Source organism: Pollachius pollachius (genome assembly GCF_949987615.1).
Source record: "Pollachius pollachius genome assembly, chromosome: 2".
In the NCBI taxonomy this organism is placed as follows: domain Eukaryota; kingdom Metazoa; phylum Chordata; class Actinopteri; order Gadiformes; family Gadidae; genus Pollachius; species Pollachius pollachius.
Window position 1 is genome coordinate 5,704,680 of NC_136935.1, and position 142,450 is coordinate 5,847,129.

The following is a 142,450-nucleotide window of genomic DNA, read 5'->3' on the forward strand; positions in this document are numbered from 1 at the left end:
TGCCCCCCCCCACTCAAAATAGCATCGTGCCCTTGCACATTAAAACGTATCTTTCTAGATTAAACTGCAGTCTGTAATCTCGGTGAATTCAATGAAGCATGACGACATTTAGAGGCATGAGTCACACAATGCCACGTGATCCTCCTCCCAGTTGTTCTTTCCTTTATCCCACGCCTGTTGCCCAGCAGCACTTTTCCATACTGCCCGTTCGTTCCCAATTGGAAATATCATCTCAATGTGCTCCTACACGTTTAGTTCACGGATGCTTCACGCAGAGTCCGCGGTGTCCTTGGCACAGTTACATCGAGCAAGCATCCCCGCGCTAAACTACTGCAAGAACAAGGCTTGTATTGGGAGGATGGTGTGAGTGCGTGCGTGCGTGAGTACATGCATGCGTGAGTGAGTGCATGTGTGCGCAAAGTTTGTTTACATGTGATCAGACCAAGGAATTCAAAATCTTGGTTTGCTGTATAAACTCCAGGAATGCGTTAGGCCTACGCACGTAGAGAAGCATTGCGCAACACGGGGGTTTGCAAAAACGCAAATCATGCGTGCGTTCATCAACTAGCTATAACGTCACTCGTTAAAACACCGACGCTGACAAGTTCCACCAAATGTTTGACATGAATTTGACATGCGCAAGCATCCTCCACTGCCCGACCTGGGCCGAGCTCTGCAGGCTCTGAGTGTGCGCTCAGAGTGGGGCGGGCAGAGGGGGGGGGGGGGGGGGGGGGGGGGAATGCTCTGCTGTGGCCCCATCCCGTCCACTGCTCCTAACGTGCGCTCCTCCATAACTCCACTCAGGCAGCACTTCTCCAGGTCCCACTGAAGGAGACCAGTGATAGTGCACATGCCTGATCATGCACATTGCTCCTCACACGAACGGAGAGCATCGATTCTGAACAACGCGCTGCCGGGGAATTGTTGCTTTGGGAATTTGTTTTGTTTTTACATTGCAGGTAAGTTCGCGTCTCAGTTTTTTTTCAATTATTATTTTATTGTAATTTTGTGTTATTACACTGATATTGGCTGCTTGATCTGCGCTGCTCACGTTGAAGTACAAGGTGGAATTCGAAGTTTACTTGGAGTGGGGTTATTTTCACCACGTTGTTGAGGAATCGTTAAAGATCTTAGAAGCGATCAGGTATGTGATGATAATAAAGCCTTAATAAACGTGTTTGCGACACATTGCAAACCAGTGGTCCATTTTAAACAAAAAAACACACAGAGGTTGGCAGAGAGCCAATAAAAGCCTCAAATAACCTTCTAGAAATGGGTTTATTGCCCCGAGTTCAGGACGCCCCAGACTGCCCCAGCAGAGCCTGACTGGAGGGGCTTCCAGCTCACCGCTCCCTCTCCCCTTCTGGTTGTCCCAATCTGTGGAGGGGACGAGCGTGTACCTGACAGCCTCCCCCTGGTGTAATGGTAGGGGTAATTTAAACCTCATTATCTTTATGACTATAATTATCAGGCTTTCCTCTTCCTCAGAGACACCAATTCTCCATTTCATGTTATTAAAACGGACCTATTAATAATCTGAGGTGTTCTCCACCTGCAACATGTCCAGCAGCAATATTCAAGATCCAGCTTGCAACCTGGCAGTGCCAGGTTTTAAAGTAATCACGCCGGTGTTATACCTGATAAACAAACACAGCCTCAAATGAAAAGACTGTGCAGGGGATTGACCCTGTAGAGACTTGTTGGGTTTTCATTCAGCTCTGATCTGTCCAATAATTCACAGTTGGCTTGCTGCTATCAAATTTTAGCCCATGCAGTGTGTGTACTGGCGCCTGTGAACACGCTCAGCTGTGTGTTACCGGCGATTAAGGCATGGCACCAATCACAAAGTGGACGACTGTCCGACCAGAGTTCGCCAATAGGTAATGTGCTCACACAGCACACTATCAGGAGTAGAGTATACAGCCTGTCAGGATTTGACGGCCGTGCTTCCTTCCCTAAGCCCCCCCACTCCCCATGCACCTCGACGAGGAATGCAGTGCTGCTGAAATGCAACACTGAGTTAACCTAAAGTTAAAGGGGAGGGGAAAAAAACTCAATGAAGTTGCATGAAATGAGATCTACGCTCCCGGTTGCATTTTCTGGTCTTGTTTTTACTTGTCTTATGTAACAATATGCACCACAAATGTTGAATTTCTTTGAAATCCATAGCAGGGAGCCAAACAGACCACACCAAAGCTATCGTATGTCTCGGTCTTTGAAACACACCTAGAACAACTGCAAGTCATGTTTTGCACTCACCGCCCCCCTCCACTACACCTCACCACGTAAACATTTGGTAAAAACAATGCGTTGGCCTACTTTCATTAAGGGCGGATTTTGCCCAGCTCTGTATCAGATTTCGGCCAGTCATGTTGAGTTTTCCACATAAAGCAAAGAAAAACATCCACACACACACACACAAACACACACGGGCTGAATCACTCACTTCAGGGCAGACTCACAGCCCTTGCTTTGTGCACAACAACTTCCCCTTGTTTCATTCTCAAATTCATTTTTTATACATGTCTTTGCTGTGTGACACACACTTGTAGCAAACGATGTGCACAATGAAACCAGTTCTTGTCACACCATCATCTCTGGTGTCATTCACAGCAAACGAGGCAACGGGATAGAGTTTCATTCATGCAGGTAGCAAACGGTAACACACTGGTATGCTCCGAGCCATTTAGGTGTCTGGCGTACAGCACAGGTGTGTCGGGCCCTTTCCACCCGATTTACAACGCAAATACAGTACGTGACACTGCCACCAGCGCAGATCTTGATTTACGTGGATCAGCAGATGCCACTGTAGACGCCTGCACATACCGTGACAAGCGCCATCCATCTAGCGCTGCCTGAGTGCTGTGGGTTTGTCTTATGTCCGTCTTCACACGATGTTTCTGATGCTCAGTTTTTTTTTTTTAATCGACAGAACAGAGCTGTGCCCTGGCATGTCTGCTCGCCATCCATTGTGTGTTCGGAAACTTCAGATGCAGTAGATCTATGACCGTGGAAATTGAGGCACACACGCCAACAACCACGTATACAGACACATGCCCTTCGACATGAAAGGCGCAGCAGAGTTATGAAGTGATTGCGATCAATCTTACCTACAATTGATGCAGGACGTCGGGATGGGGGGTGTGTGTGTGTTTGTGTGTGTGTGTGTGTGTGTGTGTCACGGATTCCCCTTAAAAGGTGTTTGACAAGTGGTTGATGTGAGGCCTCAATTCATCCAGTCGGAGACTGCTGACTCAACCGGACACACACACACACACACACACACACACACACACACACACACACACACACGCACACACACGCACGCACGCACACACACCTTCCCGCCCGTCACTCTGCCATCTGCCCCAGCTTGTTCCCATCATGGGTGCATATTGTAGTCTCGGTGCAGCAGGGATTCAGCTTGTCAAAGCACACCGAGCTGGAAAAAGCGATGTCAACGCTTATGAATGTCAGCAGAAAGTGCACCAGAGGGCTTTATTACGAACGCTTTGAACGCAGCGCGTTGGAGATGGACGTGTTCACTCACCTCAGGGTGGAGGGAAAGTGAAGCTACAGGAGTGGATCCCACTGTCGGTGGAATCAAATGATTACCAGCGGTGGGACTGTTTCGGGGAGCCGGGGTACGAGACATGCAGAGCGTGCAGACATGTTTTATAAATCTCATCATCATCATCCTCGTCATCTGATTAAATATTTCCACTCCATCTGACGGTGCTACCTCCCCACTACCTCCACTACCTCCACCACCTCCACCACCTCTCTCCCCGACATGGCCACCACGGGGCCAGACACAATGTCCCTCTCAGTGGGTGGCATGGCATTCCATTGTCCACGGGGAGACTTCAGTCATTACCTCGCAGGTGATGAGTTCTGCCCGGGCGCCCTGGCACACACTCTTGAGGCCGGCCCTTCTGACCCACCCCCCTCCCCACCCCCTGCCCCGCGCCTGGCAACACTAGCCCTCTCGAGCCGCTGCTGGGTTTGTGACAGACGTCTGGCATCAGAAGCTGAGCTCCAGTGTTCCAGTGAAAGCTCCTCTGCGTTATTACTCCCGCGGTGGCATTAAGAGGGCTTGTGGTGCCTGACATCAAGGTGTCTGTCTCCGCAGGCGCCCGGTCTATCCAGGTTCATGTTTACACAGGCTCCTTGGTGGGGCTTCATCTCTTTGTGTGGGACCTCTCTGTCGACGTTGCGTATCACTGTAAGGGCTTTCTGTTTGTGTGCTGTAACTATAGCACCTTCATCGCATCTCGGCTTGAGGAACTTCCAGATGTAATAAGGAGGAAAATTACAGTTCCCGGTTTCCGTTGACGAGTGTTATGTGGGTTAGATGAAGCACGTTGTGTTTAACCCGATGGTTTGTTTTTTGAGATGGAGACATCAAATATTTAGATTTTGGCTTGCTTTCTGGCAAAATGCTGCACATGAAGTTCAAACATGTTGTCTCTCAGATTCTATCAGATGTTTACAACCATAAGTGTAGTGGAACAGCGAGCCAGGTCTAATAACAGTAGACACTAATGGAAATCAAACTGCACTGCATGTGAACTCATTTGATATAAAGTAACATTGGATCAGAAAAACAGAAAAGCACAAGTTGATAATGTTACACCTTTGTACCTCAAAAGCATCTACCTCGTCACAATGTTAAGGTTACTTTAGCCTCACTTTTGTGCCAAAGTATTTGAATTGCTTTAGGTTTTATAAGGATGCAACACAAGAGGCTCCATCAACCCAGAAGTTTCTTTCAAAACAATTGTAGAATTAAAGCGATGGCTGCAGTTTCAAACTTTCTAGAGGAACCCCTATGGCTCAATGAGAGGATGGAAGACTAAGATACAAATTGTTAGCCTCATAGCATAATTACCCAAGTCATATTTTGGCCAAAATGTAACATCTGCCCAACTCTACTCTCCATACGCTGCTGGTTCATTGTGCCTCATTGGCTATGTCTATATATTGGCTACATCTGGTCGAACTTACTGATACAGCAAAACAAAAAAAAAAATCATGTCTTTTTCAGTTTTTCAGAAAACCTTTAAAATATGACTTTGGCAATTATTCTCAAAGGCTCTCTCTCTCTTCCTAGTGTCCGGTTGAATCAGGACATCTCCCTGATCTTCTGAACCAGCCCCCAGCACCATGATCAGAGCACCTGTCATCGTCATCGGCCTTGGTAACGTCTCTGTTCATATCCTTACTCCCTCTCCCTCTTTCATTCTATAGCTCTCTTTGTCTCTCTCCCCCTCTTTCATCCTATAGCTCACTCCCTCTCTCTCTCCCCCTTTTTCATCCTATAGCTCGATCCCTCTCTCTCTCCCCCTTTCATTCTATAGCTCACTCTCTCTCGCTCTCCCCCTTTCATCCTATAGCTCTCTCTCTCTCTCGCTCTCCCCCTTTCATCCTATAGCTCTCTCTCTCTCGCTGAACCCTTCTTTCATTCTATAGCTCTCTCCCTCTCCCTCTCGCTCTCCCTCCCTCCCTCCTTCTTTAGCTCTCTCTCTCTCTCGCTCTCTCCCTCTTTCATTCTCTCCCTCTCCCTCTTATCTCTTTGTCTCTCCCCCTGTCGATCTCCGGGGCTCTCTATTGATCTCCCCTTGACCGCACAGCTCCCCACACATTACAGTGTCATGTTGTTTGGCCGGGCCACAACAAGCAAACACGTCTGAATGGTGTCCCTGTGGATTCCACAGTCCCCGCTACGCATGTCTTCATAACAGGGCTGAATCCATCACTATTAGCTGCTTATTATGGTGGGCAGCGGATGCCAACCGAACACACAAAGCCTCTGCGTACAGTAAACACGCCTCAGTCGTGTTACCTTGACTACTGTTGCATGAAGCCATCTTGTCCGCCCCCCCCTCCAACCCCCCTTCATCCCCCACAGCTCTCCTAGTGTCTTGTGTTTGCTTGGCCAAGCCCAACGGATCGAAGAACAAGAAGCCGAAGCAAGGTACACACACACGCACACACACACACACACACAGCCCTGTAACCCCAGGTTCAACCCTGTACTGTATTACCCACCATCACGTCCATCCTGTATATCGCTTGAGGTGCTCCTTTCAATCAAATGCAGTTTTTTAATAAAAAATGGGCCGGAATCCATAAGCCCCAGTGGATAAAGAGCATGCCAAGCATTTTCTGGTTGTTATATAAAAATATTTTTTATATTAGATTGATGTTCGCATCGTCATCTTGAGTCAGGGGGGGAAGGTTAGGTGTCACAACTCTGCTTTACCCACTGGACCCCCCACGATGGTGCGGTCCGTGACCCCTCCCTCCCTGTCTGCCTCCAGTGGTTCCAGCCATAGAGTGTGATGTCCGAGCGGGGAAGGTCAACCTCCCAGAGTTCATAGTGAAGTGCCCCCCCCACTGCAAGGAGTCCAAACAGCAGGTCTACGGCACGGGGGTGTTCGCCTCCATCTCCAGCATCTGCAATGCGGCCATACACAAGTATCGTGTTCGTTCTAAACCTCTATTTAAACCTGCACTATGTACGGATTTACATAAGCGGCCCCTAGTGGCTAGAGTTGGAGCTACAGTTGGAGATGAATTGATTTCAGAAAATCGAATATAAAACTATTTATAGAGGAAATTCACTGGATGGACTCGTGAATGGGCACGTTTTATTCTTGGGAACATTTATAGTTAGGATACTTGTTTTAGTGGAGTAAATATTTGCAGTAGAAAAAGCACATACTGCAGGTTTAAGTTCTCATAAACGAGGTTCATGGGTTTTTCTTGCTTCGTCGTATTTTTGTGTTGGTGATGAAAGCTCTCGCTCTTCTCCCGCTCAGTGGGATCATCACCAACTCCGGGGGGAAGGTCATCGTGAAGAAGATGCCGGGGCAGAATGTGTACAAGGGCAGCAACTCCAATGGAGTGCGCTCTCTCTCCCTGCCCAAGTGGAGGGAGTCCTTTGTTCTCTCAGGTACCCGGCAACAGGACACGCAACATGTCACGAAATGACTTTTAATATCTGATATTAATGCAAAACTCATAATACTAACCCCATTACTAAAACAATGAATACGACTAATATTACAACCATAATAACATGTACTCATTATACTACGATATCACTGCGCACTACGATATGTACGCACTTAGTGCATGTTGTACATCCTAGCACTTGAAAATAGTACTTGGCATCGTGTAGCGTCTTATCCTAGCTGTCTTTGTTGCATCCGGGGAATGGGTTAACCTAGCAATTGTTAGTGGCTGGCACTTGGTTCTCTGAACATCCTAACTGTACCGACAGCGATATATTGTTTTCTTTCTTCTGACAAATGTACTTGTTGTAAGTCGCTTTGGGTAAAATCGTCTGCTAAATGCCCTAAATGTAAATGTAAATTATATCACATCTTGCTCTCACAATATGTAAATAAAAACGCTGTAATAGAGTAAAAGTGTTTTAAGCATTGTTATCATTGCTGTGTTTCAGTGGGGAAGCCAAAGAAAGGAGTGATCTACCCCTCCACCCTGTTCTTCACGCCCTCCAGACCAACCTACGTGAAAACCAGTGAGCAGTCCCACCTTTCACTTGAATGGAATTTCCCCCGAAAATATGAATAAGGGAAAAACACACCTGTGTACCTGACAGAACTCGACGCATCACGTTTTGTTACAGTTCAAAAGATCACTCATTTGGCTTTGGCTCCTTGAACTCTCTCCAGGCGTGAGCAGCCATGAGCTGGGTCCAGGAATGTGAAGAATCCAAGAGCGTAGCGCTGTAGCTCTATAGTGCCGCAGCCCTATAGCGCCGTAGCTCTAGAGCACCCTAGCTCTAGAAAACCCTAGCTCCATTGTTCCCGCTCTTGTTTCATTGACGTTTAATCTGCATCGCCCGCGCCCTCCTCCTTGCGTTACAGGCCAGAAGGAAACCACGACAACGATGGCACCCGAACCCATCACAACCACAACGCCAGTCCCCACCACCACCACAACTCAAGCCCCGACCACCCCGACCACCACCACCACCACCACCACCACTACGACTACCACCATGCCCTTACCCACCACCACCAAAGCACGCACCGCAATCCATAAGATCAGGGATGCAGGTAGGAGATATATCTATAATGGACACACAAATGTGACCATTATATTTATCACACCCACACATTTAAATGTTACATGCATGTAGATTTGATCCATGTATGTGATGGGAAGGATTGCCCATTCATTTGGATGCAGAAATAACAGAAATTATCACATGTTCTGATTATCATCTGCAAAGAGACGATCCAATAGTGCCAATCCAACCAGAATGATCCACTTCTGTTTGTTTGTCACCTTGAGACCTAATGATCCCAACTGACAACTGACAACCGGCAGTCTCTAAATTATTGCTTTGGCAGCCTTGTCGTGAAACCTTCATTTGCATCGATAGAGGAGTTGGACAAATGGCCTCTAGAGCTGTTACATTTGATCAAAGCACTCCTGAACCATCAAATGAAAAGCTCACCATGCCTTGTTTGTTCCTTTGTCTGTTGGTCTGGTATATTTATCCATACCCAAGACCAACATGCTAATGTATCACAAACCACATGTTCTCTCTCTTCTTCCTGCGCACCTCCCATCCATCCACCTCTTTTCTTCGTCTTTCCCCTCCTCTTTCCGTGACCGTCTCCGTCTCTCTGTCCTACACAGGCAGCAGCCACCCCTATTTTGCCTCTGTGGCCGCAGCTGCTGGTTCAAGTAAGTGAAGCCAGCAGGTCTGGTGTATTGGTGGAGGCAGGATGCGGTGGTGCTGGCTCAGCTTTGCTTAGCTGGTGGGCCTGTTGGTGGTGTTGGTGCAGGTGGTAGTGGGGTTAGCCCAGGGCAGCCACGGCGCTCGTGGGTGAGGTGAACAGCAGTAGTGCTCTCACACTAGTCCTACGGGACCGTAGTGTGTCGGGGTCGGAAGGCACTTGGGGTCAGTTCGTTAAAAGAATGAAAGGCGTTTGAATTCATTTTACGGACGTTTTTTGGGTTAACAGATGGTGGTAGTTGTCGAGGCCTGTGTATGTTGTGTGTAAACATTACAACAAACTAGTGTATTTTCCACTTAAATTGGCCCACCTTGTGTTATTCTCGACATTGCTGTAGGGCAGACTCAGACCGGCAAGGCAACCAGTCAAGGTATGTTTACATTCTCACAGTCTTTAAAAAGAGCTTGGGAAACTGTTTTGACTGAATATCCCGTGGTATAATAACCAACACGCCTACGTTTCTAGTGCTCAGAGGAAGTGTCTATCCGAATAGATTCCCAGCACGTGTAAATCAAGGTAAACCCTGCTTTAATTATCCTGATGTGTCGCTTTCGTTTATACTATGTCTGTGTTTGGATGTAGGGTTACATACATGCACACTCACCCATAACTACACAACACATAAAAATACACACACACACACTCACACACAAACACACACGTGCGTGCCAACACACACACACACACACACACAGGCACAACATTGAACAACACGCAACTAGAGTTCATATTTACACATGTACGCACGCTGCCCTGTTCTCACCGGGCCAAACTCTTTAGTCTCTGCATGCTATCTCTGTTGCCTGCTGCTGCACAGTGCCATTACTTTGACAACACCGCGCCATTACTTTGACAACACCGCTAAAACCAAGGGACCAGAAGGCTCCAGCAGAGCCTGTTTTGTTTCAACGTATTTTGTTATCTCTAAAAGGAGAATCCTCTGAAATCTCAGTATTCAACAGGATGGAAGGACGAGTGGAGGTTCACGTTGTCAATCTAGATATGAACTGTTGGAGGAAGGCAGCATCAAATGTATGATGTTTATCTTGGTGTCTCTAATATATCCACCACAACAACACAAATTAAAGGGGTGATATTATGCCATCAGGTGTGAGTGTGATCAGCCATTACAAGCCGTTTGAAAGTCCACCCAGCTGTATGATGGATAGCCGAGCAACATTTGCCATAGTCCACTGGGGAGGCTGGTAGACTGATCTATCCAGCATACAACTAGCTGGAAACACTAAAACACAGGAAAAGGCAGATGTTCAAACGGATGTGATGGCAAACCACACTCACACCTGGTGGCATAAAATCACCCCTTTAATCATGTTCTCAGCACCTTTGTGTGGATAGTGTTGTTCGGCCGGTCTTTGGCAAAGAGTAAGCCTTCTTCTACAACTGCAGCTCTATGCTACTAACACCTTGTACTCTGCTTGTCGCACGCCATTCATACAAACACATTGTTTACCAGCATCACGGTCACTGTGTGGGATGACCTCCTCTGTTTATTACCTTGCTGTCTCACGATGTGCTGTCATTGTGTTGCATTGTGTTGTATTGTGTTGTGTTGGAGTGCATTGTGTTACATCTCTCTTGGGGTCGCAGGTCTGCGCAGACCTGAGGCGGGGGCAGGGTCCACTATTCGAAGGCAGCCCATCGCTCCGGTTGGCACAGGTTAATCTTTGATATGCACTCACACACACACACACACACACACACACACACACACACACACACACACACACACACAAGAAAACACATGTATACATACACTTACACGGAAACACACACACACACACACACACACACACACACACACACACACACTGAGAGCCTGAAAAATATTAATCACACAGATGTAGGTTAAGTGTGGCCGTAAAGTGAGGTACACGCTCTGAAAGACAAACATGTGGCGTGCGTGTGGATTTCTGTTTGCAGTACAGGCCCATTCACACGCACACGACCGTCAGGGTCCGGGAGTTGTGGGTCTCGCGGCCCCCCGGACAAACACAGCCCAACAAGTGCTCACTCAGACATGTATGCACGAGAATCGACTAATTACCCACATGCCGCTGCTAGGAAGTACACATGCACACCAATACTTACATGTAAACATACACAGAGACCAATACTAACCTTTACACATGCAGACACACGCACAGACCAGTACTAATTTGTACACATGTAAACACACAAACATACAAGTACTAACCTGTACACATGTTGACAAACAGAGCGGCAATAACATTTCCACACACACACACACACACACACACACACACACACACACACACACACACCAGGTCAAGGTCAATAGCGGGAGGCAGCCGGGCAGCAGATGGTTGTTTTACTGGGAGAGAGTGAAAGCAGAGATCTAGGAGCCCTCCGGGGTTTGACCTCTGACCCCTCCTGGCTCCTGGCCGTCACCGTGATCTTGTGATCTCCATCCACTCATGGCATTCCTCCCCAAAGCCTCTGCAGGTTCACACACCACTCATCGCCCCTCATCGTATTCCCATATTCATATTCCGACCACTAAGATGAAAAGAACTACTGTATGTTTTAGGACCTGTGAATACACCGCGGTGTGTGATGTGAAATCAAACCGCGATTGGAAAAAGCCTTTGATTGCTGGGATAAATGGTGAAACAGTGGGGCATTTCCTTTCGACGATTGAAGCCTCTGCCCCATCTCTCTCTCTCTCTCTCTCTCTCTCTCTCTCTCTCTCTCTCTCTCTCTCTCTCTCTCTCTCTCTCTCTCTCTCTCTCTCTCTCTCTCTCTCTCTCTCTCTCTCTCTCTCTCTCTCTCTCTCTCTCTCTCTCTCTCTCAGCCTTTAACAGGGTGCAGCCGGCCCCAGCAGCAGAGAGGGTCCCCAGCGCTGGCCAGGCCAACCCCGGTAAGAACCAGCAGGCCCTGGATGGGGGACTATTATAAACAGTGCAGGAGGATGTGAGTAGGAGGGAGCATGACCTGCTGGACCCCAACCAAAGCCCCTCGACAGGGGATCCCTGAGCTCATCAACCAGGTTCAAAATACATGATTATCGAGAATTCACCAGAACAAATCTCTGTCTGAGGCTGAGGTTAAGCAGTGGAGTAACCCGAGAGGGCAAAAATGTGAGCTGTGATTGAAGCATCGGCGAAACACAGGACATGAGACGGCTCAAAGATGAACCAGACTCGTGAGTCTTGGGACACGTCACAGCTAGTTAGTGAGTCAGTAGGTCAGTTAGTCAGTTGACCCAACAGGGAAATCCTTTCCCACAAAACGACATCACGAGGAGAGTCAAAACTACGCATTAACACACATCACACAACTACAGACAGTTACACCACACACGGTGTTACACAGCAGCACACAATAGTGACAACAACATCAGACAGTAACACCACACACGGTGTTACACAGTGGCGCACACTAGAAGAGTGACAGGCAAAATCACCACAGAAACCCGAGTCATGGTTCCCTCTGCGAGTGTCCGCCGGCTCACTGAGCATCGGTGAACTCGGAGAACAGTTGGCTGCTCGCTCCTCAGATAAGAGCAGGCTGAGTAATGAACTGTTGTCAGTGCTGCGATACCAATCTGGCGCCCTGATCTCACTCGCTTCGGCCCTCGGCGGCTCTGGCCCTCGTCCACTCTGGCCCTCGTCCCTCTGCTGGTAAATGCTCAGAAATATGGAGCGAGATGAAAGACGAAACACCACGCTGTCCTGTGTTGTAACCAGAGGGAGGGAGGTAGGGGAGGGAAGGAGGGAGAGGGAGAGAGAGATGGGGAGGGGGAGGCGGGAGGGAGGGAGAGAGAGGGTGAGGTGGAATGGAGGGAGAGAGGGAAGGATAGAGAGGGGGAGGCGGGAGGGTGAGGTGGGAGGGAGGGAGAGAAAGAGGGAGGGAGGGAGGGAGGGAGGGAGGGAGAGAGCGAGAGAATGACAGAGAGGTTGAGGTTCGGAGGGAGGGAGAGAAGGGAGCGAAGGCTTGAGAGGGAGAGAAAGAGGGAGGGAGGGAGAGAGGGAGAGGACAGAGGTTGAGGTTCAGAGGGAGGGAGGGAGGGAGAGAGGGAGGACTAGAGAGGGTGAGGTGGGAGGGAGAGGGGGAAGGATAGAGAGGTAGAGGTGAGAGGGAGGGAGAGAGGGAGGGAGGGAAGGATAGAGAGGGTGAGGGAGGGAGGGAGACAAAGATTGCAATCCATGCATCTTTTCTAGAAGCAGTCTAACCCTCTGATCAGCCTTCCAAGGAATGTTGGAAGGCTGGTCTTGTTGTTTGTGAAACACAAATACCATGGTTGTCTAAAATAGGTTTGGGATGCCAAAGATACCAGAATTCTTTCAGCCCCGTTACTTATCAACAGTTGGGGTTTTTCCCCCCCACGTGGAACCTCTGATCCGAGTTCCATTCCATTCCACCATGCATGAGGTCCTCGATACCCACTTGGTAACCACAACAATAAGAGAATAGTATCCCCTTATTAAAGGGTCATCAAGTGGGTTCTGCAACATGGAAGCCATGGGCTGATCCAGTTTGAAACTGTCTCACCCAAAAGGTGTACAGAGGCCTCCTGGAACCCTTGTGGTCGCAACAATCACAGACAAAGAAAAAGTGGAGATTAACCGGGTGTGTGTTGAAGGTAATCCTCTAAAACCCCCAGGTTCAGGTCGAATTAAACCCCACTGTCTGCTGCTCTCTGGATGGGCTCTCGACCAGCGCCAAACTGTCCTAATCTCTGCGCCGGCCGAGTATACTGTCCCTGGTTTGACACCAGCGCTACAACAATACTCCCACGCTCCACCGTGCAGCTCGCTGGAGTCTCCCAGACCGGCTCCTGGTCAACAGGGACCCTGTACTGTGGCTTCACTCATATGGGAGCAGGGAGCCCAGGGCTGTGTGCTTAACAAGCTCCACGTCCACCATAAACAGAGAGGTTAATTAACGTGTGTCGCTGCGGGTCAGCTAAAGCCGGCCGCTAAAGTGTAGGGTGCCGCTACGGTGTATTTGTTTGGACCGGTTTGGGTCAACAGGTATTCCGTCGCCTCCTACGTCTTAAACAACCAGACTGATGCTCGACACTAAAGTGGGTTTCCGTCACTGACTGACAGTCTCTCCGAGTGCCTGCGCCGCCCAGAGCCTGAATGCGTGCCCCTGAGCAAACAAAAAAAGGCAGACAGCAGGTTTGGGATTCCTGTGCGTTTGGGGTTATCTTTCTGCCCTGAAGGTAGGAACGACAGGGGCCGGCGCGCAATTACTGAATTGAAAGCAGGCTGCAGTCCAGGGCCTCACTGCGCGTCTCCTGCTGATGGGTGAGACCGGGGGTGGTGCACAATGTGTTTATCCCCAGCGTGGAGACTCTGACAGAGTCTCCACGCTGGGGATAAACACATTGTGCGCGACCCCCGGTCTCACCGACGTGACCGCTCCTGTGGAGATCCCGGATAGGCCGGCTCTGTTGAGTGGCAGCCGCTGATGCCTGTAAATGAAACCGGGCTCTCTTCTCTGTCTTCTTCCTGTACAGCTTTCCCGCGACGGGATTGGCCGCCACCCCCCTTTGCACGTCCCGATTGGTTCCCTGGCGCCAGACGACCGGCAGGTATCACATCACAGAGGAGGGACTGTCCACCTTCGTCATTTAACCCTTCTTAAATCTCCTCTAATCATGTGGACAGGTTAATAGTGTAAAGGTGACCTCATGTTGAGGTGAACAAACAATAGTTTAGCGCAGCATTGGTTATGCTTCTCCAAGGATTTAGGAGGGTATAAAACATTGTCGCTAGAAGTTACAGTCCCGATCCGGCTGTAATTAGTGATCAGCAGCGAAGCACAACCCCTTCCCTTGCTGATTCGTCGACCCTCTCCCCTCACTGTCCAATCAGACGTCGGCTACGTGGCTCCGGACTCTGGCTACAGCTGGGGCGAGTCGGACACACCTGAGGCTGCACGTAAGTCAACACCAACCTACTGTCTTACACCTCCCTCCCTCCCTCCCCCCCTCCCCATCTCTCCTCCTGTCCCAGGAGCATGCCTCCCTCACCCCCCCACCCCTGCACCCTTGACCCCCCTCCATGGATATCTGCTTCTGATACATGTCTGAATGTAAACAAAGTAAAACCTGGTATCCGATGATTGGCTCCGTTCTTTCAGTGTGTAAGTGTGTCCATATGACAGGCCTGGCTCTCGGGGTTGGGGGGCTGGCTGGGGCTCTGTATGCCTGCCATATGGAGAGGCTCTCCGCCCTGTAATGTATGCCACAGCCGGGATGATACTGCCGGGTTTATTGTTTACGCATGTCAATAAAGACGCCGCTAGCGGTATAGTAGGCACGTGGGAATTCCTTTCATTGGTATGGGATTGGTTAGATGTATATAAATTGTATAAGAGAAGACCACATCCCAACCATGAAAATGTGTGGGTTTTTCTCTTTACGGGCAAACTGTTGGGACTACTAATGGGGCTTCACGCCATCCTCTTCTAGCTCGTCAATACAGGCCTGACTTGTCAGAGTATGAGCGCTGGTTTTATAACTATGGACCGTACCGTAAGTGACTTTCTACTTCATTTACTTGGAACTAACAAACGTCTAGGGGTTGGGTTGTCTTGATGCTGTCTTCACACACACACACACACACACACACACACACAGAGACACACTGACACACTGACACTCTTGATTACTGCTGTGCCTTTAGTATTTAAATACAGTTTGGTGTTATGTTTGAAGCTTTTATTGTTCCATGTGAATGCATCATTTTAAGGTCTCTTCGAAGGTGAGATCAATGTTATTTTAAACTTAAGTAGGATTCATTTCCCATGTAAACTTACCCTCCTACTTTCTCTCCATCATAACAAAACAACACCATTAAGCAACACCAAGCTATGTAGATAACATCACGAATGAAGAACCACCACACAACATTTATCTAGTTCTTTAGAACACTACGACCGAGAACAACAGTAACTCTGCACACAGAACTTCTAACCAGTGAGACAGCGCCACTCATGGTGAAACCCTGTCATTGCAACTGTACTACATGTTCAGAGACTGCACCAGATGACACCCGTTGATATGCTTCTTAAGGCAAGGATCATGACGCTGATTGAGGCTGAAGTTTTATTGTAGTGTTTGGCCACTCATTTAAAATCACAAGCGTCACAGCAGAACACACAAACGACTCTGTTAACCAATCATAAAGGCACCACAAAGCCCTCTTTTAAATGTGGGCCTGCAAGTCGTCTTGATACTGCGCTCGATTTCATTCGATGTGACCATATGTCCTGCAAATTGAAGACATTTGGGGTTCAACGTTGATCTTCTGCCAATGTCCAGATGAGTGTACGGGGTTTTGACGGTTTTCTTTATGTTCAGCACCCCGCGGCCCCGACTCAGAAGGCATTCGCAAACCAGCAGTAGACGCAACCCACACCAGAGGTGAGCCACTGCTGCTGTTATTACCACCAGCCCTCCTCCTGCTGGGCTGCTGAAAGGAAGCCGTGATTCTCTTCTGTATACTTAAACAGAAGCCGATGGGCCTCTTGTTAAGCTCCTGTTCCATTTTTGGAGAACAACCATCCCTCATATTGTTTGTCTACTTTGTGATGCTGGGTGATATTACAAGAGTCTACTTAATGTTATAAGCTTCGGCGTTTCGCCATGAAATGATGACATTTACACACAAAGCTACAGCTTGTATCACCCAATAGCTAATTCAAAGCACGGCGTGTCCGTCCCCTAAAAGAGTCCACCACTTTAGTTCCAAAACACAAAACCAAAACAAGGAGCACGAAACACAGACACCTTTTAGTAGCATACAACAGAACTGAAAGACTAACTAACCAACACATGCTTCAACAATGTGCCCCATCCGGGACACTACAATGTAATCCAAAAGGAAAGATCTCACCTGGTGTACAGGATAGTTGGGCCTTCCAGGCCTGAGACCATCCGGTATGGTGTGTTTCTTGAGTCACTTCCAAATAGTCTCCAGTTCTACACTCTAATGGTGGAATGAAACGTCAACAGCAAGCTAAAGCAGAGCTGTTCCAGGCGCCTGCATTTCTTCATGGCCCACCAACCACCAGAGCCTAAAATACCTGATCTCCTTTGTGTACTTCCTGGTCCCATCTGCCCCTCCCACTGTTCGAATTTCCCTCCATTCACTATCACCTGGCTGTAGCTCCGCCCCCAAAACCACTTAACTCCCGAACTCAATGGTAGTGCCTCTACAGGTTATGCGGTGTGATGTGTGTGTCATCCATAAAGAAATGGGCTTAACCGTGCACGGGTTACTTACTGTTTGAACCATATCCACACATTACCAGTAGGAGTGTGTGTATATGCCTTTCCTGTGCTAATATTGTGCTTCCCTCCATGCAGTGGAGCCGGTGGATTCCTGGAGGCCAGACACTCCCTTGTATGAATCAGGTGAGATGAGACGCCTGGCTCCTTTGCAACTGTTTCCCAGGCTCTAGTTAAAGCCTCTGATTTTACGGTTCGGTCCGAAGAAAATATCCCAAAAAAACATTGAAACCCCAACACGGTTATGTCGTGGATCCCTTGGTTTTGTCTTGTAATGGCACCTCAGGCATGCTGTGTTTTGGGGTTTATGAGGACGCAGAGAGAGCATGGCAGGATCAAAAGCGAAAAGTGATTTTCTTCCGACCTTAAGCTCAGCGCAGGATTCCTGGTTATTTGTTCTGCTTAGTCAGTGGCCAATTCAGTCCGCAAAAACATCCACCCGGTCCATTTGGGTTCTGACAATCACAGGCTGTAAAGGACTGTCTAAACTGGGCGCTCCACTGGTTATTCTAACGGTGCGCTGGATGAGAATACTCTTCTGGTAAGTCTTGATATCCACCACTTTAGAGGCAACTGGGTTTTCGTTTCCACCATCAATGTGGGAACATAAAATGTGAATGGTACTATACTAAGCATAAAACTGGCAACCCCTGAAATAAAAGTTAACAGAAAGAAAAATAATATTTAATTAGTACTTCAATTTTAGTACTTTATTTTTATCCAAGCATTTTTCTTGCGAACATAAAAGCATAAACAAGTGAACCATGTAAAGACATTCAAAGTAACTATACATATGTGTTGATCCTACGGCTGCATCTGTATACAAGAGAACCCTTCCTGATTCCCTGATACGACCCTGATCTGACCTCCAGGCTTCAACACCCGGGAGCAAGACCCCATCCCCAGAGCCCCAGAACCAGTGTCCCAGGGAGACCCAAGTAGGTCCAGTACCTCCAGCAACCAACCAGTACCTCTCACACACACACACCCCCCCCAACACACCAGACCCGCCCCCCTCCCATGCTCACTGAGACCCCCCCCCCCTCCCCGCTGCAGACTGCAAGGTGGACCTGGCCTTCCTGATGGACGGCAGCTGGAGCATCGGGAAGCGGCGCTTCAAGATCCAGAAGGACTTCCTGGCGGAGGTGGCCCAGGTCATCAACCTGGGGGTGGCCGGGCCCATGATGGGGGTCATCCAATACGGGTAACCAACGCGCTGTACTGTAGTGTTCAACTTCTGCCTGTTGGTCCGCTTTACAGTGAGTGGATGTTAATTAACTGATTAACGTTAGGTACTGAGGTAACAAGTATTGTCGTAGTATTAGCATAGGGGTTAGGGCGAGGGTTAAGGTTCGGGTTAGTGGGTTTAGGGTTAACCCTAACCCTATTAAATATTGTATTAATTAATACTTTAGTTAACATGAACACCATTACCTTAGTTAACTTGTACACCAGTAGTAAACATGAACACCATTAGTAAATTAATACAAGGCATTAGTTAACTGTTAATTAACTGTTAGTTAATTGTCAGTTAATTCGTATTGCTGCATTGACTAATGGTTATAAATTGCTTAATCAATGCTATTGCAATGTGTTGCCTTTTTGTTTTATAATTTCTCTGCGTCTTATAGAGGAAACTCACTGAGGTGAATGCGGTGACAATAGTTTTGTGTCGTTTCTCTCGCCTCGTCCCTCAGAGATGACCCGGTGACAGAGATCAATCTGAAGTCTTACTCCAACTCTCGGGACGTGAAGACGGCCGTTGATAAGATTGCCCAGAAGGGGGGCCTCTCCAACGTGGGTAAGCGATCGAGCTGCCTGGATGAACGCCACATGCTGGCTTTTTGCAAACGGCTGAAAGTGTGAAAGTAGAAAGCGAGGCGATTATCATGTTTTTACCCACTCGTCACTCACTCAATCTCCACTCACATGTTCTCATGCGAGGACGGAATTATGTCTAAATTTGTTGCGAGGCGCTACTAAATTACAGCCTAGCTATTGTAAGCCGTGGTTTTCGCCTGGTCTAACCAAAACGCATATCTTGGCTTTACCAGCCCAGGGGGTCAGCTTTCAAACTCTAAGTGGTGTTTTTCTGCCTCTCTCTGGCGTCAGCTTTTATTCATTGGACTTTGTGCCCGTGTCCTAAATGCAGAAGCCTGAAGCAAACTTTATTTCTGCGCTGATGTCCCTACTAATCAGACGACAATTCCAGTAGTTGTGTTTCGAGTCATACTTGATAACAGATCATTCCCTCTCAGATGGACCTGCAACTTTTCCTTCAGGCTCGTAATAAGAGCCTATCGAATGTGTTCCATATCTCAGATAGACTAAGGACAGACTCCACGTCTAAGGTCGTATATAATTTAGCATTGAGCACGGTAAACAATGTTAACCTGTCCCAGATGTTTCACTTTGAGCATCAGGCTTATCATCTCCACACCAAACCAAAGCCTGCCGCCGACAGACATCCCCTGAGGTGTTGGTTCTCCAGGATCGGCTTTGACCGCGCCGCTCTGCTGCCCCCTTGTGTCTCCCCAGGGAAGGCCCTCTCCTTCGTCAACAGGCAGTACTTCAGCGACAGCAACGGTAACCGGGGGGCGGCGCCCAACGTGGTGGTGGTGCTGGTGGACGGCTGGCCCACGGACAAGGTGGAGGACGCCTCGCGCCTGGCCCGCGAGTCCGGCATCAACATCTTCTTCGTCACCATCGAGGGCCCCGACGAGAACGAGAAGCTGAACGTGGTCGAGGCCAACTTTGTGGATAAGGTACTCTCTTCCTCACTCGGTTTAGAACTCTTCCTCAAGGAGTTTAAAACCCTTCCTCACTGAGTTCAGGACCCTTCCTCACCGGGTTTAGTCAGAACTTTTCCTCACTTGGTTCAAAACGCTTCCTCACTGGGTTTAGTAAGAACTCTTCCTCAAGGAGTTTAAAACGCTTCCTCAATGGGTTCGGTAAAAATTCTAAACCCAGGGGTTTAAAACTCTTCACTTGGTTTAGAACTCTTCACTTTGTTTAGAAAGGAGCTCTGAGACTGGGATCCAAATATCCACATCCAGACCTAATCACAAGCTCACGAATGCCCACCCGAGCTCACCGTGTTCCCCGCGGCCTCAATCAGCAACGTCTCCCCCTGCAGGCGGTGTGTCGCACCAACGGCTTCTACTCCCTGCCCGTGTCCAGCTGGTTCGCCCTGCGCAAGGCCGTGCAGCCGCTGGTGAAGCGCGTGTGCGACACCGACCGCCTCATGTGCAGCAAGACCTGCCTGAATGCCAACGACATCGCCTTCGTCATCGACGGCTCCAGCAGCGTGGGCACGGGCAACTTCCGCACCGTGCTGCAGTTCGTGGCCAACGTCACGCGGGAGTTCGAGATCTCCGACACGGACACGCGCGTCGGCGCCGTGCAGTACACCTACGAGCAGCGGCTGGAGTTCGGCTTCGGCCAGCACAACAACAAGGCGGACCTGCTGAACGCCATCAAGCGCGTCAACTACTGGAGCGGCGGCACCAGCACGGGTGCCGCCATCACCTATGCCGCCGACCAGCTCTTCAGCAAGTCCAAGCCCAACAAGCGCAAGATCATGATCGTCATCACCGACGGGCGGAGCTACGACGACGTCAGGGCCCCCGCGCTGGCCGTCCACCGCACAGGTGAGGGGGGGGCGGACCGGGGGAGGGGTAAAGCACACGATTATGACAAGACTGACCCGACATCGATCCGATAGCGAGCGCGACGTGGTCTCGTCACTGGCATGATGATGACCGGTAGTTAGCCGACGGACACGCATGCTAACCCTGTCCGAAGGCCCCCCTTGCTTCGTCGCCTGTGTGTGTGAGTTCACACAGAGGTGCGGGGTGGGGGTGAGCGTCTGCATGTGACCTCAGCAGGGCGATGTGAGGCCTGTTCATAACCCGCCCTCTCTCTCTCTCTCTCGTCCTCTTGCCCTCGCCCTCTCTTTCCCTCATTCCGTCTCTGGCCCTCTCTTTCTCTCACACCATCTCTCATTCTCTCTCTTGCCTTCTCTCTCTCTCACGTCCCTCTCCTCTCTCTCTCTCTCTCTCCTCACCCTCCCACCCACCTCACCCTCTCGCCCTCCCTTTCTCTCTACTTCTCCCTCTCCCCCATCTCTCTCTCTCCTCACCCTCCCTCCTACCTCACCCTCTCTCTTCTCACCCTCACTATCCTTCTCTCTTTCTATCTGTCTCTCTCCCCCTCCCTCCCACGACTCTCTCTCTCTCCCCCCCTCTCCCTTCCTCTCTCTTTCCCCCCAGGTGTTATTGCCTACTCCATCGGCATCGCCTGGGCCGCCCAGGACGAGCTGGAGTACATCGCCACCGACCCCGACAAAGAGCACTCCTTCTTCGTGGACGAGTTCGACAGCTTGTACAAGTTTGTGCCCAAGATCATCAACAACATCTGCCAGGAATTCAACTCGCAGCCACGGAACTGAAGCATGGCGGGACGGGGGGACAGGGGGGGGGAGACCGCCCTTACTAAGTTAAAGTTCCTATTGACCAATCAGATTAGGGGAAGGGTGGCTAGGGGGTGGGACAAATTGGGAAGGACATATGGAATAGGTGGGGAAGGGGTTGGGGGGGGGGGCAACGTCAATGTCTATTTGTTAGTTGTACGGTGAGATCCGTTTGGGGATGGTCTTAACAGCAGACAGGTTGAAAACGTTAAGCGTTCTTTCGCCCAGATTGCGGTCATAGATTGACTGCAGGGTAAAACTATTTGATTGTGGCAGGTGGGTCAGTGTTCAGGAATAAGGTGAGGGGTTGGAAGAAAAAATATTGATCTCAAGTTAAAAGGCATTATCTGGCCGGACACTGGGGACCACAAGGCCAGTGGAAACGTTGTGTGTGGATGACAGTCAGTGACGCTAAGGTAACAGGATGTACTCTCCATTTCTATTGGTGCAATGTAAAGTAATACTACCTTGTATGGCCTGTGGAGAGAGTTTAGCGTTCAAAGGAACGCCTGGCAATTCCTCCTGCGGCTTACCCTGAGATAAGATGAGGCAAAGGTGCATTGTGAACTTCGTAATAGAAGAGACATTGTTGAAGTTCCTCAAACAAAAAGAAGACAATGGTGCATAATATTATTGCATGCTCTTTTGGTATTATCCATTCGATCGTAGATCTCGCATTCACATTCCATCACCAATACATTGACACCTTGATGTTAAATAGGCCATTACATGTTTGCAATTGGACACTACAACAGTAAGAATCCGACTGACGAGGAATATGGTGCAGGCAAGATCGTAGCCCTTGTAAACAGCAATGATATAAACCTGGACATGCAGTTCTCCTGAGTGAAATCCATTTCATATTTTTTGTAATAGTTTGCCCAGGTTACTTTTTAACCCGGCAGTTATTTGTTGGATGTGTTGAATGAGAGTATTTATAGTATCTTTCCCCTTCGTATGGCCTATTTGTACATATGCATATTAAAAAAGGTATTTTGCTTATAATGTTCAGATATATAATTAATCCTTATTTTAAATTCAGTTTCTAATAAAATTGTAAAAAAAATATATACATTTTCTTCCTTTGTATCATCTCTGAAACTAGAGAGAGAAGAGCCAAGGTCTTAGATTCAGAGTGACAAGTTCTTAGCGGCATTTGTTATAAAGATGTTTTTGTACTCTTTTCCGTTTTCAAGCTCATACACAATTAATACAGTTTTAGCAGCACTCTTAAAACTGTCTTAGGAACCGTTCCCGTCGGACCTTAGCATTTGTAAGGCTGAAAATAATTAAGATAAACTAAAAAAAGTTGTAGACTTTTACCAAATTTGACAACACTGGACAAATCTACTAATAAAACTAGGATCCCGGTTAAGATTTTACAGCAGTTTTTTTATTTGGAACAGACTTTCATATACAAACCAGTGACTGAGAAAGAGGCTCATTGAAGCTGTACTTTAAACATAATGTGGATTCCGACCACTCCGGTTCTGCGCACATCCTACCAGTAAAACCTTTCGGTTCTAAGAAAAACCACCGCTCCTTTAGGTTTCATTTTCAGTTAGAATAGTCTTATAATGTACTGCTCCAACCGTCCTGCTAAACATTGGTCTACTCATCTATATTTTGGACATGAACAGTCAAGACTGCGGTTCAGGCAGGTCTTACCCATCGGGGGGAAACTACATACAGCACAAGCCAATCCATTAAAACAAGCGCAAACTGGCCAAAATATCAAATGGATATTCCTAAAACGGACAAGTAGGTAGGACCAATTTGAAATTGTAGTTATATAACCAAAATGGTTTACATTGTTTAGACATAGTTTTTTGTTATCTTAGCTCTTTCACGTGTACAACTCATCAACACACAGGCAATATACTCAGTAATCTGTGTCACTCTGCCAGCTTCGCTCCCCAACGAAAAGAAAACGCAAACTAAAACAAACAGAATGTGATTCCCCGGCCACGTTTTACCAAAAACAGGAAATCAAACTCACGCTGCACGATAGAATTTTAAGACTGGATATATATTTTTGTTTATTATAAGTATTTGTAATTGTACATCCAATGTTTTCTTAAAATTGACAACATTGTGACAACCCTTACCTCCAGCGTATAGACCCCAACCCTTCCTGCTGCCCAAAACAAGGAAGGTAAAATTACATTTTTCAATACCTTTTTTTTTTTTATCAAAGGCACATTTGTCAATAAGTGTTTTGTTGTTGTATTTTTTCTAAAGAAAAGCAAAAGGCAAGCAGGCGGGCAGGCAGAGTCCGTCTCAGGGGCGGGGTGGGCGCGGGGGTTAGAGAAAAGCCAAAGAATATTTCCACAATAGCTCGGGTAAGCCTGCAGAGACCCCCGCGTCTGCAACACTATCACAGGTGGTGGAGCAACGGCTCACACCTGGGGGAGCTGGGGGGGGGGGCAGAGGAGCTGTTTAAAATCTCATTTCTCCAGTGTACTCTCTTCCATCTCCTGTGAAGTGGATAATGCTGTGTCTTCGTGTTATGTGGATGTGTGTGGATGTTATGCGAGTGTGTGCGGTATGCGAGTGTGAGTAAGTGTTATGCGAGTGTGTGTGCGTGTTATGCGAGTGTGTGTGTGTGAGATGCAAGTGCAGGTGTGTGCGCGAATGTGTGTGTTTGTGTGTGTGATGAGGCATCTGTGCTAGGGGTAGGCTAGGGGTTGTGTGTGTGTGAGAGAGGGTCCTCTTGTTGTCAGTTAACCAGGTCCGGCCTGGATGCTCGATGGGCGTCTCGGGGGAACCGTGCGCCCCGGAACCGTCTGTCCAACGAACGCGCCTCCCAGCCAACCACGGCCCGCACAGCGTGAGCGTTCAGGGCCCGCCCCCCCGGAGGGGAGCAGGGGATTGGCTACATAGTCTGCCCGTCAAAACGGGGGGGGGGGGGGGGGGGGGGGGGGAAACCAACCAACGTTCAGGGAGGAGGGCAGCGGGCGCCGGCGATCACTGGACACCCGCGTGCGGCGTTCGCCCCGCCCTTACGTCCGTCTCTCTCTCTCTCTGATTAGTCCCTGACCCGTGGGAGGCTGCGTCTGTGGGCGGGCGGTGCCAGCGGCGGTAGTGGTGGTGGTGGTGGCGGCGGCTGCGGTGGCGGTTGATGGGGGAGGAGGAGGAGGAGGAGGGCGGGGCGAGGCGTGATGGGCCCGCGCCCGCGTCATACGAAGACCTTGGCGAGCGCGTCGGCCCCGGCGCTGGCGATGTAGCACTTGGACGGGTGGAAGGCCACGTCGTGGATGGACTCCTCAAACTTCTTCCTGTGCGCCGTGAACTCCTGGATGCACGTCTTGCTCTCCAGGTTCCACAGGCGGATGGAGCAGTCGTGGCCTGGGGAGGGGAGGGAGGGAGGGAGGAAGGAAGGGAGGGAGGGAGGGAGGGAGAGAGGGTGAGGGAAAGGAGAGAGTGAGGTGGATAGAGGGAGGGGAGAGAAGGAGGGAGAAAAGGAGAGAGAGGGAGGGTGAGAGAGAGAGAGGGAGGTGGATAGAGGGAGGGGGAGAGAAGGAGGGAGAAAAGGATAGAGAGGAAGGACAAGAGGGAGGGGGAGAGAGTGGGAGGGAGAGAGGGATGGCGAGAGAGTGAGAGAGAGAAAGAGAGAAAGCGAGAAGGAGGGGGAGAGAGAAAGCAAGGAGGGAGAGAGAGAAAGCGCGAGAGAGAGAGGGAGGGTGAGAGGGAGAGAAGGAGGGAGAGAAAGAGATTGAGGGAAGGAATTTATTTATTCAAAACACTGGCCTCTAGCGCTTGAAGTCTAGACTGACGGATATTTCTATATCTCTGGATATTGTATCATTGTTATTAAATCTTAGTGGGCAAACTGGGACATTTTTGTGTGTATCAAGGGCCAGACTGCTGGAACGTAAACATGTCCAACTCTCCAACCTTGAGGAGAAAGTGTTTAAACCCTGAGCTGTCTGAACGTCTGTATGAGGCACAGAGAGCCCACGTGTTCCACTGTACAACTGAAGGGTTCTGTGCCTGATTATAACATGAAGGGTTACCTACAAAACACCCATCATGGAGGGTCACTCTCTCTCACACATACATCCTCCAACACTACCCCTGGCACAGATGCCTGATCACACACACACACACACCTGCACTAGCATACCACACTGGCACCCACACACAGACACAATTCCATTTAAAATGAATGATTGAGACATATGAAGACGCGTCCATTCCAAAAACAACTCCGTAAAACCCCCTACTGTATTCTCAGTTTGCTCAATCCCTTCGTCCCAAAACAACCAGTTTGACCCAAAATCAAATCCACAGGCTTGAAGGCGCCCTAAAGAAAAAATCCCATGTTCTCAACTATGTGCTACTCTGTGAATCCAACCCCTCGCACTAGTGGGTCAGGGCCCCGGCGCGGCTACTCACTGCCCGACATCAGGTAGAGTCCGTTGGGGTCCACGGCGAGGCTGGTGACGGCGTCCAGGTGGGCCACCATGGAGTGGATGAGCTTGCTGCTGTTGTTGTCGTAGAACTTGATGTGGCGGTCCTCCTGGGCCGTGATGGTGATGGGCAGCGTGGGGTGGCTCAGCACCTTGTTGATCTGGCAGGGCGCGCCTGCAGCGAGAGGCGGCAGGGGGCGCGGTTAGGGCAACGAAATCGGCGGGGGGGAACGGCCTGCGATGCGGCTGACGTGTTGTTTTCGAAGTGACGGAGAATGCTTTGTAAACGTTAAGACGATATTTAGTCGTCGCTGAGGGTCTCTTTAGTAACGGTTATACGTTTAAGTATTGAATCCTACTTCATTAATCCCAGATGAGCAATAAGGGATCGTTAATATATCATTATTATGCATTAGCGATTAGCTTCGAGTCATTTATCAGAAGCTGACGCTTTTATCCAAATCGACTTTAGAGCGAAGTGGCCTTGGATGAGCCCACGCCTCGGGGGGTGCAAGGGTGGGGGCCTGTGCTGGGGGGGTGCCTACCTGAGTCCACGGCGGTCTCCAGGCTGAGGACCAGCTGTCTGGTCTCCATGTTGAAGAGGCCAATCTGCCCGCTGGTGAAGGAGGTGACCATGTGGGCGGGCTCGCTGCACACCAGGTCCACGGAGGAGGGCACGCCCAGCGCTGGACAGACACACCAGCACATCAGTACCGCCCTTCAGCCGGGGGGACAAGCTCTACATAGCCTTAAGGCCTTCATGTTATGAAATGCACTTGCTTCCATGCATTTTATTTTGCACTCAAGTGATAAAGAGTACTTTATTGAAGCCTCATGTGAAACGGCATTGCTGCCGTTTCACATGAGGCTTCAATAAAGTACTCTTTATTACTTAATTTATTACTTGAATTACCTTTAAACAAGGACCGTTGCGTACAGAGTAACATTCAATATACACATTATGTTCGTTATATAATATAAGGATAACTTGTAAGTGACACAAGAACGCAGGTTGAGACGTTGATATCTTTTTTTTTTAGAGTTAATTTTAACTCTGGTTCACTGGCACCAGAACGACGCTACAAGTTACACTAAACAGGTGCCGTAGAGCGCCCCCTATTGCATGGGAATAACAATGCATACGGTTGACTATCCATTGCGTACGTAGCACACACACACACACACACACACACACACACACACACACACACACACACACACACACACACACACACACACACACACACACACACACACACAAAAAAAAAAGTCTAAAATGGCTACCCTTGTTCTCGTTGAAGACGGCCAGGGCGGGGTTGGTGTTGTTGGCGTCCCACAGCCTCACGGTGCCGTCGGCGGAGCAGGACAGCAGGCGCTGGTGGGCGCTGCTGTACACCAGCCCCCACACCGAGTCTGTGTGTCCGGACAGCGCCCCCCGCAGGACAGACGGCTCTGTGACCGCAGGGGAGAGAGATACGTTTCTTATAGGTCTGCGGGACAAATTGCACGTCCAGCAATGGTGAGGTGTGTTGCTCAGGGACACACCTCGGCACCCCAGCTAGCAGGAGCCGGGTTCAAACTAGCAAGCTTCCGGTTACAAGCCAACCTGCTCTAGCACCTGAGCTAAGACGAACTGCCTTATGCGGCTCAGAACATGGACAACATTTGGTCGTTCTTATGCATCGGCTGTAAAGGAGGAAATGCCGTTACCGTAGGAGTCGTACGGGTCGATGTTGGGATTGGGCGTGTTCCAGCTCTGGATGGTCCCGTCGACGCCCCCGCTGAAGCACTGGTCCCCCGTGTTGTTCATCACCACACAGAGAACAGCTCCCCTGGTGGAGTGGAGGACCACATGTTTGAGCACCCACCATTCAGTTTCACTGGCCCAACCATTAATCAGTTGATTAAAAACATAATATTTACCGGTGAGCTCTGAACGTGTAGATAGGTTCTACATCTAGAGAGGTGCTCCTGTGGATAAGGAAGATATTCATTAAGGCGCGCTGAAGCCGACAGTGTATTGTGGAAAACGGTAAATGAAAGACGGCGGCCTCCTTTACTTTTTGGCGGGAGCTGTCTTTTGGAGGTTCCACATTTTGAGGGTGTGGTCTTCGGACGCCGTGACCAGGACCGGCTCAATGGGGTGGAAGGCCAGCCCCCGGATGGCGTCGAAGTGGCTGCGCAGGGTGAACTTCGGGTTCCAGGTCTTCCTCAGCGCGTCCTTGTTGTTGCCGATCTGAGGAGACAGGTTCAGTACAGAGTGTTCAGAGTCGGCGTGTGCGTGTGCATGTGTGCACGTTTTTTGTGGACATAGAGATACAGATTGACAGATACATATAGATGTTTGTTTTATGTTATCACACGGCTCTCCTCAATGCCGTGGAACGCTCCGCTCACTTGCATGGGCCCTTCACAACCTCCGGCGGTGAATTATAGTTTGATGAATTATAGTGAATTATAGTTGATAATTATAGTTGATAATTCACCGTTGCTATAATTGAGTATAATTGACCGCTGTTAAGGAAAGTGGATTTTTTGCCGTCTTTCGTATAACTCTGCAAGTATTCCGGTAACTTATCAACCCAAGCGTACTTGGTTGCTACGCGACGTCAACGTCTTTGGCGGACTATTACTCTGCTGATCAACACTACGAATGCTGGTAACAAATAAATTGTAAAAAGAAACACAGCGAGAAGTAATCTTTTTCGTTTTGGCAAGTAGCCGTGTAATAAGCGGGATAATGTATAGAACGTCGCCGGTCATTAGCGAAAATAAGCCCCTTCAGGGGCTGTCTGCGTTTATTTGCACTATAATGACCGGCGTTCCATACATTATCCCTAACATATTATCCCAATATTCTGACCAGGACACAATAGTGACTACTTTTGCCGGTTTAAGCACTCATATGAACTTTATGCAAAAGTGCTTTATATTGCATTTTCAGAAATGCAGCCCACGGCTGTGACCTCTGACCCCGATGCCTGGTTGTGCGTCTCCTCCGACCCTTGGGGGATACTCACGTCGTAGGTCAGGATGTCCGCCTCGTTGGCCACGGTGAGCCCCGCCAGCTCGCCCAGTCCCAGCTCGCTCTCCATGGCCTCGTCGGCCCCCATGATGAACGACTTCCCCGAGGCTGGGGGGAAGGTCAGCGCCTCCACTGGGGAGAGACACGCAGAACCGGCAGGTTTAACACAGAACCCCTGGATGGGTGAGAGCCAGCGGTCAGCCACAGGCCGAAGGCAACAGACCCAGGTGTTTATTAGGTTTAAATTCAGGGTCGTTTAAGGCACGACTGAGATATGTAGTGAGGGAGGGGCCAGAGAGGGAAGGGGCGGGACACTTTCAAAATCTTGCCCTCTTCAGCCATCTCTCTCTTCACAACTCAAAGATCTAACCTAAAGCACTTTGAGCTGGAGGATAATGCACTTTCAAAGGTTTCAACCTATTCACCTTCCCCCAACTAACAATCTATTGTTCCTACCCACACCTCCACCCCTACCCACAAGCTCTCTTTATTTTTTTACCATGGTTACTAACTATTTATTGTTGAAGTATGTCTTGTTTGTATGTGTCTGACCACAAATGAAGTTCCCTCACGGGAAAAATAAAGTTTCTTTGAATTTGAATTTGATTTTTTTTAACAGAATTGTAAATATGCACGTGGCAGCGGACCCACTGTGGACCCAAACCGAACTGACCTTCGTCCGGCCGGCTGGCCTCGTGCTCGTTGAGGCGTGGCACACTGGGCCTGGCCTGGGGGGCGGCGGGGGGCTGCATGTGGGACAAGTCCTCCACGTCGCGGAGGTTAGCCAGCATGTCCTGCAGCTTGGACCGGTTGGGCCCTGGCATGGGACAGGCGGGCACAAGTTAGCACGGACACGACTCAGGAAGGGAAGGTGGGCGGGGTGGGAGGCGAGAGAGCCGGAGACACGCCGAGGAAAAGGATTAGAAATGTTACGGCACTCTGGAAGAGATGCCTACGATGTGAGTGAGGAGGAAAAAAAGAAGCCTTGAAAGGGAATACAAATGAGTGAATAATCGATGCACCATAGGAGCGAGGGAGGTGGAGAGGGGGAAAATATGAAAAGGGAAGCAGCAGCTGGGAGTCCTTGTTAGCCGAACTGAAAGAAAACGCAGTGAAAGCTGTGGTGTGCGAACGAGGATGATCTTTAAGGTACGATACGCTGTCCACATGGAGTGTAAACGTCCACAATGAGGGATTCGTAACAGACTTTGGGAAGGAAACACCAGGCCTGCCAACAATGATTAATTATGCACTGGTGTGGTTCAGACAATCAAATGACTCAATGCTGTAGCAAATTATCCTCCTCCTCCACACCCACACCTTAACTGCCACAATGAGAGCAGGAGAAACGAGTGTGCCTGAAACAGAAAGACTGATAAAAGGATGACGTTCATGGGTCTAAATAAAGAGGGAATGTGGTGGCGGGGGGTGGAGACGTCAGCCTGGGAACAAAGTGGAACCTCAACAGGCCTCGTCTCGATTTAATAATAATTAGTCTAAAAAATAGTCAATGTTTCGGGGGTTTTATGTAAACCCAGAAAGACAAGGTGGAGACATCGGAGACCCTGAAAATGTATCATCAAAACTACGGCTATAACCAAACTATGATTATGTTATAATAACTATTAAATGCCCAAATGAAAAACTTAAACCAAAATAAAAAAAATAATAATATGAAATTGGCCGAAATGAGACTATGAATAGAATATTGAGTATGACGGTGAATGGTGCAACTGTCCGTGTTGTAGTAGATTACAAACACTAGCCGAGAGAGGACACGGCAATCACAGACAACATGGTTCTGCACAGTTAAAACTGAAGCACATAAACGGATGAGAAGGGAGTAGGTGGAGCGGGGATGAAAGCATGCAACGTAAAGACATTAAGCGCGACGTCCGTTGAGGAGAAAGGCCCGGTGCCGGAGAGGATGCGTGAGTGAAGGGCGTGTGTAGCCAGTACAACAGAAGAACCCGCATGAAACGGTCGGCGTAGCAAAAAGAGGAGCAGGTCAGAGTTCAACCGATCTACGTGGCCGCCGGCGTTGACGTACAACAATTGTACCGTCCAGCCGGGGAAACAACAGGTCTGTCCCAATGGTTGTACATGCCGGCTTGGCTGTTGCTAAAGGCTTCATTTCCGAGGGACATCGCAGAGAGGAGGGGAAAGAGTGCAGGACAGGGCACGGGAGGCAGGGAGGAGAGGGGAGGACAGGAGAGCAGCCAGGAGTGGGAAATGAGAAACACGGCGAGGATGTCTGCTCCTGCTTTGAGGCTTTCGTTTTTTTTGTTTTCAGGATTTGTGAGGAAACCAGCGTCTACCAGAGAGAGGAGGAGGAGGCAGAGGAGGAGGAGGAGGAGGAGTAGGCGGAAAGGGGAGGCAGCAGGCTGCAGACAAGGACTTACTCTTCACCCCCTTTTTGCCCTTGCGCTCCTTTCTGTACTGCTCCTTGAGTTTGGTTATCAGGCCCTGGTCCACATCCCAGGCCTCAGAGTCCTGATCGTCCTTGTCTACACAGGGAAGGTTGGGGATGAGGAGGAGGAGGAGGAGAGGACAAAACCAGACCAAGAGGCTGTTGAGGAGCTGCCCTGGTCCAGGAGTACCCTACTGTAGCCAGGCAGGCAGGGTAGAGTGTGGAAACCCCCCTCTAGCCCGCCACTGTCTCTGGGTGGTGCTCAGCATCTCTCCGGGAAGTTTTAAGTCCCCCGTGCAACACGCTAGTCTCAACGAGGCTAGGTCAACAAGGCTAGGATCAACGAGGCTAGGTCAACAAGGCTAGATCAACAAGGACAGGTCAGCAAGGCTAAGCTCAAGAAGGCTAGGTCAACAAGGCTAGGCTTAACGAGGATCGACATGGCTAGGCTCAACAAGGCTAGGAACAACAAGGCTAGGCTCAACAAGGCTAGGATCAACAAGGCTAGGATCAACAAGGCTAGGCTCAACAAGGCTAGGATCAACAAGGCTAGGCTCAACAAGGCTAGGCTCAACAAGGCTAGGCTCAACAAGGCTAGGATCAACAAGGCTAGGCTCAACAAGGCTAGGATCAACAAGGCTAGGCTCAACAAGGCTAGGATCAACAAGGCTCAACAAGGCCAGGATCTGAGTCCTGGTGAGTCTCCATACGGTAAGGGGGGTAGGAGTGGGGGGGGGGGGGTAGGGTTTGAAAGTCTCAAGGGGAGTGGCAGCAGGCCCCATCCCAAGACCAGGGATGGGTCTCTCAGGGTGACGATCGCCGCCATCCCCACCACAGCAAGGGGTGAGTGTTGACGCTGTGTTTAGCCTCTTAAGGCGTGGAAGAAGGACCCTCTGGCATCATGTGGGAGATGATGGCGGACCTACACATCATCAGCTCTTCCTAATGTGGAGGATAGGGGAGGGAGGGTCTTTGTTTGGTAGTTTAAGGGTTCCTTTAACTGGCCATTTGGATATATCTTGTAGTTAAAATTTCAATTTAAAACGTTGCCCGTTCCCCGCAATTTCTTGTGAAGGGTCATCCATCTCACACGGCGTCAACCTCACACACAGGGACACCTGCAAGTGACATCCCGACCTGGTGTTCAACGCTCCGGACAGAAGACGTGGTGGGCTAATCCCACACTAACACAGGGGGTGGGGGTGGGGGACACACATTGTGTTGACGGGCTAGCTATGGGAACACACAGTGGACACGTTTCACACACTATGGATTAAATACAGAGAGTTCAAGCGTGGAGATTTGGATGATTTACACAGAGTGACTGGGTGGGAATAATGGGCAGAGATATTACGACAGTCACCAAACTATGGGCAGATGATCAACATTTAGATTGAAAAAAAAATACACACACACAGAATGGAAATTTGTGTTATAAAGAAACGGCATATTTCTTCAAAAACACTTAAAATGACCAAACTATTTCGATTTAAAAAAAGTGTAAAGGATCTTTTTTTTGTAGTACTACTTTTGAGGTGGATCTGTCAACCGTTTTTCCTTTTCCCATCATGCTTTGCAAGGCCGGTTCCTACTAGCTCCAGACCTAGCGGTCTCCCCCCCCCCCACCCCCCCACCCCAACAGGGCTTACCCCAGTCCGTACCGTCGCCCGTGCCCCTGGACTCGGGCGAGGTGTCCATCTCGTCCGGGCTGGACAGGAAGTCGAAGCCCTTCAGGGCCTCTTCTGTGTCGGGGTCCTCGCTGGTGTCCATGCTGGCCGGGGACGAGGTGGAGGAAGACGACGCCGGCTTCTTCCTCAGGATCTGAGCAACACGGAGAGGAACTCGTTTATCTCAGAGCGTGGTGGGAAATAGTGTGAGTGAGTGAGTGAGTGAGTGAGTGAGTGAGTGAGTGAGTGAGTGAGTGAGTGAGTGAGTGATGAAGTGAGCGAGTGTTTCTTATTGGTTTTCGTTCAACGAGGTTTCCGAGATGATGAAATTGTTTCAGCATGTGTTTTTTATATTTAACCGTACGCACAAAAAATAATGGCGAATAAAAATGATAGATATGCGTGTTGTTGATAAACAGCATCACCAACAACCAAAACAGGAAATCAAAAAAACCTAAGCAGTGTGTACGTGCGTGTGCACGTGTGCATGTTTATGTGTATGTGTGTGCATGAATGTGCGCGAACATGCTTGCTTATATGTATGTGTATGTGCTAGTATGTGTATGTGTGCGTGGGCATGTGTGTGCGTTATGCGTGTCTGCTGGAGAACATTTGTTTTTCTCACCGTTCTGGACTCCATGATGGTGCGGTCCTTCCCCTCGCCCTCCTCGTCCTCGTCTTCGTCGCTGTACTCCGCCGCCGTGCTCTCGATGAACTTGAAGGCCTCAAGCACGGCGCTGGGGTCCGACAGCTCCGTTTTCCTGTGGACACACCGGCCAATCAGACTCGCACAAAATCAGGAGGGGGGCGTTGGGACTTTCTGTCTCAAAATGTAGATCTTTGAGCGATTCTCGGATGTGGTTGTGGTCACGATATAATAAGAATAATATTATAATAATAATCGCTCCTTGATTCAAAAATCGATTCTAGTTTCAAAACAAATCGATTTAAAACTATTCTGATTCAAAATCGATCCCCGATTCAGTAAATAGATAGAGGTACATATTTCCGGATCTACTCCAGTCAATGATAACCATTCATAGCATACATTCATTGAAGCTTTCATACACTACGATCTTGGTTATGAGTTACTTCCCTACAGAGCTTACACAGCCAAGCCGGACTCAAAAAAAAGCTATTTGGCGCTGAAACAGACACATTCAAACTTGTTAGATGTCGTTAGCAAGGAGTGGCTGAACGATGGCCGATAACACACACACACACTTCTCTTTTCCTCCCTGTGTAAGGAAGACCGCAGCACACACTATGACCCACACACGTAATGAAGCGCCGACGTGAAACACGGAAGTTATATCATACACCCAACCAGTACTTCAATTCAATTACATTTGATTTGTATAGCCCTTAATCAGGTCCAGTCTCAAAGGCTTTAACAGGCCCTATATTTATATGGCCTGTTAGCTAGGGTCAGACCCCCCATGACCCTAGCCCCCAAGAGGGCAAGAAAAAAACTCCCTTAATAAGCAAAGAAGAAATCTTGAGATGGAACGCAGATCCCTCCTTCCAGGGATGATCAGGCGTGCAATGGGTGCCATAATTGAAATACATACACACAGGCATACCATTTTAAATACACTACTCCACTCCTCCAACTAACCCTCTGGTCGCCATGCCCTTCGTCGAGGTGTCCGTCCCGTTGACCAGGGGCTCAGCGCTGGCCTTCTCTCCCGGCTTGCCCCCTCCGCCGTCCCCAGCCAGGCCCAGCAAGGCCCTCACCCTCTGGGACTTCACATCGAGGATGGTGTCTGTGTAGCCCACCTCCTGGAGGTACCTGGGGGGCAAAGAAGGCAGTCAAAGACAGCAACTAACGAGCAGAGTCAAATCGGCGTGTCGTCGCTGAACTGTAGTGTTCGAGGGTTGAAACGGTCTCCTTTAATACGATTCATCCGCTTGGCGTAGGATTTGCATTGGGACAGGGCTGGGACAAATCTCGCTATTTAGAGGGGTGGACTTTACAGACAAAACAAAAACCATTAGAATATAAAATTGATTTGGTTTTGTTTTGTATGCAATATGAATATATAATATAGAACTCATTAAAGTGCATCCCTACTATGTATAAAGCTGTAAAAAACCAATGCCTAATTTTGCATACAAGCAGACGGTTTCTCCATTTTAACAAACCCACTTTTTCAATAAATTAGCTGATAACAGAAAGTCTCTGGCACTGCCTGGAAGCGTTTCGTGACTGCTAATGTTCCTGTTCCTCTTGAGCGCGGCGTGTAGGAGAGTCCACAGTGGGAGCACTACTTGGGCAGGCTGGTGGAGAAAGCCTTTAACACTGTTGATCTGTCACTTGACACACGCTGGCTCGTGAGGAGGCGTGTTATGGCAGATGATGTGTGACACAGCCTGTGAACGACGCCAAATGAGGCCTGCTCACTGGCAACGCATTCAGGATTGAGAGCAGAAAACACTCTTCAAAGCACTGATGAAAGTAATGTCTCATTCTGACCACTCGGGGGAGCTATTCCATGTATTTTCACAGTGCAGGGTTTCCTTGGCTGCTGAGCGTCAGGAAACGCAAATTACAGAAGACTAGCTGGACAGACTAATAAAATATTTAACCATAGCTATACTTAATGATTCATCAATTGAGATGGCGAGATTGTGTTGACTTTGTGCGGGTTTTCCGGTTGGCGTGCGTGCGTGCGTACTCACTGTCTGAGGAGCTGCCTTCCTTGTTTCCACGACAGCTGATTGTTGAGTTGGCCGGGCCCCTCGTTCTCATTGGCCTCGTCTGGGGAAGGATCAATGATGGATTGATTAAGGAAGACGCAAATCACAACGCGGGCACTCCCCAAAGATACACACAGTCGCTGGCATTCAGCTCCACAAACAGCAGCAGCACATTCCTGCATGGACGAGGGCAACCCAGGCAACCGCAAACTTTCGGCCTGCCCGAGGCCTCGCTGGGTCTGCGGAAGTTGTCATTTACTCAAAAGAGGGTGGGGGGGGGGGGGGGGGGGGTGTAGAGCGTAACGCTTTCTGCAAACACAGAGCGAACCAACCCTAACACTCATCGCTTTTCAAAGACTAGGTCTGACACTCGACGCTATTAAAAGACTGACGAAACCAAACGAGGGACTCAGATGATCGACCAGGTCCCCCCTCCATCGAGGTTGCCGATAGCGTACAACCGGGCAAACAACGTTACCGTCGGCATGGTACTGTGGCTTTAACTCCAGCCTGATACCTGACCGACACGGTCCAATACGTGACCGACAACAATGGGGAATCGGAGCACTCGTTGATATTACACATTCAACGCAGTCAGCACTCTGGCTGCTGCTGCTGAGGGCCTGGGCCATGCCTACAGTATATGCAGAGACTGTGTGTGTGGGGGGGTCTATGTGTGTTTGTGAATAGGTGTGTGTGTGTGTGTGTGTGTGTGTGTGTGTGTGTGTGTGTGTGTGTGTGTGTGTGTGTGTGTGTGTGTGTGTGGGGGGGGGGGGGGGTCTATGTGTGTGTGTGTGGGTCTATATGTGTGTGTGTGTGTGTGTGTGTGTGTGAATAGGTGTGTGTGTGTATAGGTGTGTGTGTGTGTGTGTGTGATTGAATAGGTGTGTGTGTGTGTTTGTGAGTGACTGTGTGTTTGTGTGTGTCTGTGTATAGGTGTCTGAGTGTGTGTGCGCGCGTGACTGTGTGTGTGTGGTGTTAATAGGATGGAGATTGGATGGGGTACTCTGTGCGGCAGGAGGCTGAGGGTGGGAGTCGGCAGGGGAAGAGGCTGGAGGTTGCCTCAAAACTGGGTCATGGCTTATTTGAGGCGGGGCGGGGGGGCAGGGGGGATGTGTGGGTGGCAAAGCAGGCAGGTGTGCCGCTCTACGTGTTAAAAACACCTCCCTCTCCCCTGCTGACACGTCTCCCCGTCTCATCAACACTTTGGGGGGGCTACGACCCTCCCGCCCCCATCCCGAGCCGTCCTCATGAATAGAGACGAGGCGGAGCGGACCCAGCGCAAACAAACAGTTTATCGTGTGTGTGGGGAGACAAGCAGGTTTACACCGTCCACGTTGTCAACAGTCAAGCGGATTGGATCAGACGTTAGCCGCGGGGTTCCAGGTACCACCGGGGGGGGGGGGGGGGGGGGGGCTAGAGTCTTATTTTTATTTTATTGTCCGAGTGGTTCCGTTGTAGATGAACAGCAGTTCCCAGCGAGACAAGCGGGCAGACCGTGCCATCTCTGGCATACGCTGGTGAATCGCTCTCCACCAATGGCGGGGTCTGTCGTTCGTTCAGTTGGCCGCCGCACCAAATCGAGGGACTCCAGAGAACGAACACAACCAACCATTTGCCCACCGACAGATGGTGGAAAGCCTGCTTGATTGGCGGAGGAATTTAAAGTATTGCGATACTTGTAGCGTACTCTGGACTGTTGCACCCAGTAGGCTGATGTGTCCGTCATACTGGGTGGACACGCCCACTTGTGATGTCACTAATTCACAGGGAAGGGCACATTTTGAAACGCACTCAGACCTGGTGGTAAAATAGGGGCCTTTTAACATGTGGTGTTGAGGACTACTGGGTAACACTTGACTCTGGACTACTTTTTGTTAGACCTTTGTTCCAGTTTGTGTACTATCTAGTTGCATACAAAACTGTTAAATTCAGGGTCTATACCAGAGCTATACTCCTCTGCTCCATTACGAATACAATGAGGGCTTGTCAGACAAACACACACCCAACCCTTGCCCAACTTAAGCAAACATTCAGCGAGAACCGTTCTTAGAATACCTTCAAGGTAGGAACACAGTTGTGATCAAACCACAGAGAACAGGGTTCAACGTCTGACGTGTGTGCGTGTGCATGTGCCTCTTACCAGAGTCATAGGTTGGCGCCTTCATGTCACCTTGGTTCAGCTCCGTCCCATACTTTAACTTGTGGTATTTCGCCCTGAGGGAGAGGAGTGAGCAAGAGAGATAAGAGACAGGAGAGAGAATGTTTCATTAAATGGTGTCATTTGAGGCTGTGAAGAGCTAAGACACAAGATATGATACAAAGAATGCACTTGGAACCATCATGTTCGCGCTAACACACTATTACTCACAGAAGGTTGCTGTGTTGGTATTCAACACTACCCATCTTGGGACATCTAGTTTAACTGCAGCTATTCATCTGATGAGAGCTGCGTACAGAGGCCTTTGTAGCACTACACAAACCCCAGTAGTACCTTCTTTAGTACCATTTCTGACAGACTTGATCCTAGCCCCTTAGACTTGAAGGCAAGTCCGAGAGTTAAACACAGTGCCGTCAAACGGAAAGAACAACGCAAATTAAGAAAAATCGGAAGATGTAAACAGAGTAAACGCTAAGCATTAACAGCCAGTTCGGATCAAATTCACTCAGAAGCACTCGAAGACATGACCTGTTGCTATGCAACTGGAGCAAGCAGGGGTCACTCAAGCGGGAGGTGTTTCTTCAGGGGCGGGGCCTGAGCGCATCGGAGGAGAAAGGGGGTACATTCCATGCATCGCGCTGCGATAGACACTGGGGTTCCCAAGGAGGAAGTGGTGGGGAGCGTGAGGAGAGGGACGCACGAACAGACAACCACCACGGGTCGGACAGCTGATCTCGCCACGTTATCGTGGGAACGACTTCAACTCTTCACCTTACTCACTGTGGTCATAGGAGAGCACAGCAATGCTACGGGGTTGATACTGCGTTCTGGTTTCCTGACTCTGCGCTTTCAAAGGTTACACATAACCAAACTGATCTGATACATTTCAACTCCTGTATTTAACCACAGGCTAAAACTTTGGTATCAGTGTGAAATATTAGAAATTATATAATAGAAATGAAAGCTTAAGATTCCTGTGATCAACAAATGAAAACGACAACAATGGAGTTGGATGGCTAAAGCAAAAATTGTTGATGTGACACTTACATTTAATTACACTACCGTCCTGTATACTTTCACCATAGAAAATGGTGACATAACAAGCATAGCAGTGTCATGTGCGGCACTCAAATTACTGGGGGGAATGGTGTACCTTGCAGCATGTAATTTAGTGCCAGTAAATTCTGTGAGTACCCCTGCGAGCTGTCTTTACTGTTTGTAGTACCCACAGCATAACAAAAGGTAAGGTCAGGTCACCTGACCTTACTTTACACCACATTAGTCATGTGGTGAGGAACACACCTGTGTTTGGGCGTGTGATACCTTATAGACCTCATAATCCCCTTATAGTGTTGTGCATCAGTGCAATGCCGTTACAAGCCTTCCTATCGCCGTTTCCCCCCCCCCACTGTTAAAGCCTCTCTCTCTCTCTCTCTCATAACAAAGGGGGAAGATGAAAGAGAAGACGCAGTGACATCATCTCTGTGTCCCTGCTCCGGGGTTCAGCCGTGCGATGTGTAGCGCAGACAGGAAATGAGAATGTGCCACGCTCACGCAGCTGCTCCGGGGACCAGGTTCCGAGTGGTCTGGAGAGAGAGGCTTGTGAGCAGGGAGGAGGAAAACGCTAAACTAACAAGAAGAAGAAGAAAGAAAAACGGTTATATGGGGGGAAAAGCCGGCTGCGGCGTCGACCTTGATCGCTGTTCTCGTAGTAAACATTTTTTTAACCAGCACGGCTTTCTATCCCCTGCACTTCATCCACGAGGACAATGCAGAGTCATCAGAACAGGCAGACTCCTCTGCAGACACATGACACCAGCAACAGCTTCTGGGAATCCCTGTGCGGCCGATGCTGCGTTGCCACGCCAACTGACCATGTCCGCGACCAAACCAACAGCCAGCCTCTTCGATTGATCAAATGAAAAGGCGCATGCAGCCTCTAAACGGATACAACGGCAGTGTACAAACAGAGTGTTCTAGGCAGGAGATGGGCGGTGTGTGTGGTGGAGGCTTATAGTGCCGTTTAGCTCAGCTGATTACACCACTACGGCCCGTGTCCACAGAGCGTGATGTGCTGGGATGCAGCGCATGTGCGCTGAAAGAAAAAAAAAAACACAGCTGCATCCCTGTGCTTTGTTTACGGTTTCTATGACAACTAGCCATGTGAGCCCCGTAGCCGCTAGCTCAAAGGCGGTGACTTGTTCTTACGCACGCGTGGGGGACTAATTGTATGCAGACACAAACATCACAGTTTTGATTAGTGAAAGCAACTGACTGTAGGGGCTTACATTAATATGCAACAGAATCACTTCCGAAATTAAATGTTTGCTTGACCGTAGGCATAATCTTTGATTGGGTGAAGGGACGAAGCAACCGTGACGAATGGGGAAAACACTCTGGGGAAAAGGGGAGCTTTCTGTCTGTCACACGCCCTCTCCTCATTGGACAACACTGAAGACTGACGGAGGCGCTCAGAGCTAGACGTCACGTGGACAGGGGCCCTCTGAATCCCGCTGTGCAGCGCGTATTTCTTCCATGCTTCAAATATACCATTCACCAATTTTCGTGCGTGTGTGTGTGTGTGTGTGTGTGTGTGTGTGTGGGGGGGGGGGGGGGGGGGGGGGGGGGGGGGGAGGGGGGGTACCCACCGCTCCTGCTTCAGGGCAAACTCCAGCATCTTGATCCGCCTCACCAGGTCCTTCTTCAGGTTCTCCTGGCCCTTCCTCTCCCCCTGCAGGAAGGCGATCTGGGCCTGCCAACACAGAAACATCACGTCTTATAGCAGCGCTGCTGCATACGGTCTGGGGGAGCGCGAGATAACCGGCTCCTAAGCCGGTGCAGAGCAGACAGCGTTTGTGCATCTTGAGGGGTTTGCTGGCTGGCTAGGTGAAGATAACTTGTCTGCGTCAGGCCTCTGAAGGAATGAAGGGGTAGGGGGTATCAAACTGGAATAGGAGTTTAGCAAATCAATATGCAGCGTGAGGATGAGAAAAATGTTTTTTTTAAAGTCTGCAGGCTTCTATTTTAAGCGGAATTCTCCCCCACACACACCTACCCGTATAGCATGTTAGTGTATATCTACATTCTCATTTCCACATTCCCTCTTCAGTAACAACAGCAGGTCTTGAGTCATCGTTACAACACACACTGTGGTAGAAGTCGTCCAGTCGTCCAACGGTTAGAGGCACGTACCACATCATGTTATGCAAGTGCTTTTACTACATAGTTAAGGAGAGTAACCTTTTAAGCAGAACTATGCAAAGACACCACGGTTCTTCGTTTGATTGTCCCTCCCTCTCTCGTCTACTCATTTCTGACTCATGCAAATCCTTTTAGATCCAGATTTTATTTCCCCTCCTCTCAGTGAGCAAAACCTTTAACCTTAAACTTAAGCCTTCTTTATGACTTCTTACATTTCACGCAATTTGAAATAACATATCGTCAAATGCTGTTTCATTAATTGCACAAATTAATAACACAGCATCAACAAGGCGAAAGCCGCCAAATGACTTGCAAGCTGTCATCTGCGTTCATGGGGAGACAAAAACCCTTATTCGTACCATATGCAATACTTTTGCACAATAATATGATTCCCGTACTTAATCTTGCACACTTGGCACTTTCTCTGTATCCGAATAGTTCTCCTACCAATGCCATCTGTCTTGTATCTGTTATTGTTTTTTTTCTTTGTATAATTCGAGTTACATTAGTATCTGCAAAGTCTGTGTGTACCATGCATCATGCCCTGCTGAACTAAACTCAACTGTGGTGGATATGCTGGTTCATGGAGGCTGTAAACATCATTTCCGGTCATTCTGCATTGCCGTGTTGTCACTACAGCACAATAACTAAGCCAGACAATGAGAGCAGTGTTGGGTAGTGGAGCCATCCCCGGGCTGCTACTGCCCCAGGAGGCACAGAGCTCGCTGTTAGAGCTAATGAGGATTATGGCCAGTCTCATTTAATCTATTGACTTTAAGCATACAAATCAAGGGTTCCCAAGTGATGCCTTGGATTCAACCTCTTTATTTTTTATTATTATTTTTTTTAAAAATCCAATCTCAGTGAAATAATTGCTTTCCGCACTGCATGAGGTTATGGTAGTGGGCGAGCCCCTCTGAACAGAGTCATGATAGCAACTAAAAACGACCTTCATTTAACAAACCAAATTAAATAATATAAAGATCTAGAGCCGGATAGCATAGAACTGCGCTGTAAATCCGACCAAACAACCCCAACGCACAATGATTCAGTTAAGTGCTTTGTCATACAAGATGCTGACCCTAACCGCAATATCTCCAGCCTCTAACTCATGGATTCATACCAATTACATTTCTAAATCATGTTTACCATGCAGTCTGCAGAGGAAGGCAGCACGCTGCAATGTCATATTCAAAATGGTTTCGATGAGTAGGTGATCAATACCAGATAAAAACAGGCAGCTCGAGATGGAGAGATATGTAATACACTGCATATGAATAACAAACAGTGTTATCTAACGTGTTATACAACATAGTGAACACAAGTATGCAACTTCCTATGTTAGAAAAAGCACACATCCGATCTCTCTCCATTGATAAAAAACAACCAGCTGACTGGATGGAGGGCTTTCCATAATATACCAGGAGAATGCTTAGACGGTGAATACTACTGCGTACTACTGAAGGCGGACTGCAGGGACAATGCCTACAGGCAGATATGGGGCAGACACCTACACATACAGCACACAAGGAAATATGTCACTGTTTTGGAGAGGCCAGAATGTGTGCTGGCCCAAAATATCACAATGACTAAAATGGCTCCCATCCAAGAATGAGTGCGACCGTTCCAGAAAGGTGCCAATTAGGCTAATAGCTTCTTTAGCAGCGAACTTGTGAGGGAATAAAAAGGTGACTGCCTGTTTATCTGATGTCTGCCATGCCAAGTCCCTCAAACTTGGCTAGCTGCTGAAGGTCCTTTAATCAAGACTTAGATACAATGCTAAATCGCTTTGTTGTTCTTCCTGATAGAGATGTTCTGATACTATTTTTGCCTTCCCGATACCGATTTCTGAATGTATCGGCTGATACCGAGTATATACCGATACAGCATCTAGCATTGTAACTACTAATAACACTTGTTCTTAGTGAACGGTTCTCTTATGATTTATGATTTATTTCAGAACTAGATCATTTACATTTATAATTATAATAATACATTTGCATTCTTGATGTTACATGTCCATGCATCCATGTTTTTCCGACATGGTAGCCCGAGGCACATAGGTCGGAGATGACGCGTTTCCCATGTCCGACTTTACACCTCCACTCCGACCATAAAAAGAACGCAGCATAACACTGCACGTGTTTGTGATATTCTTTGTGAAGAGTCGAGGAATTTCCAATACTGGTATTGATATCGGAACAACTCTACTTTTGACTGTGGTACCTGGATCACAACAGAGTGACACCATCATGCAACCCACTGAAGCATGTCGCTGCAGATCTGCTCTGATGGGACGGGAGATAGCCGCCGCTGACTTCCTCGTCCGGGGACACACCGTCCCCAGGGGCCCCACCGTCCCCAGGGGCCCCACCGTCCCCAGGGGCCCCACCGTCCCCAGGGGCCCCAGGCACCCCGCGCTGCCAGGGACGGAGAAGGGAGTCGCTGTGTGAGTATCTGGCGCGGCCTCTCCCGGCCATCAAACATTAACGTTGGAAGGAATGCAGTGAAAGTGAGTGGAGGAGGCCGTGGACGACACACAGGAAGCATTTGATTCCAGGGCCTCACACTGACCGCATTATTGGCCCGGGTGGATAAGGGCTTCTTAGTGTGTCCCAGAGCGGCTGGTAGAATTGGTCGTCCATGGAGGGAGGCTGGGCCTTTTCAGACACAGGAAGGGGAAGACGGAGGAACTGGCCTGATATACTGGGGAGGGACGTCAACACAGGCGGCCAGCCAAACGCCGGTCAAATTCGTCTCTGCCTGTGTCGGTCGCTTGTCGCAACAGTTTTTCCAATTTATGATTGAAAACCAATGACACCTTGAGATATGTGCCATTATGAGCCACGATGTTGCAACTATATTAACGTCGATTTGTTGTCGACATCCGCTTTAAAAAGAATCATAAGGAATGGTAAGGACAGAAACAATGGAGTCTGGTGGGAAAACAATATTAAATGTTGTCAAAAAAATCTAAAATATGGGTTGAACCTCTCCCTTTTTAGAAGTGTGAGGTTCATTTTACGCTGGATAATGTAATACAATATGCTAAGAGACAGGTAGGCATTTAAATAACAGCTAGATAGAATCAAGAAATATTGGATATTTGTAGCCGTTCCTGCACTGGCGAGACATGGATATGGTACAGATATCATCAAGACCACCCCAGAATGAGGACTGTGAGTACATGTATGGACTGCAAAACATCAGCGTCAATTATTTTCAAAAAGAGGTTATTAAAGGTTGGGATATGTGCATTCCAGACATGTTTTCGTCCAGACTAGTTCTGCGTCATGGCCAAAGACACAATGAGGCCCTTTAATCCACACACAGCCAACGCTGTGTGAAGACCAGTGCATCTCGCCACCACAGGGAGACTTCAACTTGAACAAAAATATATAGAAGTCCACTTGGGAGCGCGATGTGCTTACAAACAAAATGGAGCCCAGAACAAGAACTACTTGACAAACACACAGACCTGACTTCAGTTTCCCAGAATCAAACAACAACCAGCCCAACGACAACCTGGGAAACACCCTAATATTTGCAACAAAACCAAACTCACTTTCAATTAAAACAGGGAACTGCTCAATCAGTTACAAAAGCCAAGAAATCCAAGATGGCCAACCTGATAACAAGCCAAGTACATTCCATGAATTCCTTTACACTAGTACCAAGAGACAAGTATAGAAAAATACACAGCCAAAGGCAGAGAGGGTGCTATGGAAAGTGACTAGTGTATGGCTCCCACAAATCTGTCTTTCCTATGTGCAGAGAGAAACCTTTAAAAAACACATAGCAGGCACCATCGCATAGCTTTTAAAATAAACCAACACTCAAATAACTATGAATAATTAACAAAAATTCAAGAACCGTATATGCATTTCCAACAACCACAGTCGTCCCTTTTAAAATAGACCCAAGAAGGTGAGGATAAAAGGCTAAAGTTTAGACATGCAAAACAAGAAACGTTGTTATGTTGCCACACAGGTATATCAGAGCAGGTCTATTTATATCGATGCCAGAATATGTTCAAGTGATGTTGGAAACTCAAAGGCAGGAGAGCATAAAGATTAGCTTGAAATGTGGAATTAAGTTGATTTTAAACAAGTCTTCAGGTCCATAATGTAAAATAAAAAGATTTAATCCATCTTATTAAATGGGCCTACATTATTGGCAGTAGTTTAATGATCATGTTGATCTTAAAACACACCCATAAGCCAGGAGTGTAGTTTTCCCCTTTGTCCATTACATCGAGTCAATTGTATTCAACAAGCTGATTGTATTTTCCACAAGACTAGCAGAGAGCATCATGAGGGTGGTAGGGCAAGGGCACCGACCTGTGAGATTGCATTCTAATACAGGGCCTTTACTTCGGACAAATAAGTTCCGGCCGGGGACAAACACACACAGAACAGGCCGACCACAGCTGGAGCCCGATTAAGATAAGTCAATCCTGCTCAAGAAGACACAGCCGACTGACTCAAGCAGCACACTTTCAAGGAGGATTATTCTAATCACCAGCGAGGTCAAGGTGAGGCCGGGGTATGGTTCACGCAATCAAAAAATATTTCAGATCTCGCTTGGTAAGGAATGACCCAGGCTGCCCCCCATCACTTTGCTCCAGAGATAAAAAAGGTAAAGATATTGCTGTGTGTGTGTAGTGCGAAAGGTCCCACTTCACAGCCCCATGCTGGCTTAACCGACCGTTCCCCTCCTCCCGTTAAAGTCTGGGGGTGTACCCGGGAGTGTGCCGCCTTCATCCGGATCTACATCTTGCAGTGTGCCGTTACATTGACTGCACCAGGTTGACACTGCAGTGTTACCCTGCGGTAGGTGCAGACAGAGACATTCAATGACCATGTGTGGGAGGATGCTGCTGCTGCTGGCACCTATGTTGCGACATTGATAATACATTTAGAGCACTTGCCCCCTCGAACGGGACTCAGGCCAGTCACCTCCATGTTTCTCCCTGACAAATGGGCTGGTTGATTTTTCGGCCATGCCACGAAATGCATTCACGTGATATTCCGGAGGTAAATGACAAACGGCAACCAGCGTTGTTACCGCAAATATCATGACGAAGTCTCCCAGAACTGGGAGGCAGTTTCAAGAAAGCGCTAGAGCAGAGAAAATAAATCATGGCACAATCAAAATCGGCAAATGAATAAATGAATGAAGTAACGAGTGTGGCCGTTTAGCTCTGTGGGTATTATTAAAGGCTTGTTGAGTAGCAGTATCAACAACTGATATGATAATAATAAGATATTATCATCAGTACAACAGCAGAGCGGTTTGGGAAAGCCTCTAGTTGTGGTGAATGGTGGCAAGTACAGTGCTCACTCCCAGCAGATGACGAACCAGGCAGTTTGAACTGGTATTTACAACTCCTCGACAGATCGGAGGACCCCGATTTAGGAGGACTCAGATTTACTGTAAGACCGGGGGAGGGAAGCGCTCTCACACACACACACACACGACAGCTGTTCCTCCCACCTACGTAGACAGACCGAGCCTGCCAGTGTGAATGGAGGAAGGACAGAGGATTTAACAAGCTGACCGGGTCAAGCCATATGACCAGGGTGAAAGGCCCTTGTGTGGCTCCAAAAGGACTGAACTAGATAGTGACTCACACTTCTTATTAAAAAACCCCACCATTGTATTCTGCCAATTAAATTCTTTAAAAAGCTAATTTTGGTGTCCTAGGGATTTGATCGAAATTGAATTAGTCCTCGTTTGGATGCTAGAGACAAATAGTTAAATAAGTGTAGGGAACAGAGATGAAAAAACTGGAGGTTATGTTTAACTGGGCCTGCGTGCTGTTGCACTGGTCCAGTCTAAACCGAGCCCAGTTGAGCAGGCAAGCAAAAATAACTACAGCTTCGGGGAGGAGGCGGCGTCGAGGAACGACAGTGGCACCCATTTGGACTGCTTCCAACAGCACGCCATGTGTGTTAGGCTCAGTGTCCTTCCTCTTGTTGATCCACTACCAGACTCTCCCTCTGCCTTTACCATTAGTGAAAAGCCAAAGTGTCCAACCATGTCCAGGCCTTCTAGAAAAAGTATAAAAAACATAAAATGTGACACAAATCTTCAGACATTTAACACACCACAATAAAAAAGGGTTTTAAACAACAATTAGTAAAATATATAAATACGTCTCTCTTTTTAGTTAAGGAGTAAAAGAGCCACACGACCCTGCCCACTTTTCACTCCTAAACTCACTTACGGCCACCTTACACCCGGAGTGACCTTTGCCCTTCACCGGGCGTCGGATCATGAATGCTGACTAGATACCTTTGGCAAGGAAACACGGCCGTTGGGCAGGGATTTCCCCGTGACGGGAGGGGGCTGACAGGGCGGACTGGGTGGCTTCTTGGCTGCGTAACCGGAGCCCACTTCACCGGCCCCCTGCCAGAGAGAATCTCAGAAGCTAATCTCGGTTTTGACGCCCAGAGCACAAAGCCATGTGGGTGTCTGCAACAAAGGAGATCCTAGAGAAATCCTGAACATTCAATTTCGGTGCCCACTTGACTCTGAATTCAGGCAACACAGCCAAGACCCAAGAGACCCACTCAAGCCTCCTGATGTCAAAACTGAGGCATCTTTCGAAGCCAATATAACCAGGATAAAAACAAGGCAAATCATCTCCGGTTAGCGGGTCCTTTAATTGATCTATCAATGACCACTGGACTAGGAGTAAACAGGGGAGAGAGCAGCATGTGTGTTGGAGGCAGCCAGCACAGCACTATATTGAACAGACATATAGGCGTGCTTCAATAGAGAGGAGTGGCTGCAGCATGACCTAACAAGCTGGCCTGACTGCATTCCAGGCAAGCCCAGGGATTGGCTTCACTGACTTAGGCTGAACAGTTTCAAAGGCAAAAGGTAGCGTCCTCAAGCGGGTACACATTGTTTTGGCTTTTATATGTTGATAACGTCATTGTGTCAAAGCCGTTATGATTGCGAAGTGAAATAAAGACAGCTACATGTGTGTGAGTCTATGCTGACGAATACAAACACATTGACCGCATTTATTATTTATTGAAGAACAATTACGCCTACCTCTTTTGAACATGTTTCTATTATTTAGGGTTACTCTACTGTTATGCAAGAAGTCAGCATCAACGAGGAGCAGACTTATTTTTCATAATCAGATACTCTTGCACATTTATACTAACAATGAATAGTGCAACATTTACATAAAAACATGGGGATGAACGGCAGGCAAATTCAGGGAAATACCAATGTGTCTTTTCCCATGAACATAATTACAAAGGCTTTGCATAGTATGACTGTGTGTACACACTTGCACAGACAAAGGGATAAGCCCTAAAATGAGTCATAGGTGACATGCAGTGGTCATCTTACAGTGGCACAGTAGAAGAAAAGAGGAGCAGAAAGAAGAAAGCCAGAGCGCATAACAACCATTCCACCACAAACCACCCATGAGGTCGCTAAGAAGCCTTAGTGTTTCTCCTCCGATAAGCTCGCTAACCGACGACGGGCAGGAAACATAACCTCACACGCCAATCAGAGGAGAGCTGCATTACGTAGATGACTCACGTGCCAAACTAACCGGATCAGCCTTTGATATCATCCGTTTCAAGACACAATAGATCAGCCCTTCTTTCCTCCCATCTTGGTTAGCCAGGGCCAAGTATCAAGGAAGCGCCCTGCAAGGCTGTCTCCACTGTCCCTTCATGTTCTCATCCCACCCCACCGCCCATGGGCTATCACTTCTACACAACCAAACAGAACTGTTTCACTTACCGCAAAAGGGGAACGTTTTGATGAGATGGGATTAAGATACATTCTCACCGATATCTGGCTTCATTACAGTGTAAATACACAGGGTCAATATTGTGTTCATGAAGCTTACATCGTTGCTTTGAAGAGATGGAAGTCTTACAGTGATTTACAGGCACAATAAATATTTTCAATGTTCACACAAAGTCTCAAAGTGCTCATTGACTGCTATAAACACAATTGAATCTAACAGAGTGGAGTACCAATGTGAAGCTGATGGGACGAGCGGATTGTACGAATGGGTCAATGTAGTGGGTCAACTAGGCATGTGAACGATCATTGAACAGACCCCAAACCTAATAGTGCCCCCAGGCCAATAGGCAAAGTTGTTTTGGTCTAAATAGGCCTGCTGCTTCCACTAAATAGGAATAGGTTTGTACCCACCAGAGAAGGAAGACAAAAGATCAAACATAGACGTTTTATACATTAGGAATGACATATCTTTTAACAAGAAATTGTTAATATACTCCATCAAACTGGATTACTGTTAGGATGATATTGGCTGAAAGGTTGGGTCATTTAGAGTAGACTATACGCATGTTACATGCTGGACTGACGACGTATTGCTATAATCTGAAATGGTGTTGTTGATGTAACGCTTTGGAGGCAGAGACACACAAACGGGACATTTGGTTCACACGCATTACCACAGGCCATCATTACTCAACCATGAACACTCACAGTGTGGCGTTTGCTTTTAAATACGTGAATGACACGGGTGCAGAACGTCACGACACAATAGTAAGAAGTAACACAACCACATTTTTTACACTAGTTGTAATGTCAAGCTGCGATTGAAGGTTTCACGAAAGGTTGTGAGTTCCCCGTCCTCAAAGTATTCGGAAATGCATAATTTCTACTCGGCTTGGCGGCTGTCTCAGCGCTTGGTGCTAACTAGCCGGTTAGCTGCCTCAGAGGAATGCTATGCTTAAAGCTCAGGTAAGGCAGGGGGCGCTGCGGCTGCCCCTGCTAGCCTAGCTGCGGCAGCTAAATAGCTTAGCCGTTAGCCAGTTAGCTGCTTCGGGAGAATGCTATGCTAACAGCGTAGGTAACGCTGCAGCTGACCTGCTAGCCTGTTAGCTGCGGCGGCTAACTAGCTCACCCGTTAGCTGCTTAAGAGGAAAGCTATGCTAACAGCTCAGGTAGGACAGGGGGCGCTGAAGCTGCCCTGCTAGTCCGTTAGCCGCGGCGGCTAGCAAGCTAACTCCGCTAGCTCCCACAATCAGACCAACACATAGCGTGACACCGCCACGGACGCGTAGTAATACAACTACGGTATTTACAGTCGAAGCCCCGGACATAGCCCGCACACTTAGCACTCCTCTCACCTGTAATTCGGCCCGCTCCACCTCCCATTGTGCCCTCTCCACCTCGAAACGGGCCCATTCGTGCTGCAGGAAGTGCAAGATCCCCGGGATACTGTACTGAGCCCGGGCCGCCTCCCCAGCGTCGCCATCAGGCAGCGGTCCCTTACCACCACCGGGTAGAATAGGGTTGTTATTGTTGTTGAAGAACACGCCGGGCCCTGCCTGTTCGTCCATGGCCGGGCTCGGTGAAAAACCCCTGTCTATTGTGTCGCCGGTATAAGGTACAAGATAATGAACGGAAAGGCAAAAAAAAAAACTATCGTCAACGCTCTCCGTCTCTCTGCTCCGGGGAATGAACTCACTTTCTGACAGCTAGCTGTCACTGGGTGACGTCAGCGGAGGAGAACACGCCCCTAACATGTAAGTCGGGTGCACTTGATTTGGCAGACCACAGCGCTCTGCGAGGAGGCTCTCACCCTGCATTATTCATCATCTGCAAACAATATGGAACAACAACCCATATATTAGAGTATCATATCGCCATGTAAGAAGGAAAAGGAGAGCAGTGCGCAGCGACTTTGACATTTAAAATAACTTCATGATCCGAAAGTGAGAAAGGATTATTAAGGGTCAAACAAGCTTTCATGTATTTGCAGGGAGTTTATTTATTTTCCTCACGATTAAATCATAAGCAGAGAAAAATGTGAATTATTTTAACTTTTTTTATCCAATTTAAATTAAAGACACTTACTGACGTTAATTGTAACTAGTATCTAACACGAGGCATGTGAATCGCATATGTACATCATTAATTGGATTTCATAACTTCAAGTACACAGAACAAGTGAAAGTGTCAAACATATCAGCTGGCCTCAGTCAGTGAACAATCTCGATTTAAAAGACAATGAACAAAAGAAAAATATTTAAAATGAAATTGTAACTGGACTGCCATTAAAATGTTAATTTATAACTATGTCTAACAATGGCTTGGTGACATTAAACTGCTGGGCATCCAGGAAAAAAATAAAACACAATCGTACTAAAGAAAAAATATTTGATTGTGTCCCTTTATGCATGTGCATTGTGTGAAAAAGTACATTCTAACAGAAATCTGTCAACATTCAGTCAGTAGACAGTAAACATTCAAATACCCTTTAATAATGGCAATCACATGAGAATACATTAATCAAAAGAGCCCACTTCAAGAGAAAGCGACGGTCAGAATGTAGCTTTACAATATACAAATAAACCGGATAGAGGCTTGTAATCGATATGGAAAATATACACCAGCCTAAAATAAAACGCACATTTCCAAACAAACAACACACACACACATACACACACAAAGACAAAAAGGCCATCTCCAGCGTGTCTAGAAGAAGCTGGTCTTCAGCTTGATGGTGGGCGCGGCCTGCACGGCGGGCTGGGCCAATCGGGCGGCCTCGCGGGCCTTGCTGCTGGCCTGGTTGGCCCTGATGGCCGACTCCAGCCGGGTCTTGAGCTCGGGCGCCGCCCCGATCACGGTCTTGAAGGCGGCGGGGTAGAGCGGGCCAATGCGCATCAGGTTCTGCAGGGCGAAGTCGTGCAGCGCGCTGGAGGCCGGCGCCGCCTGGGCCATGGTGTTCTCGTCCAGCAGGTAGGAGATCAGGGTCGGGACCAGCAGGGCCAGCAGCTGGACCCCTGGGGGGGGGCGGGGATGGAGAGAGGGCCGTTCGGTCTACTGTGCATTCGTTCGTTCGTTCGGTCAAGCCCTGGCTGTCTGACGTTTACATTTTGAAATCAATGTTTGAAATTGTATTGAAGTTCTGTTTGTTTAAACAAATTTGACACACAGATTGTCAATATATGCATACAGACTAGTAATGTACACAGAGATTGTCAATCAGTTCACGCGCGGATTGGCCATGTATTTGCACAGATGACAAAAACGTACACACAGCTTTCAAATGCCCTTCTGTTCAAACAAATAACGGAGAGAAATGGACAACCCTGTATAAATAATATAATATCTGTTGTGAATGGCCCCACATACCCCTGTGTAACTCGCTATAATAACACGCTTATTTCACAAATGTTACAAAGGTTCACTGAGCCACTTGATCATCGTGATGATCACATGATCTGTCAATAAATTATAAGCGTAACAACCACAACAACAACAACAACTCAAAGCTTTGAAATAGAATTTTTCCGATGCCGATACCAGCATCGGGAATTCTTTCATCCTCCGTTCAAGCTACCAAGTCAGAAAAACATAGATGCTCACGCTTCACTACAAGAATGCAAATGTGCTATTTTGAATATAGATTATAAATGTAAATTGTCGACAGACAGTGAACCGACTATACATTGCAGTCGTCGTAAGAGAACCCTTCAATAAGAACAAGTGCTATTAGTAGTTACAACGGTAGACGCTGTATCGGTATAAAATTACAATAACAATTAGGGCATTTAGCAGACGCTTTTATCCAAAGCGACTTACATCGGTTAATATACACATTGACACACCAACGGCAGAGTCAACCATGCAAGGCGGCAGCCAGCTCGTCAGGAGCAGTTAGGGTTAAGTGTCTTGCTCAGGGACACATCAACAATCAGGTAGGAGGGGCTGGGGATCGAACTAGCGACCTTTCGGTTACAAGGCAACTGCTCTACCTCCTGAGCTAAGCCGACCCGATATGCTGCACGCTCGGCATCGGCCGAGACTCAAGTTCAGGAATCGGAATCGCGGAGGTAATAATCTCTACTTTAAAAGGAGGCGACTGTGACCCACTTACGGTTCTGCTCCTCCCCCATGCCCACCAGGTTCTCAAGCACCCTGACGCCCTCCTGGACGGCCTGCAGTTCCCCGGCGGAGCCCGGCCGGCTGCGCTCCACCGCCTTCAGCTTCTCCACCATCGGGGGCGCCAGGGCGTGGATGTAGGGGGTGGCCAGTGCCCGGCTGGGGTGCTGGAACACCGACAGCAACAGCTGGTAACACCGCGTCTGGACCTGTCCCGGTAATACACAGACACAGACCGACACACACACGGGATTATTATGGGTCAAACAAGCGTTCATTCTTCTTATTTCTTCACGATTAAATCATAAGCAGAGAAAAATGTGAATTATTTTAAATTTTGTTATCCAATTAAAATCAAAGACACTTACTGACGTTAATTGTAACTAGTATCTAACACGAGGCAAGTGAATCGCATTTGTACATCATTAATTGGATTTCATAACTTCAAGTACACAGAACAAGTGAAAGTGTCAAACATATCAGCTGGCCTCATTCAGTGAACAACCTCGATTTAAAAGACAATGAACAAAATATTTAAAATGAAATTGTAACTGGACTGCCATTAAAATGTTAATTTATAACTATGCCTAACAATGGCTTGGTGGCATTTAACTGCTGGGCATCGACACACAAAATAAATTGAGTCAGGTGTGGAGATCATTGCCAATGATCTCCACACCTTCCCCCACGGATGCCGGGGGGGGGGGGGGGGGGGGGGGGGGGGGGGCGGTCCCTCACCATGGGGTCGCTGGAGTTCAGGGCGTTCTTGAAGCGGTCGATGCAGCCCTTCTGCAGGACGGTAACTCCCACCAGCTCGCTGCTGGCGGACAGCAGGAAGAGGGTGATGGCGGTCAACATGCTGACCTCGTCCATGTCGGGCCTGGAGTCATCTGAGGAACACACATGAACCAGAGCAGTCACTCTCATGTCAAGTGTAAAATAGCGCTGGTTATATTGTTTGATGCTTGAGATAAAAGCATCTTACTAAACCAGGAAGGAATACATCCTTAGCGTTGGCAGCCCCAGGATCAGTGGCATTCGCACCCCTAACCCTATCAGTGGGATTGCAAATGGTGAATGGACTGCATTTATCTAGCGCAATTTACAATAATACCTTACATTACCCTATTCATACACAAGTCACACACCGACGGCGGTGTCAACCATGCAAGGCGACAGCCAGCTCGTCGGGAGCTGTTAGGGTGTGGTGTCTTGCTGCAGGGACACCTCGACATTCAAATTAGCAACCTTCCTGTTACCAGCCAACCCGCTCTACCTCCAGAGCCACATGCCGCCTAGAATTGCCACATTCTACCGGCCGAGCCACACAGCGCCCTGGAGGTATGTCGCCGCGGTGTGCTGCTCTGCGTTCTCTACCCACCGGGCTGGGAGTACTCGAGCACGGAGGCCAGGCTGCTCCGGACGAGGCTGGTCCACTGGGTCTGGGTGCTGTCGGCCCGCGCCAGGGGGGAGGTGATGACGGTCTTGAGGCCCTGCAGGGCGGCGGACACGGGCACGGGCACCGAGAGGTCGGCGTTCTTCAGCGCCGTCTCCCGCAGCACGCCGGTGATGAGGAAGAGCGCGGTGGGCAGGATGGTCATGCTTCCTGAGAGCGAGAGCGAGAGCGAGAGAGAGAGAGAGAGAGAGAGAGAGAGAGAGAGAGATTACCGCTTCATAGCGAACAACATGTTGACTTGATGAAAACATTTGTGTCTCTTAATCGTTAACAATGCATATACAAGCTCTGCCACGTCCACACCCAAACAAACACAACAGGCTAGCCAGTCCAACAGCCTTCCAAGCATAGACTTTTGTCTGCCAAATCAAGTCTTGTCAGTACGACAATCTTGTATTTATGTTTTAGTTGTAGTGGTGTAGTGCGTGTGTGTGACTGTGTGTGTGTGTGTGTGACTGTGTGTGTGTGTGACTGTGTGTGTGTGTGTGTGTGTGTGTGTGTGTGTGTGTGTGTGTGTGTGTGTGTGTGTGTGTGTGTGTGTGTGTGTGTGTGTTGTGGAGCGTGCGTCTGTCGATCTGTGTGTCTGCGTGGGGTGTGGGTGTGTGCAGGCGAGGGGGCTTGTGTCTGCACGTGCGTTTCCAACTGTATGTGCGTGCGGGTGGCTCCGGGCCTCACCTGCCGGGGTGCAGAGCGAGGGCAGCTCAGCCAGGATGGACACGGTGTTGGCCACCAGGCAGGCGCTCTCTCCGGGCAGCCGCTGGGGCCTCAGGGCGGCGTGGCTGGGGGACTCCTTCACCCGCGTGTTGAGCTGGGGCAGGTGGCGCACCAGGATAAACACCAGCAGCTCCATGGCGGCAAACACCAGCGACTTGCCCGGCACCAGCTCCCCCGTCTCGCCCCCCTCTCCCAGGGCCGTGGGCGGGCCGTCCTTCTCCCCCTGATGCTCTTTGCCTGAAGAAGAGAAAGTAACACACTCTAGTGGAGCTCCATATAGAAACAATGTACAGGCACCCTTTAGTCTGCCAGAGGATGCTTTAGCAAAACATCCACTTATGTGGCTGCACAAACAAACACGTCTTTAACCTTTAACCTTTTTGTGTTCCTTTATGTCCTGTGTTTGTGTGTGTGTGTGTAACTGTGTGTAGGTGTGTGTAACTATGGGGAGCTCTTTGTAGCTCCACAGGTCGGTCTGTCTGTCTGTCTGGCGGCCTCTGACCCTGCTGGGTCCTCTGCTCTTGGAGGTGTTCCACGGCGGCCCTGATGGTCTCCTGGACCACGGCGGTGACCTGCAGCTGCACGGCGGGGGGGTCCCGGGTCAGCAGCAGGCGGTGGAGGACGTTGAGCAGCTCCACGGCCAGCAGCTGGGGAACACACGCAGGCACACGTCAATTGATACAGACCCAGAGTAGGGCCGGGCGATTGGTCGAATTTAGATCACGGTTTTGATTTTGACGTCAAACAATCACAAAATTAACATAATCGAGTTTTTTAATTTATTTTTAATTGTTTTAATTTATTTAATTTCATGTTTTATAGAAAGGGCAGAACAGCTGATACATATCTGTATATTATTTTAGATTGGAACTTTTTCTTTTTGACCATTTTGTGTATTTTTTTAAGGCGAAATTTCAAAGTTCTCAGTTACAACGTTTTTTTTGGGAGAGACATGCTGAATAAATACAACATGTTTTCAAACTCAAAAATAATCGTTCGAATAATCGTGATTTCAATGTTGACCGAAATAATGGTGATTATGATTTTTCCCATAATCGAGCAGCCCTAACCCGGAGTCTGTATTAATGACCCAGAGTCTGCCTTCGCCACAGGGCGGAAAGATCCAAAACTCGTGGCGGTTGTCAGGGTAGGAAGGCAGGTAAAGGGGGGGAACATTCGAGAAGGTGGGGAATAGAGGATGTAGGTGTGACCATATGCAATTATTTTGAGTAGTTGGCAACAATACGAGGGAGGTCCATTAAAACCCAATTAATTGATTAGAAGTTTAATTTTAAGTACCGGCACTTCGTAGTAATTGCTTGAGAGTGGAAAGAAACAACTTTTATTCTCCTTTCCGAAGATACATCCGTGAAGGTCCACCAGAATGACGTTCAGAGTACATTATGCCTCCGGAGGTCGAATGTGTTTCAGAGCCCTACACTCTATAACTCTCATCCCCCCCTGGCCCAGCTCCAACGGGCCACTGGTAGCAAGCAACGCTTCTATAAGTGTAAAAACAGATTAACTGTGCAAATGTATATAGACCGCAAGAAGACTAAGCTCTTAGACTGTAAAATGATACATACTGTACTGTTCACGAAGCTGCAGGAAAAACCGAAGGAGTTTCACATAGCTCCGTCTCTAATGTGTTCTGCATGGCAATTATCTCTCCTTCTGAAAGCTGATATTTCCAGAGCTGCCCTTGACTGGTGTCCATGCATGCTGTAACACTCTGGACCCGGGCCCGTACCTGGTCCTCTGCGATGTGCGTCTTGGCGCACGGCGAGTCCAGCAGGGTGCACAGGCCCTGCAGGCACGACGTCACGTTCTCGATGGGCTCCTCGGCGCGTGGGAAGCAGAGGAACTCGATGCTGACGCCTGCGAGAGGAGACGAAACGGACAGCCGAGGGTCAGACACCAGAAGGACGTCTGGTTGTTAGGCGTGAATACATGATGAGCTTCAGCGCTATTCGTGCCGGCGTTGGAAATGTGTTCCGCTGGAGCCCGGCGTTGAAGCTCAACTCGGTGTTGACGCTTCTTGGGATTCTTTCGCCCCTTGAAGTCGCCCCCAAAGTTCAAACTGTTGCAACTTTGACCTGGTTGAAGGCTACCCGTCGAAGTGTGTCCAATCAGATTACCGCTTGTGGGACTTTCTGAAACAGAAACTGGACCTAAACGCCAACAGCATTCTTGATGCCTGATCCTAAATACAGAGTTTAGAGTTAAAAGCAGGGAAATCCTATATTATGAGAGCGAAAATCTATTCCCAGCAACAAAACTAGAGCCAGTGCATTGCTGGATGCTGATCTTGTGTTGAACGCTTTCGGGATGCATGCATGTATTTTTCGGATCGGTGATACGAATATATAAATGAACATCAACTTCATAAGGTTTGGTGTCAATGTAGAATCAAGATCCCTCCATAATCCTACAATTATGTGGAATGTGTGTTTCATTGAAATACCGAGAGGCACAAGGTTGATGAAGCTTCTGGTATCCATTCCGGAATGAACATCTCCACAGCTCTATTTTAAGATCAGATACCAGACATCAAAGCACGCCAGGACTCATCTACACCACAGTGTGTGTGTGCGTGTGCGTGTGCGTGTGTGTATTGTGTCTCTTTACCCAACATGAGATGCATTCTGTCCTTGACCAGGTCCTCGAAGCTCTTGGGGGCCACGGCGGAGGAGGCCCCCTTGGGGAAGAACCCAGGGGCCTTGGTGGGGTCGGGCGGGGGCTCGATGGGCTCCTGTCCGGCCCCGAAGCCCGTGCTCCTCAGCCAGAGGGCCACGGCGTGCAGCACAGGGGCCCAGGAGCCCCGGTAGTGGATGCGGGCTGTGTCGATGGTCTCTGGCGTGTAGAAGGCCCCGCCTGCAGCCACACACCCCAACAGCAGAGAGGCACCCGGTGGGGTTAGTAAATACAGGGTAAATGGACTGCATTTATATAATGCTTTCCTTACCAGTGGACACTCAAAGCGCTTTTATTTAACATTGCCTTACATTCACCTATTGATGCACACATTCACACACCAACGGCGGTGTCAACATTGCAAGACGACAGCCAGCTCGTTGGGAGCAGTCAGGGTGAGGTGTCTTGCTCAGGGACACCTCGACACTCCGAGCCAAGGATCGGAATAACAACCTGGTTAACAGCCAACCCGCTCTACCTCCTGAGCCACACGCTGCCCATTTAGTGATGGACTTCAAACGAACAAGGGTGTCTGATTATAATATGATCGTTCCCTTTGAGCCCGGCTCGTGTTTTTTGCATAATCAAAAAGCACAGGGTTGTGTAATTAGCTGTTGGGTTATTATTTGCACAGGTCAGTGCGTTCACATGCGGAATGAAGTAATTAGTGATTAAAGACTAGCGAGTGTAGGAGAGGGGGTGTTAAATGTACACTCGACTTGATTCACACCTTGGCATCTCTACCGCACTCTAAAATCGAATCAATAGCACAGTCAAAAGGGCAAGGCACTCCCGGAGTACACAGAGAGAACTGGACAACACGCTTTATGCAAATATGTAATGATGAAATGCGACGGACAGGGGGTATGGGAGCCTGGGATTCGTTGGGTGTGCGGTGCACGCCCTCGGGGGACGGAGGCGGTACCTTCAGGGGGCAGCTGGCTGGAGAACTCGGCGGGCAGCGTGAGCAGAGCGTAGTCCTGCAGCATGGCCAGCCACAGCCGGCTGAGGGAGGGCAGCTCGGGCTGCACCAGGCTGATCAGGCTGTCTGGGGGCAGCACGGCCCCGCCTAGGTCCTCCTCCTCCTCCTCGTCTTCCTCACCTCCGCCGCCACGCGCCGGCGGCTCTGGCTTGGACTCCGCCTCCTTCTTGATCTTCATGGCCACCACGTACACCTGGGGGGGGGGGGGGGTTAAGACATCCTGCAGGTAAGCTGGTGTCGGCATCAGAGATCGAACACAGCACTTTTTCGACTGGATGCCAAACAACATAACCGCTGCGCTATTGAGACTATAGTGTTGTGGAGGCATGTGTATCTTAAGTGTATGTGTGTGTGTGTGCCAGGTGTGTCTTTGCATGCCAAGTTTGTGTGTGTGTGTGTGTGTCTTTGTCTTTAAGTGTGTGTCTTTGTCTTTAAGTGTGTGTGTGTCTGCATGTGTGTGCCTGCCAGGTGCGTGTCTGCCCGTGCCTGCATGCGTGTACGTGCATACTTTAAACGGCTCTGTGTTGATGTGTATGTTTGTGCATGCATGTGTGCGTGCGTGCCAGTTGTTTATGTGCATGGAAGGTGTGTGTGTTTGTTTGCCAGGTGTGAGTGGTTTTTGTGTGTGTGCCTGCCGGATGCGTGTCCGCGCGTGCCTGTGTGTGTGTGCGTGCGTGCGTGTGCATGTGTGTGTGTGCGTGCAGACTCTGACCTCAGCCCAGGCCTTGAGCACGGCCAGTTTCTCCATGGTGGTGGCGCTCTCGCTGTACAGCCGGCTGGACGAGCCCTCCCCCGCCTGCACCTTGTCCAGCGAGGACACCAGCAGGGTGTGGACGCGCCGCAGGTCGTTGAGGTCGCTGACCACGCCGCTGCCGATCCACGTGCTGCACACCTGTCAATCACACACGTCACGATCCTCCTCCTCATCAGAACGAGGTCACAGATGCACGATTTTTTATTTTAGAGAATGATCCATTTAATTATTTTAATGCGTCATTAAAATAATAAATATATGTTGTTGGTTACAAATTGTATAAACTATAAAAGATGAAATGGTCATGAGATGGTCCATCTCATGACCATTTCATTTTTTATAGTTTATACAATTTTACAACATATTTTTATTATTTTAATGATGCAAATGCTTCTCATAAAATGTATTCCGAGCTTCAATATTAACAAAATTGTTCTGGGCAACGAGTTGAACTAAAGGGTTACATTATGCACCACTAAATTATATTTATTGATGTATAGTTATATTATTATATATATATATAATCAAAATTCAGGGAAAAAGAAAGCTCGCTGTGCATCAGTCAATCTTACTACACCGACACTAAGTCAACACTGGGAGCCACAACGTTTAATTAAGCTGCCTGTTTGGCTGCCAATTTAGGACGAAAGCAGGAAGTAGAACTTGGCCAAGGGGGATCTCTGGATCTCTAGATAAGTAGTTTTAGGGTTGACCCAAACCTCACCAGTGGGAGACAGAGGACATGCTTCCTAAAGTAACGGCCTCTGGTGAGGAATCAACTGGATGGCTGGCTGGATGGCTGACTGTATGGCTGGCTGTATTGCTGGCTGTATGGCTGGCTGTATGGCTGGCTATATGACTGGCTGTATGGCTGGCTGTATGGCTGGCTGTATGGCTGGCTGCATGGCTGGCTATATGGCTGGCTGTATGGCTGGCTGTATGGCTGGCTGTATGGCTGGCTGTATGGCTGACTGTATGGCTGACTGTATGGCTGGCTATATGACTGGCTGTATTGCTGGCTGTATGGTTGGCTGTATGGCTGGCTGTATGGCTGACTGTATGACTGGCTATATGGCTGGCTGTATCGCTGGCTGTATGCTTTCCATCAGCTTCCCAGAGCCACGTCTTCCTGCCTGCTGTTGTATTATGCATGTAACACTGCCTGACACTTTTATGCATCTCTTTCTATAGCGGCCTGTGGGCGTGCTGCCAATCCCCCCTCTGGGAAAATGCTGTGTTAAAAATGGCAGAGTGAGTCACTCTGTACAGTGTAAGGAAGGGAACACTCGAAATAAAGCAAAGGGGTCAAGCTCAGACACACACACACACACACACACACACACACACACAGAAAGAGAATCAGAGAGCGAGAGAGCCAACGAGAGAGAGAGAGCCAGCGAGAGAGAGAGAGAACCAGAGAGAGAGAGAGAGAGAACCAGGAGAGGCAGGGGAAACCTTTAAAGTGAAGTGCTACATCCTCCGCACAACAGCCTTTGCTGCCAGAGCACCGGCACAATCAGCTTCCAACGGTGACGATGACTCACTATGCAGTGTTATGCACTATGCAATTTGCTGCTGTGGCAGTGCTACTGTGGACCCATACAGTCGTAGCACTAATGCCTACCGCCGTATGCAGACGACAGGTCCATTTAGTTTGCCTCATGCCGCTAACGCTCCGGGCGAATACATGAAGGACACGTCATCAAGAGTTGAGGGAGGTCCTCCATCGGGTGCCTCTTACCTGGCATGCTTTGGCCGTTATGTCGGACGGGGTGTCTGGAGAAAAGGCAGGTCTGAGGGCCGCTCCGACCTGCAGGATCGTGCAATTAGTGGTTAGCCTTGAAGCTGCAACTGTTGCAGTTGTTTTTACAAGAGTAGAGCCGCTTTGCAAACAGTTCAAATCTGTAACGTATGCAGAATGTTTCACCGAGCCTGCGAGTGACTCACGTTGGCCTGGTATTGCTCCAGGATAACGTGTCCGGGGAACTCGGGCTCTGGCGCCGTGGCAAACTTCTTGATGATGTCCTCCAGGGCCTGCAGGCCGGCCATCCTCAGCTGGTTGCTGTGGTCTGTGGCCGCCATGAAGGCCATGCGGATCAGGTCTGACAGGTGGAGTACCAGCAGGTCCCCTGCAACCCGGGGGACACATGGGAGAAGACACAGGAGGTACAGGGAGAGAGGTACAGAGAGGTACAGAGAGGTACATAGCCGTAGAGAGAGGTACAGAGAGAGCGGTAGAGAGAGGTATAGAGAGGTACAGGTACAGAGAGGTACAGGTAGAGAGAGATACAGAGAGAGAGAGAGCGGTAGAGAGCGGTACAGGTACAGAGGGGTACAGAGACAGAGAGAGAGAGAGAGAGAGATACAGAGAGAGAGAGAGAGATACAGAGAGAGAGAGAGACAGAGACAGAGACAGAGAGAGAGAGAGACACACAAAGAGAGAGTTAGAGAGAGAAGCATATGTGAAACTCAGTGGATCAACGGCCTTTGACCTTGAAGGGGCTGGGCGGGGGGGGGATAATTGAGAACATTTCATAAAGGACAGATACACCGGCGTACAGAGTGGCTCGTTCACAGGGAGCATTTATTTTTAGCCGTTGCGTTGGAGTGTACCAATCTTATGTAAACGCCGGCTTCTCTCTCTGACAGCATGAGCAGCCTTACTCATCATCACTAGCCTGGCTCCACCGTTACATGCTGAAACACAGAGGAAGAGCCAGGGTGGCCTCTTCCACCACTGATGGCAGAAAACCCCCAAAAACATTGGTTTCAAATGAGCTAACCTTCAGACCAGAATGGCTAGGGCGAACGCCTCTCTTTTCGCCTTGAAGCATTCCCCCCCCCCCCCCCCCCCCCCCACGAAATCGTGCAGTAGAACAAAAAGTACACTTCGACACACTCAACTGGAGGAAACCAATTACAAGGGGGAGCCCTTCTCCTTCAAATTGGACTATTGTTTAGTTCTCCCAGAGGAATGAGAAGAAACTAATGAGCCGTCACAACAGCAGGTGACAAATCACAAAAACCTAGTAAGGCTCCAGGGGTACCGGAGCCAGGCTGTCTGGTGACGGGGGGGCGGACGGGACAGGACGGGACGGACGGACGGGGGGGGGGGGGTTCGTTGAGGGATACTGGAGCCAAGCTGTCTGGTGACTAGGGCTGAACGATTTGGGGAAATAATCGAATTGTGATTATTTCGGCCAATTTTGGGATTGGGATTGCGCTTTAGTACGCGAATTCTCTTTTTAAAGTTCCTTACGTTCTGTATTATTCACTCTTGAAAATCTTTTTTTAAATCACAGCCTTTAGGATTTGCTAATCGCATTCTATTACATCGCGTTGTTGGTTTGAATTTGATTAATCGTTCAGCCCTATTGGTGACTGGGGGGGGGGGGGGGGGGGTGTTTCATTGAAGGGTACCTTTGGGGTTCTGCGCTCTGAACGCGCGGGCGGCCGCCAGGTCGAAGTGGGCCTTGTTGGCGTTCTCGCAGAGCAGGATGATGCGGCACAGGCAGTCGGCGGCGAAGACGCGCGTGACCCAGCGCGGCGCGACCGCCGAGGGCTTGGCCTTGTCGTCCTCTCCCAGGCCCGTGAACATGATGTCGTCGTCCATCTCCGCGTCCTTCTTCTCAGAGTCCTCGTCGTCCCGGCTCGCGTTGAAGGTCACGGCGCCGCCTCCCACCTCTGTGGGGTCGGCGAGCAGATGTTTGTTTTTTTATCGTCATAGAATGATAGGCCTTCGTGCTTTTTTCCCTCTGTGTCGTTCGTCGGATTGATTCGACGCAGAAAGACACAAGGTAGAGATCCAGGTCTGAATTTAAACTTGTGAATTCACTTCCCCCTTCCCTTTTCAATTTAAATCAATTTTAATCTGGCTTCTGATGTCAGCCCGTCTTTAAGCGTTACCCTTCTGGGCTATGCCATTACTAATTGAATATGTGCTCGTTACAAATTGAATTATGTTCGGCTCAGTTGGGCGAATCGCACCGCGGCGTTCCCAGACTATAGAGTTATCATCAGCCAAGAGTCCCCCTGGCTGCCGGGACATTGACCTTTCTGCAAGCACGTGGACACAAACTGTGTGAAGAGACCGCATACCCACATTGTGCAGAAAAGGCCTACTCCCCACTGACCTTTGAAACCCAATCTAAGTGGAAGGAGGCTGACCAAAAAACGAAAAAACACTACCTCTCCTACATATCTCAACGAAAGGGCCTCGCAGCATTACTAACTAGTACTTCACCTGTGGTGGCGGCCAGCACGTCCTTGCACAGCTTCAACCAATGGGAGAGCTTCTCTACCGCCAGCGAGGACAGCATGTGGCCCAGGGTGTCGTGGACGTCAGCGCACAGCTTCCGGTCCGTCTCCCGGTCCAGCATGCCGAACAGAACCCCCTCCAGGCCCGTCTCCGTGATGTTGAGCTCTGGGCCGGGGGGAGGGAGAGGAAGGGAGGGGCACATAATCAGAGCATAGAGGGAACACGCCGTCACTCGCTGCCCCCTGTCAAAGGGCCGGCCTCGCCTCTGCGGTCCAAGGAGGGGGGGGGGGATACAGAGGGGTCGAGCCTCCAGATGGTGGAGGTCGGAGCCGGGGGAGGGCGAGCGGGAAGCGTGAGTGTGGATGCCAATAAGAGTCGGTGGCGGAGCAGACTCTCCGTTACGGCGTTCTTACACCTTTTAACTGCGAAGTTGGCCGAAAATAGCGTGAGCGTTTGCACGGAAATTACATTTAAAACACTCGCAATCCCACGGTGATTTTATCATGATTATGTTGGATAAAGTCGGTTAGACTTGAAGGTGCTGTAGTTAGATTCAACAGCTATTATTTTAGGGTGATTTGTTAGAAATAGCCCAGCCATTCTGCAGCTGTTAGTGAGTGAAATGCGCTGTGGCAATAAGGATTGTAATAATAATATTTGTGCAACAAATTTTGATTTTAGACCGCTCCAGGCACATTTCTGACCGTTCAAGGTATCTCTTCCCTGATTGGTTCAGAGACCTCCATCTTGCGTGTCAATCAAAAGTGCATGAATGCCAGACTCCTCTTTGGCAGAGAAACATAGTGAGCGAGGGAGCAGAGAGGTGGGGGGGCCTCCTCCTGGTTGTTTATCTTCAAAACCCTTCTCTTCAGCGCTCCCTCTTGAACAACTCTCGAATCCCACCTACCGCAGCGTGTTGGTGTATCCACGCGGCGGGGGTAGCATGAGGGCTCCACTCGTACTCACTGATGCTGCCGCTGCCGTCCCCGGCCCTCTTGGCCAGGCTCATAGCGTAGGCGCAGACCTCGGTCGCCTCCCTCTGGGCCAGCTGCCTCAGACACGCCACCGCGGCGCGGCGCAGCAGCAGGTGAGAGCTGCACAGGTGGACCTGCGGGGGCGGGGGCGGGGGCGGGGGTAAACGACGACTGAGTCACCCGAGATCAGGCCAACAGACCGCTGGAGAATAAGTCCCGCCTCCGAGCGCTCCGGTTCCCCCGGCCAAATGGCACGGTGTTTTTGAATGGTCGTACGTAACAAACTCTGCAGGTGGCGAGGGAGTAAGACACTGCGTCCCGTTTTGGACCGCACACTTTTCCCATCTAGTTTCCCCTCGTCGTTTTGGATTGTCGGTGCCGTTAAAGTAGCATTAATAATCGTTTATTCGTTACTTTAACGGCAGCGAAAATCCCAAAACCCAGTCGAAACGAGATGGAAAAAGTGTGCGGTTCAAAAACGAGACGCAGCTTTTACTTCTTCGCCACCTACAGAGTTTGTAATGTACGATCGTTCAAAAAACCCCACGTTGTTTCCCAGAGACATTCGACCGAGGGAACCGGGATCCTCGGCGGCGGGACTTATACTTCGAAAGGTCTACGGGCAGAATGGTGCTGGGCCGATTCTTACGCAGAGGCAGGGCACCAGGCTTGACAGGTTGACGTGGCGCGGGGCGAACATGTGCAGCTGCTGGAGGCAGGAGATGGCCGCCGCCTGCACCAGAGAGTCAGAGTGATCCTGCATGATGGCACAGCCCACCAGGCACGACGAGCGGATGGTGGAGATGGTGGCACCGTTCCCTGGAGAGACAAAAACACTCAAGGGTTGAGAAAATCGAGGGGATAATTGAGCCTGTTTATGTGTGTTGATTCACGTTGCTTGAAAAAAAAAAAAAAAAAAAAAAGGAGATCACACTGCCACCTGCTGGACAATCTACCAAACAGCTCAACATGAGCTCCCATTATATCAGGACGGCTGGTTACCCTGCAGCTCGGGGCCCACGGTGGTGATGAGGGCCCCCAGGCAGCGGCCCAGACACTGGTGCACCTCCGTGTGGGAGGGGGGCACGGTGAGCAGCAGAGTGAGCACCAGGGACAGGGTGGGCTCCACGTAGCCCCGGTACATCGGACCGCTGGAGTCCACGATTAGGGCCAGCGAGTGCAGGGACCAGGTCTGAAAAAAAAACAAAAAAAACCCCACACATTTTAATTGAAGTGGACGGATGGCGAGGGAAATCCTCTTTGCTGGGACGCCGCCGCCGCCCACCTGGACTTCGTGGGAGGAGCCGTCCTGGGCCAGGGCCAGCAGGATGCTGACGCTGGTCTTCAGGTGCTGGCCCGAGCCGATGCCCCCCACGTAGCGGTGCAGGCAGCCCAGAGCCAGAGAGTGGCCCGTCCTGGACACCACGTCCCGGGCAGACTTCAGCCTGGATGGGGGGGTGGTGTAGAGGGGGCGGAAGGGCAAATTGAGAGCATTGAAACAATACGAAACAATATGATGGATCCAATTAAAAGTGGCTAAACACATGAAATGAATGGTCGTGATCTTGATGCTATTGCAATTAAGATAAAAAGGCAATACAAACGCGGAACACTGACGGAGCCTGAACACTTTCAACAGAGGTTATGTGTTCAATAATTGAGTCTGGCCCTTGCGATGGGGTGGGCGGGGGCAGATTAGGGCACCGAGAATGTAAGGGGCAGAGGGACGCCTTGTTTAATGTTTTATTATCAAAATGATTCTACCGAAGAGAAAAGTATTTGTGTATTTCTACAGTGGCCGGTCTACACGGTCTTTGATTTGAAACCCTTACGGACACTTTTATACTGTTTACTACGAGTTAGTGTAGGCTTTTGATAGCCAATCACGCGCTGACAGATCCCTGCCAACATGATTGGTCTAAAGAAATATGAAGCAAACGAAAAACAAACTGCCCGTTCACCCAGATCTGAGCTCGTCCGCCATCAGAGTTTAGTGACCTAAAGTCGGATATGTTAGACCACTTTGCGATAAACAGCGGCCTACTTGTCGAAGCTGTACTGGGCCATCCTGGCGATGAAGGTGGCCTCTCCCACCACCTGGGCCATCCTGCCCAGGGCCTCCCCAGCCGCGCAGCGCAGGATGGGGTTGGGGTTGTCCAGGGCCCCCATCACCAGGGCCAGGGCCGACTTACGCACCTCCTCCGGCCCCAGGGTGCTCTTGTTCTCTGCCAGGCCCTGGGTGCAGGATGGAGAGGAGGAGGAGGAAGGAGGGATGGAGGGAAGGAAAGAGGGAGGGAAGGGGGGAAGGAAAGAGGGAGGGAGGGAGGGAAGGAAGGAATGAGGGAGGGGGAAAGGAGTGATGGAAAGAGGGAGGGAGGGAAGGAGGGAAGGAAGGAAAGAGGGAGGGAGGGAGGGAGGGAGGGAGGGAGGGAGGGAAGGAAGGAAAGAGGGAGGGAGGGAAGGAATGAGGGAGGGGGGAAAGGAGTGATGGAAAGAGGGAGGGAGGGAAGGAGGGAAGGAAGGAAAGAGGGAGGGAGGGAGGGAGGGAGGGAGGGAGGGAAAAGGGAAGGATCGGAGGAAAGAGGGAGGGAGGGAAGGAGGGAAGGAAGGATAGAGGGAGGGAGGGAGGGAGCGAAGGAAACAGGGAGGGAGGGAAGGAAAGAGGGAGGGGGGAAAGGAAGGAAGGAAAGAGGGAGGGTAGGAAGGAAGGAAGAAAGGAAAGAGGGAGGAAGGGAAGGAGGGAGGGAGGGAAGGAAAGATGGAGGAAGGGAAGGAGGGAAGGAAAGAGGGAGGGGAGGGGGAAGAAAACAGAAGAGGGAAAGATGAGATAAGAGCGAAGAGGAGGAAGAAAGGAGAGGTCGCAGCTGAAGGCGGGTCATCTGAGTAATGACTGGAGTCTCTCTCCCCTGGAGAGTGAGACGTGGGCAGGCGTTCAGTCTTGGCTCACCTTGAGGGCACTGAGTACTGCGGTGAAGATGTTCAGCTGCACCGCCTGTTGCCGGATACCCTTGGCCTGCTTGATGCACTCTGCAAAGTGGTCCAGCATCTGAAGCCTGCGCTCCACAGAGAGGACACTTGTGTTAAACGGTCCCTGAGCTAGTAGTACACATATTGATAACACATTGGGTGCGGGTTCGTCGAAAATCAGCAGGCCACAGAAAAGCACACGTCGGCATCAATTCTACCATTGTTGAAAATCGATCGGGGATCGAGGAATGCAATCCTAAAGTCTGCATATTAACGAAAACTTAACTGATTCACATTTTAATTCACTCACAAAATTTTACATAAAAAAAAATATATATAAGAAACGGAACTTCTTAGAGAGGTGAACCATGAACAGAAAATGTACTCAACGCAGCAGAGGGGATGAAAGCTGATGTTGCACCACAGTTGTCCAACACAGTTACACCAAACCCCCCCCCCCCCCCCCCCCCCCCCGTCGTCGGCGCTCTCTCCCACCTGTGCTTGAAGGAGACGTGCGGGAACACCACGCCAAACAGGGCCACCGAGGCGTCGATGACGGACACGCCCAGGGGGAGGGGCCCCGGGACAGCCTCGCCCACCGGGACGCGCAGGTAGATGGAGGAGGGGTCATGCTCCAGGGCGCCGCTGCCCGACGCGCTATTGGGCTGCAGCTACACACCCCGCGGCAGCACATTGTTACCATGGTGATGGTCGTCATGACAGCTGTGTTACTACAGTTAGAACCGTCACGACAGTGTTGCTATAGTTACAGTGGTCATGACAGTGACGCTATCCTTATAGTCGTCATGACAGTTGTGTTGCTATCCTTATAGTCGTCATGACAGTTGTGTTGCTATCCTTATAGTCGTCATGAAAGTGTTACTACAGTTATAGTCGTCATGACAGTTGTGTTACTACAGTTATAACCGTCATGAAAGTGTTGCTATCCTTATAGTCATCATGAAAGTGTAACTATAGTTATATTCGTCATGACGGTGTTGCTATAGTTATAGTCGTCATGACAGTGATGATATAGTTCTAGCCATCATGACACCTGTGTTACTACAGGTATAACCGTCATGAAAGGGTTACTACAGGTATAACCGTCATGAAAGGGTTACTGTAGTTATACTCGCCATGAAAGTGTTACTATAGTTATAGTCGTCATGACAGTTGTGTTGCTATAGTGAGAGTCACCATGAAATGGTTGCTATAGTGATACACCTAAACCCGCTACGTATTTCATGGTGGAGAGGAGTGTACATGTGAGCAAAGTGAACCCAGAGTCATCCCCAACCGAAGACCTCGAGCGTTACCTGATCCTCGATGGACTTGTGGTCCGTCTCCTGCAGCCAGGAGCCCATGAGCACGCTGTCGTCATAGTGACACAGCGAGCGCAGCAGCGAGGTGGTGGTGTTGGCCGAGTTATCCGTCAGCGTGAACTCGGCCACCAGCTCTCTCAGGAGAGCGTTGTAGCTGCCTGTAGGAGACGGAGAGCGATTCAGATCACACCTCAAGGGGCAACGGCTAAATACGCCGAAGAACTGACCCTGAACATTCAATGTGGTAATCAAAGATTCCCCCGTGTTCTCTACTTGTTTATTTCAACATACAAAATATAATCCCTGTATATTGTTAGCCTCATAGCATTATCGCCCAAGTCATGTTTCAAGGTTCCTCTTGTATTTAGCGTAAAACAAAAGCTTAAGATGACTCTGATTGGCTTAGGCTATAGCCAATGAGGAGAAAAAAAAAGCAGCATTAGCAGAGTAGTTAGATATAACAATTTGGCTAAAATATGACTTGGGCAAATATGCTATGCTAACAGGAATACATCTGGGCCTCTATTAAGGTGACATTGAATTGGGTGATTTTATAGATATCAATTGGATTAATCCCATCCTTTGTCAGGGGCACACATTTTGCGTACATAAAAAATTGAAAATGACACCTAAAAAAATAGTTCATATTCTGGCCCACAGTAGGACTGAGTGCACCGTCGGGCCACCGTACCTTCATAGGTCTTGGGCGGAAGCAGGGCCAGGATGTCGTACAGCCTCAGCCTCACCATGGCGGCGCTGGCCTTCAGGTGAGCTCCGTACACCTTGATGATGGCCGGGACACTGCGAGCAACACACACACCACCGCAGCAATGAGGAAAGACGCTTATCAAGTCTGCTACATGCTACGACTTCAGACAGCAGAGCACGAAATGGGGGAAAGTTTACATTTACTTTTAGGGCATTTAGCAGACGCTCTTATCCAAAGCGACGGTTCATACCCATCCACACACCGAAGGCGGTGTCGACCGTGCAAGCGACAGCCAGCTCGTCGGGAGCAGTGAGGTTGAGGTGTCTCGCTCAGGGACACCTCGACACTCGGGGTGTCCGGGGAACGAACTAGCAACCTTCCGGTTACAAGTCGACCCACTCCATCTCCTGAGCTAAGACGACCGCAAGTCTTCCAAGACTAAGCAATAATGGAAAATGGTATGCTCCTGAACATAATTCTCTCAAAACACAGGCATGCTTGCGGAGCCGACAATCAAATCAGGCCTATAATTCCCACAAAAAAATAAGACAAAAATCAACAATTCATTTTGCACTTCACCGAGGGCATGACCATCACGCCCTCACTGTTCCCTTCATAGAGGGACTCCTAGACACCATGGGGCCTCCTACTCACTGCGACAGCATGGTCATGGCGCACTCGATGGGCGTCATCAGCCTGCGGATCACGTCTTCCGTCAGCAGCTCGGGACAGTGGGCCACGAAGCTCCGCATGGCTGCAGACCGAGGGGGTAAAGGTAAAGGTGAATGAGTCACGAAGCACAGGGAGGGGGTAAAGGTTAAGGTGAATGAGTCAGGCTGCACAGGGAGGGGGTAAAGGTAAAGGTGAATGAGTCAGGATGCCCAGGGAGGGGAACAGGGGGCGTCTGGAGAACGACTGGGCCGATGTTCCCGTACCGCACAGGGCTCCGGCGCGGCCCTCCAGGGTGACCTGCCAGGTGAAGGAGTCCCCCCTGGCCTTCTCCGCCTCCAGCTCCTTCTGGGAGCGGGGGAACACGTTCCTCCACAGCAGCAGCATCTTGGGGAGGTGGTAGCGCACCAGGGAGGGGCCTGGGGCCGCAGCCAATCAGAAGACAGAATGTTTAGCGTGTGACACGTGAAAGAGTGACCAAAGACGGGAAGGATCAGGAAATCGCTTTAGGAAACACAAAACACCGGTAAATGCAGTTGATGATTTTGATTGGCTAGAATCAGATTCGAACCAATCAGATGCAGCGGCCGTCTCACCCAGAGTCATGAGGGACCCCAGCAGCAGCCAGCCTGCCTGGGTCCTCTGCAGGGACAGGCGACTATTCTGGGCTGCTGTCCGCAGGAGGTCCTCTGCTATGCTCACCACTAACTAGAGGGGGGGGGGGACACAACGTTGTAATCAGCGAACGTGCCTGGGAGTCATCTTACTGAAACCATCAAAGTTCGACTTATGGTTTTGATTTATCTTTTACATATTTACTTTGCAGGAAATGCCTATATTGCAGGAAATGTATAATTGTAACATTGATTTTTGTGCTAAAGGTTGGAATGTAAAGTGATTATGGTGAGGCGGGGCCTCAGTACAGTACGACCACTAATGATTACGGAGATATAAACCTCCATAACTCTCTATGCATATGTATATTGTGAAAATACAGACATATGTTCTGTATAATTTGTTTTCTATTTTTAGCAAGTACATTCTTGTACTTGCTGCTGTGGCACCCATCATTTCCCATCCATGATTGTTATTATTAAGGATCGCACGCACACACACACACACACACACACACACACACACACACACACACACACACACACACCTTGCCCTTGCTGTGGGGGATCCCCAGGGGGCACTGGTGCACCCCGCCCAGCAGGGCGGCGACGGCGAAGCTGTAGCCGCTGACGGCCTCCGGCGAGCTCTTCAGGTTGTTGATGCGCTCTGCGCAGCGGTCCAGCAGAGGGGTCAGCTGATATGGCAGCGCCACGGCAACGCAGCGCAGGCACCACGCCGCCGCCAGGCGCGCCGCCATGCTGGGGTGGAGCAGGACGGAGGTGACGGTCTCCAGGAGGCCTGGGAGGAAGGGAGGGAGGGGGGGGGGGGGGGAAGGAGGGAGGGAGGGAGAGGGAAGGAGGGAGGGAGGGAAAGAGGGAAAGAAGGAGGGAGGGAGGGAGGGAGGGAGGGAGGGAAGGAGGGAGGGAGGGGGTGAGTGAGTGAGTGTTGGGGGGGGAGAGTGAGTGAGTGAGTTTCTCATTTCACTGCACACTTGTATGAATGTGACGAATAAAACTCTTTGCTTCTTACATTTACATTCAGGGCATTGATCAGATGCTTTTATCCAAAGTGACTTACAATAAGTACATTTGTCAGAAGAGAAGAAACAAGAATATATCACCGTTGGTACAGTAAGGATATTCGTAGAGCCAAGAACCAACAATTGCTAGGATAACCCATTCCCTGTATAAAACAATGATGGCTAAGGATAAGAATCTTGAATGTAAGGGCTCCCCTGGTCCCCCTCCTACCGATGGAGGGCTCCTGGATGAGGGGCGAGGCGGTGGCGCTGAGGCTGTGCACCAGGCTGCCCAGCTCCTTCAGGGCACACACCATCACGTGCTGGCTGGCCGACACGTCCGCCGCCCCGGCCTTGTTATCCCCGCTGGGGTCGCTCACCACGGCCTCTGTGGGGGCGGGGAGCGAGGCGGTGGTGGTCGTGGTGGTGGTGGTGGTGGTGGAGGGGGACATGGTCAGTAAGGTGAACAATAACAATACACGGTAGATGATCATTAGTGGTGGCTTTTTTTGTGACTTAAACGCCGTTTACCAACGCACAGCGTGGAGGGAGACGGTGACCTTGCCGATGAGAATCTGCTGAGCTTTGAGTTCCGTCAAAGTGATTCGTTTGAACTTGCACCGCGGCAAGGTTTTCCTAATTAAGAGCAGCTCATTTGGGCCAGGCCACCGTAGCGTCCATCACGCTACCACTGTCACCACACGCAATCGAATGGAAACAAAGGCTAAGGAACTGGGGCACCACACCCCTGAAACACATCCCTCTGACCCCAACACCTTGTTGTTATGTTCCCTTAACCATTATCACATCAGAACAGGTTTGCTGTGCTGTCAATACACAGTTAATACTATCAGGGGTGTGATTTAAAATATCCACCAAGGTTTTCTGGTGTTTGTTGTACTTATTTATTAATTAATTAATTGTTTTGTGTTAAATAATTTAAGATTGAAATATATTATATTATCTCGTTATTTTTTAGATTTGATTTTAAACAAATTAGAACAATTATTCAAATCTTTGATGAAAGGGGATCTACAGGATGTTTGACTTTTTTTGATCAAGTGTGGCAAAGTATGCGCAGAAGGTCAGTGTGATTCTGTTTTTCTTATTGATCAAATCGACTACCAAACCACTGAAAAGCCAATGTATTTACAGCATCGTAAATCTGCACACAAATGCTTTTTTTCTGCAACTAAGAGGTGGCAATAAGAAAAAGATTGAATTACACTGGCCTGAGTCGCCTTATAATTTAGAGAGAAGAGGATCAGATTAAAACACAAAAGAAGGAAGCCCATATATAATATTAAGAATATCTGTTATTATTATTATTTGTATTAATATATTATAAGTTAATTATTTCATCGCCGACCAAAACATAACAGGCACGTTATTCTAAACGAGTAGGACTCAGGTCATCAACCATTAGAGAGCAATAGAGCTCTGATTATTGCTACTCTCTGATTATTGGATTTCACCTCTTATATTTAGCCCTTTTTTATGCTAAAAATACTTAAATTAAGGGCCTTTACTTGGGCTCATCAGTCTTCAGAAAATAAAACTATAATATCCAAGATTATTAAATCCTAATTGCTGAAAGACTCAGTGGATATGGAGGTGGACTTGATCCATGGCTGTACCAACATCAAGACAGAATCCAAGAACAAACATGGCATTGTGAGACTGCATTGGGACACGTGAATGTGTCATCTTTTAGGTTTCAAAGCAAATCACAGAGTAAGGATCATCCTTTTGTTATGGGGGCGGGGGGGGGGAGGGTTAGAAACATGATTGACAAGTCATGTAATGTAGAGGAATAAATTCATGTGCAATAAATTGGACAAGGAACTCTTTCAAATGTTATGGCTTGATCGGGGATGGTGAAGGGACTACTCAGCTTAGTTTGCATGCGAGTGAGTGAAGAGACGCATGCCAGCTTTCTTGCAGTGTATGCTAAAGGCTAATGGTAGCTAAAGACGATAACTGACACTTAGTGTTTGCAATAAACAGGCAAGAAGCCCGGCACGGCCTGAGTCAGCAAAATGGCAATAGGGTGAATTTTTCATGACAAAAGGGAACTATGATGAAATTGTATTCTTTATATTATAACTTTATGGAAAGGGCAAGCAAAACAAAACAAATCAACCAAAATAATAAAAGCATGCAACATGCAGGAAAGATGGAAAACCCAACGGAACACGCACACAAATGCGCAACACCACACCAGCAAACCATGCCCGAACTGAAACAATAAAAGCATTTTGAGGTGAAAAGGGGAGAGAATGTTTCAAACGAAAAGGTGGAGGTAATAATAACAGATGAGTACTTACTCTGCAACGCTCTGAACCGTGACACTTCCCCCCCTTCCTCCTTACCCACAGCCCTCATCTGCTTGCCGATGGCCTGGCAGAGCTCCATGCCGGCGGCGATCTGGGCCTTCTCGCCCAGCAGGCCGCCCAGGGTGGCCCGCAGCATGAAGGAGACGCAGCGCCGCGAGTACACCGCCTCGACGTGCGTCTGCGTGGCCCGCGGGTGCGAGACGAGGTCCAGCACGTGGGACAGGAACGTGGCAAAGTTACGCTCCAGCCACTGGCCGCCCAGCGTGGTCACGAACACGACGTAGGCCTGGGAGGGGGCAAGCAGAGTGTGGGGGGGGGGGGGGGGAATACTGAAATACTAATGACTCTCCAATATTTAGTTTATTGGCAAACTTGTGCCAATAGTAAGCCAATAAGTGTGGGAGGAGGCGGCCCACCTGCGTGACGCCCACCCGCACCTCCCTGCTGATGGAGCCCCCCCCCTTCAGCATCTCCCCGCCACTCTTCAGGAAACCCGAGCCCCCGCGCAGGAAGCCGGTCGCCATCAGCTCCAGCACCTCCTCCAGGGTGGCCCGCTTCACGTTCTGACGCATGACTGCGGACAAGCGGGAGACAGCTGGCTAGTTAGCACACGAGCGAGATGGCTAGCTAGTTAGCACAGGAGCTAGAGGACTCAGAAGAGGGAACGCCAAACACTGGACCGGTCTTAAGCTGTGAACAACACACGATGAGCTCTCGACATCGGTGGTACTATTTGAAACCTGAAGGTTGCTGGTTCGATCCCGCCCTCGAGTGTCGAGGTGTCCTTGGGCAAGACACCTAACCTGATGAGCTGTGTGTGTTTAAAAATGGTTGCAAGTCGCTTTGGATAAAGTGTTAACTAAATGCACTAAATGTAAATGTAAGCCACTTCAACCACCACACTGTATTAGTGGTACGAGTTAATAGCACTCCGGTCTGTTGACTGGCTATATTCCGCCAAGCCAACCTAACCACCTAGCGCTGCGTTGGTCGCTCATCGTGTTTTGACCGCTTTACCACCACAGAGGAACCGTACCTGCTGCTTGCTTGGGCATCAGGGCTGTGGCCATGACCGTCCCCAGTAGTTTGGACACCGCTACACGCACACCATAGTTGGAGCCTTCCAGGGCCTTGAAGCACAGCGTGGCCAGGCTCTCCAGCTCCGTGGTCCACATGAACACAGCCTCGTTCTGTAGCTCCAGCAGGCACTGCACAGCATGGAGGAAAGGAGAGCATGAACTAGTGATCGGACGATATCGGGCGATATTTGCGTTTTTTACGTGTATTTCCATTGGCCAATTTTTTTATTTGTAAATTGAGTGAGCAAAAGCAGTATCGGCTCCAAACATCAGCTCAAGAAAATCGGTATCGGCGTATCGGTCATCAGCTAAGGCTGATGAAAAAAAAGAATTAATCGGAAACAGGTCCTCCCCAAAAAAGAACGGAAATACACTTGCACTTATCCAAAACAGTGGTACTAAGTTTAGATTCTTCACATATAGATGACTTTTGAAACGGCAGAAGCACTTACATTGATGTTACAAATCTATACACAATATATCATACATTTGTACAACGTTGATGTATTATGCAATACAATTACATTAGATGTACTTTAGGTCATCTACTATATGCATTTGTGTTCTAATTAATAATATTACTAATCATGACTCAAAAATGCTGCCACGATTCATCCGTCCTGCCTCCTCGTCAGCACTTCTGCCCGACGCTGATGGACATAATACCATGGTTGAAGGGCAAAAACTGACCTTGGCTACTGCACAGCGCACAGCCATGGAGCGGTCCGTGAGCAGCGAGCGGGCGTTCTTGTATATGTCCCTGTGGCAGGAGGCTGCGGCCCCGCCCAGTCCACAGAGCACCTTCTGCAGGCTGATCAGTATCTCCCCCCTACCCTGGGACTGGAGAGGCACCGGAGAGGGACAAGGGCACTTGGATTTTGAGGATTTTATCATTATTATCACACATTCCTGTTTTTTCAAAACTAGCTTTACCTGGTAAACCTGGTCCAAGTAATGTTGTGTTATTGTTGCTCGCACTTATAAATTGATCATTATAACAGCCTGTGTGGAAGTTGGTACTGTCTACCAACAATTATGAGTGTTTTTTTTTTGTTTTTTTACATACATTATGAGAGAAGGGTTATTCTCATTAATTAACGTAAATAAATAAGAACATAATAACTTTTTATTACTGCTTTATAATAATGTATGGTATTGCACGCTGTTAACAGTGCTCTTCGTTATTCAAAATGGACTAATACGGCTCAGACCTTGTTGTGTATGAAAGGCTCACCTCTGCACCCTTCAAGGCCTTCAACATGTTGTTGATGGTGTCAGGGAAGGAGCTCCCCAGCATTCGGCCCATCTTCTCATAGAAGGCCCCCACACACGCCACGGCAGCACTACCAAAACAAGACAGTCCATTTGACAATTACATTTAGCAGACGCTTTTATCCAATGCCACTTACAATTAGTACATTTGTCAGAAGGTGAAACAATATATTGCTGTCGGTACAGTAAGAATGTTCATAGAAACAAGTGCAAAGCACCAACAATTGCTAGGTTAACCCATTCCCCATACACAAAGATAGCTAGGATAAGATTCTAAACAAGTACTATTTTTAAGTGCCAGGATGTACAAAATAAAACAAGTGCATACAATTGTCATAAACAATATAAAATGACATAATCAATTCAGACTACAAAGTGCCACTATATTGTACGATTGTATACTACACTGTGTATGGTTTAATAGTCGATATGCATGTAACAACTGACGCTGCTTTGCACCAGAAGGCTGCAGTATTTCGAAAGAGGATCCCTAGCACTAATCCTCCCTTTTAAATACTATCATCATTCGACGGATTAAAACGTATCTCATCCTCTAATAAACCACCGTGTGGGCACACCCATTATACACCAACCGCAAGTTTGAGAGGTTTTGGCCTATAACTTGCACAGATGACCTTAACACTCAATCGCTACTGCAGGCAAAGATAACTGGCATGAAACTAACTCCTATGAACAAATATAATAATGATTTATGTTATTGGGAACTCACAGTTTGGTTGGCAGGTATGCTGGTGTGTCATCTTTGCTTTTGATAATGTCATTACACTTGTCCAAAGTTTGGAAGACAGTGAAGGTGTCGCCGATGCTGTAAAGGGTTGCCAGGTTCTTGGCCAGTAGTTTCCTGGTCGGGGGTCCAGGAGCACTGCTTATCAGTCCTGTCAGCTGCTCCACCAGTTTCTTCTGCTTTTCCTTCACGTCCACCTTTTAGACAGAAGATTGGACCATTTAACTGCAATGCAATGCGCCGCAGTTTATCTGATCAGCGCACAATAACAAACGCTTAATATACAAACTCACCTTATTGGCTGCCACGAGAACTTTATCCAAGAAGCGAAGCCATTCAAAGATGAAGACGGGCCTCTTGGCCTCGGTGATCTGGGCCAAGGCATCCTCGTTGAGCAGGAGACTATGCGCCAGCTCCATGTCGAACTACCAACCACCCAGGGCTCTGAGGAATCGGATATTTCCAAGGACGAGCGATGCGGCGACGCCAAAACAACCTCACCCCTGCATTGAGATATCGAACACGGATACACGCCATTATACATTATTTACATTACACTCTATATTCTTGATCCATGCATCCATTCACGTCAGACCTTTAAAACCCACACAGCGCCAAAGGTAGCTGTGACACATTCATCAAAGTTGGGTGAAATACCTCCTCTACTGCACTGTGTGGCGGAAGCAGAAAGTGGTGCGATGATGTACCAACCGTGTTATGTATCTGTGCTGTGTATCGGGCCCTAACCCGGCATCAATAAGGTAAGTATAGTTAACTCTATGTTGCTGACAGCGGTCTGTCCGACCCTCCAGCTGTGGAGGAGATGGGAGGGAGCTACAAATAAGCTAGCTTCGTTAAGGAACCGGCTGGGTTCTGTACTATCGTACTATTGCGAGACAAACCCGGCTCTCAAATCATCCCGGGTGTGTTGTACAAGGAAAGCATGACATTAACAAGACTTAAAAATCGGAAACACGAGTCATTTGTTTATCCTACCTGTCGATCGCTTAACCAGGGATGAATATGACGACGTATCATTGGGCAATGGAGGTGTTGCGATGAGTTAAGTTCGATTGGAAACAAACATAACAGGTAAGTACGCACAGATATATGTGTAGGTGTATAAAATATAAACATATATAAATATTAAAATCTATTTATGTGATTTTTATATGATTTACATTTGTATTAGATTAATTTACCATGAGAATGTGATGGGTGATAAACAGGAACTATGCGCTTCGCTACATGTCTTTCGGAATGCATTCTTCAGCGAACCAAACATTAGCGGTATTGACGAGAGCAAGATACTACTAAGCACTAAGAAGTCACAATTTAAACAACAGAGCTCAAACTTTGTCCCGAATTCAAGATGTCAGACGAGGAAGAGGACTATATGTCCGACGCATTCATCAGTAAAACGTAATTTGGCTAAATGTGTTTCGTGTTAAAAAAAAAAATAGATATCTCAGAGTAATAAATGTAACGTTACTTTTGAAATAAGGGACTCGTTTGTGGCCCCACTGATACTACAGCTCCTTCAGACGTCGATAGATTATTAAAATAATTCAAGGCTGTCATTAGATTAACATCTATTGTAATCGTGCTTTTCTCTGCTTTCTGTTCTGTCAGACAAGATGTGAAGCCAGGCTTGCCTATGGCTAAGCGGGTAAAGGATGCAATGAAGAAGGAATTGCAAATGAAGGAGAGGAATCTTATGAATCGTCAGAAGACCTATAAAGAGCAAGAGAATGAAAGCAGAGAAGCAGCTTTGCACAACACCATCACCAGCGGGAACAAAGGATTTGCACTTTTGCAGAAAATGGGCTACAAAGCTGGGCAAGGCCTTGGAAAACAGGGTAACCTTACTTCTCTGTACTTGTCTATCTTTGCCTTTAACAGATCACTATTTTATTTTTGCATATTTACTGTGTTTCTCTGTTTTTTCTTCAGGTGCAGGAAGAGTTGAACCAATTCCGCTTAATATAAAAACCGGTAGGTTGCTAAATTTAACTAAACCAAAATCTGTTTAGTAATTACATGCCATTCTCCTGATTGTAAAGTATTCTTGTAATGTGCCTGTGCTATTTTTCTTTATGCCTAAGACAGGGGGGGCATTGGAATGGAAAAAGTCAAAAAGAGAAAGGCAGAGCAAGAACTTGAACACTATCGACATAAAGCACAAGTGAGGCAGCAGAATGAGACACAATCATTGGAAGATTTCAAGTAAGGCTTGCAGCAATCTTGAGACGGCAAAGAAAATTTGATACTATTCTAAATGTGTTGATATGCAAGCTGGAAAATCAAATAAATCGTTTTTCAACCTTCTTTCCAGAGTGAGGGTGAGGAGTGAGCGAGAGGAGAGAAAGATTGAAGGAGATCTTAGAAGGAGTCAGCGGTCATGTGAACAACTTGACAGTCAAAAGGTTAGATAACTCATCTGCACCTTCACTTGTTGGTTTTTGAAATTGCTTGGATTGTTGTCTCATTTCATCACAGAAAAGAACATCTTTAAAGTTCCCATGAAATACAAATATGCTCCAAGGTCCAAATTTGGTTAGCTATTGTTGAATTCCTTCCAAACCACGATATACATCAAAAATGTTGCGCTTACTTCTGGTCTATCTCTGTATAATGTAGTTATGACACACGCCTGCACCCGGGTTAAACCATCTCTATAAACAGTACAGATATCTGCATATATATGCAGAATCTGTAGGCAACGGGACAATATTTTGGTATTTATTGGTTCTGGTTTTCCCCATTATTCAAATATCAATGCTAGCAAGCTCGCTTTCATCTGGCAACGCAATCTGGGGAAGTTGCCTTAGTGAAGCACTAGTCTAGCCACAGCGACACCCTCCTGTTTTTTTGTCCTCCAACAACCTCCGGTTTTATGCATACACCTCTCGAAAAACCTTTGCAAAATGCTATCTGGGTTCCATTGGACAGGGTCTTTACTGAAACTCTTGTCCTATTTCTAGAGCATCTCCGTTCCCAGGGAGGATTGGTATTGGCCCACACCAGAGCCGGTTGAGGAGGAAGAGGATGACGAGGAAAAGGAAGAAGTGAAAATAAAGGAAGAAGAAAAAGAAGAGTATGAGAATGAGATAGTGGAATTAACGGTATTACCCTCTTGATGATTGATTTTAAATTTTGGCCCTCGGACACCCCAAAATCTAGACCAAGCATTCCTTCAAGAATTTGGATCCCATTTATTTTCCACATAAAATGGCAAGTCTATTTGCCAATTTCAGGATATACTGACGCGGTGTAAGGAGATCTCTTTTTCTGTTTTATCATAGACCTTTGACAAGCTCCAGATCCTGACCTCCTACCTCAGGGGTGTCCATTTCTACTGCATATGGTGTGGGACCACGTACAATGGTAAGGGAGACACAAGATCATTGTGTTGCTTTGTTACTGTGTGAAAAATAATAGTAATAAATCAAACTTATTTCAACAGATGAAGAGGATTTGTGTGCCAATTGTCCAGGGGATACGGACGCCGACCATATGTGAAGTAGATGATGGGTTGTGCCTTTATACATGGGACAGAGCACTCATCATGATGATACTATGTAACTGACTATATTTAACTATATAGCTCTTGTTTGTTGTAAATAAAGCGTTTTGTAATGTATGTATATTGTCTGTTCCGAGAGTACAACCAAATGGACCCAGTGGTTGTATAAAGACCACTGTTGGATCCAGAAATGCATTAGACTATTGTTTTATTGTACAGTTATTTATCATGAACCTGGTACATCAAATTAAGATTAACCAGCAAGTTGGTGAGTAGTAAGAAGATACTAAGTAAAACGTTATTTTTTTACATAAAATATCGGCTTAAAAAAAACAACTTGAAAACAGTTAACCTTGTTAGAACCAATTCATCCAAAATACTTTATGCCAATGAAATAACCCAAAAGCATATAATTATAGCTTGTATAATTATAGGCATGTTGATTCGCATATATATATAATGTGTTTCAGCTGTGTACTTTTAAGTGAGTAGTATTGTTCTAAAATGAATAATACATATAAAATAATAATAACAAAAAAAATTGTATTAGTATTCAACCAATTGGACTTAACTACTGATTGGATTCTTAAAAATGTTCGGAAGCGATTGCTTCATTATGAAAATGATCCAAGCAACTAACAAAAGGAACATGTTCCATGTTAGGGATGGCATACATGACCAGGTGACAGGTGACTGGTTCATAGTTTCGACTCAAACTCGTCCCCTTCATGGCCCGGCCCTTCCGGTAAAACCTTAGGTAAGAACAACATGTTTGCTATAACACCAATTCATATTGTTGTACAGTTTGTATAATGTACATGCATATTAACAAACCTCCATAACTTGGCATTCATTTGGTGGTTGTGACATGGTTTGTAAATACATGTTTATGCATTATAATAACAGCCCAACAATAAGGAATGGTATTTTAGAACATAATCCAGATTTTCAACAGATGAGCGGGGCCATGTTGTGGGACGAGCCTGATGGTGACGTAGACACCGGGAAATCGAAACTAACATAAACCTTTACGGGCAGATAAAGTAGAGAACCCCTACCATGCCCCGTTAGTCTGTGCTATATAAATGCATGATCACATACACGTGTGATATTTATATTGTCATATGCCATGGAATCAATCAACTACGTTGCTAAACTCAATGAGTTTGTGCAGAAAAGTGGTCTCGAGTTGAAATACGACGACGTGGGTTCCGAAGGTCTTGCCCATATTAAAACGTGAGTCTGCTCTACTGTTATGCATGGACGAGGGGTTTTCAAAGGCAACTCTGTTGTTTTTGATACAGTATATATTTCAGCTTGTTCAACGTCGGATGGTTATTTGGACTCGGCTTCGGGGAGTTTGGTATATTAGTGACAGGTTGAATATGAATAGTTGTCCTACAGCTAGGCCTACCTCTCATAAGGCAAACCAACATCTGTTGTATTGTATAAAGGTAATGGTTTAGAGGGAACAATCACACATGACCTCTTTTAGTTTATGAAAAATAAGGCAACGTTTCTAAAGTAAGTAAATTAACAAGCTATACAAAAGCAGATATGGAGAAATGTAAACAACATCGTTTCAATCTGAACCACGTATATTCCACCATATCAGCAAGCAACGAAAGATGCATAAAATCTGGACAAGAAGCAAACTGATCAGACTTAACGGTCTCAGACAAAAAAACAAAATTTCTGAATACTGCAGTGCAGAATTGGTGAAGAATTCTGAATATTGGCCTATATGACGTTATGGCAAGACAGAAGCCATTGTTTTTTCGAAAAGGGGCTAAATCATCAAGGATCAATCTTGGGGTGACCAGTGATGTAGTTCAAGTCAAGTTAAGAATGTTATTTAAAGTCTGAGCTGAGACTTGGAAATTCCATCTACAAGTCAATGTAACAAGTCCAATTTACCAGTTACCAGACATTGAATTCACTATTACTTACTTCTTCTTATTCCAAAAATGTTAAGAATATTATAAAGAGTCTGTGCTGAGACTAAAATTTTATGTATCTATGCTAAAAAAGTCCATTTATTTGACTTGATTTGCCAATTGCACAGTAATAACAACCTTAAAATTCACTACCTACTTCTGCCTATGCTAAAAATGAGTTCTGAAATAATAACAATGAATGATAATTCCTAGGGGTTAGGGGTAAGAGAGGAAATTTAGGTATGCATGAGCACCCCTAAAAATAGTGTCCACGATTAAGGCATGCCTCCACCAACACATGCAATTACCGTTATAGCAAGGCATGTTTGGATAATAGGCCTATAAGACACAATGAGCATCACCTATCCCTTATCAGGATGTGTAGGAAGAAGGCCTACTGCTCAAACTTGTACAACACTGTAGACTACTGTTTCAGCCCTTATAACAAATGGTTTTAAAATGTGTCCCTCAGGTTTACTCAAAGGGTGATATTAAACGGCAAACCATACCCAGAGGGCGTTGGAAAAAACAAGAAGGAAGCACGGCAAAATGCAGCCAAACACGCTTTAGAGAGCTTTTTAGAGACAGAGTCAAACCACTCCCATGTCTCGGGACGGTCCGTGAGGGACGCTACAGAGCCAATTAATCCACCAAAGCTCACCCAACCCAACTACACGTGCTGGCTCAACGAGTACAGTCAGAGGAACCGGGTTCCCATAAGGGCACTGGAGTCCACCGCGGTGGAACTGGGCTACGCTAAACCGTAAGTCTCTGCGACTGCGGTTCGTCCCTTCATTACCCATCTGTTGAGCTAGCCACTTGGCTCAGAATGTCTGTGTTTTCAGATGTTGCAGGTTTGTGCTTGACGGTACGGAGTACCCGTCTGGCTCTGGGAGAACGAAGAAGGAGGCAAAGGAGGAAGCAGCCAGGCTTGCATATGAGGAGATATGTAGAAATCCACCCTCAAATGTAAGTTCAGGGTGGGAAGTGGGAATAGAGATGGTGTGTTCTGATGTAATAAACACAATGTATAAAAGCACAATATAACTTCTTCTTTTAAAGACAATAGATCAGAGTGGCAGTGTTGAGCCATCGAGTCCTCAAAAAAATGAATTGAATCAAGACATGTCGGAGGCAATGTGAGTACAGACAGGATGAACACATCACACAGTGGACGATCGATTCTTGATTAAGTGTTGATGTTTTTGTTAACCGTCGATCCCTCAGTGTTTCACTTGCAAACATGGAGGTGAGCATCAGAGAGCATTCTGGCTTGAGTGAGCCTGAATACATAGGATTGCTCAACCAGCATTGTCAGAAGAACATGTGCCACGTGGACTTTTCATTGGTGAGAAGATCTGGTCCTCCACACTGCCCTCAGTGAGTATCAACATTAATGCATAGAGAATAAGAAAATGTACTGTGTACAGAATTCACTAAACCGGGAGGTACAAATATTTTATAACCTGTGTTTTCCAGCTAAAATGCTTGTGTTCATTTTATGTTTGAAAATATGATTATCTTTTTTGGGGTCCGACTGCCTCCTACCTATTTCCTTACATGGAACAAAGTCAATCTGAAAGTATATGTAAATTATCGCCGGAATTGTTTCTGCCAACAATATATATAAAAAAATTGGTTAAACAGCTAGATCAATTACCTCAACCCATGATGGTATCCTCATGGAGGGACCTTACTGTAAACATTCAGATTGTAATCCCTGTACCCCTGTGCCACCAGGTTTTTCTACAGGGTGGTTATTGACGGTAGGGAGTACCCTGAAGTCGAGGCGAAGACTACAAAGGAGGCCAAAAAAAGGGCAGCAAAGGAGGCCTGGTCTGTGCTTCAAAATTCGTCAGACTGGGACAGCAAGGTATTTCTCTGTCTCTCTCTGCCTCTCTCTGCCTTGTATCTCTGCCTCCCTCTCTCTCTGGCTCTCTCTGCCTCTCTCTGCCTCTTTCTCTCTGCCTCCCTCTCTCTTAGTTTCTCTCTGTCTCTCTGAATCACGCTGTCTCCCTCTGCCTCTCTGTCTCTCTGCCTCTTAAAGTTAAATACAAAAAAGCTTTATTGGCCTGAAAAATAAAGATGTACATTGCCGAAATGGGTGAACAATACAGAAACAATACACCTCTCACTGTCCCAATCTCTATCTGCCTCTCTCTGTCTCTCTCTGTCTCTCTGCCTCTGTATCTCTGTCTCTCTGTCTGTCTGTCTGCCTCTCATTCTCTCTCTGTCTCTCTGCCTCTCTCTGTCTGTCTGCCTCTCATTCTCTCTCTGTTTCTCTGCCTCTCTCTATCTCTCTCTGTGTCTCTCTGCCTCTCTCTGTCTCTCTTGATACACTCTCTTGATTCTCTTTGATTTAATCAAATAAATCAAAAAATGATTCAAACACCTGTTCTTCACTTATGGAAAACAAAATATTGCTTATTACTGGTCTTATTTCAGGCATCTGGGAAGTCCACCAAATCAGAAGAGATTGGCACATCTAATAAACCAACATCACAAGTGTAAGGACTCAAAAGGAACCATGACATTCCAGCTACTAGTATCTTTGCTGTCCTGAAGTTTATTTTATATCTTTCTTTTTAATCACTAAGGGCTACCTCTTCATCAGATAGCTGGATTCAGATCAAAGAACCTTCCAAGGTAAGTTCAGAGGTTGTATTTGGTGGGTTTCTCATTTAATGGGTTTCTCAGTTATTACATCCATACAACATAAAAATAAAAATATTTTTTTTATATCATTATTATTATTTTATATTTATTCACAATTGTATAATATCACAATATTTTTCTATTATGAAGGAAGAAAAATTGGGTAGCAAGAATAAAATTAAGTAAGTCATTGAAATATTTCTCAAAATTCCCTTCAGGTCTGTACACTTTCTTTAAGCTTTATTGTGATTATTGCTATTTTGGTAGACTTGCAGCAATCTTCAACAATGCCCCAAAAGAATCAACCAATACACCAACAAGTCCAACTACTTCTTCTAGGTAAGGCAAACATTGACCTCCACCTGCCAATATCTGTTTTTGTTTTGAATGGGTGTGCCATGCATGATCATGTCTCTATGAATGTGTGAGGAGATAACAACTCCTCTTACTTTCAATAGGTTCTTAAAAGATTACGACCATATTGAGCCAATTGGGCATGGGGGCTTTGGTCAAGTTTACAAGGCAAGGTTGAAACACTTGGATAAGTATTACGCGGTCAAGAAAGTACCCAATAAAGAGTAAGAGTCTTCCAGCTTTTATCTCATTGTATAGTTTTGTTGCTCATTTGACATAAATTAATATTTTCATGCTGCCACTCATTTTGATCAGGAAAGCTCTGCGTGAGGCAGCGGTCTTAGCAGAGCTACAGCATGCTAATATCGTTCGATATTACACCTCCTGGATTGAGGATTTGGACTACAAGCCTCCCAAAGGTGACGATTCCAGCACTTCTCAGTAAGTAATTCTACCATTACAATTAGGTTCAACAGTAAACAATATTCTGCATACTACAGGTTGTTCACATTTTGACTTATATCTTCATAACAAGGTCAAGCAGTGATACGTCCGGGACTTTCCTGTACATCCAAATGGAGCTGTGTGAAATGAAGGATCTTGAGGCGTGGATAATTGAGAAGAACTCATTGCATCAGGATCCCGCTCGGGGGAAGGAGAGTCTCGACATCATGAGGAAGATAATATGTGGTGTGGAATACATCCACTCCAAGAATCTAGTCCACAGAGACCTAAAGGTGTCATACTGTTTGGGTTACATTTAGTTTCTATGCCACACGGTTACCGCTTGATGAACAACTCTAAATATTGTCTTTGTGTCGGACAGCCCTCCAACATTATGGTTGGATCGAAGGGAGAGGTGAAGATTGTGGATTTTGGTCTGGTAACGGAAGAGAGGGACGAGGAAGGCAATGTGATGGAGAAGACGATGAGCACGGGCACTAGGTCGTTTATGGCCCCTGAACAAGTGAGATCACCTGTTTTATAAAGTAAAAACGGTTTGTGATAAAGCACAGCATAAAGGATATCCCTAATCAAGGATCTTTATCTTCTTGTTTTATTCTAGAGTAACAAAAACGTATACGACCAAAAGGTGGATATATTTGCGTCGGGCTTGGTATATTTCTTGATGCTGTGGAATATCTCCGGTCAGGAAAGGAGGGAAGTAAGTCCGTTTTAGATGGCACTTTTTAATTATATCTTTGTGATCATATCAAGTTTTGTGTTCATGAATAAATTTTGTTTAATCCATCAACAGATGTTGTGCGGCATCAAAAAACAAAAATTTCCAGCAGAATTTACACGGTCATTTCCTGAAGAGGTCTCATTCATTTGTACTTTCATACGTAGACATAAATTATGCAGTCAACTTTTACAATACTGCCATGTATGATAATAATATATATATTTTTAACATAGATATTTGTGTCCGTTTGCAGCAAGATCTTATTGCATCGATGCTACATAAAAATCCCAAATCCCGACCCTCTGCTGAGAAGATAAAGGCTAAGCTGGAGGGGTCGGATCGTTCTACAGGGAGTCCGAGAACGATCTGACCCAAGTGGACGGACGAGGTGAAGGAGATGTTGGGACCAACGACCTTTTAACATTTTTAATCTATTGTTAACGTGCATGTAACTTTAGATAACGTTTCGCCTCATTGGGTTTCCATCCCAACCCAAGGCCCCTCCCGGTCTCTGATCCCCAGGGTTAGTTGATGACACCTTATCCCTGCCCTCACAACCTCCCGGTCTCTGACCCCCAGGGTTAGTTGATGACACCTTATCCCTTCCCTCAGCCCCTCCCTGGCAGATCCCTTTCTCGCACTGCACTATTGATCAGTTTTCATAACTACAGTAATTATGACTCGTGTGGTGAAACGTTGGGAAGAAAATAACGGTAGCCATATGGTTAATCAGTCCCTCCAGAAAACCGCGATTATGCGATCGCATAATTCAACGCATAATCAGCCAAAGTCCGCATATTCATGCGGGGGCCGCATTTTTTCAAATATGCCGCACTTTCACCGCATAAATTGCCGATTTCCGCGCAAAATATGCGGGGCTTGCATGATTTCATAATCCCCGCATTTTCGTTTCAAAAACGTCACATATATTTTAGCAGAAAGTTGAAAAATGTTGCGTTTACTTCACACAAGAGCAGCCATTTCCCCCTGTTGCCATGGGAACGTTATGTAGTGACGCAATTACGCGACGTGAACGTCATCGAAAAGCTGCATTTTTCGCAAGTTCCTGCAATTTTTGCAAGTTCCCGCAATTTCATCGCATAAAATTGCATAAATATGCCGCATAATCAAGGATTTTTGGCCGCAACAATCACAAAAAAATGCCGCATCTCTACTGGTTAATAGTTTCAAATGAAAGTGAAATCCTGAATTCACAATCTGCCTTTGTTAACCCATGTCTGTAATGTTGTAATAAAGCGGTTTGACAAAAAATTATTGTGTCATCATTCTCATAGACTAATCGAAACACGATCTAAAGGGGAGCCCTTCTAACCAACCAGAGGTGTTAAAGGCGGTACTTGCCCATACCATCCTGCGAAAAAAATATTAGGCCCCCGCGACCCGACCCCGGAGAAGCGGTTGAAGATGAGGATGAGGATGGTGGCTGACGCAACAGCACCCCCCTCACGCTGTATTTGGCAATGCGCTGAATGACTCGCAGATAGAATGGCAGTGAGCCACAAGCAAGGTTTAAGATAATAGACTTGAAGCCACTCCAGAAACCAAATTAAGATGAACCAGCAGTTTGGTGAGTAGTAGGAAGATAATTAGTTAAACATTATTTTCTGGCATAACCTTGTTACAACCAATTAATCCAAAATACTTTCTGCCAATGAAATTACCCAAAAGCATATAATTATAGCTTATATAATTAAAGACATGTTAATTAGCATATATAATGTATTTCAGCTGTGTTCTTTAAAGTGAGTAGTATTGTTCTAAAATAAATAATAAATCATAAAATAATTTAAAAAAATGTATTAGTATTCAACCATTTGGGCTTTACTACTGATTGGACTCATCAAAAAGATCAAAAGCGATTGCTTCGTTATTTAAATTATCTAAGCAACTAACAGAGTGGACATTTCCATGTTTGGAAAGGTATGACCAGGTGACCACTACTCATAGTTTCGACTCAAGCTCGTCCCCTTCATGGCCCGGCCCATCCGGTTCAACAGACTTGCGCTAACACCAATTCATGTTGTTGTACATTTGATATAATGTACATGCATATTAATAAACCTCCATAACTTGACATTCATTTGGTAGTCGTAACATGGTTCGTAAATAAATGTATATGCATTATATTGTGGCGTGCAGCACGGGATGGATGGGATGACGTTGAAATCGAAACTACCGGGAAATCGAAACTAACAGAGTCATAAACCAAGGTCCATGTACTAAACCTTTAGTGGGCAGATAAAGTAGCGAAGCGCCTACCATGCTCCGTTAGTATGTGCTATATGCATGCATGATCACATACACTTGGGATATTTATATTGTCATATGCCATGGAATCAATCAACTACGTTGCTAAACTCAATGAGTTTGTGCAGAAAAGTGGCATGGAGTTGAAATACGAAGACATGGGGGTTCTGAAGGTCCTGCTCATATTAAAACGTAAGTCTGCTCCACCGTTACACCTAGTGTTTTGATTAGGCAGCCAATCTGTTGAATTTGATACAGTATATATTTGCAGCTTGTTCAACATCGGATGGTTATTTGGACTTGGCTTCAGGGAGTTTGATATATGAGTGACAGGAGGACGCTGAAGTTAGCCCCACATTCACTGATCCGGCTTTTCTTTCTCTCTCTCTCTTTCTTTCTCTCTCTCTCTCTCTCTCTCTCTCTCTCGAAAACGTTATTGGCATGAGAAATATACATTTGCATTGCCAATGCGAATGAACACTGAAATAAAAAGGTCAGGTATATAGTATAAACCTCCCAAGCTTTCTGCTGACACCCCGAAATCAAAAATCCATGGAGGAAATGGAAAAAAAGGAATTGTTGTGTGGCTATTTGGCTATTTTACTGAATTCATTGCGCCTCCAAGTGGACAGCTTTGAAATGGCGTTAAATATTACACCAGATATGGATACTGGACCTCCCCAGATTTTCAATGATAGGCCTACTACGAATTAAAAAATCCACGGTTGGAATTTGGAAATATTTCATCTTAAACAGAATCAGCCCCTGGACTCACTCTTTCCACAATAATTGCACTATTGCACTCTTTAATTTATCTTTAATCTATCTTTATAGGAGATACTGTCATTTTTATAATATCACACATTTTACTTTTTATAGTATTTTATAATATTATATCTGATATATATATATATATATGTGTGTGTGTGTGTGTGTGTGTGTGTGTGTGTGTGTGTGTGTGTGTGTGTGTGTGTGTGAGCGAGAGTTTCTCTCTCTCTCTATTAAAGGAGACATATTATGGCGTTTTCACAACAATTAAAAATAGTATTTGAGTTCCAGAAAACATGTTTTTGAAGCTGTTTGCTGGAAATAGCATTTAGGAAAAGAAATCTCGCCTACCGCTATTCCCCTCTGTTTCAGTCCCTTCAGAATGTGCTGTTTCTGGTGTCTGTAGCTCTAATGCAAATGAGCTGCTGCCCATTAACCAATGAGCTGTCAGACTGAACCGCAGCATGGAGAAGGGATTGTTCCCGTTTGCGGACTCCTGGTACTCTATATCTATATTATATTATATAATATTAATAATATATATGGGTATTTATATAATATTATATCTAATATAACGGCCAAAAGCTATGTGCGCCTCGGATTATATTACAAATCATAAATACTGTGTCTGACGTCTCTGGCACTTTCACAACAAGTAAAGACTCGTAGTGGGGGATATCTCGGCCATGGTTGAGAAGAATTGGGGGAAAGGAACTTTTGCCTTGACTCTATGAAGTCCATGAACGGCGACATGGAGGAGAAAGGGATTGTACTCCGGGAGTTGAGCTGCCGAACTGCCACCGAGCTACCCATGCCGGAGCTGCCTCACTGCCGCCGTCGAAGCCGTCCGGCCGCCGCCGAAGCTTCGGCGGCAGTCCGGCAGCTCAGGCGGTTTACTCCGGGATCTGAACTGCCGCCGAAGCTTTCCTGCTGCTCCAGCGGGTGTCCTCCGAGAGCTGAAAAGTCTGGCGGGGGTAGCTCGGCGGCAGTCCGGCAGCTCAGCTCCGGGAGAACAATGCCTTTCTCCTCCATGTCTCCTCCTCTGGACTGCCGCTGAAGCTTCGGCGGTAGTCCCTCAGCTCCGGCGGGTGGAGCTCGGCGACATTCAGTCAGAGAAAGGGATTGTACTCCCGGAGCTGAGCTGCCGCCGAGTTCCCCCGCCGGAGGCAGCTGCTCATCCGCTTGTCCACAAAATCTTAGCTATGCTCTGATTGGAGGGGAGTGGGGAAGTGGGAGGTAATATTCAACTGCGCCCCCTTCCTACATAGGGGGGGGCGCCGAAACTGACTCGCTCGTTTGTTAACTGTAGGCGGGGTAGAAATGCATATCTCACTCAAAAAATCATGTACAGACTTTTTTTCAAAGTTTGTATGCGTGTGGGAGCACCAGAGACCCAAAACAACACCCCAAATCCCAGGAAAAGTGTTGTTTTCATAATATGTCCCCTTAAAGAGTTGTCCCATCAGCTAGGCCTAAGCTACCTCTCATAACGCAAACCAACATCTGTTGTATTGTATTATAGTAAGTAAAGTAAGTACAATTTATTCATAAGGCACATTTAAAAACAGTTTTTGTTATATATTGATGTGACTCGGACACATGCGCTGCTTAGAATCAAAACACGTCTTTACTTGTTGTCCGCCATTATACAAGTACATGCAATTACGTCCTGACGTCATACAACCTGAACTACGGAAACACAATACATTACATCCCCTTTCTTAAGACGCTTTGTTTTGCTTTCGTTTTAAATTAAACTGACACAAAATAATGCCTCACTTCTTTGTCGTAGTTATGACACGTAACATAAAACAATGCCTTAAGGTAAAACTTTTTCTTCACGGTTTAACACCATTCAAATAAACTTGTATTGTATTCTACAGCATATCTAACAATACCAACAACAAAATGCATTATGTTACACTCATGCATAATAAATCTACAACATTCTTTTTTTTTTTTTTTTCATTAACACTCAGTAACACAACCTATGTGACATAGCATCAATCTGCTTGAGTTCGAAGGTATGTCTAGTCTCTGTATCTGGCTGGAATCTTGACTTGTCTCCCAGACCTTGTGTGATGTAATTGTAACTGTGCTTGTCCATCATGTGAGTCAGTGTCCTGATTGACCTCTGTGTCGTTGCCTTCTGTGTCAGATCCAGTGTGTGCCGTTTCAGTGTGTGTGTATGTGGGAATGTCCTGCATCTCTGTAGGTGGAAATTCCCTCTCGCCTGTCTTCAGTAGATGCTTTCTGTTCCTCCTGTAGACTCGTCCATCTTGTGTGCGAACTATGAAGGATCTTGGTAGCTGATGTCTTTCCAAAACCACAGCTGGCTGCCATGTATCTCCTTTCTGTATCCTGACATTTTCACCTGTTCGTAGATCTGGCAACTTTTGTGTTTGTCTGTCAAAGTAGCTCTTTTGCTTCATTTGTCTGCACTTCAGATTGTCTTGAACTTGAGCTCTATTTTCAGGAGTCGATAGAGTTGTTGATGCTGGAAGTTTGGACTTTAGACAACGTCCCATTAACAGCTGTGCAGGAGATAATCCTATACCCTCCAGCGGTGTGTTGCGGTATTCGAGCAAAGCAATGTATGGATCGCCATTGCCGCTCTGTGCCTTTTTGAGCATGTTTTTTTACTGTTTGTACAGTTCTTTCTGCCTGACCATTAGACTGAGCATGTCCTGGACTGGAAGCAACATGTTCAAATTCCCAACTCTCAGAGAACCCTCTGAATTCACCACTGGCATATTGTGGACCATTGTCAGAGACTACGGAAACTGGGATTCCGTGCCTAGCGAATGTCGACTTCATGGCAGTGATGACACCTCGGCTGGTTGTGTCACACAACTTGGTGATCTCTGGATATTTTGAATAGTAATCTACGCAGAGCAAATACTCTGCACCATTGTAGTGAAAGAGATCTGTGCCAATCTTCTCCCATGGTCTTCCTGGCAGTGTGTGGGGAAGTAGAGGTTCTTTGGGATTGCTGTTTTTGTTTTCATTGCATACAGCACATTGAGACACAACGCCCTCTATCTCAGTTGACATGCCTGGCCAGTAGAGAATATCCCTAGCTCTCTCTTTACATTTCACTATGCCAAGATGTGACTCATGGATTTTGTTCAGCATTTCCTGTCTCATCTGGTTTGGCACAATGAGTTTTGCAGCTTTGAACAACAGTCCTGATGCATAGTTGATTTCCTCTTTGAATGTCCAGTAATTTTTCATTTCTTTTGGAACATCATCTCTTTCTTTTGGCCATCCTGTCATTGTGATGTCTCGTAGCATTTGCATTTCCGGATTATCCGTTGTTGCTTTTCTGAACATTATTAATTTCTTTTCTGAGATGGGTAGTTGTGGTGTAACCCAGTTGACTTCCAACTCCTCTCCTAGCAAATCTTCTTTTTGCTCTTTTAGGAAAGCACGGCTCAGAGTGTCAGCGGTGTACAGCTCTTTCCCTGGCTTATAGGTAACTTTGAGTGTGTACCTCTGTAGTCTGAGAAGCATCCTTTGCAATCTCATGGGAGCTTGGTGGAGTGGCTTTTTGAAGATGCTCTCAAGCGGTTTGTGATCACTCTCAACTTTAATGTCTCTGCCATATAAATACTGGTGGAATTTCTCACACCCATAAACTATGGCAAGTAATTCCTTTTCAATTTGCGCATATCTGCGCTGACAGTCAGTAAGCGCTCGTGATCCATACGCTACAGGCCTTCCATCTTGCAGTATTACAGTTCCTATGCCTTCTGAACTGGCATCCACAGACAATGTCACAGGTGCTTTCACATCATAGAACTTGAGTGTTGGTGCATTGGTAACCAACTTCTTCAATTGTTCATAGCTTTGCTTTTGCTCCTCTTCCCAATGCCATGCCGTGTCATTCTCTAGCAGCTTTCTCAGTGGAGCGCTGACCTCAGACAGGTTGGGAATGAACTTTGCAAGATATTGTATCATGCCCATGAATCTCATCAGCTCCTGTTTGTCTTGTGGTGGTGGTAGCTGTACCACAGCTCTCACTTTTTCATCATCTGCTTTCAGCCCATCAGTGCTGAGTACATGACCTATGTACTTGATCTCTGTAGTTCTGATTTTACATTTGTTTCTGTTCAATTTCAAGTTGTACTCCCTTGCTCTCTCCAAGACCTTTATCAATCTCTGATCATGTTCCTCGATTGTGTCACCCCATACAAGCAAATCATCGATAATGTTGACTACTCCTTCCAGGCCTTCAATCATTTGTGCCACGGATCTCTGGAACACCTCAGATGCAGAAGAGATTCCAAAGGGTAGACGGAGGAACCGATATCTCCCTATAGGAGTGTTGAATGTGCACAACTTGGAACTTTCTTCGTCCAGTTTAATTTGCCAAAACCCTTGATTTGCCTCTAGCACAGAAAAGTACTTTGCTTTCGGCATGCGGGAGACAACCTCTTCAACAGTTAGCAGTGGATAGTGCTCTCGTTTTATTGCCTGATTAAGATCCTGTGGATCCATGCATATCCTCATCTTTTTCGGTTTGACCACCGTCACCATGCTGCTCACCCAGTCTGTCGGTTCTATTTGTCTTGTTATCACTCCATTCTGTTCCATCCTGTGTAGTTCTTCCACTACTTTGTCCCTGGGAGCCACTGGAACCTTTCTTGGAGCATGCACAACTGGTGAAATAGTTGGATCAATCTGAATATGGTGTATCCCTGGTAAACATCCTAAACCAGAACACAAGTCATCAAAGTCATTCAGAATGTCATTGTCTTTTTTTATATCATACACTCTCTTCACCAAACCTAACTTAATGCATGTTTTCTTTCCCAGTATTGCTGGAACATTTTGCTGCGTGATCTCAAACTCAATCTTGTGTTTCTGTCCTTTGTGCACACAAGTGAGTTCTCTCGTGCCCAATGGCGCCGACTGGTGGCCGAAATATGCAACAAGCCTGCAGGTGGATTTTTTCAGCTTTCCTCTGATGTCGAGTGAGTTGAACGTGTCTGCTGACATAACATTGCAACCTGCACCAGTATCAAGCTTAAATTTCACCTTTCTCCTGTTTATCTTCAGTTCTTCAGTCCACTCATCGCCATCCTCCATCTCTGCATTGTCAATCTTTTTGATGCATACTTCTTGTTTCACATTGATTGTGCCAATGAACATGTTATGTTCACTGTCACTCTGTTCCACAGCATGCATTTTCCTTGTGTGGCCTTGTGCCTTGCACATCCTTGCAAAATGATTCTTTTTCTGGCATGACTTACACGTCTGACCAAAAGCTGGACATTTCTTGTATTCATGTTTATATCCACATCTATTGCAATCAAATCCCTTTTGCTCATCATGTGACGCTGGCTTTGTTCTGCCCTTTTCAGCTCTTTCTGTCATAGCTGTATTCACAGGTCTTATTTTATGCACTTCAACTTCTTCATTGAGCATTTTACCTTGACTTGACGTGATCTCATTGGCACGGCAGACATCAATGGCTTTTTCTAACGTAAGATCCGCCTCTCTTAATAGTCTTCTTCTTACACTATCATCTCGTATGCCGCATACAATCCTGTCACGTATCAAAGAGTCATTTAAAAGTCCAAACTCACAATCTTTGGCTTTGCTCTTCAACTCCGTCACGTAGGCGTCTATGGTCTCTGTCGGTCCTTGAGCCTTTGTGAAGAACATATGTCGGGTGTATGGAAGGTTCTTTCTAGGCTCACAGTAATCTTTGAACTTTTCTTTCAACACTTGAATTTTGTCTTTCTCAGCTTCACTGAAGACAAATGGTTGTAAACCTTTATCGCCTCTTCATCCGCCACGTGCAGAAAAGTAGCACACTGCACCGCCTCGGACTTTTCAGCTATTCCGCTAGCAATACAAAACAGCTCCAACTTCTGGATCCATAATTTCCAGTTTTCCGCAAGATTACCTTGTAGGCTCAAACTTGACGGTGGCTGTAACTGTGTCATTTTTTCTTTTCTCTTTTATCATTCCGTGATTTCTTCTGACACCATGTTATATATTGATGTGACTCGGACACATGCGCTGCTTAGAATCAAAACACGTCTTTACTTGTTGTCCGCCATTATACAAGTACATGCAATTACGTCCTGACGTCATACAACCTGAACTACGGAAACACAAAATACATTACAGTTTTCACTGGCCAAAGTGCCGTACATGGTGCAAAAAAGGCATATAAAAGAACACAAACCACATACATAAACAGTACATGAAAACATAAAAATAACAACATATCACAAAAGGGGAGGAAAGGCCAGGGAGAAGAGGTGTGTTTTGAGCCTAGATTTAAAAATGGCGACGGAAGGAGCGTCTATAATTGAAGGCGGCAGTTCTTTCCAAAGGCGGGGGGCAGCCACAGCAAAAGCCCTGTCACCCCTCTGTTTTATGTAGTGCGTGGAACGTGCAGGAGACCCATGCTACATGATCTAAGGGACCTGGGAGCTGAGTGGTGATGGATGAGCTCTGTGATGTAGGGCGGGGCCAGGCCATTTAGGGCTTTAAAAACCATAAGTAGGGTTTTGAAATGAATTCTGTACTGGATGGGCAACCAGTAGAGGGATGCTAGGATGGGGGTTATATGATCCCGCTTACTGGATCCAGTCAGTAGTCTTGCTGCGGAGTTCTGGACCAGCTGAAGGCGAGAGAGGAGTGATTGAGGGAGTCCTAGGTAAAGGGATTTGCAGTAATCCAGCCATGATGTGATGAAGGCGTGTATTACTTTTTCCAGATTGTGAAATGATGAATGGGGTTTCATCTTAGCAATGACTCTGAGCTGGTAAAAATGTATCTTGACTAGAGCAGCAATTTGCTTGTCGAAGCAGAAATTCGAGTTGAAGATGACACCCAGGTTTCTGGTGTGGGGTTTGACGTAGGGGGAGAGAATACCCAGGTCGGCCGCGCGAGGGGGCTTTAGATTTGGAAGGTCCAAAAATAATGATTCTGTTTTTTCATTGTTAATTTGGAGGAAGTTACTTCCCATCCAAACTTTTACCTCCTCAAGGCAGTCAAAGAGGGTCTGGAGTGGGTCTGCAGATCTGAGAGGAAGGTATAATTGCGAGTAGGGTTGCAAAAATCCGGGAATTTTCAAAGTAGGAAAATTTCCATGGGAATTAACAGGAATTTATGGGAATAAACCGGGAATTTACAAAATTGAAGGTTGGCTCTTAACAGGGGACTTAAATATATTTGGGGAAAATATATTTTAGCATAATCTTGACTAACACAACCAGATTTCATGCAAGTAAACTTGAATATCTATGCTAGTCCTCAATCACGCTAGCACACTGATTACTGCAGGGCTATTGAGACCACGCCCCCTACATGCATTGTGCATTCCTCCATCACGTGTGCACTGACTTCTAGAACCCTGGACCACACTTTTGAGCCCAGAGCATATTTAACTCAATATCCATGTTTTTGTTCTTCATTGAAAGAATAAAATAATCAGAACTTGTTAAAGTTCTACTTACAAATAAATCGGCTAAAATTATATTTTTCAATTTTTTGTAGTCTTTTAATAGATTTTGTGTAGTGTTATTTTGCATGGCGTGTCTACTTATAACAAAAAATATATATATTTGGATATGATAGTTTGATTAGTTAATTCCCATTAATTCCTAGTTAATTCCCATTAATTCCCATAATTTTCAGATTTTTAAAATTTCCAAGATTCCCAAGCTTTACTTCCCATGGTAATTTACCAGAAAGTTTTCGGAAATTTACCGGAAATTGTCCACCCCTTTGCAACCCTTATTGCGAGTCATCGGCATAAAAGTGAAATGAGATGTTATGCTTCCTGATTATATTACCTAGAGGGAGCATGTATAGGCAAAAGAGGACAGGGCCTAAAATGGACCCCTGGGGGACCCCACAGGACACAGGGGCAGAGGGTGAGGAGAACTGCCCGATAGACACTGTGAAAGATCTATTGCTAAGATAAGAGGAAAACCATTGAAGGGCTGTACTACTTATACCAACCCACTGCTCTAGGTGTTTAACCATTATATTAATGGTTTAGAAGGAACAATCACAGTTGTCCATAAAGTATCTGTTTCAGAGAGGAACCTCAGTTAGTTTATGAAAAATGAGGCAGTTTCTAAAGTAAGTAAAAGAACAAGGTATAGAAAAGCAGACATGGAGAAATGTAAACAAAGTCGTTTCAATCTCTGAACCACGTGGGGACCGTCTACCATATCAGCAAGCAATAAAAGAAGTATAAAATCTGGCAGGAAGCAAACTGATCAGACTTGACGGTCTCAGACTAAAAAAACCTTCAGTGGCTGAAGATCAGTTGCTGCAGTCAAAAAAGAGTCACTGAATCAACATTTCTGAATGCTAAAGTACAGAAAATGTGTAGTATTCTGAATAATGGCCTATATGACATTATGGCAAGACAGAAGCCATGGCTCTAAGAGTGGCCAGGGATGTAGTTCAAGCCATATTAAGAATGTTATTAAGAGTCTGTGCTGAGACTGAAATGCTATCTATCTATGCTACGAGTCCATTGATTTGACTTGTTTTGCCAATTGCACAGTAATAACAACCTTGAAATTCACTACCTACTTCTGCTTATTCTCAAAATGATTTCTGAAATAATATCAATGAATGATAATTCCTATGGGTTAGGGGTAAGAGAGGAAATTTTGGTATGCGTGAGCACCCCTAAAAATAGTGTCCACGATCAAGGCATGCCTCCACCAACCCATGCAATTGCCGTTATAGCAAGGCATGTCTGGATAATAGGCCTATAAGACACAATGAGCATCACCTATCCTTTATCAGGATGTGTAGGAAGAAGGCCTACTGCTCAAACTTTTACAACACTGTAGACTACTGTTTCAGCCTTTATAACTAATGGTTTTAAAATGTGTCCCTCAGGTTTACTCAAAGGGTGATATTAAACGGCAAACCATACCCAGAGGGTGTTGGAAAAAACAAGAAGGAAGCCCGGCAAAATGCAGCCAAACACGCTTTAGAGAGCGTTTTAGAGGCAGATTCACACCACTCCCATGTCTCGGGATGGTCCGTGAGGGACGCTACAGAGCCAATTAATCAGTCAAGGCTCATCCAACCCAACTACACGTGCTGGCTCAACGAGTACAGTCAGAAGAACTGGGTTCCCATAAGGGCACTGGAGTCCACCGCGGTGGAACTGTGCTACGCTAAACCGTAAGTCTCTGCGACTGCGGTTCGTCCCTTCATTACCCATCTGTTGAGCTAGCCACTCGGCTCAGAATGTCTGTGTTTTCAGATGTTGCAGGTTTGTACTTGACGGTACGGAGTACCCGTCTGGCTCTGGGAGAACGAAGAAGGAGGCAAAGGAGGAAGCAGCCAGGCTTGCATATGAGGAGATATGTAGAAATCCACCCTCAAATGTAAGTTCAGGGTGGGAGGTGGGAATAGAGATGGTGTGTTCTGATGTAATAAACACAATGTATAAAAGCACAATATAACTTCTTCTTTTAAAGACCATAGATCAGAGTGGCAGTGTTGAGCCATCGAGTCCTCAAAAAAATGAATTGAATCAAGACATGTCGGAGGCAATGTGAGTACAGACAGGATGAACACATCACACAGTGGACGATCGATTCTTGATTAAGTGTTGTTTTTGTTAACCGTCTATCCCTCAGTGTTTCACTTGCAAACATGGAGGTGAGCATCAGAGAGCATTCTGGCTTGAGTGAGCCTAATTACATAGGACTGCTCAACCAGCATTGTCAGAAGAACATGTGCCACGTGGACTTTTCATTGGTGAGAAGATCTGGTCCTCCACACTGCCCTCAGTGAGTATCAACATTAATGCATAGAGAATAAGAAAATGTACTGTGTACACAATTCACTAAACCGGGAGGTACAAATATTTTATAAACCTGTGTTTTCCAGCTAAAATGCTTGTGTTTATTTTATGTTTGAAAATATGATTATCTTTTTTGGGGTCCGACTGCTTCCTTCCTATTTCCTTTTTCTTACATGGAACAAAGCCAATCTGAAAGTATATGTAAATTATCGCCAGAATTGTTTCTGCCAACAATATATATAAAAAAAAAGTTTGGTTAAACAGCTAGATCAATTACCTCAATCCATGATGGTATCCTCATGGAGGGACCTTACTGTAAACATTCAGATTGTAATCCCTGTACCCTTGTGCCCCCAGGTTTTTCTACAGGGTGGTTATTGACGGTAGGGAGTACCCTGAAGTCGAGGCGAAGACTACAAAGGAGGCCAAAAAAAGGGCAGCAAAGGAGGCCTGGTCTGTGCTTCAAAATTCGTCAGACTGGGACAGCAAGGTATTTCTCTGTCTCTCTCTGCCTTGTATCTCTGCCTCCCTCTCTCTCTGTCTCTCTCTGCCTCTTTCTCTCTGCCTCCCTCTCTCTTAGTTTCTCTCTGTCTCTCTGAATCCCGCTGTCTCCCTCTGCCTCTCTGTCTCTCTGCCTCTTAAAGTTCAATTCAAAAAAGCTTTATTGGCCTGAAAAATAAAGATGTACATTGCCAAAGTGGGTGAACAATACAGAAACAATACACCTCTCACTGTCCCAATCTCTCTCTGTCTCTCTCTGTCTGTCTGCCTCTCATTCTCTCTCTGTTTCTCTGCCTCTCTCTATCTCTCTCTATGTCTCTCTGCCTCTCTCTGTCTCTCTTGATACACTAATAGATTTAATCAAATAAATCAAATAATGATTCAAACACCTGTTCTTCACTTATGGAAAACAAAATATTGCTTATTACTGGTCTTATTTCAGGCATCTGGGAAGTCCGCCAAATCAGAAGAGAATGGCACATCTAATAAACCAACATCACAAGTGTAAGGACTCAAAAGGAACCATGACATTCCAGCTACTAGTATCTTTGCTGTCCGGAAGTTTATTTTATATCTTTCTTTTTAATTACTAAGGGCTACCTCTTCATCAGATTGCTTGATTCAGTTCAAAGAACCTTCCAAGGTAAGTTCAGAGGTTGTATTTGGTGGGTTTCTCATTTAATAGGTTTCTCAGTTATTACATCCAACATAAAAAAAATATTTTCATTATTATTATTTAATTTGTAATCACAATTTTATAATATCACAATATTTTTCTATTTTGCAGGAAGAAAGATTTTGTAGCAAGAATAAAATTAAGTAAGTCATTGAAATATTTCTCAAAATTCCCTTCAGGTCTGTACACTTTCTTTAAGCTTTATTGTGATTATTGCTATTTTGGTAGACTTGCCGCAATCTTAAACAATGCCCAAAAAGAACCAACCAATACACCAACAAGTCCAACTACTTCTTCTAGGTAAGGCAAACACGGACCTCCACCTGCAAATGTCTGTTTTTGTTTTGAATGGGTGTGCCATGCATGATCATGTCTCTATGAATGTGTGAAGAGATAATAACTCATCTTACTTTCAATAGGTTCTTAAAAGAATACGACCATATTGAGCCAATTGGGGATGGGGGCTTTGGTCAAGTTTACAAGGCCAGGTTGAAACACTTGAATGTGTATTACGCGGTCAAGATAGTGACCAATAAAGAGTAAGAGTCTTCCAGCTTTAATCTCATTGTATAGTTTTGTTGCTCATGTAACCTAAATTAATATTTTCATGCTACCACTCATTTTGATCAGGAAAGCTCTGCGTGAGGCAGCGGTCTTAGCAGATCTACAGCACCCTAATATCGTTCGATATTACACCTCCTGGATTGAGGATTCGCACTACAAGCCTCACAAAGGTGAAGATTCCAGCACTTCCCAGTAAGTAATTCTACCATTACAATTAGGTTCAACAGTCAACAATATTCTGCATACTACAGGTGGTTCACATTTTGACTTATATCTTCGTAACAAGGTCAAGCAGCGATACGTCCCGGACTTTCCTGTACATCCAAATGGAGCTGTGTGAAATGAAGGATCTTGAGGAGTGGATAATTGAGAAGAACTCATTGCATCAGGATCCCACTCGGGGGAAGGAGAGTCTCGACATCATGAGGAAGATAATATGTGGTGTGGAATACATCCACTCCAAGAATCTAGTCCACAGAGACCTAAAGGTGTCATACTGTTTGGGTTACATTTAGTTTCTATGCCACACGGTTACCGCTTGACGAACAACTCTAAATATTGTCTTTGTGTCGGACAGCCCTCCAACATTATGGTTGGATCGAAGGGAGAGGTGAAGATTGTGGATTTTGGTCTGGTAACGGCGGAAAGGGACGAGGAAGGCAATGTGTTGGAGAAGACGATGCGCACGGGCACTAGGTCCTTTATGGCCCCTGAACAAGTGAGATCACCTGTTTTATAAAGTTAAAAAAAACGGTTTGTGATGAAGCGCAGCATAAAGGATATCCCTAATTAATGATCTTTATCTGTATGTTTTATTCTAGAGTAACAAAAACATATACGACAAAAAGGTGGATATATTTGCGTCGGGCTTGGTATATTTCTTGATGCTGTGGAATATCTCCGGTCAGGAAAGGAGGGAAGTAAGTCTGTTATAGATGGCATTTTTTAATCATATCTTTATGATCATAAATAAGTTTTGTGTTCATGAATGAATTTTGTTTAATCCATCAACAGATGTTGTGCGGCATCAAAAAACAAAAATTTCCAGCAGACTTTACACGGTCATTTCCTGAAGAGGTCTCATTCATTTTTACTTTCATACGTAGACATAAATTATGCAAAAAATTATGTTAACTTTTATGATACTGCCATGTATTATAATAATATATATATTTTTAATATATATATTTTTGTCCGTTTGCAGCAAGATCTAATTGCATCGATGCTACATAAAAATCCCAAATCCCGACCCTCTGCTGAGAAGATAAAGGCTAAGCTGGAGGGGTCGGATCGTTCTACAGGGAGTCCGAGAACGATCTGACCCAAGTGGACGGACGAGGTGAAGGAGGTGTTGGGACCAACGACCTTTTAACATTTTTTATCTATTTTTAACATGCACTATGTAACTTTGTCACTGCAGCCATGACTTCTGTCTTCTTCTATTAATCGGAGCAGGAAATCTGTGTTGTCTTAGGTTTGCGGTTGTTAAATGGGCCTGCTCTAGCTCTACGTTATAAGACACATATATTTTTTTGTTGCTCATCTGTTTTTTTTTACTTTGCTTGTGTGTGTAGTGGAAATGTCATTTCCTGAAAGGTCTCAATAATTTGCACTTTCATGCGTAGACATAAATTATGCAAGTCGACTTTTACGATGCCATGCACTATGTAACTTTGTCACTGCAGCCATGACTTCTGTTGAGGAAGGTATTAATCACTAAAATTAGACATAGTTTCGCCTCATTGGGTTTCTATCCCACCCAAGTGTCAGTTGATGACACCTTCTCCCTTTCCTCACACCCTCCCGGTCTCTGACCCCAGGGTTAGTTGATGACACCTTATCCCTCATGTTGGATGAAAAGATGTGTTAGTGTTTTAAAGAGAAAAAATGTACTGAGAACGTTATCATAGTTGTATCTGTAGGTCTACTACAAGGTTCATTATACATCTCTTTCTAACCGAATTCAATACGATAGTTCAGGTTTGCTGCAGGTTTTTATTTTATATATATATTATATTTATATATATAGGGGGTTGCCGTTTATTTACATTCTGAACAATATTTTCTTCACAAAACTTGAGGTGAGCTGCCTATAGGCTTGTTGCGCTAGGCTACACTAAGGCAGTTATTGCTACTGCTGCAGCGTTAAGTCCCTTCAAAAATTAAAGATGCTGGGAAAAAATCCCCCAAATTAGCAACTAAATTACTAAAATGTAGTGTTTACTTCTCGCTATCATCAATCTATTTTGAACTCAATTAAAATACCTCCGACAACAACCCTCCTTGACAACAATGCAACAAAGGCTACCACAAAAACAATAACACAAACAGTACACAAGAACATGAAAGCTACAATATTAAATAAGCAAGGCAACTCACTACACTGCCTCCAATGCATGTAATTGCACATGTAATATTGTACATCCCTAATATGGCACTTTTAAAAGCATCATTGCATAGACCCCTTATTACAAAGCATTGGTTATCGTTTAGCAATAAGCCTTTTTAAGCTTAATCAATGAATCATTAGATTCATTCATAGATAAAAGTATTAAATATACGTTTATTACTTAATATACTTGGTTATTGATTAATATTCCAGATTAGTGCCAACGGGCATCATTCGATTTGAATCATGCCTGGCTGAAGTTACACTTACATACCGATTAGGACCACTAGGGGGAGCTGTTGGTTTACGAGTGAGTGTTTACGGTGAGCGCCTTAACCTAGGAATGTGACATTTCTCATCAGGCCTTCAGCACATGCTGGTCTGTATGGAAAACACCATTCCCAAACAGAGAAGGCAAGATTCCAGTGAAACACCTGGCCGTGGAGCACCTGGTCACATGGACCTGGATAATCAGTAGACCAATCAGATCACACGGCTTGAAGTGTGTACACTGCACCCAACAATCAGTGAGCAGAGGACTTCACAATGAGTTGACTGCCGTTCATGGAGGTCAAAGGTTGTAGCCATCAAGCACTATGCCTCCGATTTGTATTCATAATCACCTGACAGCAGCTAGGCACAAAGTGCATTCGGCCAACATTGGTGAGTTAATAGTTGCTTTAGGGTATAATTTTAATAGGATATAGAATGTAATCATATTTCCTATCTTTGATCAAAGCATTTCAACTATTTAGCATTAATATAGTTTAATTGCTAAATAGTGAAATGAAATGCTTATAGGCCGATAGTAGGTCTTTTATTCAGTTTTTATTAATCATTTAGCACTAATAGTATAAGTGCTAAATAGTTGAAATGCTTATAGTTGGACTTTTACTCAGTTTTCACACACTGGTTTTCCCGATCATGAAGCAACAGCAAATAATTGTTCGGAAAACAACTCTGGGGTCATCTAAATAAAAGTTGAATCGACACTGTTCACGGATAGTCTCAGTAAAAAAGATGGTTACATCACCACTACCAATTATTACAGTGCACTTTGAATTGTATTGCGAATAATATATATAGATTGTGAGTGTGTATATGTAGATTAAGTTCGGTGTGTGTTTGTGTGTGTGAAAGTGCACGTTTGAGCACGAGTGTGTACGACTATATATTTATGAGGCAGCTTGCGGACCTTGAGTGAAAACTCTTGAGTTTCTCTGCCTTTAACCACTTCATATGGGCCAAAATCAAAAAGCTGATGAAACTGCATTTTCTGTGTTGACTAGCCTCCATCCATTGGCCTATTACCAGCTCCCTGTCCTTAACCTCATCTCCAGGTGTATTTGCTTTAGCCCAGCCTCACTGGTGCTTTATCCAGTCCCATGTGAAGTATCAACCAATCATCATGGGAGCATACAGCAGGGGGCGGGAGGAAGGCAGTGTGGCAGGATACATCACGTGTTAGCCAATCAGCATCCCTTTCCACGTTTTGTCTGATTACGGAGAAAACTAAGTGGTTTAGCAAACCAGCTGTTTGGCTGCATTCGTGTCCGAATGAAACACATGTGTGAGATGATGCGATGGGGATGTTATCATAGAAAATAGGTCCCTGTGGAGAGGTATGTTGGAGGTTGAGAGAGAAACAAAAGAGAAAAATCATGGTTTGCCCGGGATAAAGAAAAAAGGAAAAGGTTTAGAAATAAGCCGTTTTCAAGAGCAGGCCTTCGGAAAAATATGATTATATGTAAGAGCCGTGAAAGGTATAACACTGCACTTATTCATTCATATACCGAAGTATATGAACATGTATATAATAATGTATAAATATATGATACAAAACATGTGCTACTCGCTCTGCTGTCCCCTAGCAGAAGTGCTACTCGCTCTGCTGTCCCCTAGCAGAAGTGACCCTGCGATTGCAAAGCAACAGACCTTATTCAGCCATGACCTTAACACACTGAGCCACTGTTCCCAGGGATATTGAAAGAATCATGACATTAAATATCTGCCCTTAAATGATGCAACAACAAGTAAGGAAAAGAGAATGGTGGCAGGAAACTGGTGGATTGCCTACTCTGGCTAGGAAATGAGTCCTTAGCCCAAGTGAAGGAGTTCGGGAGTGAGGGTACGATGGAGCGTGAGATTGGCCGGAGAATCGAAGCAGCGGGGGCGGTGTTGCGTTCGCTTTACCGCACCGTTGTGACGAAAAGAGAGCTGAGCCGCAAGGCAAAGCTCTCAATCTGCTGGTCCTACCCTCCTACCCTCACCAATGGAAGTGGGCTATCTATGAATGGTGGGTGATGACCGAAAGGACGAGATTGCGGGTACAAGCGGCCGAGATGGGTTTTCTCAGGAGGGTGGTCAATGTGGCCCGGGAAAGGGAAGTCTGGGCCCCCCTGCTAGAGCTGCTGCCCCTGCAAACTAATCTTTTTTTTTAGAGGTGAAAAAGGCCTCTAATTCTTTTTCGCCTCTAAGAAAAAAGATTAGCTTGCAGGGCTTATTCGCCTCTGATTGGTTAGAATGGCTCTCCTGTGATTGATTACGGTTAGGGTTAGGGTGAGGTTTAGGATTAACCCTAACCCTAACCCTAAACCTAACCATAACCTCCCCCAAACAGCTAGGACTAATCGAAACACGATCTAAAGGAGAGCCCTTCTAACCAATCAGAGGCGAAAAAGGCGGTACTTGCCCATACCATCCTGCGAAAAAAAGATTTGCCCCCCGCGACCCGACCCCGGAGAAGCGGTTGAAGATGAGGATGAGGATGAGGATGGTGGCTGACGCAGCAGTACCCCCCTCAGGCTGTATGTGGCAATGCGCTGAATGACTCAGATAGAATGGCAATGAGCCACCACATGTCTAGTCAGTGGAGCAACTTATCATGTACCTGTGACAACTACCAGGGAGCCAACCTGAAATCTTGATAGATATTTTTTCCTTCAATAACAGTGGTTATTGAGTAGACTGTGTATTGGAGCATGTCTTGGCATGTTCTGTTATGCCAACCAAATAATTCAAGCAAGTTTTAAGATATAGACTTGAAGCCACTCCAGAAACCAAATTAAGATGAATCAGCAGGATGGTGAGTAGTAAGAAGATAATAAGTAAAACATTATTTTCTGACATAACCTTGTTACAACCAATTCATCCAAAATACTTGCCAATGAAATTACCCAAAAGCATATAGTTATAGCTTATATAATTAAAGGCATATTGATGAGCTTATATAATGTGTTTCAGCTGTGTACTTTTAAGTGAGTAGTATTGTTCTAAAATAATTAATAAATAAAATACAATTATTAGTATTCAACCAATTGGGTTTAACTAATGATTGGACTCATGAAAATGTTCAGAAGCGATTGCTTCGTTATTTAAATGATCCAAGCAACTAACAGAAGGAACATTTCCATGTTTGGAAAGGTATCCATGACCAGGTGACCACGACTCATAGTTTAGACTCGAGCTCGTCCCCTTCATGGCCCGGCCCATCCGGTTCAACAGACTTGCTCTAACACCAATTCATGTTTTTGTACAGCTGATATAATAAACATGTATATTAACAAACCTACATAACTTGACATTCATTTGGTGGCCATGACATGGTTTGTAAATACATGTATGTGCATTATATTAACTGCACAACAATAAGGAGTGGTATTTTAGAACAACTTCACCAGATGGACGCGGACATGTTGTGAAATGAGCTGATGATGACGTAGACACCCGGAAATCAAATCTAGAGCCTTAACCCTTTAGTGGGCAGAAAAAGTAGAGAAGCGCACACCACGCTCTGTTAGCTTGTGCTATATGCATGCATGATCACATACAAGTGTGATATTTATATTGTCATACCACATGGAATCAATCAACTACATCGCTAAACTCAATGAGTATGTGCAGAAAAGTGGCTGTGAGTTGAAATACGACGACGTGGGTTCCGAAGGCCCTGCTCATATTGAAACGTAAGTCTGCTCTAGCATTACGCATAGGGTTTTTATTAGGCAGCCCATCTGTTGTATTTGATACAGTTTATATTGCAGCTTGCTCAACATCGGATGGTTATTTCGACTTGGCTTCAGGGAGTTTGGTATATGAGTGACAGGTTGGATATTAACAGTTGTCCCATTAGCTAGGCCTACCTCTCATAACGCAAACCAACATCTGTTGTATTGTATTAGATGAATGGTTTAGAAGGAACAATCACAGATGTCAATATCAAGGCATGCCTCCGCCAACACATGCAAATGCCGTTATAGCAAGGCATGTCTGGATAATAGGCCTATAAGACACAATGAGCATCATCTATCCCTTACCAGGATGTGTAAGAAGAAGGCCTACTGCTCAAACTTTTACAACACTGTAGACTACTGTTTCAGCCTTTATAACTAATGGTTTTAAAATGTGTCCCTCAGGTTTACTCAAAGGGTGATATTAAACGGCAAACCATACCCAGAGGGCGTTGGAAAAAACAAGGAGGAGGCACGGCAAAATGCAGCCAAACACGCTTTAGAGAGCGTTTTAGAGACGGAGTCAAACCACTCCCATGTCTCGGGGTGGTCCATGAGGGACGCTACAGAGCCAATTAATCAGGCAAGGTTCACCCAAACCAACGAGTCCACCGCGATGGAACTGGACCACGCTAAACCGTAAGTCTCTGCGACTGCGGTTCGTCCCTTCATTACCCATCTGTTGAGCTAGCCACTCGGCTCAGAATGTCTGTGTTTTCAGAAGTTGCAAGTTTGTGCTTGACGGTACGGAGTACCCGTCTGGCTCTGGGAGAGCGAAGAAGGAGGCAAAGGAGGAAGCAGCCAGGCTTGCATATAAGAAGATATGGAGAAATCCACCCTCAAATGTAAGTTCAGGGTGGGAGGTGGGAATAGAGATGGTGTGTTCTAATGTAATAAACACAATGTATAAAAGCACAATATAACTTCTTCTTTTAAAGACCATAGATCAGAGTGGCAGTGTTGAGCCATCGAGTCCACAAACAAATGAATTGAATCAAGTCATGTCGGAGGCAATGTGAGTACAGACAGGATGGACACATCACAGTGGACGATCGATTCTTGATTAAGTGTTGATGTTTTTGTTAACCGTCTATCCCCCAGTGGTTCACCTGCAAATATGGGGGTGAGCACCAGAGAGCATTCTGGCTTGACTGAGCTTACATACTTAGGACTGTACAGCCAGCCTCAGCAGGAGAACATGTGCAACGTGGACTCTTCATTGGTGGAAAGATGTGGTCCTGCACACTACCCTCAGTGAGTATCAACAGTAATGTGAGAGAGAATAAGAAAATGTATTGTGTTTTTTGGGGTCTGACTGTTTCCTACCTATTTCCTTCTTCTTACATGGGACAAAGACAATCTGAAAGTATATGTAAATTATCGCCGGAATTGTTTCTTCCAACAATATGCATAAAAAAGATTGGTTTAACAGCTGGATCAATAACCCCCTCCATGGTCCCCATGGAGGGACCTTACTGTAAATATTCTGTTTTTTTTCTACAGGACGGTTATTGACGGTAAGGAGTTCCCTGAAGTCGAGGGGAAGACTACAAAGGTGGCCAAAAAAAGGACAGCAAAGGAGGCCTTGTCTGTGCTGTCAGACTGGGAGAGCAAGGTATTTATGCCTCTCTCTGCCTCGCTCTGTCTCTCTGCCTCTCAATTAAAATTCAAAAAAGGTTAAATGGCATGAGAAACAAACTTTACATTGCCAAAGCGGGTGAACAATACAGAAACAATACACCACTCTCTGTCTCTGTGCCTCTCTCTGTCTCTCTGACTGTAGCTGCTTTCACACATACACGTAAGTCCTGCTATTCTCCTGATGGGCCGTATATGTGAAAAACATATCCTGACATTGGTATCCTGAAAATATCCTGAAAAAATACTAGCCCTGAGGTAGTATTTTCGCCGGCGGAAACGTTAATTACCTTATATGTGAATGAGGAGTAGAAAGACGGTATTTCACACCATTTCAGTGGCCATGTTGATGACGCTTTGGTCCGCATTTGCATGTCATTGAGTGGCACCCTAAATGATAATCAGCCTATTGCCTTTTTCGCTGAATGGTTACAAAAATATTTAAAGGTTGGCACTGCTTTTCAGAGTCATTTGTGGTAAACGCTAAAAGATAGGTCTTATCATAACCCTAAAAGTATTCATCATACAAAAATTTGTATTATTATTATTTACAACAGTTTTAGCTGAACATTATAGGGTTCCGGCCTTCCACTCCCTGTTTTCTCAGTTAAACACAGAAATCAACTACATTTGTCTCAGTGTTTGTTATATATGAAATGAAGCAACACAAGACGCTCTTTCTCCGGTAACGCAGTCTTTCGCGACGCCTTTCTTCTTCGTCGTTTCTTCTATTTGTCCCCAACTCACGCTCCAATCTTTCATTGATCGATTGTTCTGATATTGTGGATGCAACGGAATATATGATGCATCGTTTCAGAAACATTTAAGATGATCGCGATGAGTTCTGCCCATTCTGCCTCCGTGCTGTCTGCAGTCAAACAAAACAAACAAAGTGACAGAGGCCACACTTATCCCGCCTCTTGCAAACTTAGACCCTATGTCATATCCTGCCCCTTGTAAGCCCACTCCCCTAAACCCCCTGTTGATTCTACTGATGTCGGAACGACATCGTTGTCCGCATATAAAGAATCAAGTGTGAATAAGTGTGGATGACCCTGAGGGTCGAACCTGATATACAAATTTGGCGGAAAAGCGGAGGACATGTGTGAAAAAGGCTTATCTGTCGCTCTGTCTCTCTCTGTCTCTCGGCCTCTGAAATTCAAATACAAACAAGGTTAAATGGCATGGGAAACTAAATTTACATTGCCAAAGCGGTTGAGCAATACAGAAACAATACACCTCTCTCTGCCTCTCTCTCTGTCTGCCTCTCCGTTTCTCTCTGTCTCTCTGTTTCTTTGTCTCCCTCTGTCTCTCTGTCTCTCTCCGTCTCTCTCAGTCTGTCTCTCTCTCTGTCTCCCTCTCTCTCTGCTTCTCTTGATAGATAGAGGGATAGATAGATTGTTCTCCACCTGTTCCCCACTAAATAATGCCTATTACTGTTATTATTTTAGGCAAATGGAAAGTCCGCCAAATCAGAAGAGGTTGGCACATCTAATAAAGCAACATCAGACGTGTAAGGATTCAAAAGGAACCATGACATACCAGCTACTAGTATCTTTGCTGTCCAGAAGTTTATTTTATATCCTTGTTTTTAATCACTAAGGGCTACCTCTTCATCACATAGCTGGATTCAGTTCAACAATTCCTCTGCACCTCCCAAGGTACCAATTGCTTTTTTGGAAAGTTGCATTTCATGGGTTACTCATTTGATGTGTTTCTCAGTTATAACATTTTTATTTTTCTATTATGAAGGAAGAAAAATTGGGTAGCAAGGCTAAAATTAAGTAAGTTTTTTAAATATTTCTCAAAATTCCCATGTCTGTACACTTTCTTTAATCTTAATTGTGATTATTGCTGTTTTGGTAGACTTGGAGAGAAATTCAACAAAGAACCAACAAATACACCAAGAGGTCCAACTACTTCTTCTAGGTAAGGCAAACACGAACCTCCACCTGCAATTTCTGTGTTTATTTTGCATGATAATGTCTCTATGAATGTGTGAGGAGATAATAACTCATCTTACTTTCAACAGGTTCTTAAAAGAATACGACAATATTGAGGATATTGGAAAAGGGGGCTTCGGTCACGTTCACAAGGCAAGGTTGAAACTCTTGGATAAGTATTACGCGGTCAAGATAGTGCCCAATAAAGAGTAAGAGTCTTCCAGCTTTTATCTCATTGGATAGTTTTGTTGCTCATTTGACCTAAATTAATATTTTCATGCTGCCACTCATTTTGATCAGAAAAGCTCTGCGTGAGGCAGCGGTCTTAGCAGATCTACAGCATCCTAATATCGTTCGATATTACACCTCCTGGATTGAGGATCAGGAAAACATGCCTCCCAACAGTGAAGGTTCCAGCACTTCCCAGTAAGTAATTCTACCATTACAATTAGGTTTAACAGTAAACAATATTCTGCATACTACAGGTTGTTCACATTTTGACTTCTATCTTCATAACAAGGTCAAGCAGCGATATGTCCGGGCCGTACCTGTACATCCAAATGGAGCTGTGTGACATGAAGAATCTGGAAGAGTGGATAGAGAGGAAGAACTTATCGCATCAAGATCCCACTCGGGGGAAGGAGAGTTTAGACATCATGAAGCAGATAATATGTGGTGTGGAATACATCCACTCCAAGAAGCTAATGCACCGAGACCTAAAGGTGGCATACAGTTTGGGTTACATTTATGGCCTTTTTCCACCGACAGTACCAGCTCTACATGCCACGACTTAGCGTGGCAAGACTTGGTTTGGTTCCAGGCAAGGCATGTCATGTTTCCATCTAGAATAAAGTACCTCTTCAATGTGGGCAGGTCGTCATAGCACGCATGTGCGAAACTGCAGTGACATACTTATCCACGCGACACAGAAAGGGCTTGGCTTGGGGCAGGAGCGTGTCCAACTCTGTCACGGTCCAAGACGTGTTCTTCCGCTGATGCTTGTATTTATAGAAGCCGGGTGTCAGGCTCGGACGTCGCGTTCATCATGACTCGTCCAGTGGCATCACTCTCTGGCCAATCAGTGGCCAGCAGCCTGTTAACATCATACAAAAGTATCAGATCAGCTCTCTTGGAACCTCGACGGAGGTGAGAATAAAAAGGTACCAGTTAGCAGGTACCAGGTACCTCATTTTGGTGATCGAAACCGCCTTCACTTAGGCCGCCTAAGTGAAGGCGAGTTGAGCTGGTACTGTCGGTGGAAAAAGGCCATTAGTTACTATGCCACATGGTTACCTCTTGAACAACTCAAATATTGTCTTTGTGACTTTCAGCCCTCCAACATTATGGTTGGATCGGATGGAGCGGTGAAGATCGTGGATTTTGGTCTGGTGACGGCAGAGAGTGACGAGGAGGGCAATGTGTTGGAGAAAACGATGGACACGGGCACTAGGTCGTTTATGGCCCCTGAACAAGTGAGAACACCTGTTTTATAAACTAAAAAAAAACATTTGTAATAAAGTGCAGCATAAAGGATATCTCTTATCAATGATCTTTATCTGTATGTTTTATTACAGAGGTACAAAAACGTATACAACAATAAGGTGGATATATTTGCATCCGGCTTGGTATATTTTTTGATGCTGTGGAATATCTCCAGTCATGAAAGGAGTAGAGTAAGTCTGTTATAGATGGCATTATTTAATCATATCTTTGTGAACACCATATCAAGTATTGTGTTAATAAATTAATTCATATTATTTTTCATGTTAACAGAGTTGGGATAACATCAGAAAACAACAATTTCCAGCAGACTTCACACGGTCATTTCTTAAAGAGGTCAAATTAATTTGTACTTTCATACGTAGACCTACAATTATGCAAGTCAACTTTTACGATACTGCCATGTATGACGACCTAGCATGCTTTAATATATATTTGTTATGTCTGTTTGCAGTCATTTCTAATTAAATCGATGCTACATGAAAATCCCGAATCCCGACCCTCTGCTGAGGAGATAATGGCTCAGCTGGAGGGGTCGGATCTTCCTACAGCGAGTCCGAACAGACCCAATGAGATGGACAAGGGCTGGGGATCAGCGCCCTTTTAACACTACCTTTTTAATCTATTGTTAACATGCACTATGCAACTTTGTTACTGCTGCCATGACTTCTGTTGAGGAAGTTATTAATCGTTAATGTTAGTGCCATTTTGTCATATTGTAATTTAAACTCAGATTTAGATATTATATTATTTAGATTAATATTTAGTGATTGATTATTATATTGATTGACTAATTGTTTTGCATTTTAGTTTAATAACTGTTTAGTGTACTTGCTTTCATTGGTTAGAATTATTAGAGATGCATAGGATATATTAGTTACTTTAGAGCACGCTATTATGACGTAGGGTTTCGCGCATTTAGGGTTAGTAAAACTGTGTATTTGTATCATTTGTTTCATTCAGTAAAGACGAAGCGAACACACTGTTCTACCGTCGTTTCAACACATTAAACACGCATAGACCTCGTTCTTTCTGTCTTAGAGTGGTTAAGTGACTGAATATGTTTAGAGATATTTACTGATCACAACAATGGAGCTTTAGCCACTACAGCTAAAGTTAGATAACGTTTCGCGTCATTGGGTTTCCATCCCACCAAAGTGTTAGTTGATGACACCTTCTCCCTTCCCTAACGCCCCTCCCGGTCTCTGACCCCCAGGGTTAGTTGATGACACCTTATCCCTGCCCTCAGCCCCTCCCTGGCAGACCCCTTTCTCGCACTGCACTATTGAGCACTGTTTTCATAAGTACAGTAATTATGACTTGTGTGGTGAAACCATTGTGCACAAAAGAAAAGTGTGGTGGCCCTCATTGTCTGTTAGGAGGGATAGGCACTGCCTTCTTTTTATTTACAAAGCCGTAATAATAAAAGCCGTAACTAATAAGTTTCAAATTAAATTAAAATCAGGAATTCATAATTTTCCTTTGTTAATCCATGTCTGTAAATGTGTAATAAACCGGTTTTACTTAAATTCATTGTGTCATCATTCTCATGGTTGGATATAGTGTGGCAGTTTAAACTACTCCACTACATATTTGATTAAAAAAAAGTGTTAGTGTTTTTAAAGAGAAAAAATGTATGGAGAATGTTAACATAGTTGTATCTGTAGGTCAGGTTCATTATACAGCTGTTTCTAACTGAAATCATTAGGATAGTTCAAGTTTGCTGCAGGTTTCTTTTATTTTATATATATGTTATATTTATATATATATAGGGGGTGGCCGTTGATTTACATTCTGAACAATATTTGCTTCACAAAACTTGAGGTGAGCTGTAGGCTTGTTGCGCTAGGCTACACTAAGGCAGTTATTGCTACTGCTGCAGCGTTAAGTCCCTTCAAAAATGAATGATGCTGGGAAAAAATCCCCCAAATTAGCAACTAAATTACTAAAATGTAGTGTTTACTTCTCGCTATCATCAATCTATTTTGGACTCAATTAAAATACCTCCGACAACAACCCTCATTGACAACAATGCAACAAAGGCTACCACAAAAACAATAACACAAACAGTACACAAGAACATGAAAGCTACAATATTAAATAAGCAAGGCAACTCACCAGGGATGAGTCTAGGTTCTGACTTTTCGGTGGGCTCAGCCCCAGGAAGTGGGGGGGGGGGTTATTGTCAGAAAAGCACAGACCTTTTGTAACAGTTTAACCCCAGTTAAACTCACAATACCAATGAGTAAGGAGGAAAGGATTAAACATCATAGTTGTGATTTCCTGCATTCTGCTGCATTTTAGGGTGACCTGGTGGAGATCCTACATTTATTTTGGTGGGGGGTAAATCTATGTATTTATCTATCAATCCAACATATTGTATTTTTGAACAGTCTGCTGGTTTATTGTCAGAAAAGCACAGACCTTTTGTAACAGTTTAACCCCAGTTAAACTCATAATACCAATGAGTAAGGAGGAAAGGATTAAACACATTTTGGCTAGTCTCTAGCTCTTTAAGAAGAACTAAATTGTTTACAACTTAACCTTTTTATCTGAGTTATAGACAATAGGATCAGCTAAATAATGCAGTTCTGAACCACTAAAGTGATGAAAGGAAAGAAGACTGTTTGGATGAAGGAGTAATCAAATGGATGTGAACTGTAATAAGAAATTTGAGGTATAATAAATTTCCTTTGGGTAATTTTTACTCAGATGACCATATTTCCCCCTTTTTTTGTATTTACACATTTACTGAAACACATTGGTTTTCAAAGTAAACTATACATGATAAATATGGAAATTGGATACTAAAATTGTGAAGACCAAGTAAAATGCGAACTTCAAAACAAATATTGTTTCAGTGATATCAGAATATTGTTATTATTATATTATCAACAAACATTTTTACAAGACTTGTGATGCAAGAAAGTACAACATGTACTAGATTAATACTATGAGAAACAGACCACTATTTCGGGAGCACTAAACTATGTCGCCTCACTTTCAGGTACCCATACATTTTTATAAATTGTATCAACATACATTTTTATAAAACTTGTGATGCAAAAAAGTCCACAAGTACAACATGTAGGCCTACTAGCCTAATTCTATGAGAAACAGACCACTTTTTTGGGAGCACTAAACTGCGGTCGCCTCACTTTCAGGGACCCATACATTGTTATAGAACTTGTGATGCAAAAAGGACCTTTTTGCATCACAGGCCTACTACTGAAAATTAGCACTCATGTCAACTTTTTCTGCTCCTTGCGCCTTATCATGCTTATCATGCTATGCACCATTACAAGCCTCTGCCGACTAAAACATGAATCAACTCAAGAAGAGGCATAGATAGAATTACCTTGTGGTCAACTGTCATTAAATAGACATCTAACAGATTATGTCAAGGTTTTAAAATGAATTATTACCTGGTCATGTTATAACACAGCTGAAAATCGTGGATTTTCTGAACAAAAGACTAGCTAGCCTCTTTGACAGACGAAACAGCAGAAACTATGTTAGGTGCGCTCGTGCTGCATTTTCGAGTTTGTCAAACAGGAGACGCCCACCCACCAATCAGAGGTAAGAGATTCCTGCAGGAAGGTTGCGCTCGATTTCACAAGCCCATTTGAGCCTATTCATTAGTGTACAGCACCCATCCTCCCATTGCTTGTGTAAAAAAAGGGAAGAATATCAGATTTGAGGACGAAACGATAGGGTAGGCTAAGGCAAGTTTTGGGTGGGCTTGAGCCCACCCAAAACAGGTCTAGCTTCGCCACTGCAACTCACTACACTGCCTCCCATGCATGTAATTGCACATGTAATATAGTACGTCCCTAATATGGCACTTTTAAAAGCATCATTGCATAGACCCTTTTTAAGCTTAATCAATGAATCAATAGATTCATTCAATAGATAAAAGTATTTAATATACGATTATTACTTAATATACTTGGTTATTGATTTATATTCCAGATAAGTGTCAACGGGAATCATTCAATCTGAATCATGCCTGGCTGAAGTTACACTTACATACCGATTAGAACCACTAGGTAGAGCTGTTGGTTTACGAGTGTTTACGGTGAGCGCCTTAACCTAGGGCTGTGACACTTCTCACCAGTCCTTCAGCACATGCTGGTCTGTGTGGAAAACACCATTCCCAAACAGCGAAGGCAGGATTCCAGTGGAACACCTGGCCTTGGAGCACCTGGTCAAATGGACCTGGGTAATCAGTAGACCAATCAGATCCCACGGCTTGAAGTGTGTACACTGCACCCAACAATCAGTGAGCAGAGGACTTCACAATGAGTTGACTGCCGTTCATGGAGGTCAAAGGTCGTAGCCATCAAGCACTTTGCCTCCGATTTGTTTTCATAATCACCTGACAGCAGCTAGGCACAAAGTGTAGTAGGCCGACATTGGATGAGGTCAGAGTTAGTTGTTGCTTAAGGGTAATTCTCAGTAAAAAATATGGTTACATCACCATAACCAATTATTACAGTACACTTTGAATTGTATTACGAAGCATATATAGATTGTGAGTATGTGTGTGTGTGTGTGTGTGTGTGTGTGTGTGTGTGTGTGTGTGTGTGTGTGTGTGTGTGTGTGTGTTTGTGTGTTCACAACTATATATTTATGGGGCAGCTTGCAGACCCGTCAATAACACTTGAGTTTCTCTGCCTTTAACCACTTCATATGGGCCAAAATCAAAAAGCCGATGACACTGCATTTTTCTGTGTTGACGAGCCTCCATCCATTGGCCTATTACCAGCTCCCTGTCCTTACCCTCATCTCCATGTGTATTTGCTATAGCCCAGCCTCACTGGTGCTTTATCCAGTCCCATGTGAAGTATCGACCAATCATCATGGGAGCATACAGGAGGGGGCGGGAGGAAGGCAGTGTGGCAGGATACATCACGTGTTAGCCAATCAGCATCCCTTTGCAGGTTTGGTCTGATTATGGAAAAAACAAAGTGGTCTAGCAAACCAGCTGTTTGGCTGCATTCATGTCCGAATGAAACACACGTGTGAGATGATGCGATGGGGATGTTATCATAGAAAATAGGTCCCTGCGGAGAGGTATGTTGGAGGTTAAGAGAGAAACAAAACAGAAAAATCACGGTTTGACAGATAAAAAAGAGAAAATCTTTTAGAAAAAGGCCATTCTCAAGAGCAGGCCTTGGAAAAATAGGATTCTATTCATGAGCAGAAAGAAAGGTATAACAATGCACATCAAGTCTTACCGAAGTATATGTATGTATGTGTATAATAATGTATAAATAAATTATACAAAACATGTGCTACTCGCTCTGCTGTCCCCAGCAGAAGTGACCCTGCGATTGTAAAGTAACAGTACAGACCTTTTGCAGCCATGACCTTAACACACTGAGCCTCTGTTCCCAGGGTTATTGAAATAATCATGACATTAAATATCTGCCCATAAATGATGCAACAACAAATAAGAAATAGAGGATGGTGGCCGACGCAACAGCGCCCTCCTCAGGCTGTATGTGGAAATGCGCCGAATGACTCAAAGATAGAATGGCAATGAGCCACCACGGCGTCTTTACCGCACTGTAGTTAGTGGAGCAAGGAAGTGCTCTTGCATAACTTCATATAGGAAGAAAAACAAGTAGAGGCGTGTCTTTACAGTGGTTTACTGGAAAACCCGATTCACACAACTTCTTGTTACTCTTATGGGGGAACGTCACGGCAAAGAAAGGAAGAGAAAGAAAGAGTTGATCCCAAACAGTGAGAGGAACCGAAACAATAAAGGGTTGTGCTTTCATGTTTGCGGTACACCCTTTCCCGCCACCTCTCTCTCTCTCTCTCTCTCTCTCTCTCTCAGGGAAAGGCAAGAGGGGAGATCAAAGCTCGATGGCGCACCAGGGCAGGAGGGAACAAAGGCGGGAGGGAGAGAGGAAGACGAAGGCCAACCACTCTGCCTCCCCGCCGCTGCCACGCTCGCCCGTTCAGCTGTTTTATTCTGCTGCCAGGAGCTCTTTAGGATCTGTTTCATCTGCTCTGCCCACACCTCCACCACCCCCACTACCCAGCCCCCAACACCACCACCACCACCCCCCAACATCCCCATTACCCAGCCCCCACCTCCAGCACCACCAACACCCAACCACCACCACCACCCCTCGCTCCCTATCTGCCAGGCCGCTCGCCCCCGTACAGCCACGCCCCTTCTGGACGGCCCTGCTCCTGCTTTGTGTTGGGCCTGGCTTCAGACGAGGCTGGGCTTCCTTTGGGGAGGCTGGTCCTCCGCAAATCAGGCCCCTGGGCCGGGGATCTGTTGGGTGATTGAGCCTCTTGTCTCCCACCTGACGTGGTTCTCTGGCGGCGTGAAGCCAGTCGCCCCTCTCGGCGTTGCCATCGAGACCGTTTGCCGCAATCTCACCTGATTCGGATAACAAAAATAGTTGTTCTCGGATAAATAAGAAGGGAAAGCCGTGCCAGACCGTCCCATAACAGTGTAGAGGGGAAAGTATCGCCTCCTCCGCGAAGGAGGTCGGTGGCAACAGAAAAATGGAAAAAATGAAACAGCGAGGAATGTAAAGCAAAGATCAAACACATGCTAAGGAAGTCCGTAGTCCAGGCAGGGGAACGCGGTTCAAGACGTACTCGATGTTCCAAACACTCTTGCTTTGGGTACCTACAGCCTGCTGCACAGATGGCCTCTCTGTGGCCTCCATCCAGGCCTCTGTGGTCGGAGAGCCGCAGGATCCACCCCTCACATTTACATTTACATTTAGGCCACTTAGCGGACGCTTGTATCCAAAGCGACTTACAACGGCGACAGCAAGCCCCGTCAGGAGCAGCTAGGGTCTAAATCTAACTGGTGTAAGTAAGCGTCTTGCTCAGGGACACCTCGACACTCAGGAGGAGCAAGCTATGAGGAGCCGGGGATCGAACCATCAACCTTCCGGTTCCAAGTCTACCTCCTGAGCAAGGCCGAGCCCGTCCCTGATCCACCACCCAGATCCCAGACCAAGGCCACCATATCCCCACCCAGTGTTCCCTGAAAAGGAAAAACCCTCCGTCTGTTTAACATGTCGAGTCTACGCTGCATCCAGGTTATGGTACCCGGGGACGGCAGGATCACTGCAGACATTTCTGGTGGATACAAAGACTGCTATGTAATCTGACAGGGCAGCTTTTAAAATAGCCCCCGTGAGGGTAAACAAAGTTAATTTGAATTCGGTCCGTGGCACATCTGGGCCTTTTAGAAATCCTTTTAGGGACATGCAAGGGTCCCGGCGCTCGCGCTCCGCTCCAGTGTTCTTCATCAGGGCCAAATTAGTGGCGTTCCAGACAGAGAGCCATCTCCTAAATAGATTTCTGGTTGTGTGCGAGGCATCAGAGGGGCGTCTGCGTGCCGCGCGGCCCATCTGTCATTGGATCTGACAGCGCACTTCCAGCGTCCTCCCGAGCCTCTTCCCCAACCTCCCCGTACCCCACATGCACACCACCAACCCCGTGTGTGTGTGTGTGTGTGTGTGTGTGTGTGTGTGTGTGTGTGTGTGTGTGTGTGTGTGTGTGTGTGTGTGTGTGTGTCCACCCGCCACAAACACACACACACACACGCCCCGCCCTCCTTCCGAGACCGCCGCTCTGCGTGTCGGTATCACGCTCGCTGCTGGTGTAGCCTGTGCTTTTCTATTACCACCAGTCTGGGGCATCAACAGCTTGTCCTCTGTGTGCTTCCCCCCCCACCCCCCACCCCGAACCCCCTGCCAGACCCACACACCTTAACAAAGACAAATTACTCTGTGAATAAAAAACCCTGGGGCCGAGGAAATCATCCACCCACCACCACCAGCAGCACCACACACCACAACCATCACCACCACAACCATCACCACTATCACCACCGCCACCACCACCACCAGCTCCACCACCACCATCACCACCATCACCAGCACCACCAACAACACCACCACCACCACCACCACAACCACCACCACCACCACCACCAGCACCAGCACCAGCACCAGCACCAGCAGCAGCAGCAATAGCAACGCTGTTCTCTTTGAGAGCTCTTTCCACGCGCGCGGCTTTGACTTCCAGGTAGGTGTGTGTGTGTGTGTGACGGGAAAGGCATTGGGTGACATTTGCATGCGGCACTCTGAAGTGATTCGACGGAGACCGCCTGATTGATGACTGAGATCTCCTCCACCTTACGGCTGATTATCGCCCGAGACCCCGGCGCCCGCGTCTCTCTCCACATGCCCGTTCGTAATCACCTCTTCTTACCCGCTCATTGTTATCTCACGGCAGCACGTCGTGGGTGATAATCAGTACATGCAGCGATGTATAAATATCCTTTGATTATTGGATTCGGATGCACAAGGAGAAATATACAATTTGAAAGACGCACTCAGACACCCCAGACCTGGAACAGAGCCAAAAATGGAGGTTGAATAGTGTGTGAGGTGTGACTAGCATCCGATATTGGCACCTTAGCTTCCTTGAACACAAGGCCTATATTCCATCTATCCCTGTACATAGTAGACCTGTCCCACTTTACTCAACATGACTATGGTATGTTGTTTTTGGAGAAAGGCACCTCCAAAATAGAATAGCAGCAGAAAACAGGCAGCCGATTGAGAGTCTGTCCGTCTTCTCATCCAAGCTTAGTAGGCTGGGGGGGGGGGGGACGCAACCACACAGGCATTGCAACTACTGAATTAATACATTTAAAAGCACAATCTCATATTTTATTCATGCCATGTTATATACAATGAGCAGACACGGTCGGTGTGAAACGCATACTGATGAGAACGGCAAATGTATGAACGGATTAATGAACATGTCATGTGGGTGTTTGTGTTTGAGAGAAAGGTGGAGAGCCATTGTCAGAGGGAGGACATGAGAGTAAGGGCGAGAGAGAGAGAGAGAGAGAGAGAGAGAGAGAGAACGAGAGAGAGCAAGCGAGAGAGCGAGAGAGAGAGAGAATGAGAGAGAGATTGAGAGAGAGAGTGCGAGAGACAGAGAGAGAGAGAGAGAGAGCGAGTGAGAGAGCCAGCAACGAATTACAATGAACACTAGTAGGGGAGCTGGGTAATAATAGCTGGGCATTGAGATTGATTAATTCTCAGGTGCAGAGCGGCGACTTGCAGGCGACGTGGGCTGAATTGGAGTGCGCTTGGTGCCGAGCCAAGGCACTGCCCATCTCAGCAGACAGGCACACACACACGCCAGTGTGCACGTACACACATACACGTCAGCATGCACACACACACACACACACACAAATACACACACGTCAGCGTTCACACACACACACACACACACACGTCAGTGTGCACACACTCACACACACAAACACACGTCAGCGCGCACACACACACATACACACTGACACACACAAACACACATCAGCGTACACACACATACACACACACGTCAGTGTGCACGCAGGCACACACACACGTGGGCTCACACTCACTCACACACACACACAAACACGTGGGCTCACACTCACACACACGCACACACACAGAGTCTAATACAATTTATAGCCTTGCTAGGGTGGTTTATAGGATGTGTCAGCGCTGTGAGTTAGTGGGAATTCTTCTATTCGGAATTACGAGACAACCCCCCCCCCCCCCATGTGTTTTAAAGTGGAGGGCCGCAGGAGGAAGGAGTGTGGCTCCCCTGACTCCAACTCTCTGGCCTCTGGTGTCCTCTCAAGGTTACACTGCTGAGGGGGGCTTTGCTGTTTCGCCGGTGGTTCCTGTATTCATATGTTTCAAAGCTCCTACGTTAACCTGAGCACAGGCCACAGCGTGGGATATTGAAGACCTTAAACACTCACACGTTACCTCATGCTGCCAATGAGACGCTTGTTTACGGGTTGTTTCAAATACCTCGTTGTTGGCGGTGTAAGAAGAAACCGAATTGCCACAACTGCAACTACTTTAGCCTGTCCGGAATGCCAAACGTTAAAAAAATAAATGACAACAGGTTTGTTATACGTAAGGATTCATTGACGTGTGTAAACATAAATGATATATAACCGCCCAATCCCTGACTTGCATTGTAACCGTCTGACCTTTCAGACTCCCCCCCCCCCCCCCTTCCCTCCCTCCCGCACACACCCATCTGTCAGCTTACTGGGAGCGAGTCCAGAATCTCAGGGGCTCTTTTGGCCCGGACCACTTGGATCAGCCTCTCATAACATAGAACACTTGGCATCTCCAGTGCTTCGCTGGCGATATGGGCGTTCAAACACAGTTTTTTTGTCCCACCGAGAAGAGTCCTCGCCGGGCTATGGAGCTGTAGTGTTTGGTGGGACGTGACCCGTGATGCACCTCAAGAACGTGTGCTTCAACTTTTTAGGTCTGTTCGAGGAAATATGCATGGTTCGTGTTTTCCCTCAGCTGCTCCTTGCCCTGCTGAATGGTCTGCCAAACCTCCCACCACAATAAAAGGAGGACTGACTAAAGGCCCAGATGCTGTGTGTTATTCACGTACACGGTAAACAGTGTCATGTTTAGCCCGCAAAGACAACTCAAAATACCTAAATTGCCACATTTGAATTTGGCTCCAGCGTGAACTTTTAGCGATGGCCGGATCATTTCTAAACATGTCCTTCAGGGGGCACTGTTGTACAAGCGTGCGGCACGCGTAAACACTTTGGAGGAGTGAACTAGTCGCTCTGTTGACTATCCTGTATCAGCGTCCTCACTGTGTAAGACAATGGCACTATGTTTTTATCCAATCTAACCTCTACCTGGCGAGAGAGAGAGAGAGAGAGAGAGAGAGAGAGAGAGAGAGAGAGAGAGAGAGAGAGTGTGTGGCACTTCACCCCCCTGCAGCAAATTAAATAGCAATCCCATTATCGAAAGAAAAAAAAAGATAACACTTGATTCGATACTGCCATTGTACGACCAAAACAGGAAGCATGCTAAATTCCAGTTGCAGAATATCCAACAATGGAAATGAGTTGGACAGGCTAGGGGCCGCATTAGCTCAGCAGGCTGCCTAAGTATCTGTAAGGTTGCTAGTTTGATGCCGCGGCCCTTCCCCTGTCCCCCGATTTAGACAGGAGGGACCCCAAACTATGAAGGCTGTTGGTGGCTTTCAAGGCTGGTTGTGTGACGGACACGCTGTGAATGAGAATGAGAGAGTGCGTATGGGTAAAGGCCAGGCATAAATTGGAAAGGGATTTTTCCCCGGGTAGGCTCTGTAAAGCGCTATATAAATGCAGTCCGTTTACCATGTAATTCAATGTTTCTCAATGAGGAACTCATGAATACCGGGATGGGTTTTGACTGGCGGCCTCAAGCCCAAGAGCTCATTGGAAAAGCTAAATCTATGAATACTTATGTCAACAGTATTGTACGGCTGTATTGATATCGCCGTCCAACAGTTTAGTACTCTTGTTCTGTCCCCCTTTCGTGTTACATCAGCCGACTCACAGCGCTGACGTTTCACCTCTTATGATTTCATCACCTTCCGTAATGTCGACTCTTTTCCTTTTTTACCTTATTTTTTACCTTCTCAGGCCCAGACTCCACTTTTTAAAGGGTGGACCAGCCTCCTCTCTCTCCCCCCTCTCCCCCTCGCTCTCTCTCTGCCCTTCATATGCGATGGTCTCTCTGCGTTAATGAGCGTGTGTCTAAAAATACCCTCCCTTGTCCAGAGAGCTGGATATATACGGTACGCCTTGGCTACTAATGGATGTTAATGGCCGAAAAAACCTCCAAGCAGAGTAATGAATGGTGGCATTGCCGCTCAGCATGCACACACACAGCGGCAGCACCACCACCAACACCACCCGCCCACTGGATTCCATCGCTATGGACTGGAGCGAGCAGCCGAACACACAAACACATTCTTTTTGTACTTTGCTGCTGCTAGTGTTCCCTGTTGCTATGGTAACACACACCGTATGACCCTCTCTCTCTCTCTCTCTCGGGGAAAGGTTCAAGCTTATGTCATAATGTTATTCGTTTTTAAGATTTCATTCCTGCCATGACGGCTTCCCGGCTCCCCCCTTTGGGGCATTGGTGGTCTTTGTAATTGCTGCAAATGTTCCTCCCCAATTGATGGATGAGGAGAATGTTCAAACTGAACTTTGTTTCTGGGCAGGAAAAAAAGAAGGTAGTATCCGGGGGTGATGGATGGAACCATCTCCGCCCAGCTGCTAATTAATTGACATGCTCCGTTCAGTGCCAGGAAAATGGATTTGGTTCTGATAGATGTGTGCTCAGGTGCACGGGCATTTGGGTCAAGCCTACATCACCCAGGCTACTTGACATGCAAATCAAATAAAGATGTCTCAGAGGATATTATTTATTTGTGGTGCAGCTAGCGGTGCTCACCCGCGCTGCTGTTGGATTTGGTCGTTGCTACAGGTCAGGGTTTGTGGGTCAGAGAACCTCATAGTCTCTTGTTGGCTGCATCAGGAGAAGGACCACGATCCACGCCCTGTTTTGGCGGTGGAAATGTGCATGACCCGATAAGAAACCCACCCTCTGATGTGGTGATGTTGCTCATCGTAAGCCATGCTTACAACTGTATTTTTGGGTCGTTTATGTGTGCCAGGGTTTGGGCATGTAACCCGAAACTTTTAAAAAACAAACGCGTTCTCTTTGTCATCGCTTGAGAATTCTGTTTGCTCATGACCTCTGAAAGTGAATACTCAGAAACAGGAACACCAGTTTGTGCTGAAAGGGTTGATCTCTTTGTAGGATCAAAGTGGAGGAGGACTGTTGTCTTCTCCAGCCAGCAAAAGAAAGAGAAAATAGCATACAAAATAGTGAGAGAAAGAGAAACAGTGAGACAGAGAAACAGAGAGAGAGAGGGAGAGAGAGAGTGGAACAGAGAGAGAGGGACAGAGGGAGAGAGAGACAGTGAGAGACAGAGAGAGAGAGCCAGGGACAGAGAGAGACATATAGACAGACAGAGACAAAGAGAGCCAGAGAGCGAGGGAGAGACAAAGGGAGAGACAGAGAGAGAAAGAGAAAACACCTGCTGTGAACACATCTAGTTATACTACAGTATAGAGCTCCCTGCCCTGACCCGTAGCGCACAAAGTACAACGAGTACACATGTATGTACCATAGCGAGGCACGCGTGTTGGGAAAACCATCCATTCGAAATGATCGCCGTCTCGATAATGATCCATTTCAGAAGTGCAGAGCCGGCGGAATATCCGCGGCATCCAACCGCAAGGGCCCTAGCGGCCTGCGCACTTCCCTCCACCCATAAGCAACCCCAGGAACATCCAGAGTACATTCACCTCACAACCCCCCCCCCCACATCTCCCATCTATCACGCCATCCAATCACAGCCCAAGGGGTCTCGTGGATAATGCAGACAAGATGTCGAAGGCTCCGACGGCCCTCCCCCCCTCCCTCCCTCCCTCCCTCCCCACTTGTGTAGCGTGGCGTGGACGGAGATGAAGAGGAGGAGGGAAGGAGGAGGAGGAGGAGGCGGGCGGCAGGAGCAGAGAACTCTCTGCCGGGGGAATCAGTAGATATTACAATCTAAGCTTCCTCCGGGGCTAGGGGTCAAAGATGGCTCCCATTTGCACCTTATTTCATGGCCGGGGAGATAAACAGGCCGGCGTCGGCTCCATCTGGTTCACATGGAGGTCTTGTTTATTGAGCTTGTTCTCCGTTGCACGCAATGCAGCAGGCGAGCCCCCCCCCTCCACGAACTCCCAGCCCCCATCAGGCCTGCAGCTCTGCAGCCCAAACAAACTGCCGGCCAGGGTGAGAGGAAAAAGGCAGCGGCCCTGGCTGGAATGGACGGGCGCTGCAGGGATCAGCGTTCCCCTCGCACGCCATCCGACCGACCGACCCGACGGCAGCGTTGGTGAGGGGTGCTGCGGTCAGACAGACTTCGGTGTATCCAAGCGGGAAAGAAGACCTCATCCGCGGCCCGTGAGTGAGTCTAGTGGTCTTGGGACGGTTGGTGGTCTGGGGTGATATCAGATACGTCAGGCCGGACGTGGAACCGACCACCCCGGGATGATTCGGCCGCAGAGGTTTTACAGCTTCACCCCCCCCCCCCCACCCAAACACACACTACCCCACCCCCAACCACCGTCACCCCCCCTTTGACGATGATGTCACCGGCCCCGCGTGACAGGGGCTTGGTTTCACTGTCGGATCAATTATTCAGGGGCTTTAATTGGATCAGCTGAATCCGGGGCGCTCCGGGGATCCATTTGCAGTAACAGCATCTGAAAATAAACCCTGAGCCAGCGCACAAGATACACCGGGCCCCGGGTCAATATCTGCAGACAATGCTTCATCTCATGGGCTTCCAGACGCTACCCTAGCATTCATATATTAGAGCCGCCCGCCGCCGTCACGTGGCTGCGTGTGTGCGTTTGCAGCGGCAGCGAGGAAAATATTTTTAAAAATAATTGTACAACAGTTCACCATTTCATCTATATGTATCTATTTTTTTTTTTTTACGATGGGTGCGGTCTTCCAATGCCGTGGCCCGAGAAGCAGGGGAGTTTCGGACGGACGGTACGGCCGGGGGTGATGCTGCATTTGTCAACGTGGCGTCGCTGCACACGGCGGCGTATGCAATCTCTTAGTCATCAGATACCCGCTGCCCTCAGCTCCAACGTGGCCTCCCCCTCATCCGAGGCCCCCCTGCCCTCCATTCAAAGGTGGCCTTTGTGCGGAGGAGGTCAGAGCCTGCCAGGACCATCTAGGACCCCCACCCCCTCCCCCACACACACCACCACCACCACCCTCACTCCACCTCCTTTAAAAAAGAAAACCCGTACTGGGTTTCAGGATCCTGACAAGTGACAGGGCAGAGTGCCCACCATTCATAAGGCAGAGATCAAAACACAAGGCCTGTATCTCCGCGAGAGAAGAGTGGCCCATTCATCTTCGGCCTTGGGACGGGATTCACACATGGGGATGTAATTGGGAAATGGTACTTTTTCCATTTGCATTCCCTTTCAAGCGTATCCACTGGTGCCCCCCCTCGCACTTATTCCTCAGATCGCGAGCCAACGCGGAATCATCTCCATGTTGTAAATAAATACATTCTATACCACGGCCTGCTGGGTTGTTTACCCTGAACACGCAAAGCACAGCCCTTCTGCATGGCTCTGCCCAATGTGCCTGTTTGAAGAATAATGAAATGCGTTTGTCGTACAACAGCTCGTGTTTGGCTTGAGGAATCTCAATAATTCATGGCACATAAGTTGGTAAATGATCGGATTTATAAGTCCCTGCTTTCCCATGATCACAGCGTTCCCCTCCAGGCATGAATAACCTCCTTTCATTTACTCCTCGGTTGCCGTCTCCCAGCCCTCCCCCAGCCTAGGAGGGCCGAATTGACAAAGTCCTGAGTGTGTCTTGGCAGATTTTCAAACATTGGCTCAGGTGTAAATGTTACGAAATGACTCCCTGGGTCCATTCATGATACATCCTCTGGCCGGAGAACAGTAGCGTCTTTGAGTGTCACAGACAGGCCATCAACTCCCACCCCCGCCCCGTCCCACTCCCCTACTCTGCCTTGGCCGCCGGTACGAATGCTTTCACCTGATGCTTCTCCTCCCTGCCGTCATTAATGGCCCCCATTGTATCGCTGACCTTCACTGAAACACTGGAGGGCGTTCCAGAAACAAGCCTTCGTGCATCTGCGTTGCGCTAATCATGATCAATGCGTTTATTCCACTCATTCTTCCTTAAATTCAGGACACTCAGCGCACCGCACGGCACGTCGACGGTAAACACGGACAACGCTCCGGAATGGGAAGCTAAAGCGCAGGGAAAAATCAATGGGATTCAGTTGTTGTTGCCATGGATTAGAGCAGCAAGCACTGAGTGCGCTGATCAATGTTCCAGAGGTTTTATGAATCGTTATATTGAGAGAGAGGAGAGGGAAGAGGGTGGAGGAGGGTAGTGTCTGCTCTCTAGGAGCTTCCTCACACGGCTGGGTTGACCTTGTGACGAGCAAGCTTTCCGCTCCGCTGTTCAACCCGAGGGGGAACATGCTAGACGGTGGCGGCGGCGGCGGCGGCGCAGACTGGGCTAATCGGCTTTGTTCTCCACTCAGCTGCCCCTCTAATAAGCCTATTGACCTGCAGGCGCATTGATCCAGCAGCCAGCGCGGCTAGTTGGGTTAGCTGGTTTTATGCGTGGCGTTGCGTTGTGTGTGTGAGTGTGTGAGAGAGAGGCTGCTGCACGAGGAAAGCTCTGTGAGGAGGGATCACAGCCGTTGTGTGCGTGTGCGTGTGTGTGTGTGCGACGTGTGTGTGCTCGCTCGTGTGTGTGCGCACTTGTGTGGCTGTGCGCTTATGCGTGTGCGTGTATACGTGTCCGTGTCTGCGTGCAAAGTGTGTGCGCTTGTGTGTCTTTCTGTGTACGTTAATACATGCATGCAGACCGTTCTGTGTGTCTGTGTGCATGTGTGAGTTTATAAATACATGCATGCAAGATCGTTTTCGTCGCCATTCTCCTGCATGTGCACCTGGAGGCCCTAAAATGAGGCACTGACGGCGTTGCCGCGATAAGAGTGATGACTTACGTATTCAACGTATGCATACGGTAAACAGGGCGTTAGGTTAACTCAGCCACCGCACACCGCCGTGGTAATTTATTGGCCCACTCCGGCGCAGTAAAGAGGCGTGTGATATGCTGCGTTGGTTGCTCATGCGTAATTTGTAATACCGCGTTTAATCTTGCATGACATTCAAACTTGACCCGTCCCCGGTATCTTTGGCGGAGGTTTAGAAATTGATATTGGAGGATTATGTACGCATACTGCGCTGCTCCACCTGCACCGTGAGCCTGGATGAGATGCGGGGATGATCTTAGTGTAGGTACATCTCTTTTCATGTTCCATCGCATCCCCTGCTCCTAGGATAACACCGCACCGAGCCCTAATACCTGACACAGACGACCATGAATAAATAATAATAATCAGCCCACCATTGTTGAACACGTGCAAATTGGCAGGCAGCCGCGGCTGTTGTTAAATACTTAAACGTTCTCCACAACCAACCGGAGAGCTCAGACGAGTTGACTTTAGCTAGGCCTGTCAGAGGAGCTGCTCTGTCTAAGCCCCCATCCCAGCCGGAGATTTCGCGACAGCTAAAGACAGGAAAACAACGTCAAAGTCCCCTGAGTCGATCCTTAATTCTGCAGAAATGCCCTGTTAGCTTTGGAGGCTACGTTTGCCTAGCCTGGCAGTGTTAGTCATTCATTCAGATGAAAACACGGCACTCTTGCGTAAGGCGTTCACCGCCTCAGCCCTGCATGACTCAACTCTTTTGTTACAAACACGACCTGACAGGAGAATGCATAGCAGCCATGGATAGAGCCCACAGTGGGTTAAGTACATTAGCGGCGACGAGAGAGAGAGTGTGAGAGAGAGGGAGAGAGAGAGAGAGAGAGAGAGAGGGAGAGAGAGAGAAAGAGAGAACGTGACAGAGAACAAGAGAGAGAGAACAAGAGAGAGAACGAGGGGAGAGAGTGAGAACGAGAGAGAGAGAGAACTATAGAGAGAGAGAGAGAGAGAGAGAGAGAGAGAGAGAGAGAGAGAGAGAGAGAGAGAGAGAGAGAGAGAGAGAGAGAACCAGAGGAGGTCCACTAAAGAGGGAGACCAAACAGAAACAGACAGGCCAGGATCTCCCTGGGATAATTATAAAAATAGCCTGGAAAGAATGAAATCGCTCCACCCTATGCATCAATTTTTTTCTCATGTGTGCCATGTTTCTATTTATGGAGGATGTACATGAAAAACAGGACCTCACTTTGATGCTGAATATGGGGGGCAGATGTCTGCGGCGCTCGCACGAGTACAAGTGTGTGTCTCTGGTTTGCTGTGTCCCTGTGTCTCTGCGTGGAAAACATCGGCTGACATATGCACGCACACACACGTCCACACGCACACAAAAGGCATGCCAGGGGCAACGGCCAAATTCCACCAGGGCTGAATAGCGATGGCATTGCATAACTTGTTCTCATTTGAATATAACAACAAAAGCTGTGTGTGTCACCCCTCCTCCTATGTAGTATATAGTGTACAAACAGTACTCGGTTTTCAACGTTATAGTCGTCGTATCCTTTCAAAAATAAAAAAAACACAAAACAAACCCTAGCCCCCCACTGGGTGTTCTTCTATAGTCCTGTAGCGTTTCAAACGGCCGGGGGCGCAGAGTTGACCGACCCGCCTCTGAGCAGGGTCAAAGGTCACAGCACATATTGTCCCAATATGGAGGACTCCCCCCCCCCCCCAAGCCCCACAGCCAGCCCCGGCCTCTACACAGAATGCTGTGCGGTGCCGAGCTCTTTGTCATGGCCGCCCCGCTTGCCAAATTCCCCAATTTTGATCCGTGGGAACGTCGTCTCTAACAAGCCCTACCAGATCTTGGACTGGATTCACAGAGATAATTCCAGCGCTTGTTAAAAACACACGAAGGCTCCGGTTTGTTGTTCTTCGCCCGGCGCTCGCTCGCTGCTGCCTGCTGTATTAGAATAGCTTCGGCAGGCTTTCAGCCGTAACCGTTCGGAGGCGACAGAGAGGGAGGTACGCAGGTCATCAGAGAGGCAGGCTAATGGAGGTGGACGGGCGAGGGGGGGGGGGGGAGAGTGTGTGTGTGTGTGTGTGTGCGTGTGTGTACTGGGAGGGGGTAGTGGGTGAGTTGGGGAGAGTGTGGTTGTGTGTGTGTTTTGGGAGTGGGTGGGTGGGTCGTGGGTGGGGGGGGGTAAGATAAAAATGCAGAGGGAGTGGGGGGGAGGTAGGGGTATTTGCTGTAAAACCCTGTTATGCAACCGGCCCTCCGCGGCTGGCGTACTCCATCTGTTACAAATGGAAAAAAAAAAGGCAAAACGGCATCGCAATTAGCGCTCGATATCCTTCGGGCTGCCGCTCTCGACCAATCGCATCGCCCCGTCCCCTGCTCCCCGGCCCGCGTGTTACTAAGCAGATGATGTGACTCAGGAACACAGGGCTATTCTTAAACCTCTCGGCGGCAGCGGAGGCAGAACACCGATGCCAATAGTCTGACTCCGTCTCCACGGCGACAGCGGCCGTGCCATGCCGCATGCACTCAGGGCGGAAGGCTTATCGGTTTCTCTGCAACCCAACTCCCTGCCTCCCCCCCCCCCGCCCCCCGCCCCCTGCCTCCGTGGCTTGCAGTCTCTACTCGCGAGTCTGTTCCTCAGACAAGGCGGTTTTCTTTATGTTCTTGAACAGTATGTTGTCGTTTTCCTCCACGAGGCTTCCGGTAAACACACCGCCCCGTCCCCCCGCCTCAAAGGAAAGGCAGGTAGGGGTGTTTACACCACCACTCCGGGCTAGGGTGTGGTTTGGGTGCTCTGGGCTTCCTTTGTGGTGAGTGGGCTGTTTATGGGTCTGGTTCCGGCTTCCTGAGGCTGAGATAAAGACCACCCACCGAGATCTCATCACTCCCAATCTGCCGGCGGCTTAATGATCTCCGACTTGTGGGCGGGGCGTGGGGGAGGGAGGCGAGGCCCGAGCGATGATGTCATGACTCAGCGCTTTCCAGCGTCTGCGGGCAACCTGACACCTCATCAAAATAGCGGAGGGTAGGAAGAACGCATCGAGCGCGTTTAGGGGGGGGGTTGGTGGTTAGGAGCAGGGTAAGAGGTGGATTTGTCGGTCGCCCCCTTTGTGAACATCTCGTACCCAGTGCGGAGACGGATGTGTGAGCCGGCGGGCTCTGTGTAAACAAAGCTCGGAGGAAACCTCATTGTTAGAGGAAGAGGAGAAGCAGAATTTGTCTGCCTCCTGACGGGCCGGGCTATAGCGCTGGCTCTTCCTCCCGCGCTGGCTGTCGGCTGAGTTGTCACAGAGCTCATCTCGGGGGTTAATCCCAGCTCAAACCGGGGCCGCGGTGTAATCTGAGTGTGAAAAGAATTTGATGGTGAGGGGTTGTTCAATTAGGTCAGGCTGCACTAAAGTGATGTCTCGCCGGAGCGCACGGACGGGAAATACCCGAGTTACGTAAATAATAAGGGGGGGGGGGAGGGAATGGAGAAAAGGGGAAGGGAAGGCGAAGGGGGCCTGGTCTCTCATTGTTCCACACGGCCCGGCCTAATAGGCTCCACTCCGGGTGTGAATGGAAGGTATTTGTGAACGAGTGCGCTGCATTATTGAAGAGTAAACATGGGAAGGGACAGGGGGAGAGAGACGGGGGGGAGAGAGACGGGGGGGGAGAGGGATGGGGGGAGAGGGACGAGGGGAGAGGGACGGGGGGAGAGGGACGGGGGGGAGAGGGACGAGGGGAGAGGGACGGGGGACAGGGACAGGGACGGGGGGAGAGAGACGGGGGGAGAGAGACGGGGGGAGAGAGACGGGGGGGAGAGGGACGGGGGGAGAGGGACGAGGGGAGAGGGACGGGGGACAGGGACAGGGACGGGGGGAGAGAGACGGGGGGAGAGGGACGGGGGGACAGGGACAGGGACGGGGGGGAGAGAGATGGGGGGAGAGGGACGAGGGGAGAGGGACGGGGGGGAGAGGGATGGGGGGAGAGGGACGGGGGGAGAGGGACGAGGGGAGAGGGACGGGGGACAGGGACAGGGACGGGGGGAGAGAGACGGGGGGAGAGAGACGGGGGAGAGAGACGGGGGGGGAGAGGGACAGGGGAGAGGGACGGGGGTTGAGGGACGAGGGGAGAGGGACGGGGGGGGACAGGGACGGGGGGAGAGAGACGGGGGGAGAGGGACGAGGGGAGAGGGACGGGGGACAGGGACAGGGACGGGGGGAGAGAGATGGGGGGAGAGGGGACGAGGGGAGAGGGACGGGGGGGAGAGGGACGGGGGGAGAGGGACGGGGGGAGAGGGACGGGGGGAGAGGGACGAGGGGGGACAGGGACGGGGGGAGAGAGACGGGGGAGAGGGACAGGGACGGGGGGAGAGGCCCAGAGGCCTGGGGGCTGCTATCGATTGTGAAGGGACGAAGAGGGGAGATGCATGGGGAGAGGGGGCGGACTTCACACGATGCCCCCCCCTGCAAAGAGGGAGAGAGAGAGAGAGAGAGAGAGAGAGAGAGAGAGAGAGAGAGAGAGAGAGAGAGAGAGAGAGAGAGAGAGAGCCCTATGAGAAGGAGCAGCTTAGCAGGAAGATAGCCCCCAGTGTAGCACCTCGCCTCCATAAATCGATCATTCATCACCGGCCCCCCTAAGAAACAAAACACTAGCTGCGAAAAGACAGCCGGGGGGGGGGGGGGGGGGGGGGGTGTTGGAAGGGGGAAGGGACGGGAGGGAGGGAGAGCCGGCAGCTGAACTGGACTGTGTCACACCGCTCTCCTCCGGGTGGAAAAACCCTGTCAGGTTGTATTTAGGAACAGTCCCCGGCCTGTTCTGCCCGCCACAGACACAGAAACACTCGCAAAGGAGGAGGAGGAGGAGGAGGAGGAGGAGGAGGTGGAAGAGGAGGAGGAGGGAGGAGAAGGAGGAGGGGGGATGTGGGGGGGGGAGACAGGGAAGAAAAGCAATGAGAAAAACTTTCTGAAAGGGGTCGAAGGAAATGTAGGCATTCCCCTCCACCACCCCCCGCCCCCTTTGGTGCACCCCTCCCCCCGGTGCATTCCTCCCCCCCCCGCACCTCTCCCCCTTCCCCAGGGGGACGGAGGCAGGCCCCACAGGAGGCGCTGGTAGCGGCAGCACAGTAATCTTTTCAAAGGGCAGATCTGAGCGGCGGCGGCGGAGGCGCAGCGCCAACTATTTCTCATTTGGAGCTGGCCGGCCGCTGACCCTCGCAGAGCGGGCGTGCTCAGGCACACCGCCGCGCACGCACAACCACACAAACAACACAACGCACGCACAAAGGCACCCACTACGACACCCGCAACACAACACACAACGCACGTACAAAGGCACGCACAAAGGCACCCACAACGACACAAGCAACGCAAGACACACAACGACAAGCACAACCACACACACAACGACCCGCACAATGGCACACACGACACAAGCACGAAGGCACGCACAACCACACACAGCGACACGCACAACAACAACACCCTACAACGGCACACGCCTCGCGCGCACAACGACGACACGCACAACAACGAGCAGCCCTTGAACCCACAACACAACACGCACCGCGACACACACAGCGACAACATGCACAGCGACACACGCAACACAACACGCACAGCGACACACGCAACAAAACCCACAACGACAACATGCACGACACGCACAACAACTAGCACTCCTTGAACCCACAACACAACACGCACGGCGACACAGACAACAACACGGACACCACACACGCACAACAAAACCCACAATGACAACTTTCACAACCACACGCACGACGACACCCACAACAACACGAACAACCACACACACAACGACACGCAGCGCCAGCACTGAGTAAGAGGGAGCGCCGGCCTTGGCAGCGCTGGAGAGGCCGGGAACGGGAACGGGAATGGGGAGGGAAGGGGGGAGAGGGGGGGGGAACAGGGGAAACCGCAGGCCTGCAGACGGGAACATCTGCAGCCCCTTCCTGTGTAGGAGAAGAGGAGGAGGAGGAGGAGGAGGAGGAGGAGGAGGAGGAGGAGAGGAGGAAAAGTGAACAGTGTCTGCGGGGGCCCCGGGCCCCTCAGACAAACATGGGAGGGCTGCGGTTGGGAGGCTGTCTGCGTGTTTTCCTTCTTACCTTTGTCCTTTTCCAGCCCCCCACCTCTCCAACCCCCACCCTAACCCTTACGCCCCCCCCCCCCCCCCCCCCTCTAGCTTCCTGGTCCGTTCCCCCTCTGCTGAATTCTGGCCTCTTGCACATTTCATCGGTGGAAGCCCAAGGATTTGCTGGGAGGAGCCGGTCTTGGTCCAGCCTGTTATGTTTGCTCAGTGATGGATGGACAGGAAGGACAAGAATTCTGCTCCGGCATTCCTGCTTTTACAGCCGAATCAGCGTCTTACACCATGTGTGTGTGACAGCCGAATCAGCGTCTTACACCATGTGTGTGTGAGTGAGTGTATGATCCGTCTTTGTGTAAGTGTGTTGAGTCAGTTTATGTGTGGGTCTTTGTATATGTAAGTGTGTGTAAGTGTGTGTGTAAGTGTGTCTTTAAGTATGTGCGTGTATGTGTATGTTTGTTTTTGTGCATGTGTGTATGTGCATGTCTTAGCTTATGTGTGTGTATGTGTTTCTATGTGTGTGTATGTGTATGTGTGTGTGTGTGCGTGAGGAGGGGGTGGTGCTCGGCAATCACACAGAAAAACACTCTGACAGCGACTCCGATGACCTCCACCCGAGTCAGGCTCCAGCCCTCCGTGCCCAGTAATTATCGGGGCGTTCTCTTGCGAAAGTAACCAAAGAAAAAAAAGGGGACTGCAAAAGCAAAACAGTAAAAAAAAAAAAAAAGGGTACAGGACATGTGGAAATGTTTGTAGGCTCAAAGGCTTTGTGAATCAGACCAAAGACATCAAATTCCACATGTCGGGTTCAGATATTGTGCCTGTATGCGATGTTTGTTGCCACAATCGAGGCCCTGTTTGGCCAAAGGAGCTATGAGAGGCCCCCGCGGGCCCCGGCTTCAGGGAGGACCGACAACAAAGAGAGCTCTTATGTTTCCCCTCCCTCGGCCTTCCTCCTTCGTCCCTACCCCAAACAGAACCCTGCCACCCCCACCCAAAAACGGCCGCCCCAACCACCACCAGCCCCACCCCCACCAGCCACGACTATCCCCGCTGAAAAACAAAAAACTACGCTCCAGTAAAAACTCATCACACATCTGCCAGATCCGCTGAGGCCTGTCTGCAATTATCCGCCCACCACGTTGGAATCCCAGGAAGGCGGCGGCCGGCAGCGCGTTTGATGCTGCCACACAACATTTGACGGAGAACAGGGTGGCTTTGAAAAAGCAGGAGTTGGTGTGTGTGTGTGTGTTCAGGGGGGGGGGGGGGGGGGTTAAGGAAAATGCCACTGGATGGAAAGCAGCTGCTTAAGGTTGGGAAACATTGCTTTAAATGGACCCAAATGCGTCGGAGCCAGGCAGCGCCTGCTTGTAATGGGAACTCCTAATGCGAAACAAGGCGAGCTTGGAGCGCGCTAGGAGGGGGGGGAGAAAGGTTTGGAAGCTACTAGCTCGAGGTTCTCACATTTAAAGAAGTACGTCTCCATTTTCACATTGAGCATGGAAGCATGAAGTGCTATCGAAGGTCAACCGAGCAAGTAGCAAGAAGATATTTGCAAAGTAAACAGCTTTTCTAAACGCCATGCGATTCTGTTAGGCTTGCCGGTATACTGTGTACTCCGTAGCTCTGTGTGTCGTTCTAAACAAGGTTACCAAGGCCATTCGGTGGCAAAGTATATAATAAAAGAAAGAACTCTTACAACACCACCAATAACAAACGCTGGTACCTGAGCGGCTCGCGTTCCCTGGGAAGAAAACGGTTGATTCCCGGCCCTCCCCTCCCTCTCCCCGTGCAGATGACTGGGATAAGGGCCTCGGTGTAAAGTGAAACTACAGCTGCTCGCTGTGAACCTCCCCGGGCTGATGAGGTCACCGCCCCGTTTGTTTTTAAAGAAGAGCCTTCTCTCTGTGTCTCTGCCTCCGTCTCTGCCGTTACAGTATCAACACGATCTGCGAAGCGGTAACCCGACACCTTGAGAGTGCCGTCTGTAACGAGAGCCCGTGGCGCGGCTCGACAATTACCAGCCCTGCACACACCCTTCGCTGGAGGAAGAGAAAGGAGAGACAAACACCGGCGTTACAGTAGAGAAGCCGCATTCTTTCCCACAATGCCGCAGCGACGCAGGTAAGCCGAGCCAGGGAGGTTGCCTAACAAAGCTGCACCGCCTAGCCCACACCTCCGCCCCCCCTCGCCCCACCCCCCCGTGTCTTCACCCTCAAGCGCTCACACACAAACATGCACAGACACACACATATTTACAGATACACGCATACATACAAAGAAACACACATGCATACAAACACACACATAAATTCGCAGACACACACATAGACATACACTTCCGCACACAAACGCACATACGAACACACACACACACACAGACACGCACATACATACACAAACACACACATACACAGAGCCCAGAAGCCATTTTCCCCTCATAGGAATCCGAGAGGTATATAACCATACAAGGTTAACTTAAGGCTGCCCTGGGAGAAGGACATTATACGGAATTCTCTGCACTTTCTGTCCGTCATTCTTTACTCAGCGCACTTTGAAAGACTTCTTATCAAATGGCCTGAGTCATCCCTCAGATGCATGACACTGAACCAGACACACACACACACACACACACACACGAGCCTACGGGTTATCCCTAACCTCCGCCCCGACCTCCAGCCTACCTTCAACACACACACACACACACACACACACACACACACACACACACACACACACACACACACACACACACACACACAGGAGCTGTGTAAAGAGTAAACATTGAGGATTGTAACTGCCTGAGCCCTCTGGCCCACAGGGCTGCAGGTACCTACAGACTGAATACTTCACACTGCTATTCCAGATCTCCTGCAGACAGGCAGCCCCACAACTTACTCCAAACTCTCAAAGCGTCTAACTATACAGAAAGGCATTGTGGGTGCTGAAAGAAATAACAACAACCAAGCAGGCGGCGACACCCACACAAAGGCGCCGTTATCGTCTCTGCTTTCCCTGCGACATTTCAAACGTTTGTTCTGCTAAGGTCAGCTCGCATGCTCTCCGGATAATCATTCATGACTTGCATAAAAAAAAACACAACACACCACCGAGCCCCTGGAAACTGAGTGATGCCCCCCCCCCCCCCCCTTCTGCCGTGCTCCAGAACACAGCCAGCAGTGATACATGACGACGCCCAGGCTCTTTGTCTGCTTCCATTTCAGCCCTAGATTTCGTTACAAGCAGCCCCCCCTTTCCGGAGAGACCCAAAAAAAGAAAAACTAAAAACGATCACATTGTTCCGTTTGACACAGCGGGCTCCATTATCTGTGTAAACCACCGACCTATAAAAAACATAAAGAGTGAAAACCGACAAAGCCGGAGCATTCTTTTGTACCGGGGGACTTTGAAGACAGACTGGCCGTACCTGGCTGTCTGGTAACGTTTCGCCGCCACATACTGTATTTACACGCTGGGAGGACGGGTCCGTGGGGAAGAGGCTGAGGGCGTCAGAACAGGCCGTGAGACAGCTCTGTAGGAGGTGCCCTTACTGGGGCTGGCAGCTAGGCTCCGACTGGTAACTCTGGTAATGCCAGAAAGAGTATAATTGAATCCGGACCAACCCAAGGCGGGAAGATGCCAGGAGCAACTTTAGGTTGGAACAACTGATGTCAATAAGCATGAATCCTGAAAGGTGCGTTCAACACCAAAAGCGAATAGTCTACTTGTGTTGCTTGCACAAGTTTGTTTGCACGAGGTTGCTCGCGTGAACTGCAAACTTTTCTTGTGCGAGTCAGTTAGCATCAAGCAAAATTTTCACCACAGTTCAAATATTAAGATTTTGACTAAACACATGAATGAGGCAAATTGCGTCACAAATAAATGCAAAGACGCGAATAAATGCGAATTAATTCTACTTGAGTAGAATCATTCTCATCTATTGGCGTCTTTGTATTGACTTTGTTTGTTTTCGCGGCTCGCCTTTGCTTTGGGCGTGAACGCACGCTTAAGGCTAATGGTAAAGTCTACCCGGCAACAGCAGGATGGAGCTGTCGCTCTTGTGCCCAGGTGAGGAGTACACCGGAGCAGTATAGGGCAAGCCATTCCGGTCAATTCAATTTGCTACTCAGCCTGCGGCGCTTTGCTATTTTTAACCTGTTTTTCATTTCGCCTGTGTGTGTTTAAAGAGCGAGAGTACGCCTCGGAAAAAGCATTGACCAAGTGGTGAATGGAAACCAGCACTACTCAGTAAAATGTCATGGTGATATATCGTTATTGGGTATTTTCTAATACCCTGTGCCCCTGATCCTCATTAAGTCATTCTTTAGCATATTTTCTACCCTGTAAGCACTCATTGCTGCTAATTCCCACATCTTATTATAAATGGGCGAGTCTATCAAAATGTTTATCATATCAATTCCATTGTTTCATGAAACCCTGACCTTTTTCCTTCGACAAGCCTATAAATACCGCGGTTTATTTTGGTTCGCTCTGTAGGGTTTCTCTCTTGTTACTGCGGCTGAGATTGAACACTGCCCCGTGCCTGTCACATTAGAAAGCATTTGCGTTTGCGTCACTGTGCTCAGAGTGTGCAATGAGTCATTCCAACCACCATGTTTTTACAGCACATACTGCGTGTGTGTGACTCTAGAATGTCTAGAGAGAAGTGGGCCAGATAGAGGCCTGGAAGGAAATCTAATCTTGGAAACATCTTGTAGGCATGCATAAATGTATGATTTAGCCAGAAACGCTGACTATGGGGTGTGTACGAGACGCAGGGCACATTGAGACATTTTAGATTTTTTTCCATCTACGGCAGTCGGGGACAGTGGACACAAAATGGCGGCTGATAAAAACGACCGGCGTCCGCACTGCGAGCTGAAGTCTGACAAACAAAAGGCGGGGAAATAAATAAATCTGTCAAACTAGAGGATTTGCCCAAAAAGGGCATCAGCTGACTGACTGCTTTCGGGGGGGGGGGGGGGGATGGGTCCTCTTTAAGGGGTGGTTGCCATGGCAACTGCCCTTTCCAATTCCCGCCCGGTGCCAGTCTCCGCAGCCTCCGCCGTCATAACAACACACAGCCCCGCTGATGCGTCTCTGGAATGAGCTGGCCTGGTTGCCGGGGGAAACCCTGGGCCGCTTATAACCCCCCGGGGTCGTTTATTATTAACCCCCAGGTGGGGGTGTATTAACCACAACCGGGCCGCGTGATGGAGGGGGGGGTCGTCTCTGAGAAGCCGAGTTAAAGCAGGAACACAGAGTGATGCGCCACGGAGAGCTGTCTTTACATTTAGGGGATTTTGCTGACACTTTCATCCGAAGCAACTTACAGCCATTCATTCACACATGCACACACCGAAGGCGGAGTCGACCACGGGGGGCGACAGCCAGCTCGTCGGGAGCAGTTAGGGTGAGGTGCCCTTGCTCAGAGACACCTCGACACTCGGCTAGGAGGAGCATGGGTTCGAACTAGCAACCTTCCGGTTACAAGTCAAACCACTGTACCTCCTGAGCTGCTGTTGAACCTGGCTGGAGGTGTACAGGGTGCACCGTAAGGACATGAATCATGACTGACAGGACGGAGGGGAGCATCGCCAAGTCCCGGCATGTTGTCAGCGTCCTTTTGTTATTTGCTTTCGTAAAGGGCTGAAGCGTCCTTTTGTGATATTGCTTTTAAAAACCGATCCAGCTGCATGTCAATCGTCTGACTAAGCTAAGCCTTTAACTCATTAAGATGTCATTGGCTGTTTTGTAGTGGAGTTACTGGTATGTGATTAGTCAAGGAACGATTAGCCCTCTGTGTAAAGCGGCTGATGGCAATGTGTAAATAAGGGCTGGGTGCGGGCCCTTGAGGTAAAACTATTGAGAGAGAGAGCGAGAGCGAGAGCGAGAGATAGAGAGCGAGAGAGAGAGAGAGAGAGGAATGCCTAATATTAAGCCTTTGGTGTCTTTGCAGAGAGAGCCTGTCAACGTTGTGTTAGGCCTTTCTCTCGGTGCGCAGTATGATGTCTCTTTAAATGTACCTTTGACAGACAGACAGACAGACAGACAGACAGACAGACAGACAGACAGACAGACAGACAGACAGACAGGCAGGAAGCCAGGCAGAGAGACAGACTGGTGGACGCGGCTGACGGGGTGTAGGAAGAGGGCTGGGCCTGACTTATTCTTAGAGCATCCCTGGAAATCCAAGTAGTAATATTGAGTTTCTCTAACCTACATGGTATTGATCTTTTTCCCCTCCGATGGTCGCGTTACCTGGTGAAGGGCTCGGGCGAACACAGTGTGGTCTTTGTTTATCAGGGTGTCCTCTCTCTCTCTCTCTCTCTCTCTCTCTCTCTCTCTCTCTCTCTTCCACACAAACTCTGCCACTGTCTGCCGTGGACAGTAACCCAACCCCTCAGAGTCAAAGGCTCGCTGTGACCTCCCCCACACACACACACACCCACCTCCCCCACCCACACACCCACCCGTTTTCAATACACCCGTCATCACCATGGTTACACGCAATCAATCCCACCCAATCCGGAAGCAGCCAGCCC

The 142,450-nt window shown here is 47.4% G+C and overlaps 6 protein-coding genes across 13 annotated transcripts; 4 read left to right on the forward strand and 2 right to left on the reverse strand.

The window, feature by feature from the left end:
• The first annotated feature begins 774 nt into the window (after positions 1–774).
• Positions 775–21,582, forward strand: vit (vitrin). 5 transcript variants are annotated; one of them, XM_079728981.1, is made up of 23 exons: positions 775–959; positions 5,114–5,200; positions 5,912–5,977; positions 6,324–6,480; positions 6,825–6,958; positions 7,472–7,549; positions 7,899–8,090; positions 8,680–8,727; positions 9,118–9,150; positions 9,246–9,296; positions 10,389–10,457; positions 11,614–11,679; positions 14,287–14,361; positions 14,645–14,710; positions 15,244–15,306; positions 16,135–16,197; positions 17,143–17,190; positions 17,937–18,002; positions 18,121–18,268; positions 18,762–18,865; positions 19,603–19,829; positions 20,201–20,714; positions 21,336–21,582. In XM_079728981.1, exons 2-23 carry the CDS (start codon positions 5,167–5,169, stop codon positions 21,512–21,514), a joined length of 2,481 nt encoding a protein of 826 aa, XP_079585107.1. In that variant the 5' UTR covers positions 775–959; positions 5,114–5,166; the 3' UTR covers positions 21,515–21,582. The 5 variants fall into 5 exon arrangements, with proteins under 5 accessions (XP_079585107.1, XP_079585109.1, XP_079585108.1 ...); XM_079728983.1 differs by lacking the exon at positions 15,244–15,306; XM_079728982.1 differs by lacking the exon at positions 8,680–8,727.
• Positions 21,583–22,906: 1,324 nt separating this feature from the next.
• On the reverse strand, positions 22,907–50,591 carry LOC307071245 (striatin-like). Of its 2 annotated transcripts, none has more exons than XM_079730211.1 (17): positions 50,249–50,591; positions 40,559–40,662; positions 37,893–37,966; positions 35,732–35,810; positions 34,668–34,841; positions 33,675–33,810; positions 33,044–33,203; positions 31,375–31,479; positions 29,646–29,789; positions 28,968–29,104; positions 28,008–28,183; positions 27,871–27,918; positions 27,658–27,779; positions 27,232–27,399; positions 26,493–26,633; positions 25,934–26,122; positions 22,907–24,883 (listed from the first exon to the last, which is right to left on the reverse strand). In XM_079730211.1, the coding sequence occupies exons 1-17, from the start codon at positions 50,459–50,461 to the stop codon at positions 24,714–24,716; spliced, it is 2,340 nt and encodes a 779-aa protein (XP_079586337.1). In that variant the 5' UTR covers positions 50,462–50,591; the 3' UTR covers positions 22,907–24,713. The 2 variants fall into 2 exon arrangements, with proteins under 2 accessions (XP_079586337.1, XP_079586336.1); XM_079730210.1 differs by having other exon boundaries at positions 33,032–33,203.
• A 283-nt stretch (positions 50,592–50,874) lies between these two features.
• Positions 50,875–78,626, reverse strand: heatr5b (HEAT repeat containing 5B). Of its 2 annotated transcripts, none has more exons than XM_079729576.1 (36): positions 78,570–78,626; positions 77,867–78,076; positions 77,559–77,770; positions 76,791–76,899; positions 76,247–76,396; positions 75,514–75,685; positions 74,894–75,051; positions 74,514–74,763; positions 72,374–72,529; positions 71,671–71,921; positions 71,105–71,216; positions 70,775–70,927; positions 70,494–70,593; positions 69,822–69,931; positions 69,125–69,288; positions 68,304–68,479; positions 67,789–67,894; positions 66,886–67,076; positions 66,127–66,286; positions 65,844–66,033; positions 65,491–65,660; positions 64,834–64,975; positions 63,853–64,032; positions 63,030–63,293; positions 61,557–61,738; positions 61,351–61,419; positions 59,568–59,747; positions 58,799–59,048; positions 57,808–58,053; positions 56,930–57,057; positions 55,682–55,826; positions 55,141–55,416; positions 54,391–54,615; positions 53,748–53,899; positions 53,005–53,218; positions 50,875–51,907 (listed from the first exon to the last, which is right to left on the reverse strand). In XM_079729576.1, the coding sequence occupies exons 2-36, from the start codon at positions 77,990–77,992 to the stop codon at positions 51,600–51,602; spliced, it is 6,177 nt and encodes a 2,058-aa protein (XP_079585702.1). In that variant the 5' UTR covers positions 77,993–78,076; positions 78,570–78,626; the 3' UTR covers positions 50,875–51,599. The 2 variants fall into 2 exon arrangements, with proteins under 2 accessions (XP_079585702.1, XP_079585701.1); XM_079729575.1 differs by having other exon boundaries at positions 74,469–74,763.
• Positions 78,627–78,856: 230 nt separating this feature from the next.
• gpatch11 (G patch domain containing 11) lies at positions 78,857–81,205 on the forward strand. 2 transcript variants are annotated; one of them, XM_079759011.1, is made up of 8 exons: positions 78,857–78,995; positions 79,206–79,432; positions 79,527–79,568; positions 79,679–79,799; positions 79,909–79,999; positions 80,558–80,698; positions 80,879–80,960; positions 81,040–81,205. In XM_079759011.1, exons 1-8 carry the CDS (start codon positions 78,946–78,948, stop codon positions 81,093–81,095), a joined length of 810 nt encoding a protein of 269 aa, XP_079615137.1. In that variant the 5' UTR covers positions 78,857–78,945; the 3' UTR covers positions 81,096–81,205. The 2 variants fall into 2 exon arrangements, with proteins under 2 accessions (XP_079615137.1, XP_079615138.1); XM_079759012.1 differs by having other exon boundaries at positions 78,863–78,995; positions 79,211–79,432.
• An 885-nt stretch (positions 81,206–82,090) lies between these two features.
• Positions 82,091–88,497, forward strand: eif2ak2 (eukaryotic translation initiation factor 2-alpha kinase 2). Its single transcript, XM_079758637.1, has 17 exons — positions 82,091–82,335; positions 83,509–83,799; positions 83,882–84,005; positions 84,099–84,175; positions 84,264–84,416; positions 84,777–84,909; positions 85,482–85,543; positions 85,634–85,682; positions 85,842–85,873; positions 85,959–86,030; positions 86,150–86,269; positions 86,361–86,486; positions 86,581–86,782; positions 86,872–87,012; positions 87,112–87,210; positions 87,304–87,366; positions 87,485–88,497. Exons 1-17 carry the CDS (start codon positions 82,229–82,231, stop codon positions 87,599–87,601), a joined length of 1,968 nt encoding a protein of 655 aa, XP_079614763.1. The 5' UTR covers positions 82,091–82,228; the 3' UTR covers positions 87,602–88,497.
• Positions 88,498–89,495: 998 nt separating this feature from the next.
• On the forward strand, positions 89,496–114,803 carry LOC307070539 (uncharacterized protein). The gene is given in 35 exon segments (XM_079729044.1): positions 89,496–89,660; positions 89,663–89,691; positions 99,154–99,444; positions 99,527–99,650; positions 99,744–99,820; positions 99,906–100,058; positions 100,430–100,562; positions 101,016–101,077; positions 101,168–101,216; positions 101,361–101,392; positions 101,478–101,549; positions 101,669–101,788; positions 101,880–102,005; positions 102,100–102,301; positions 102,391–102,531; positions 102,635–102,733; positions 102,828–102,890; positions 103,018–103,097; positions 108,033–108,167; positions 108,618–108,851; positions 108,934–109,057; positions 109,151–109,227; positions 109,314–109,466; positions 109,716–109,827; positions 111,302–111,363; positions 111,454–111,511; positions 111,603–111,634; positions 111,717–111,779; positions 111,883–112,002; positions 112,094–112,219; positions 112,314–112,515; positions 113,125–113,265; positions 113,368–113,466; positions 113,567–113,629; positions 113,748–114,803. Coding segments are annotated over 35 exon segments (3,885 nt in total). The 5' UTR covers positions 89,496–89,582; the 3' UTR covers positions 113,901–114,803.
• The last annotated feature ends 27,647 nt before the right edge of the window (positions 114,804–142,450 follow it).

What these genes read in the sequence shown, in the direction of transcription:
- vit (XM_079728981.1), top strand. Translation starts at nt 5,167, where the DNA reads ATGATCAGAGCACCTGTCATCGTCATCGGCCTTG. An exon ending in TGTCATCGTCATCGGCCTTG is followed by an intron (nt 5,201 to 5,911) that starts GTAACGTCTCTG and finishes CATCCCCCACAG; the next exon opens with CTCTCCTAGTGTCTTGTGTT. An exon ending in CCATAAGATCAGGGATGCAG is followed by an intron (nt 8,091 to 8,679) that starts GTAGGAGATATA and finishes TGTCCTACACAG; the next exon opens with GCAGCAGCCACCCCTATTTT.
- LOC307071245 (XM_079730210.1), bottom strand. Translation starts at nt 50,461, where the DNA reads ATGGACGAACAGGCAGGGCCCGGCGTGTTCTTCAACAACAATAACAAC. An exon ending in CCATCATGGAGTCCAGAACG is followed by an intron (nt 33,204 to 33,674) that starts GTGAGAAAAACA and finishes CGTGTTGCTCAG; the next exon opens with ATCCTGAGGAAGAAGCCGGC. An exon ending in ACTCTACCTGATGTCGGGCA is followed by an intron (nt 24,884 to 25,933) that starts GTGAGTAGCCGC and finishes TCCCCTCCCCAG; the next exon opens with GCCACGACTGCTCCATCCGC.
- heatr5b (XM_079729575.1), bottom strand. Translation starts at nt 77,992, where the DNA reads ATGGAGCTGGCGCATAGTCTCCTGCTCAACGAGGATGCCTTGGCCCAG. An exon ending in CACGTCTCCTTCAAGCACAG is followed by an intron (nt 67,895 to 68,303) that starts GTGGGAGAGAGC and finishes TGTGGAGCGCAG; the next exon opens with GCTTCAGATGCTGGACCACT. An exon ending in TGGAGCAATACCAGGCCAAC is followed by an intron (nt 61,420 to 61,556) that starts GTGAGTCACTCG and finishes ACGATCCTGCAG; the next exon opens with GTCGGAGCGGCCCTCAGACC.
- gpatch11 (XM_079759011.1), top strand. Translation starts at nt 78,946, where the DNA reads ATGTCAGACGAGGAAGAGGACTATATGTCCGACGCATTCATCAGTAAA. An exon ending in CAATCATTGGAAGATTTCAA is followed by an intron (nt 79,800 to 79,908) that starts GTAAGGCTTGCA and finishes CCTTCTTTCCAG; the next exon opens with AGTGAGGGTGAGGAGTGAGC. An exon ending in AACAACTTGACAGTCAAAAG is followed by an intron (nt 80,000 to 80,557) that starts GTTAGATAACTC and finishes TCCTATTTCTAG; the next exon opens with AGCATCTCCGTTCCCAGGGA.
- eif2ak2 (XM_079758637.1), top strand. Translation starts at nt 82,229, where the DNA reads ATGGAATCAATCAACTACGTTGCTAAACTCAATGAGTTTGTGCAGAAA. An exon ending in GGTCCTCCACACTGCCCTCA is followed by an intron (nt 84,417 to 84,776) that starts GTGAGTATCAAC and finishes CTGTGCCACCAG; the next exon opens with GTTTTTCTACAGGGTGGTTA. An exon ending in TAGTCCACAGAGACCTAAAG is followed by an intron (nt 86,783 to 86,871) that starts GTGTCATACTGT and finishes TGTGTCGGACAG; the next exon opens with CCCTCCAACATTATGGTTGG.